This window comes from Osmerus eperlanus, chromosome 18 (genome assembly GCF_963692335.1).
Source record: "Osmerus eperlanus chromosome 18, fOsmEpe2.1, whole genome shotgun sequence".
NCBI classification, from domain to species: domain Eukaryota; kingdom Metazoa; phylum Chordata; class Actinopteri; order Osmeriformes; family Osmeridae; genus Osmerus; species Osmerus eperlanus.
In genome coordinates this window covers 241,056-377,548 of record NC_085035.1, presented here as the reverse complement: position 1 = coordinate 377,548, position 136,493 = coordinate 241,056, and the positions used below count along the sequence as shown (strand labels likewise).

Genomic DNA, 136,493 nt, shown 5'->3' with positions numbered 1-136,493 from the left:
AGAGATGGGCAGTGGAGGTTAAAAATAACAGATTATTTAACCAGTGGTACAACGAAGCTCTTAAATAGTGAACGGGTTAGACGTTCTTCGTCCGTATCTGTGTCAATTGAATTATTTATCTGCCGCTCTTGAAAGCCTGGCCTTGTGCCCGGCTAACCTTTCAAAAATAGACCGACCGTCCAATCTGAGCGGCGGGGTGTGTGTTGGAGCCTGGGGGACGGGCTCTGGGGCGTTTTCAGAGGCGGACTGTCATGGACCTTCCAAGCCAGGGGCTAGCCACCAAGGAGCACCACTTCCCAGACAACCTCTTTACAGCTAATCCGAGATCGGTGTTCTCCTCAGAAGTGGTACATGTAAGAGTGAAATCCCGACCCAAGACACTGACAGACAATTTGTATTCCCATCCTGAAGTCAGGGTTAGGGTTCTGGAACGGTCTTTTCCTGCCCTGCCGTCAGGTTGAACTAGTGGTCCTATGAAACAGGAGACACATCCACTGAATACGTGTTTGTACTGATTTTGGACACCCTCAGGAGAAGGAGCAGGGGAGCTGGGGGTAAGATCCTCATCTTATCAGCATGTGAACCCCCCCCCCCCCCACAACCCCCTCCCCTCTGACCCCCACAAGCAGCATCAACAGATGGTGTGAAGTCACCCCCCCCCCTTCCGGACAGCAAAATTGGCCATTTTGTCCCATGAGCCAGTAAAACGCTGGAAGGAGGCCTGATGGTCTGCTTCACAAGAAATGAATTATCTTTCCCCCCTCCAGACCCCCCCCCCCCCCTTCAGCCTCGATGCAACTTGTCTCATTGTTTGACGGCAACTGAGCAAGTTTGATCTGCGTGATGTGCATGTTTCATTGGCTTAATCCATTCTTATTCCCCACGCTCTGAATCATTCAGAGTGCTTTAATGCAAACAGGAGAAGTGCTTGCGTCCCCACAAGAAGAGCTCAGCTCTCTGACAAGGCTGGTCTGCTGCATAAGGAGACTTTGGCTTTGCTGTCCCCTCAGAGCAAAACTGCAGAGGCACATGCACATACGGTCAAACTTTCAATTACTTGATATTCGTCCATTAAAAGGCAGTTTCCCTTCCAGCCCCCGGCTGTAATCCCACAGCCGGCGTTAAGACGATCATCGAGGCTCGTGTGACAGAAGCACTAAAAGCTCCACCCCTGGAGGAGCAGGGGGAGGGAGGGTCTCACCAGCCTGGAACAGCCCTGCATCAAAGTCCCCCACACCCCACCCTCTCCACCCTCTCCACATCCCCTCTGTCCTCTCTCTCTTTCCCTGGCCCCACCCTCCACATCCCCTCCTTCTCTCCCTCTCTCTCTCCTCTCTACATGTCACTACGCTGTGTTCTGAAGTGATTCTGTGACATCACGGCCTACAGTATGGTGTACTGTGGTGTACTGGACTGTGGTGTACTGGACTGTGGTGTACTGGACTGTGGTGTACTGGACTGTGGTGTACTGTATATGGACACTGGACTGTGGTGTACTGGATATGGTGTATATGGTGTATATGGTGTATATGGTGTATATGGTGTATATGGACGCTGGAGGATTACCAGTGATTAACACTGTGGATGTGCTCGACTAGGTTTAATACACGAGACTTAACGGCCATTTCCTGTTCCTCTCCACTCTCTTCGCATCTCTCCGTTATGTGAGATGACAGATGACCAGAATTAAAGCCTTGGAGCAGAATTAACTTTTCATGCATTATGTTTTCCTCATCAACGCTCTTTTTTTTTTTACATTTCTCTTTTTTTGGGTCGATGCTGCCGGCCCCTCTTCTTCTTCTTCTTCTTCTTCTTCTTCTTCTTCTTCTTGTCCTTAATTGCAGTTTCATCAGAAAGTCTCCATGGCCGCGCTGCTCTTTCTCTCCTCTCTCTCTCTCTCTCTCTCTCTCTCTCTCTCTCTCTCTCTCTCTCTCTCTCTCTCTCTCTCTCTCTCTCTCTCCCTCCCTCCCTCCCTCCCTCCCTCCCTCCCTCCCTCTCTCTCTCTCTCTCTCTCTGTCTCTAGTAGCTCACCAGATACAGATTCACAAGGTGTGCAGAGGGCAGCGGTGTTCTCTGTTCTGTGTTCTCTGTTCTGTGTTGTGTGTTGTGTGTTGTGTGTTGTGTGTTGTGTGTTGTGTGTTCTCTGTTCTGTGTTGTGTGTTGTGTGTTGTGTGTTGTGTGTTCTGTGTTCTGTGTTCTGTGTTGTGTGTTCTGTGTTGTGTGTTGTGTGTTGTGTGATGTGTGTTGTGTGTTCTGTGTTCTGTGTTGTGTGTTGTGTGGAAATGAACACGCTGATCCACACCACTAGGACTGTGCTGACTCTGCACACTGGAGTGTTTTAGTGCCATGATCGTTCACATCCTTACTGGTTAAACTACTACACTTAGGGTTAGGGTTAGCCATCCTTACTGGGCTGTTCCTGGTTAACGGCAAACAGACAAGCCTCTGTGTCGGTGTACACACACACACACACACACACACACATGCACACAGACACACACACATGCACACAGACACACACACATGCACACAGACACACACACATGCACACAGACACACACACATGCACACAGACACACAAATACAGTACATAAACACACACACACGCACACACTCAGCACCAAAACTAACAGATCAATATACACACACACATCTGTCACACAGGAGAGATCTCTGGAAGCCCAGGTTTCATCTGATGGACTACACTCCCCTCACTAAAGTTATAACTTCCTTTTCCTGGGAGAATCTGTCGCCCACACTGTAGATTTGTGTCCTGTGAGGGACAGACATCCATCCAGCTGCACCATATGCTGCTCTGGGTGCAGGAGAGGCAGGCTAAGCCACAAAGCTGCCTCATCCCAAGGCATTAAAGCCTCTAAGAAAGGATTTCATCGTTAATTCTTGATTATAGAATTTCTCTCCAGAGCTAGCTGGGAAACACTGAACAGAGATAACCTGGATAAACACACACACCCACCCACACACACACACACACACACACCCACACCCACCCACACACACACCCACACACCCCCACCCACACACACACACACACACACACACCCACACCCACACACACACCCTGGTCACCTTCAGTGTGTTGGACTATTATTAGAAAACAGGGATTATCAATCAGGAATTAATTCAGATTATTGTGTCTGGGTTAGGGTTACTGGCCCACTGAAGAGCCACCAGCGCCTGTCCCCCCCCACCCCCCTGCTCCTCCCCCCTCCGCTCCCCTCCCTCCCACTCTCCCCCTATCCCCCTCTCCCCCCCCTCCCTCCACTCCTCCCCCCTCCGCTCCCCTCCCTCCCACTCTCCCCCTATCCCCCTCTCCCCCCCCTCCCTCCACTCCTCCCCCCTCCGCTCCCCCCTCCCCTCCCTCCCCTCCCTCCCCTCCCTCCCCCTCTCCCCCCCTTCAGTCCCTCCCCCCTCCTCCTTACCCCTACCCCTCCACTCCCTCCCCCTCTCTCCCTCCTCCTCCCCCCTACCCCTCCACTCCCTGCCACCCCTCTCTCCCTCCTCCTCCCCCCTACCCCTCCACTCCCTGCCACCCCTCTCTCCCTCCCCCCTCCCCCTCTCTCCCTCCGTTAGTGAAATTGCGGAGGAAGCTGTCGTCTCTTCTCTTCCCAGAGAGAAGAGGAAAGAGAGGAGGAGAAGGAGGAGTGTAGAGGATGGGAAGGAGCAACAAGCAGCTCACACAGTTATTGCCTGCCTGCCTGCCTGCCTGCCTGCCTGCCTGCCTGCCTGCCTGCCTGCCTGCCAGCCATCCAGCCAGCCAGCCATCCAGCCAGCCAGCCATCCAGCCTGCCTGCCTGCCTGCCTGCCAGCCATCCAGCCAGCCTGCCTGCCTGCCTGCCTGCCTGCCTGCCTTCCTGGCTGCCTGGGTAACTGGCTGACTTGCTGCCACTCCTCACAATAGACGCTTGCTCGTAGTGTGTGAGCGTGGCGTGTAAGTGTGGCGTGTGAGCGTGGTGTGTGTGTGTGTGCAGCTCAGAGGGGATCACAGTGCAGAGAAGAGAAGGCTGTGTCTGTGAGGACTTCTGGATGTTACCAGGGGTGTCCTGCCCTCTTCCCAGCCCCACCTGCGGACGTCTCACCTGGGGTGCACCTATGACTGGACATACCTGGCTGGCGCATGCGGTCGGATTTACCCTGCTGTCCACCCTCTGCCTCCCACAAGGTGAGTGTGTGTGAACACTGTTTGTGTGTGCATGCGGGTGCGTGCGGGTGGAGAGGGGGGGAGATGTGTGTTTGTGAGGATGGGTATGTGTGTACTTGTGTATATGTGTTTACTAGTACGTATACACCTGTGTATGTGAGGCAGAGGATGGGGGGATATGTGTGTTTGTGTAGACCAGTCTCGTGAAGTGTCAACAGACTTCAATAAACAAAAAAACACTTACAAATAATGAACAAGCATGATTATGATCTTCAGGTATCGATAATGCTTCCTTTGTTTGGTAAACTACCGCCCTGGGATTAATGACCCACATGGGTGTACACCAGACATCAACCAAATGTGAAAAACCTAATTTCCCTGAGGTACGATCTCAATTGATTCCTCTACAACCTCTAACCTCTTTATGCACAAAGCTAAAGATGAAAAAACAGGGTCACCACACAGTCTGTGCTTTTCTCTGTCTTATGAAATCTCACATTTCTACTGATGTTCGTCATCATTTGTGATCTCATTGAAGCTCATACAGAGTGTGCGATAATCTCAGATTATTCATCAATACACACATGTCATGTCAGATGCTTAGAGATGGGGTGAATATGCTGAGCATGAATTTAATCTCAAAACATGATACGTTTATTCACAAAGGTTTTATTCTCAGAATAATGTTCTAGCGTGTGGTGTAATGTAATATGTACCCAGATGTAATATAAAGGCATCCCTGACGCCTTTATATTACATCTGTCTGTTTAGACGCCTTTATATTACATCTGTCTGTTTAGACGCCTTTATATTACATCTGTCTGTTTAGACGCCTTTATATTACATCTGTGTGTTTAGACGCCTTTATATTACATCTGTCTGTTTAGACGCCTTTATATTACATCTGTCTGTTTAGACGCCTTTATATTACATCTGTCTGTTTAGACGCCTTTATAAAACATTTATATAACAATTGACATTTATTATTGTAATGTATCGTATTCATTTAGCAGACACCTTTATGTACAAGTATGTATGTATGCATGTGATGTACAAGTAGTGCCTATGTGAAGGACAGCAGATGTTCTAGGGTGAGAAGTGAATTTTTCTAACTGACTGTATTTTGGTGATCAGTCAAGGAACAGTCTGTATTTACCAGTACCCACATCTCAGGTATCATGCACAGAACAACATCTGAGGAACAGAGCAAAAATAACATCTCAAGTACAATATTACAAAGTAACATTGTTGATTGTCGGTTGGACCAGGAAGACATCAGTACACAGAAACCACCTTGTCAGAAATGATGCAAGTGAACGCTGCTCTTCCTGCGTCGAACATTAATGAGATCGGACAGAGGGGGGCGTGGTGGGTCCATGAATAAAAAACAACTCTGTATCTGCCTGTCTGTCAGCCTGTGTGCCTGTCTGTCTGCCTGTGTGCCTGTCTGTCTGCCTGCCTGTCTGCCTATCTGCCTGTCAGCCTGTGTGCTTGTCTGTCTGCCTGTGTGCCTGTCTGTCTGCCTGCCTGTCTGCCTATCTGCCTGTCAGCCTGTGTGCTTGTCTGTCTGCCTGTGTGCCTGTCAGCCTGTGTGCTTGTCTGTCTGCCTGTGTGCCTGTCTGTCTGCCTGTGTGCCTGTCTGTCTGCCTGTGTGCCTGTCTGTCTGCCTGTGTGCCTGTCTGTCTGCCTGTGTGCTTGTCTGTCTGCCTGTGTGCCTGTCTGTCTGCCTGTGTGCCTGTCTGTCTGCCTGTGTGCTTGTCTGTCTGCCTGTGTGCCTGTCTGTCTGCCTGTGTGCCTGTCTGTCTGCCTGCCTGTCTGCCTATCTGCCTGTCTGCCTGTGTGCCTGTCTGTCTGCCTGTGTGCCTGTCAGCCTGTGTGCCTGTCTGTCTGCCTGTGTGCCTGTCTGTCTGCCTGTGTGCCTGTCTGTCTGCCTGCCTGTCTGCCTATCTGCCTGTCTGTCTGCCTGTGTTCCTGTCTGTCTGCCTGTGTGCCTGTCTGTCTGCCTGTGTGCCTGTCTGTCTGCCTGCCTGTCTGCCTATCTGCCTGTCTGTCTGCCTATCTGCCTGTCTGTCTGCCTGTGTGCCTGTCTGTCTGCCTGTGTGCTTGTCTGTCTGCCTGTGTGCCTGTCTGTCTGCCTGTGTGCCTGTCTGTCTGCCTGTGTGCCTGTCTGTCAGCCTGTGTGCCTGTCTGTCAGCCTGTCTGTCTGTCTGCCTGTGTGCCTGTCTGTCTGCCTGTGTGCCTGCCTGTCTGCCTGTGTCTGATGCCCTCAGAGAGAAGGCTCCTTAATGTTTCATGAATCTGGTCAAAACAACAAAACCATCTCAGCTCTCGGCTGCACATCAAGTCAGCTGCACCTCAGAAGCAAACTGCATTCTTTATCTACCCCCTCTCTCTTCCCCTCTCTCTCCCTTTCTATCTGTATCTCTCTCTCTTCCCCTCTCTCTTCCTTTCTATCTGTATCTCTCTCTCTTCCCCTCTCTCTCCCTTTCTATCTGTATCTCTCTCTCTTCCCCTCTCTCTCTGTGGAGATGTGTAGACTATACTTAATGCCCCTCTGTGTGTTTGTCTGATATGACACCCTTCCTGTCATCATGCCGGCCATCCTGGTTCTACCAGACTTGATTCCAGCAGATTTTCGAAATTATTTTTGTAAGAGCATTTGGCAGGATTAGTTTGCCTACTGAAAGCTGCATGAGTGCTTGCGGTTGGATATTTAACAGACGTGCTAGCGGTCAGCTATTAGCACACAGCCAAGGCTTGGCTGCAGGCACGCAGCACCAGGATGAGAGCAGGAGAGGATTGCTGTCAGGCTGATCTCCTACCTAGCTGCACGGATTGTTGAGTTCAGCCACAGGTGTGTGTGAGGTCCAGTCTCATGAACCATCTGTTTAAACCCTAAGAGGTTTATGTTCTTTAATCTGCTCCAGACTGACAACTAGAAACACCTCGCTGGACTAAACACACCTTGCTGAACTAGATACACCTGTCTGGACTAGACATACCTGGCTGGACTAGATACACCTGGCTGGACTAGACATACCTGGCTGGACTAGACACACCTGGTTGGACTAGATACACCTGGCTGGACTAGATACACCTGGCTGGACTAGACATACCTGGCTGGACTAGACACACCTGGTTGGACTAGATACACCTGGCTGGACTAGATACACCTGGCTGGACTAGACACACCTGGCTGGACTAGACACACCTGGCTGGACTAGATACACCTGGCTGGACTAGATACACCTGGCTGGACTAGACACACCTGGCTGGGCTAGACACACCTGGCTGGGTTAGACACACCTGGCTGGACTAGATACACCTGGCTGGACTAGACACACCTGGCTGGACTAGATACACCTGGCTGGACTAGACATACCTGGTTGGACTAGAGACACCTCGCTGGACTAGAAAAACCTCGCTGGACTAGATACACCTGGCCTGTCTAGACACACCTTGCTGGACTAGAAACACCTCGCTGGACTAGATACACCTGTCTGGACTAGATACACCTGTCTGGACTAGATACACCTGTCTGGACTAGAGACACCTGTCTGGACTAGATACACCTGTCTGGACTAGATACACCTGGCTGGACTAGATACACCTGTCTGGACTAGATACACCTGTCTGGACTAGATACACCTGTCTGGACTAGATACACCTGTCTGGACTAGAGACACCTGTCTGGACTAGATACACCTGTCTGGACTACATACACGTCTGGCATTAACACTACATTCATCCACACTAAAATGCTCTGTGTGTGTGTGTCCTGCAGTGCGAGGCCTGCAGTGTTATGGCTGCAACATCATCCAGGGCCAGAGGTATGTGGACGTGGGATGTTCCAACCCAGAGGTGCTCACCTGCAGCCACTCACACAAGGGCTTCAAGCATCGTTTCTGCATCAGGACCGAGAGTAGTGAGTCCATGAGCACTGCTACACCTCTCCTGTTACACTGCTACACCTGTCCTGTCACACCTCTCCTGTTACACTGCTACACCTATCCTGCTACACTGCTACACCTCTCCTGTTACACTGCTACACCTGTCCTGTCACACCTCTCCTGTTACACTGCTACACCTCTCCTGTTACACTGCTACACCTCTCCTGTTACACTGCTACACCTCTCCTGTTACACTGCTACACCTCTCCTGTTACACCTCTCCTGTTAGACTGCTACACCTCTCCTGTTACACTGCTACACCTCTCCTGTTACACTGTTACACCTCTCCTGTTAAACTGCTACACCTCTCCTGTTACACTGCTACACCTATCCTGCTACACTGCTACACCTCTCCTGTTACACTGCTACACCTCTCCTGTTAGACCTCTCCTGTTATACTGCTACACCTCTCCTGTTACACTGCTACACCTCTCCTGTTACACTGTTACACCTCTCCTGTTAAACTGCTACACCTCTCCTGTTACACCTCTCCTGTTACACTGCTACACCTCTCCTGTTAGACCTCTCCTGTTATACTGCTACACCTCTCCTGTTACACTGTTACACCTATCCTGCTACACTGCTACACCTCTCCTGTTACACCTCTCCTGTTAAACTGCTACACCTCTCCTGTTACACTGTTACACCTCTCCTGTTAAACTGCTACACCTCTCCTGTTACACTGCTACACCTCTCCTGTTAGACCTCTCCTGTTATACTGCTACACCTCTCCTGTTACACTGCTACACCTCTCCTGTTACACTGCTACACCTCTCCTGTTACACCTCTCCTGTTATACTGCTACACCTCTCCTGTTACACTGTTACACCTCTCCTGTTAAACTGCTACACCTCTCCTGTTACACTGCTACACCTTTCCTGTTAAACTGCTACACCTCTCCTGTTACACTGCTACACCATCATCATGTTGTTCTAAGACTGCCCAACAAGTCCTCAACTCAACCTTAGCCACACCACCGTGTTCAGCCACACCACCATGTACAGCCACACCACCATGTTCAGCCACACCACCATGTTCAGCCACACCACCGTGTTCAGCCACACCACCGTGCCTTCAAGGGACAGCTGAAGTTGAATTACATAAATGCTAAATTACTACTGATATTAATTTATATTAAAATGTTATGCCCCCTTGGGATGAGCTGTCAGTTGGAAAAGCTTTTTTACAGCACACAGTACTATTCTAAATTCAGACCTGAAAGATCCAACTGACTTTATAAATGTGTTACATTTACATTTAGTCATTTTAGCAGACGCTCTTAATGCCTCAGTTTATAAAACAGCCTCTTAGACATGAAGATGAGGACCTGCTGATGTAAGATCCAGCTGCTGCTTCCTGGACAGCTGAGACAGCCAGTCACGTTAAAGAGCTGATGTGGCGCCCTGTTTCTATTGGCTCAGGGGAAAGAATGGGGTCAGGGCAGCCTGATGACAGGCTGTCGGGTGTGACGGGGCGTGTCTAGGATGAGGACAGTCTTGAAGGGGCAGCACACCTGGTTTTCTCACTAATCCGATCAGGAGGGAGTTGAAAGTAGGCCAGATGTTGTCTTCATAACAGAGTCTGTGTCCTACTCTCACTCCAGGAAAGTACTCACCCAGTCCAGATGGGACAATAGATGGGCCCATACTACTGTTCATAATGATAGGGGCCCTAGCCCCAGCCCTAACACCAGCCGTAGCCCTAGCCCCAGCCGTAGCCCTAGCCCCAGTCCCAGCCTTAACCTAACCCCAGCCCTAGTCCCAGCCCCAGCCCTAGCCCCAGCCCTAGCCCCAGCCCTAACCCCAGCCCTAGCCCTAGCCCCAGCCCCAGCCCTAGCCCCAGCCCTAACCCTAACCCCAGCCCTAGCCCCAGCCCCAGCCCTAACTCCAGCCCTAGCTCCAGCCCTAGCCCCAGTCCCAGCCCTAACCCCAGCCCTAGCCCCAGCCCTAACCAGTCCCAGCCCTAGCCCCAGCCCTAACCAGTCCCAGCCCTAACCCCAGCCCTAGCCCCAGCCCTAGCTCTAGCTACAGCCCTAGCCCTGCCCTAGCCCGTCCACTCTGGCACCTTCTGCCACAGTGTGAACATTGGACAATGCAGCATCTGGTTCGCAATTCTTGTTGACTTCCAAAACCCTCCTCAGCACAGTCAAACATTGTGATCTGATCCTGTCATCCACCTGCTGACAGAACTGTCACCATGTCCTGCTTCTGCTCTGACTGACAGAACTGTCACCATTACCTGCTTCTGCTCTGACTGACTGCTGTCTCTGTCTTCTTGTCTTCCAGCGGCTCTGGGCATTCTGCTGACGAGCGGGTGCGCCACCTCGAGACACTGCCAGCAGCAGGAGCTGCCAGGCGTGCGGATCCAGTGCTGCGACTCGGACCTGTGTAACAGCGCCACCTCCTGGCGGGTAGGAGCGCTGCACTACGTCTGCGCATTAGCGAGCCTACTTCTCCTACGGTTATGCCTGTGATGACCTGTCGCTCAGAGTAGGCCTACATGTCAAGGAACTCAACAAGGGTCCAATCCGCCGACCTGAATTTGGATTCACCCTTTATCAGTGACGTTCTGTGTCCGTGTCTTTCAGCTGTTTGTTAAGAGGCTAAAGGGAAGTTCAAGTAGAACGCTGTGCAAATAGCTTTGTCACTGTGGCTATCCGCTCAAGTCCATTTCCCAATGTCAAAAACAACAGCTGTTTCTGTTATACTTTAGCATTTATTATGCGTCTTTATGATCAGTTTTTTTAGAATATGTCAGATGCTCAGAAATAAATAATTCAATGATTCAATCTGTGCTTATCGCAAGCGTAGACGTTGTATAGCCTATGCTTCAAATGAAAACTCAAAAATGCGTATCAACGCTTAGCGGTTCTGTATTAACATGATCATGAACATTTACCAATGAAGTTTTCTGTATTTTATGATAAGAACTAGCTTACGTATGAGCTCGTGTTCTACAATCGGAGACGAGTTGGTTGTGAAGCTGATATCATCCTGTGTGGGTCGTTTCTTTGCACTTCTACTATGTATCCGTTCTCCAGAAGCCATATTGTCCATATTGTTTTTTTTTCTAATAGTTTCCTCAAGCTAAGCTTGGTTATGCACGTTGCATGAATTTATATTTGAGATTGGTCAAATGTACAATGAAAGCATGTACTGTTGTTAAATATTGTATTAAATAATTTAGTATATTTAAATATATTTTGTTTCAGATGATTTATGTGTCAAAATCCGAGGCAGAAACATCAGAAACGAATGTTCCTAGTTCCGCTGGAACTCTCCATAACCCCACTGAACTAGAACCCCGTAGTTTATTAGCACTGGCACAGTACCTCACAGTTTTAACCAACACAATGAGAACCACATTAGAAATTAGGATATACAACATCATAAAGCGGGGAAATCATACGTTTAAGAGAGAAATGTGCGTCTCAGTGAAATAAATACAAATCTGTAGCAAGAGTGCTGTACAATGCAAAATACTTCCGCTCAGAATATTTTGCCTGTTTTTGCTTATTTGGGCAACCGTAATGATCACTTGCCAGAATACATTTAAGCCTTCGAAACTGCCCCCCAAAAAAAGGTTAGTGTTTTGATTAACATTCAGTATTATCTATGCATCGCCTATCATTCAGGCACACCTGTTCAGGTAAGTTCCTTTGTGGTCACTTCATTGCTCATCGCCAATTAGCGCAAAATGCGCAAATCGCCGCATATGCATTGCCCTTTGTCCCAGAAGCCCATTGTATACAACGGAGGAAACCCTGTTCACCGCTAGCAGCCATCTTGGATAGAGATACTTCTGCCAGGATAACCTGCAGATCCCTTCTGAAGAGCTCAAGACGATATAACATTAAAAAAAAATACACATAACCCGGTAAGATGCGAAACATGATTAGATAAAGATGTACTCAAACCTGCCCGGTGTAGTTATTCAGAACAACATTGGCAATTGCATTATAATTGATAGAATGCTAAAGTTAGCTTTTTGCTAGCCTTCTTAGCTAGCTGTTATTTCTAGTGATTGCAGCCACAAGCTAACGTCGGCTAGCTGTTTATCTGACTATAAATAAAACATGCCTAACTTGTTCGCAGTAGACACCGTTTTCTACATATGGAGGAGGGATACTAGTAACGTAACAGTGGAATAATTGTCACCTGTCTCTTAGTCTGTTCTGTGTTATTTGTTAGCAGTTGCTCCTGCTATCTTGTTAGCTCGCTAATCAGTTAGCGTATCGCGTCTGGGATTAGGTGAGTAGCAAGCTAAGTCTAGCTATACATGCTAGCAAATGATACGTTAGCATACAGCATAACTAGGTTGCAATAGGTGTGTCGGGTTGTCGTCAAGACAGGCTGGGGTTTGTCATCTAGAACTAGGTGGATAACCATCATCAAAGTAGTCCGTATTTATTATCTAACAAAGTAGGAAGGAGTTTGAGATGTTTGAAGAACACATCTCAAGATGACTAACTTGCTAACCAGGTCCTGTCTTGTTATCTGTCAAAATGGATTGCTGCTGGCTAACGTCGTTAGCCCGCTAGCGCGTCGTTGGCAGGAACCTATTTGGGCCTGATCTTGGTCAATCAAATATCCTCTCGGCAGTTGCTATTTTACTAGCTTCAGATGCGGTTCACTGCCAGAAAATAGTTTATCTGTATTTGTGTTGTATTAGTTTGACATTTCCAAATCATCTTGCTTAAAGGCCAATAGCTGTCTAGCCAGGAAGCCAGCCTTTGCTATTTCGCTTTCCACATGCAATCGGATATTGCCAAGCAAGGTGTTGCCTTTATCACATCAGACAGGCAGGTACAGGCTGATGGACTGTATGGCGGCTTTGTTGTTCGTAGTCTGAAGCGCTTGGAACAAGCTTGCTAGTTAACGTGTTTGGTTTTCAGCCAAAACATACATTACTTCTCCCATGAATTGTCATTACTCAGTGTAAACACTTAATTCACACGATATTATAGTTCTGTTTCCTTCGGTAGAAATAAAAGAAGGCACTACGATGTTTGTTGGACGGTTTTGTTCACTAAACACACTGATTGAACAGGAATGTCGGTAGGCTACACGCCTTACCTGACTTTCATCACACAAATATTTATAACTTGATATTGCGCTTTGATAAGCCAATGCGATAATGCTTGCTGATATGGTCCTATACACTCCCAGTATGGGCTTCAGAATCACATTACTTTATCATAATGTAGCCATAAAAACATATATTATTTGCCAAGGCATTCTTCACAAATTCATCAGTTCACATAGTTTTCTGGTGGTTTCTGTACATCCTGGTAACATCAGCATCATGAGGAATGATGAAGATCCCAGGCTTGTGGTGACTCGTACGCCTGTAGCAGGGTTCTCATGAGTCAGAGACCTGGCCGTCCAGAATGACACGTGCCATCTCACTTCGACAACAGGAAGTCACTGTGGACGATGGCCTGAGCTCTGACACTGCTTTCTGTTTTATTCATTGTGTGTGTGTGTGTGTGTGTGTGTGTGTGTGTGTGTGTGTGTGTGTGTGTGTGTGTGTGTGTGTGTGTGTGTGTGTGTGTGTGTGTGTGTGTGTGTGTGTGTGTGTGTGTGTGTGTGTGTGTGTGTGTGAGAGAGAGAGAGACGGCAGGGAAGTGCTGAGGCTGCGATCTGGTCACATGCAGCCCGGACTCTCCTCAGCCCAAACCCCCAGAGCGACTCCAGACAGGAAATGCTCCTTCCTCTCTCCACCTCAGGAGAAGCGGCATGGCTGGCTGTAACTCAGCGTTGGGTGTTGAGCCCTAAAGCTTCAAGCTGCCCGGACACAGAAAACCCTCACATGTGACGTGTAGCAAGAGGCAGCACATGACCAGAGGGTCATGTGAGGGAAGTCAGCCAGGCCCTGTAGTTAAGAGGGGGAGGAGGGGGGCGGAGCGTTTAGGAGGAGTGAGAGGGTTGTAGAGAGGTTGCCAGCCAGCCAGACGTGGAAGGCTGGCTCCGTCATTATCATAGTTTGCATGTAAACACCACAGGCGTCAGCTTCCTGTACCCTGGGCGAGGCTGTGCCTGTTCATCTCTCCTCCACCCCCCAGCCCTCCTCTCCTGTTCATCAGGACTGTCTCCTCCACCCCCCAGCCGTCCTCTCCTGTTCATCAGGACTGTCTCCTCCACCCCCCAGCCGTCCTCTCCTGTTCATCAGGACTGTCTCCTCCACCCCCCAGCCGTCCTCTCCTGTTCATCAGGACTGTCTCCTCCACCCCCCAGCCGTCCTCTCCTGTTCATCAGGACTTTCTCCTCCACCCCCCAGCCCTCCTCTCCTTTTCATCCCAGGACAGGTCAGCCTCTCTTCCTGGGGTTGTGTTTCCACACACACTGGCTCTGTCTCCAGGGCTACGCTTGAAATATTACACATGGTTAATATCATTTATTAATATTGCATTGAGCCTTTCATCTTAAGGAAACAAATAATGGAGTCTTCAGCTGGGCTTTATGTTGCTCTGATAACTCTGTCATTTTCTCCATCAACCTGGGCTCCTGAACAGTCTGGGCTGTTTATAGCATTATGCTAAAGGTGTGTTTAAGTCTGTGTGTGTGTGTGCGTAGGATGGGGAAGTCTCTGTGTGCCTCAATCTTTTGACTAAATTACAATCCTCATGGATGTGTGTGTGTGTGTGTGTGTGGTGGCGCACCAGCAGAGCAGATGGTCCACGAGGAGAGAGGAACACACAGGGATGAGTCGTCTAGGGAACAGGAGGAGGAGTGAGAGGAGAGCAGGGAGGTCGTCTAGGGAACAGGAGGAGTGAGAGGAGAGCAGGGAGGTCGTCTAGGGAACAGGAGGAGTGAGAGGAGAGCAGGGAGGTCGTCTAGGGAGCAGGAGGAGAGGTGGTGTGCTTGTGTTGAGAAAAAGTGAGGCAAGTAAACAGGAACCAGAAAATGGTTTCAGCCTGAACATCAGGCCCCTGGCCGTGTCACCTGACACCATCAGCAGTTAAGCCATTCACTTCCTTGATATGATGTCAGAGTGTAATGTGATTGGTGCAGAGCTTAATGACCAGATGACTGTTGGAACAGTAATGTACATTAGAGACACAAAGGTGTGCTCCTTCATTTGAAAATGTTTTACTTTCGTTTTTTCCGTTTGCCAATTCACTCGACTGGTTTCCAGACCCAGCCTGTTTGTGGGGGTGGCAGGCCAGAGTGAAACAGAGTCAGGTGTCATGGCTGCCCTGGTGGTGTGATGTTTATCTGTTGCTCCTCCAAGCAGCCTGGTCCGGTTCCTCTAAGCCATTTTTATGACCATGACTGAGTTCATCCTCGCCTGGCTCCCCTGGGTTCAACACCCAGCTACACCCACCTGGGGGGTGTCTACAGCACAGGGAGGAAATGACGACAAATCATAAGGATGCAGGTTCCTGGTTGTCTGGTGTCTAGCTGGTAATGATGTGAGGGCTGTGGTAGAGGATGAACAGATGTTTGGTGGACAGGAAGTGATGTGAGGGCTGTGGTAGAGGATGAACAGATGTTTGGTGGACAGGAAGTGATGTGAGGGCTGTGGTAGAGGATGAACAGATGTTTGGTGGACAGGAAGTGATGTGAGGGCTGTGGTAGAGGATGAACAGATGTTTGGTGGACAGGAAGTGATGTGAGGGCTGTGGTAGAGGATGAACAGATGTTTGGTGGACAGGAAGTGATGTGAGGGCTGTGGTAGAGGATGAACAGATGTTTGGTGGACAGGAAGTGATGTGAGGGCTGTGGTAGAGGATGAACAGATGTTTGGTGGACAGGAAGTGATGTGAGGGCTGTGGTAGAGGATGAACAGATGTTTGGTGGACAGGAAGTTGTGAGTGTGGAGGTTTTCCCGTGGTGCATCGTGGGTAAATGTGTGTGTGTGTGTGCTGTACTGCCTCATCTGGTTACAGGGAGCCTGGTCTCCGGAATATGATTAAGGCTGCTTGGAAATACTCTGGCCCTGACAGGCCCTACATCTGTGTGTGTGTGTGTTCATTTTTTCTCTCATAAGAAGAGAAAAAATTCCCACTGCTGACCAAGTTTAGTTTCTCACAATCTATTCATCATCAGTCGGCTTCCTCATATACTGACCAGAGTGATGTGTAGCAGAGAGGCTAACCCCCCTACTGAGACTAGCTAGCCCCACTACTGAGACTAGCTAGCCCCACTACTGAGACTAGCTAGCCCCACTACTGAGACTAGCAGATTACAGGGGTTAGCTTGCTCGCAGCTGGTTGACTGGGGAGCAAATGGCACCACCCTTTTCACCCAGCCTGTAATGGCTACATTGTCTCCCTCTGACGGGTTAGTGTGTCCTGATTTGTAGTGTGTGTGTAGATAGGGCCTGCAGCACTGTGTGTTTCTGTGTCTAATATCTTTCTCTGTCTCTCACGCAGAGCCAAGATGGCGACCGCACCATACAACTACTCCTACATTTTTAAGTACATCATTATCGGTAAGTGAGCCGTGCAAAGTGACTGCCGTGCGGCTGTGGAAGCTTGAGATGGGACCAGCTAGCTAGCTGAGATGGGACCAGCTAGCTAGCTGAGATGGGGCTAGCTGAGATGGGACCAGCTAGCTAGCTGAGATGGGACCAGCTAGCTAGCTGAGATGGGACCAGCTAGCTAGCTGAGATGGGACCAGCTAGCTATCTGAGATGAGACCAGCTAGCTAGCTGAGATGGGACCAGCTAGCTAGCTGAGATGGGGCTAGCTGAGATGGGACCAGCTAGCTAGCTGAGATGAGACCAGCTAGCTAGCTGAGATGGGACCAGCTAGCTAGCTGAGATGGGACCAGCTAGCTAGCTGAGATGGGACCAGCTAGCTAGCTGAGATGGGACCAGCTAGCTAACTGAGATGGGACCAGCTAGCTAGCTGAGATGGGACCAGCTAGCTAACTCAGTCTGAGGGGACTGTGGCTCTGTCCTGAATGTGGGCTGCGCAGAGGCTGCTGATATAACAAACCTAATCTATCTAGACCTTGCTTCTGCCAACTCATAGCTACTGGTAACCTTCCACCCTAGTTAATAGGTCTTCATTCCCCCCCTCCTGTAGGAGACATGGGCATAGGGAAGTCATGTTTGCTGCTGTGTGGTGACTGTGCTGTGTGTTCTGTCCTGTAGGAGACATGGGCGTAGGGAAGTCATGTTTGCTGCTGTGTGGTGACTGTGCTGTGTGTTCTGTCCTGTAGGAGACATGGGCGTAGGGAAGTCATGTTTGCTGCTGTGTGGTGACTGTGCTGTGTGTTCTGTCCTGTAGGAGACATGGGCGTAGGGAAGTCATGTTTGCTTCACCAGTTCACAGAGAAGAAATGTAAGTACAGCCAGGTGGCGCCTCTATTCAGATGTGTGTGTGTGTATTCACGCTTCCCAGCTGCAGCTCCTGGTGTTGTGAATCTCGGGCTTGTAAAGCCAGTGTGATCAAACCAGATGCTCTGCCGTCATTCATCTAGCTTCCTGCACAACACAATCACACACAGAATGAGGCACTGTCACACACACACACACACAATCTCTCGAATGAACACTGCACTGCATGGAGGCAATTAAGAGACACACACAGCTGCTGCCTGCACAGACTGGATGTAGAGCTCTGGGTTTGTTCAAGTTGCAGATGAGGACTGAAGGATGTGTGTGTGTGTGGGGCTGTACCCCGCCTGCTCTCCCTGTGGAGCGTGTGTGTGTGTGGGGCTGTGTGTCTTAATTGCTTTTATGCAGAGCCGTAAAAGCCAAGTTTTAAACAAGTACATCAATATATGGCTGAGACACAAGCTTGTCTCGTTGGCATTTTGCTCAGAAATAATGTTGAGAGGGTGATGGAGGTGTATAACTGCCCCCTCTGCCCTACAGTCATGGCGGACTGCCCCCACACGATCGGGGTGGAGTTTGGGACGAGGATCATCGAGGTGAGCGGCCAGAAGATCAAGCTGCAGATCTGGGACACGGCCGGCCAGGAGCGCTTCAGAGCCGTCACGCGCAGCTACTACCGTGGTGCCGCGGGGGCGCTGATGGTGTATGACATCACCAGGTAACTCAGACACACACCTGCACACATGTTAGCATGGCCTGCTGTGGGGCTGTGGAGCGTGGCTCACATGTTAGCATGTGGCTCCTGGGCCCAACAGAGATCAGCCTCTCACAGCTGTCAGGCTGGAGCACTCGGACATGCAGCTGGCTGGTGTGTGTTTGGCCTTTTTTGATCCAACCTGTAGCCTGTAGTCATGGTAACATCTCCTGCTCTCGTGTGTGTGTGTCACAGGAGAAGCACATATAACCACCTCAGTAGCTGGTTGACCGACGCCAGGAACCTCACAAACCCCAACACCGTGAGTCCTCTTCTCTTCCTCTCTTCTGACTGCTGACTGTGGTGACTGCTGGTGACTGTGGTGACTGCTGGTGACTGCTGGTGACTGCTGGTGACCGCTGGTGACCGCTGGTGACTGCTCGTGACCGCTGGTGACTGCTGGTGACCGCTCGTGACCGCTGGTGACCGGTGGTGACCGGTGGTGACTGCTGGTGACCGGTGGTGACCGCTGGTGACCGGTGGTGACCGCTGGTGACCGCTGGTGACCGGTGGTGACTGGTGGTGACTGCTGGTGACTGCTGGTGACTGCTGGTGACTGCTGGTGACCGCTCGTGACTGCTGGTGACTGCTGGTGACCGCTCGTGACCGCTCGTGACCGCTCGTGACTGCTGGTGACTGGTGGTGACCGGTGGTGACCGGTGGTGACCGCTGGTGACTGGTGGTGACTGGTGGTGACTGGTGGTGACTGGTGGTGACTGGTGGTGACCGGTGGTGACCGGTGGTGACTGGTGGTGACTGGTGGTGACTGGTGGTGACTGGTGGTGACTGGTGGTGACCGCTGGTGACTGCTGGTGACTGCTGGTGACCGGTGGTGACTGGTGGTGAACAATGGTGACTGGTGGTGAACAGTGGTGACTGGTGGTGAACAGTGGTGTGTGTCTCCCAGGTGATCATCCTGATTGGGAACAAAGCTGACCTGGAGGCTCAGAGAGACGTGACGTACGAGGAGGCCAAGCAGTTTGCTGAGGAGAACGGTGAGAGGGGGAGGAGAACGGTGAGGAGGGGAGGAGAACGGTGAGGGGGGGAGGAGAACGGTGAGGGGGGGAGGAGAACGGTGAGGGGGGGAGGAGGGGAGGAGAACGGTGAGGAGGGGAGGAGAACGGTGAGGAGGGGAGGAGAACGGTGAGGGGGGGAGGAGAACGGTGAGGGGGGGAGGAGAACGGTGAGGGGGGGAGGAGGGGAGGAGAACGGTGAGGAGGGGAGGAGAACGGTGAGGAGGGGAGGAGAACGGTGAGGGGGGGAGGGAGGATGGGAGGATGGGGGGGGGGACAGGACAGAGAGCAGCAGTCTGATTCCATCTTGTATTTCTGTCCTGCAGGCCTGTTATTCCTGGAGGCCAGCGCTAAAACGTAAGTACACACACCCCTGCCCCCCCTCCTCCCCCAGGGTCCTCCCTCCATAACATGCCCCCTTCCTCCCCCCTCCTCCCCCAGGGTCCTTTCTCCATAACATGCCCCCTGCCTCCCCCTCCTCCCCCAGGGTCCTCCCTCCATAACATGCCCCCTTCCTCCCCCTCCTCCCCCAGGGTCCTCCCTCCATAACATGCCCCCTGCCTCCCCCTCCTCCCCCAGGGTCCTCCCTCCATAACATGCCCCCTGCCTCCCCCTCCTCCCCCAGGGTCCTCCCTCCATAACATGCCCCCTGCCTCCCCCTCCTCCCCCAGGGTCCTCCCTCCATAACATGCCCCCTCCTCCCCCAGGGTCCTCCCTCCATAACATGCCCCCTTCCTCCCCCTCCTCCCCCAGGGTCCTCCCTCCATAACATGCCCCCTGCCTCCCCCTCCTCCCCCAGGGTCCTCCCTCCATAACATGCCCCCTGCCTCCCCCTCCTCCCCCAGGGTCCTCCCTCCATAACATGCCCCCTTCCTCCCCCTCCTCCCCCAGGGTCCTCCCTCCATAACATGCCCCCTGCCTCCCCCTCCTCCCCCAGGGTCCTCCCTCCATAACATGCCCCCTTCCTCCTCCAGGGGGGAGAATGTGGAGGATGCCTTCCTGGAGGCAGCTAAGAAGATCTACCAGAACATCCAGGACGGCAGCCTGGACCTGAACGCTGCAGAGTCAGGAGTGCAGCACAAGCCCTCGGCCCCCCAGGGGGGGCGGCTCACCAGCGAGCCCCAGCCCCAGAGAGAGGGCTGCGGCTGCTAGTGGACCACACTCCTCTCCTCCTTCACTCTCCTCTCCTCCTTCACTCCATCATTCTCTCTCTGTTCATCTCTTCTCCATCACCTCCCTCCACCGCCCCTCCCTGCTCCACACCACAGACAGAGGGGATGGGGTGGATGTAGAAGGGTGGATGATGGAGGGAGGGAGAAATGTTTTTGACTTAGTGACTACATCCCTTTTCTGCTTCCTCTCTGTCTCCCCCCTCTCCCTCATTCTCTTCCTCCATTCACCAGTCAGCACAGGTTATCAGCTGTGAACCACACATACACAGCAGGTCATATTCATAACAAACTGAAACTACAAGCTTTTGTTTTTTAACGTTGCTTTTATAGCATATAACAGACCCCCTCGGTTCCCCCAGAGGACTAAACTCAGCCTGTATAAAGACCCCTGGTAGATGCCCATCCCCCTCCTCCCCAGCATCACAGCTGCAGGTAGATCCACCATTGTTAGTTTGGATCAAGTTTGGTTTTGCTGGCCTGTGATTGGCTAAATGTGTCCAGTCCAGGGATTGGGATTGGGATTGGACAGTAAAGGTGATGATGTAATTTATGACCCAGCAACACAGCTGGGATGTTGCTGGTTGTGTGCGAGAGACCTGTTGATGACATCAGATACAGGATTCCCCTCAAACTGCTTGTGCTCCAGCATCACAGGAGACCGTGTGTGTGTGTGCGTGCGTGTGTGTTTAGAGGGTCGGGGACCGTTTTGACTAAGTTAATGACACTTTACAGATTAGGCATTTTTTTCTTTAGATCATTAGTTTCACCTCCCGCCCTTTCTCCTCCTCTCACCTCCTCTCCCTCTCTCTCTCTCCTCCTCCTCCCAGCCCCAATCACATTAGTAGAATCTGGCTGTCCTCACCAGCATTTTCCTTGTTGTCGTATGTTGCCTTATTGTTACGATTTAATGTTAATATTATTACTGTTAAATCTTATTTTCGCTGCGCTTGCTCTATATACCGCTGTTTAGACTCCTGTCCAAAAAGAATAAAAAAAAACATTTTACAATATTGTGATATTTAGAGGAGACGGTATAAAGGGGTAAATCAAACGGGTTGGGGGAGAGGAGGAGCTAAGAGAGAGGAGGAGTTAAGAGCTAGGAGAGAGGAGGAGCTAGGAGAGAGGAAGAGAGATCAGAGAGGCAGATACTCCCGCACACCTGTGATGCCAACAGAGCTGTCACCCATCATGGCTGTTCCATCCTCACCCCCCCTCCTTCACCCTGTACAGTTACACCAACAGCATGCCCCCCCCCCCCCCTGACTGAGATGGGTTTGATAGAACACCAACTTCACGTGTTCTTAGTTCTGCTCCCCAGGCTAAATGTTCTGTACCATAAAGAGTGATTCCCAGAGGGGGCTGCTCTACATAGTGCTTCTCTAGCTGTGGCAGTGCTGAGGGGGGCTTGTGATGGGGAAGTCTGTAACATAGTTTATATTAATGTGTGTGTGTGTATAGACAGACCTTCCTCCTCCTCTGACCCCCTCACCTCCCTAGGGCTCTTCTGTTCTCCCTGTCTGGGGTTGGGGGCGGGGCTGTAGAGCTGGGGGGGCGGGGCTGTAGAGCTGGGGGGTGGGGCTGTAGAGGTGGGGGCGGGGCTGGGCTGTAGAGCTGGGGGGTGGGGCGGAGCTGTAGAGCTGGGGGGCGGGGCGGAGCTGGGGGGCGGGGCGGAGCTGTAGAGCTGGGGGGCGGGGCTTCACTCTACACTTCCTGTTTGTTTCAAGCTTTGTCAGTTGCTCTCTGATGAACTCTGGGAGGCAGAGTGTCACTTCTGTGTTTGAGTTGATATTTTTTATTCTCCATGTTGTATTTCTTATTCAACCATGTCATAGCCCTTCTGTAGTGGAGGGGCCTGTCTTAATTCCGGGGAGCAGGGATTGGTTGTTTGGTTGGTGGGAGGGGCTTAAGATGTGTGCCGCCTCGTTATGGGTCTTTTCCTGCTTGTCCATGAGTTGAAAAAAAAAAAAAAAACGTACATATGTATAAATTTTGAAGGAGCTGTGCTAACATTTAAATGCATTCTTGCGTGTATATGATTTTAAATTGTTGACATTTTGATTTTAATAATGATGACAATAAAATGCTCTAGACAGAAATCATTTGTTCCGTCTTGACGTCTGTTTACAGGCTCCCATAAAGGCTCTTATTTAAAGGACATTGCTACAGTTCTAATTCTTTGATCCTTTATTCTTTGGCAGCCTAACCTTTCACCTTTAACATGTTATAGATTAGGACCAGAGATGGGATTTAACAAAGTACAAATACTCCACGCTCCTGTTTCGCCCGCGAGACAAAAATGCTGCCTCCCCCTTCCTCAGTTACGACGCACTAAATTCTAAAAAATATATTTTTTAGACGCTACACATGTTATACATCGTTGGAAAGCTACGATTCTTGTGCTTCCATTGAAATAAACCAATTCAAGATCAAGTCGCAATAGCAAGCAAAGTCAACGTCTTTTTCCGGTGAACATTCCTGAAATTAGCTCGTTAGCCTTGTAGCTGACAGCTAGCTGAAAATGCCAATACCTCATTTGTATGCGTCTGTGGAGCCTTCAAAATAACAGTCGATTGCGCAATATGGTTGACAGAATCAGTGTTCTTTGTGCGCCAATCCTTGGAATCAGATAAAGCACTCCAATGTGTTCATGCTTCAGTTTTTGTGTTTCAGTATTACTAATTAGGGATTTAGCTATTATATATGATATTTCTAAGTACCAGAGATGGGCCAGAGATAACAATTATGAAAAATAATACCTTTTTATTTGACCTTGACCTTGGTTACAAAGGGTCATTTTGGAGTCTCCAAAAGACCCTTTTAGAAAATTCCTGGATGTACTCTTATAAAAACATGTGTCAAATATGAATATATTGTGGTATTATGTTTGACTTTTGATTTGAATTGGGTAAGGCTTCAACCTGTGGTCCAATTTAGTCTTCCAGATAATACCTACCACCTCTAGGCCTATTCAGGCCTCTGTTTTCAAAACAAAATCTAGGCGGAAATAGAAATTTTCACTTTCCTTGTGTTCAAGCTTCTATTACTCAACACTAGAAGGACTGACAGGGGTCCTGACAACAGGGGACATAACTTCAGAGTGTCAGCTTTCAAAAGAGATCATTTACATGCATGTACTCCAAATGGTTCTAGAACAGCTTCCAATTTACTTTGGGTATGCTGTTTAGGCGTTTTCAGGCAAATTTAACAGGAACATGAAAAGGTTAACTCACCTCTTATCAGGACCAGAGGTGGGTTGTAAAGAAAGTACAAATACATATAACCACTTAAGGTTAGAAATAAAAGGGTAGAAAGAAAAAAAAGGTTCCAGCAAAAAATGATTCTCACTGCACGTTGAGGGGACTAATGAGCAACCGGAGCAGGTTCATGCATGTGGCACCTTCCTAGTCAGTTAGGGGGTGAACAAAGGTAGGGAAAAATGTTACACAGTGCAAGATGTGATACATTGAGACACAGTATAAGGTGTGTGTGTACGATACAGTCAGTCAGACACCAGTCAACAATCCATTTCAAGTAGCAAAATCACTTTTTATTGCAACAATAAAATTGCACCAAGGTTACAATAAAGGAACAAAAAAAGAAAGTATGTATTTACAAAGGGGGCACTGAGGCGGCGGCTCTGACTGTCACCACGACGACGACAAATAAATTCACGTAGGAGACGTCGTCACGGAGACGTCGTCACGGAGATGTCGTCACGAAGATGTCGTCACGTACCGTGAAGGAAGGCAGCTGTGGTTCAGAACGCCCTCGCAGTCAGACAGGGCTAAGGTCAAGGATCAGAGTAATACTGAACACGTAGGTGAGGGGGGGGGGTCATTCTATGTGCCCTCTGATTGGCTGTGCCAGGGAATGGGTGGGTTCTGCAGTGTAGCGAAGGGAACCCTGGGACATGAGACGTTCCTGTACGTGCACAAGGTTCTCCAGAGCGGTTCTCCAGAGCGGTGCAGCTCTGGAGGCTGTAAGTGGTTTAGAGGACAACAACAAAATGTCAGTTAAAACAAATAAAAGATGACGAGCAACGAGGGTTCGCTCATCAAGACATAAAAACAACATTCACATCCTGTTCCTGGTTCCTCTCCGGGTTGCCGTGGAGACGGTGTGTAACCAGGAAGTGGTGGGTGTGTGAGTGCTCAGGTGAGTCCATCCTGGAGGACTGGGCTGCTGCTGCTAGTGTTGCTGGGGGGAGGGTCTTCCATACCTCCTTTACGGCACATGGGGAATACTGATACATGGATCCATCCACACAATACTGACGCAAGCACACACACTCCATACATACACACCAAGTCAACAGAAGGGATGATGGAGAGATCAGGTAGTAAGTGTTTGTGTGTGTGTGTGTGTGGTGTGTGTAAGCTTAATGTGTTCAGTCTCAGCAGAGCGGGCAGGAGTCCTCCAGGTGTTGCTGCACATCGTCAGCTGACAGGAAACAGAGAGACAGTTTTCCTGTCTGTAAAACTAACCAGACACGATCAAGTTGACGACTGAACAGGTAGTGTCAGGACTGGGCCCTGGCCACCGAGAAACTTGCATTCATAGGTTTAAGGCTCTCGGCAAAAAAAACAAAAAAACACTCAATATTCTGTGTTTGTTGTTTGAGTCTGTCCAGTTACCACAGTTACCACAGTTACCACAGTAACCACAGTAACCACAGTAACCACAGTAACCACAGTAACCACAGTAACCACAGTAACCACAGGCTGCAGGGTCCTGGGAAACAGCCAAGCCAGCTTCTCCAGAAGTGAGTTCTCCAGCTGTCCTGTAGCGTCCTGAACCCTCCGTCCTCCAAAACACGACCGGCAGGGCTCTGCTGACGCACTCGGGCGCAGAAGAAGAGGAGGAGGGGGGTCGAGAGGGGGGGGGGAGAGGAGGGGGAGTTGTGTTTTCAGATCAGGTTAGCCTCCTGGTCAGATGTGTGTCCCGCTACCTCTGGACGATGTCACTGATCTCTTTGAGGGAGGACAGCAGCTTCCTGAAGTCCTGCTGCGCGCTGGCGCCCCCGGTGGCAGCCGGGCAGATCTGCAGCTCCCTCAGGTTGCTCTCCAGCTTGTTGATGGCCTCGCGGAACGCAAACTTGTTCCTCATCTGCTGGATGGACTCCACGAAACTCACGCAGCAGCGGGACAGGTTCTTCCCGGCCTCCAGCACGGCACTGTGGCTGCCCATCTGCTCCGACACGCGGGCGATGGCGCTGCGCAGCTCCTCGCTGCCCTGCAGGACCATGTCGCGCGTCACGGCCGAGTGGGCTGTCCGCTCCGGGAGCTGCCGTGTCTTGCGCAGGGAGCGGCGGGTGTCCATGAGGGGGATGAAGGCCGGGGGAGAGGCGGGGTCCCCGGGGGAACCCAGCGGGGAGCCCAAGGGGGAGAAGGAGGTCTGGCCAGGGGAAGAGGAGACAGAGCTGGAGGAGGAGGAGGTCTTTAACGGTTTGGAGGAGGAGACCAGCTTCTTGGGGAGGTCAGAGAGGAGGGGGCGGGGCGGGTCGCTGGAGGCGTGGTGGGGCTCCGGGCCGTGGCTCAGAGAGGAGGGGCCTCGGGGCTTGGGGTCCGTGGGGGAGGGGAGGTCGAGGCCCCGGGAAGGCTTGCCTGACTTGCTGCCGGAGGGCGGCGGAGGTGGCGCCGGCTTGGACTTCTGGAACTTTCCCTGGGGCGTGGTCGTGGCCGGGGAGGAGGGGTCCAGGGCGGGCCTGTGGCGACGGGCCTTGCACTCAGTGGCGGCGGCCCCCAGCGTGGGGAACACGTTGGGCTTGAGGAGTTCGGCCTGCAGGGCGCTGCTCTCCAGCCTCCTGAGCCGAGCCGTGGGTGTCTCCACCTCCCCGAACACCTCGTCCGCCTCCTCCGTCCTCCTGGGGAGGCGAGGCGGGGGCGTGAGCGCGCCACGGCGAGGGCACGCCTCCCCCTTCTGCTCGCTGGCTTTCTTGCGCGGCAGCGCCGGCTTGCCCCCCAGGGTGCCCGAGTCAAAGTGCCGCTGGCCGAGCTCGCGGGGGAGCGTGACCGACCTCCACTCTGACCGGTCAGAGCCAGGCGGCGCGCTGGAGGCGGACGAGGAGCGCAGGAAGCGTTTGGAGTTGGACACCACGTCCTCCTCCCCAGGGGGGCCCATGCCCCCCCTGCCCCCCGCCACCGGCACGGCCGGGATGCCCTTCTTCTTGCCGTGGGGGGGGAACAGGGGGCTGGGGTACGGAGGCGCTCCGTTGGTGACCCCACCCACCCCGTTGTTGTTGGCGCCCGGGAACTTGGCGTGGTCGGGGGCGTCGTCGCGGGGCTCCGGCGCGTGGCGGTCCAGGTGAGCGTCCGTCTCCCTGAAGGAGCTGCTCCTCTTGGGCGGAGCCGGAGCCGTCTTCTTCTTCTTCTTGATGCGGCTCAGGAAGCTGCTGCGACTCTTGTCCCGGGGCAGCAGGCGCTCCTCCTCTGCCACGTCCAGCGGGAGGCGCTCCTTCCTGGGCAGTAGGGGAGACACAGCCACCTCCGGCTCTGCTGGGTCTGGAGGGCACAGGAGACAGGTCAACACACACACACACACACACACACAGGCTACATGGCATCCAGGAGGTCTCACCAGGGCTGTCAGGGTCGCGGGGGTCCTGGTTCCTGCGCAGGGTCCTGGTCTTGGTGGGCAGCTCTGGGGCCTTCTGACTGCAGCCCACACACTGCTGTTTCCCCAGCTCCATCTCCACCTCTGAACACACACATACACACACGCACAGTCAGCATCACCTGACCCCACATCAGATTCAGAATGAGCTAGCAGGGTGTGAGCTAGCAGGAGAACTAGCAGGTGAGCTAGCAGGGTATTAGCAGGTCAGCTAGCAGGAGAACTAGCAGGTGAGCTAGCAGGGTATTAGCAGGTAAGCTAGCAGGAGAACTAGCAGGTGAGCTAGCTTGGTATGAGCAGGTGAGCTAGCAGGAGAACTAGCAGGGTATTAGCAGGTGAGCTAGCAGGAGAAGTAGCAGGTAAGCTAGCAGGGTATTAGCAGGTGAGCTGACCGTCGGAGATGCTGGATTCCTGGAACATGTTCTCGAAGGCCTGGTGAGTTTCAGCGAAGGACGGGCGCTCGGCAGGGTTCCACTTCCAGCCTGGGGGGAGGGGAGGAGAGAGGACACTTAATACCTGTATATACCCACAGAAACCGGTCCCTAACTGAATACCTGTAAATACCTGTTCATACTTGTATGTACCTGTCCGTGTGTAGGTGTAGGGTCCATGTGTTTGTGAAGGATCCGTGTGTGTGTGTATGTGTATGTGTGTGTGTGTACGTACAGGCCCTCATCAGCTGGTACACTTTCTCCGGGCAGCCCTCAGGTCGATCCATGCGGTAGTCCTTCTCCAACAGCTCATACACCTGGGACAGGTCGATGCCCGGGTACGGAGACATCCCATAGGTGGCGATCTCCCATAGCAACACGCCGAACGCTGGAGCAGGGAGGGGGCGACATACCACATGACATCATGACACCCAGTCGTAGCTAGCTCAGCTTCTGACGTTTAGAAGGGTTTTCCTGATCTCCCATACACACTTACTGAACGTGTCACTTCCTGTCTCTCCTCCTCAAACAGCCTTGAGCCCCCCTGCCCCCATGACTCCACCCCCTGCCCCCATGACTCCACCCCCTGCCCCCATGACTCCACCCCCTGCCCCCATGACTCCACCCCCTGCCCCCATGACTCCACCCCCTGCCCCCATGACTCCACCCCCTGCCCCCATGACTCCACCCCCTGCCCCCATGACTCCACCCCCTGCCCCCATGACTCCACCCCCTGCCCCCATGACTCCACCCCCTGCCCCCATGACTCCACCCCCTGCCCCCATGACTCCACCCCCTGCCCCCATGACTCCACCCCCTGCCCCCATGACTCCACCCCCTGCCCCCATGACTCCACCCCCTGCCCCCATGACTCCACCTCCTCCCCCCATGACTCCACCTCCTCCCCCCATGACTCCACCCCCTCCCCCCATGACTCCACCTCCTCCGCCCCAGACTCACCCCAGACATCAGACTTGATGGAGAACTTGTTGTAGGCTAGGCTCTCGGGGGCGGTCCACTTGATGGGGAACTTGGCGCCGGCGTGGGCGGTGTAGGTGTCGCCCGTCATCAGCCGGCTCAGGCCGAAGTCTGCCACCTTCACCAGGTGGTTCTCCCCCACCAGGCAGTTCCTGGCAGCCAGGTCCCTGGAGGGGGGGGGGGGTTAGTCCTTAGATCAGAGGAGGAGACCAGAGAGGAGAGAGGAGGAGATGGGGGAGACCAGAGAGGAGAGAGGAGGAGATGGGGGAGATCAGAGAGGAGAGAGGAGGAGATGGGGGAGATCAGAGAGGAGAGAGGAGGAGATGGGGGAGATCAGAGAGGAGGAGATAGGGGAGACCAGAGAGGAGAGGAGGAGGAGATGGGGGAAAGGAGAGAGGAGGAGATGGGGGAGACCAGAGAGGAGGAGATCGGGGAGACCAGAGAGGAGAGAGGAGGAGATGGGGGAGACCAGAGAGGAGGAGATCAGACAGGAGAGGACGACCCTGACCTGTGGATGAAGTTCTTCCTCTCCAGGTACTCCATGGCGGAGGAGATCTGCGTGGCCATGTAGAGCAGCACGACGGCGTTCACCTCCTCCCGGAGACAGTCCCTCAGGTAGTCCAGCAGGTTGCCGTGGGTCATGAACTCTGTGATGATGTAGAAAGGAGGCTCGCGCGTGCACACACCTGCGGAGGGCGGAGTCTTACTCACCTGACTCAGGTGTTCATACATGTTCATATACACATATATATATACAGTCATTTAGCAGGTCAGATGTACGGTACAGGGGGCTTTGAGTGATTCATGTTCATGATGGTTCATGTGTTCATGATGATTCATATGTTCATGATGATTCATGTTCATGATGATTCATGTGCTCACCAAGCAGCTGCACCAGATTGGGGTGCTTGATCTCCTTCATGACGGCAGCTTCTTTCAGGAACTCCTCCACCTCCATCGTATCCTCCTGGGCACACACACACGCTCAGTATACACACGCATGCTCAGAACACACACGCATTCTCAATACACACACTACAGATACTACAGACACCGATTTAGCTTCAGAAGGAGGGTGCATGAGGTCTTAATGTCAGATGGCTGAGCGGTTAGGGAATCGGGCTATTAATTAGAAGATTGCCGGTTTGATTCCCGGCCGTGCAAAATGACGTTGTGTCCTTGGGCAAGGCACTTCAGCCTACTTGCCTCTGGGGGAAATGTCCCTGTACTTACTGTAAGTCGCTCTGGATAAGAGCGTCTGCTAAATGACAAAATGTAATCGTAATGTCTCCATTGGGGTACTAAATCACCTGCAGTTATACCTCTGTAGCACCAGGTGGAGCTATACTGGACAGAGCTCAGCACATATACTTGTCTTAGGAGTGGGACACACACACACCCACACACACCCTCTTAACCCCCCTAACACACCTTCAGAGTCTTGACGGCCACGGTGAGGCTGTACTTCTTCCACACGCCCTCGTACACCTCCCCGTACTGCCCGCCGCCCAGCTTGTGCTTCATGGTGATGTCGGTGCGCTCCATCTCCCACTTGTCGTAGTTGGGCGACACGCCGTACACCGTGGGCTTGGTGCGTTTGGGCGCCGGGTAGTGCAGCGTGGTGATCAGCCCATCGGCCACCGTGGAGTGGTGGTGCACCAGCTCGGCCAGCGTGGTGAAACGACTCTCTGATGAAACGTACAGCTGGAGGGAGGAGGGGGAGGTGTTAGACTGAAGGATCCTGGGATCTTCTCTACCTGAAGGAAATAACGATCCTTAAGCCAGGACCATCACTACAACTCATCATCCTCCTCATCACCACAGTCTCCTCCCAGCCCCCACCTTGCTGTCGGAGGCGGTGTTGATGCGGTAGTGATAGACCCGGCCCTCGTAGCGCAGAGAGATGGACCTCTGTCCTGGGCTGCTCTCGCTCTCCCGCACCAGGAAGCTGCCGTTGATCCCGGAGCTCAGCAGGTACTCGGCTGCGTTGCGCGACACCGGCCCGTGGTACCAGCTGTGCTTCTCCAGGCTGTTCACCGGCGTGATGTAGTTGCTAGGCACCCAGCCCTGGCCGTTCTTGGTCCGGGCCTCGCACCACTCGCCATTGTGGTTGTACCCCAGCACTCTGAGCTTCTCTCCTGCAAGGGGGGCAGGGAGGCACACACACACACAGAGAGAGAGGTCAAAGGTTAGAGAGAGGTTAGAGAGAGGTCATAGGTCAGTGGACATTGTTACTGGTGTTGTCTAGGTAACAGTTTCAGGGGACAGTAGTTATCTGTTGACCCCCCTCTCAGTGCGTCTTACCCTTGGTGATGCTGAGGGTGTTGTCCCCACTGGCCACAAAGTCGTAAAGCGCCACAAACAGGTTGGGGTCGTTCTCACTGGGCCCGGCCAGCAGGCTCTCCTTGGAGTTCCAGCGGCCCGCATCCGACAGACCTGGGGGGTCCAAGTCAGGCTTCTGCAGAGCTTCTGGAACACACACACACACACAGCTCAGACCAGGATGGAGGGGGTAAGGGTTTGAAGCTAAAGCGCTGGAGGGTTAGGTACGTTGTTGTCACACACTGTGTGTCAACATCTGACTGTTTCTATGTTCTCCTGCATCAGCAAAGCAAGCCTCCACCCAGCTACAGCCTCAGAGGTCTCCACCCAGCTACAGCCTCAGATATGCCTCCACCCAGCTACAGCCTCAGAGATGCCTCCACCCAGCTACAGCCTCAGAGAGGTCTCCACCCAGCTACAGCCTCAGAGAGGTCTCCACCCAGCTACAGCCTCAGAGATGCCTCCACCCAGCTACAGCCTCAGAGATGCCTCCACCCAGCTACAGCCTCAGAGGTCTCCACCCAGCTACAGCCTCAGAGATGCCTCCACCCAGCTACAGCCTCAGAGATGCCTCCACCCAGCTACAGCCTCAGAGAGGTCTCCACTCAGCTACAGCCTCAGAGAGGTCTCCACCCAGCTACAGCCTCAGATATGCCTCCACTCAGCTACAGCCTCAGAGAGGTCTCCACCCAGCTACAGCCTCAGAGATGCCTCCACCCAGCTACAGCCTCAGAGATGCCTCCACCCAGCTACAGCCTCAGAGAGGTCTCCACTCAGCTACAGCCTCAGAGAGGTCTCCACCCAGCTACAGCCTCAGATATGCCTCCACTCAGCTACAGCCTCAGAGAGGTCTCCACCCAGCTACAGCCTCAGAGATGCCTCCACCCAGCTACAGCCTCAGAGATGCCTCCACCCAGCTACAGCCTCAGAGGTCTCCACCCAGCTACAGCCTCAGAGATGCCTCCACCCAGCTACAGCCTCAGAGATGCCTCCACCCAGCTACAGCCTCAGAGATGCCTCCACCCAGCTACAGCCTCAGAGATGCCTCCACCCAGCTACAGCCTCAGAGGTCTCCACCCAGCTACAGCCTCAGAGATCTCCACCCAGCTACAGCCTCAGAGATGCCTCCACCCAGCTACAGCCTCAGAGAGGTCTCCACCCAGCTACAGCCTCAGAGATGCCTCCACCCAGCTACAGCCTCAGAGGTCTCCACCCAGCTACAGCCTCAGAGATGCCTCCACCCAGCTACAGACTTGTTCCACCCAGCCCAGGTGGAACAAGTCTCCCTCCAGCCAGCCGTTTCTCAGCCAAGGTGTAACAAGTCTCCCTGTTTTAATAAAGGACCCGCAGTGTCCGGGTGGCGCGGGTCATTTCCTGACCCTAAGCCTAACCCTAACCCATTTCCTGAGGCATCAACACGGTTGTTTTCATTTCCAGGCTGAGAGATGAAGGCTGGATGGGAGCCCTGCGGCCTGATGGGAGCCCTGCGGCCTGATGGGAGCCATGCGGCCTGATGGGAGCCATGCGGCCTGATGGGAGCCATGCGGCCTGATGGGAGCCATGCGGCCTGATGGGAGCCATGCGGCCTGATGGGAGCCATGCGGCCTGATGGGAGCCCTGCGGCCTGATGGGAGCCCTGCGGCCTGATGGGAGCCATGCGGCCTGATGGGAGCCATGCGGCCTGATGGGAGCCATGCGGCCTGATGGGAGCCCTGCGGCCTGATGGGAGCCCTGCGGCCTGATGGGAGCCCTGCGGCCTGATGGGAGCCATGCGGCCTGATGGGAGCCCTGCGGCCTGATGGGAGCCATGCGGCCTGATGGGAGCCCTGCGGCCTGATGGGAGCCCTGCGGCCTGATGGGAGCCCTGCGGCCTGATGGGAGCCATGCGGCCTGATGGGAGCCCTGCGGCCTGATGGGAGCCATGCGGCCTGATGGGAGCCCTGCGGCCTGATGGGAGCCATGCGGCCTGATGGGAGCCATGCGGCCTGATGGGAGCCATGCGGCCTGATGGGAGCCATGCGGCCTGATGGGAGCCATGCGGCCTGATGGGAGCCCTGCGGCCTGATGGGAGCCATGCGGCCTGATGGGAGCCCTGCGGCCTGATGGGAGCCCTGCGGCCTGATGGGAGCCCTGCGGCCTGATGGGAGCCATGCGGCCTGATGGGAGCCATGCGGCCTGATGGGAGCCCTGCGGCCTGATGGGAGCCATGCGGCCTGATGGGAGCCATGCGGCCTGATGGGAGCCCTGCGGCCTGATGGGAGCCCTGCGGCCTGATGGGAGCCATGCGGCCTGATGGGAGCCATGCGGCCTGATGGGAGCCATGCGGCCTGATGGAGCCCTGCGGCCTGATGGGAGCCATGCGGCCTGATGGGAGGGAGGGAGACCTGGCGGAGAAGCGGAAGTGTGTGGGGGGAGGACGATGGGGGGGAAGATGGGGGGGGAGAGGGTCCCCTGGGAGGAAGGATGGGGAATCCTGGAGATGGGAGCACTGCGGAGGCCTGATGGGAGCCATGCGGCCTGATGGGAGCCATGCGGCCTGATGGGAGCCATGCGGCCTGATGGGAGCCCTGCGGCCTGATGGGAGCCATGCGGCCTGATGGGAGCCATGCGGCCTGATGGGAGCCATGCGGCCTGATGGGAGCCATGCGGCCTGATGGGAGCCCTGCGGCCTGATGGGAGCCATGCGGCCTGATGGGAGCCATGCGGCCTGATGGGAGCCTTGCGGCCTGATGGGAGCCATGCGGCCTGATGGGAGCCATGCGGCCTGATGGGAGCCCTGCGGCCTGATGGGAGCCCTGCGGCCTGATGGGAGCCATGCGGCCTGATGGGAGCCATGCGGCCTGATGGGAGCCATGCGGCCTGATGGGAGCCATGCGGCCTGATGGGAGCCATGCGGCCTGATGGGAGCCATGCGGCCTGATGGGAGCCATGCGGCCTGATGGGAGCCATGCGGCCTGATGGGAGCCATGCGGCCTGATGGGAGCCCTGCGGCCTGATGGGAGCCCTGCGGCCTGATGGGAGCCCTGCGGCCTGATGGGAGCCATGCGGCCTGATGGGAGCCATGCGGCCTGATGGGAGCCATGCGGCCTGATGGGAGCCATGCGGCCTGATGGGAGCCCTGCGGCCTGATGGGAGCCATGCGGCCTGATGGGAGCCATGCGGCCTGATGGGAGCCCTGCGGCCTGATGGGAGCCATGCGGCCTGATGGGAGCCCTGCGGCCTGATGGGAGCCATGCGGCCTGATGGGAGCCATGCGGCCTGATGGGAGCCATGCGGCCTGATGGGAGCCATGCGGCCTGATGGGAGCCATGCGGCCTGATGGGAGCCCTGCGGCCTGATGGGAGCCATGCGGCCTGATGGGAGCCCTGCGGCCTGATGGGAGCCCTGCGGCCTGATGGGAGCCCTGCGGCCTGATGGGAGCCATGCGGCCTGATGGGAGCCATGCGGCCTGATGGGAGCCCTGCGGCCTGATGGGAGCCATGCGGCCTGATGGGAGCCATGCGGCCTGATGGGAGCCCTGCGGCCTGATGGGAGCCATGCGGCCTGATGGGAGCCCTGCGGCCTGATGGGAGCCATGCGGCCTGATGGGAGCCCTGCGGCCTGATGGGAGCCATGCGGCCTGATGGGAGCCATGCGGCCTGATGGGAGCCATGCGGCCTGATGGGAGCCATGCGGCCTGATGGGAGCCATGCGGCCTGATGGGAGCCCTGCGGCCTGATGGGAGCCATGCGGCCTGATGGGAGCCCTGCGGCCTGATGGGAGCCCTGCGGCCTGATGGGAGCCCTGCGGCCTGATGGGAGCCATGCGGCCTGATGGGAGCCATGCGGCCTGATGGGAGCCCTGCGGCCTGATGGGAGCCATGCGGCCTGATGGGAGCCATGCGGCCTGATGGGAGCCCTGCGGCCTGATGGGAGCCCTGCGGCCTGATGGGAGCCATGCGGCCTGATGGGAGCCATGCGGCCTGATGGGAGCCATGCGGCCTGATGGGAGCCATGCGGCCTGATGGGAGCCCTGCGGCCTGATGGGAGCCCTGCGGCCTGATGGGAGCCCTGCGGCCTGATGGGAGCCCTGCGGCCTGATGGGAGCCCTGCGGCCTGATGGGAGCCCTGCGGCCTGATGGGAGCCCTGCGGCCTGATGGGAGCCATGCGGCCTGATGGGAGCCATGCGGCCTGATGGGAGCCATGCGGCCTGATGGGAGCCATGCGGCCTGATGGGAGCCATGCGGCCTGATGGGAGCCATGCGGCCTGATGGGAGCCATGCGGCCTGATGGGAGCCCTGCGGCCTGATGGGAGCCATGCGGCCTGATGGGAGCCATGCGGCCTGATGGGAGCCATGCGGCCTGATGGGAGCCATGCGGCCTGATGGGAGCCCTGCGGCCTGATGGGAGCCATGCGGCCTGATGGGAGCCATGCGGCCTGATGGGAGCCTTGCGGCCTGATGGGAGCCATGCGGCCTGATGGGAGCCATGCGGCCTGATGGGAGCCCTGCGGCCTGATGGGAGCCCTGCGGCCTGATGGGAGCCATGCGGCCTGATGGGAGCCCTGCGGCCTGATGGGAGCCATGCGGCCTGATGGGAGCCATGCGGCCTGATGGGAAAGTGCAGCCTGGATACAGGGAGGCCAAGCAGGTCACCACGCTGCAGATCAGATCATTATTGTTCCACCAGAGAGAGGACACACCCAGCTGCATGTGCCTAAGCTGACCAGGGGAAGGCACACAGGAGCGCACAGACAGACAGGCAGACAGACAGTCAGACAGGTAGACAGACAGGCAGACAGACAGACAGTCACAGACAGACAGTCACAGACAGACAGGCAGGCAGGCAGGGAGACAGACAGGCAGGCAGGCAGGCAGGCAGGCAGGCAGGCAGGCAGGCAGACAGTCACATACAGGCAGACAGAAAGGTAGACAGACAGGTAGACAGACAGGTAGAAAGGTGGGCAGGTAGACAGACAGGTAGAAACGGGGGGGGTTAGGGCCAAACACTGACTACATTCCACAGCTGTCACACCCGTTTCAGCACCTTCAGCTTCTCACACACACACACACTCACTCACTGTCAGATGACAGGGCTGAGACAGTCTGCTGTTTAGAGCATCAGACAGCAGGACAGCAGCTTGTGATGTGGTAGTGGTTCAGGGGGGTTGGAGAGGCGGAGGTACAGATGGAGGCAGGGAGGCTGATCATGAGTGTACAAGCTGTAAAGAAGCCCTCTTAGGATGTGACTACAACCCTAACCTCATCCTGCCTCCTGACGGCTAAGACTCCCAAACAGATGACATGTGTGGAACTCATGAATCTCTGTTACGACAGAGTTATGAGCACCAGTATGAAACCACAGCCAGGCTAGCAGAGCCCAGAGAGGCTGCTGAATCAGACCACACTGCTTCTCAGACAAAAACACAGGAAGCTGCTCTATCAAACACACTCTACACCCCCCCCCCCTCCAGGACACAGGACCAGGACACAGGACCAGGACACAGGACCAGGACACGGGCCCAGGACACGGGCCCAGGACACAGGACCAGGACACAGGACCAGGACACAGGACCAGGACACGGGACCAGGACACGGGACCAGGACACGGGACCAGGACACAGGACCAGGACACAGGACCAGGACACAGGACCAGGACACAGGACACACCACATCCACAGGACACACCACATCCACACGCACACACACAGACTCAGGAACAGGTGTGAAAAGCTTAAATGTTTGAACACCATTCAGGACTGCTGTGGAGGAATTCCCCTTGCATCTGTTCCCTGAGAGGGATCTACCGAGAGGGATCTACCGAGAGGGATCTACCGAGAGGGATCTACAGAGAGGGATCTACAGAGAGGGATCTACCGAGAGGGATCTACCGAGAGGGATCTACCGAGAGGGATCTACCGAGAGGGATCTACCGAGAGGGATCTACAGAGAGGGATCTACAGAGAGGGATCTACTGAGAGTACTGAAGGCTGTGGAATCCTTGTTCCAATTTAACATAAGCTAAACAGACGAGCCAGGGGCAGCCAGAGGCCTCCTGACACAAACACCCTCAAACACACGCTGGTTACTAAGGAGCGCTGGTTACTAAGGAGCGCTGCACAGTTAATCCCTCAACATCGAAACACTGTCAGCCCCCCCCTCTGCTGCACGCTCTGCTCAGGTCCCTTTGAATGAACAACATGTTAAACTGTTACAGCGTGTGGGGGTGAGAGTGTGTGGGGGTGAGAGAGTGTGGGGGTGAGATTGTGGAGGTGAGAGGGTGTGGGGGTGAGAGTGTGGGGGTGAGAGAGTGTGGAGGTGAGAGGGTGTGGGGGTGAGAGTGTGGGGGTGAGAGAGTGTGGAGGTGAGAGGGTGTGTGGGTGAGAGTGTGGGGGTGAGAGTGTGGGGGTGAGAGGGTGTGTGGGTGAGGGAGTGGAGGTGAGAGAGTGGAGGTGAGTGTTTAGGTGAGAGGGTGTGGGGGTGAGAGTGTGGGGGTGAGAGTGTGGGGGTGAGAGTGTGTGGGGGTGAGAGGGTGTGGGGGTGAGAGGGTGTGGGAATGAGTGTGGAAGTGAGAGTGTGGGGTGAGAGGGTGTGGGGGTTTGGGGGTGAGAGGGTGTGGGGGTGAGAGGGTGTAGGGGTGAGAGTGTGGAGGTGAGAGGGTGTGGGGGTGAGAGGGTGTGGGAGTGAGAGTGTGTGGAGGTGAGATTGTGGAGGTGAGAGTGTGGAGGTGAGAGGGTGTGGGGGTGAGAGTGTGGAGGTGAGAGGGTGTGGGGGTGAGAGCTCGTCTGAGTTTCTGATCAACATTCTCTTATCAACAGCCCGCTGGTCAACAGGCCGCTGGTCAACAGCCCGCTGGTCAACAGCCCGCTGGTCAACAGGCCGCTGGTCAACAGCCCGCTGGTCAACAGCCCGCTGGTCAACAGCCCGCTGTCAACAGGCCGCTGGTCAACAGCCCGCTGGTCAACAGCCCGCTGGTCAACAGCCCGCTGTCAACAGGCCGCTGGTCAACAGCCCGCTGGTCAACAGCCCGCTGTCAACAGGCCGCTGGTCTATTCAATCACATGGTTGCACAATCCCTGGCACATGCTGAGTGTTCGGTTACAAATCAATGATCGTGTTGATGTTCAAACTCATGTACCCTCCCCTTCTCAGAACTGAATCAATCTTTCATTTGGGCTAACACAGTTAGCTTATCTTCATTTCAAGTAGAGGGAATAGGGAGTCATGGAAAATGAGTTAAGTGGGCTAATCTACAGAAAAGGCCTCTAACACCACTCTGTAACTCAGTGTACTTTCACCTAACTTCCTTACGTAGACAAGCTGGGAGAAAACAGAACTGGAACAGAGTAAAAGCTGAAAACGGAGAATGAATATTTGAGATTAGATACCCTCTCCTCAGAAACACAGGCCAGGAATCAGATTTCCTTCCATTCTCTCCTCCCTGCCTCTTCTCGCCTCCTGCCTGCAGTGAGCCTCCCTGCCTCTCCTCCCTGCCTCTTCTCCCCTCCTGTCTGCAGTGAGCCTCCCTGCCTCTTCTCCCCTCCTGTCTGCAGTGAGCCTCCCTGCCTCTCCTCCCTGCCTCTTCTCCCCTCCTGTCTGCAGTGAGCCTCTCTGCCTCTCCTCCCTGCCTCTTCTCGCCTCCTGTCTGCAGTGAGCCTCCCTGCCTCTCCTCCCTGCCTCTTCTCCCCTCCTGTCTGCAGTGAGCCTCTCTGCCTCTCCTCCCTGCCTCTTCTCGCCTCCTGTCTGCAGTGAGCCTCCCTGCCTCTCCTCCCTGCCTCTTCTCGCCTCCTGTCTGCAGTGAGCCTCCCTGCCTCTCCTCCCTGCCTCTTCTCCCCTCCTGTCTGCAGTGAGCCTCTCTGCCTCTCCTCCCTGCCTCTCCTCCCCTCCTGTCTGCAGTGAGCCTCTCTGCCTCTCCTCCCTGCCTCTTCTCCCCTCCTGTCTGCAGTGAGCCTCTCTGCCTCTCCTCCCTGCCTCTCCTCCCCTCCTGTCTGCAGTGAGCCTCCCTGCCTCTCCTCCCTGCCTCTTCTCCCCTCCTGTCTGCAGTGAGCCTCTCTGCCTCTCCTCCCTGCCTCTCCTCCCCTCCTGTCTGCAGTGAGCCTCTCTGCCTCTCCTCCCTGCCTCTCCTCCCCTCCTGTCTGCAGTGAGCCTCTCTGCCTCTCCTCCCTGCCTCTCCTCCCCTCCTGTCTGCAGTGAGCCTCTCTGCCTCTCCTCCCTGCCTCTCCTCCCCTCCTGTCTGCAGTGAGCCAGTGTGTCTGGCTGTCCTCCCTCCCCTTTCCACAGCGTAGGAAATAGGCCTCACAGAGATAGCTCGCCTCTCTCTACCCTCTCAAACCCACTATGCAGTAATATCCCTCCATCTTTCCCTTTCCCTGAGTAGCCCCCCCAGCCCCCCCCAGCCCCCCCCAGCCCCCTTCAGCCCCCCCCCCCCCCCAGTCTTACCTTCCAGGTAGCAGCTGGAGGAGGACGAGAGTCCCTTCTTAGATTTGCACCCCACCAATTTCAGACAAATCTCCAACATTTTCATTTGCTTTTCCCCCCCCCACTTCCCACTTGAAAAATCCAGATTCTTCTGTGTGTCTGGGTGTCTCTCTCCCTAACGTACTTTCCGCTCACGGAGGAAGAAAAAAGAGAAAGGGAAAAAAAAGGAAAAAAAAAAAGTTTGGAAAAAGTTCCTTCGACCGACGAGAAAAGGGGGCAGAAGATTGTTAAAAACAAAACTTTGAAGGTGAAAGAATCCGTTTTTTTTTCTCTCACTCTTCTCTCCCTCTTCTCTCCCTCTTCTCTCCCTCTTCTCTCCCTCTTCTCTCCCTCTTCTCTCCCTCTTCTCTCCAGCCCAGCTTGAACTCCTCCGGTCTGCCGACTGCTCTAGCGGTCTGCAGCCTCCATCTTGGTTTCCCCCTCTCCTCGACCCTCCTCTCCTCTCCTCGACCCTCCTCTCCTCTCCTCCTCAGGAGCGCCGGGCGGTTGAAGACAGCGGTCGAGGCCAAAGCAGGACGAGCGGGCGAGTCAGGCGAGGCAGCAGGGCAGAGAGGAAACGACCATTCTCCAGTCGCCCGTGAGTGTGTGAGAGAGAGGCGCTCGTGCTAAAGACTGCCAACAAAGGGTCTCTTTCAGCCTGCTGCCCTGAATGACATCAGCTGGTTAGTCCCTCCCACCTTCACAACACACACACACTCCAAAGGGAAAACCAACTCACACACACTTACAAACAGGAATACAAACAAAGTTGCGGCAGCGAACACTATGCCTAGCAAAGTGCAAAAAGCTCCAGCAACCAAACTTTGGAAGCGCTGTAGTCAGTGAAGCCTTTCCCTTTGTCTTTCTGTTAGTCACAAGACTGTTTGTGGGAAGCCCTTCCTCCACTACTTCCAACCCCCACCCCAGTCTCTCTCTCTCTCTCTCTCTCTCTCTCTCTCTCTCTCCACACAGCTCCCTCCCTCCTCACACACAGCTCCCCCTCCCTCCTCACACACAGCTCCCCCTCCCTCCTCACACACAGCTCCCCCCTCACACACAGCTCCCCCCTCCCTACTCACACACAGCTCCCCCCTCCCTCCTCACACACAGCTCCCCCTCCCTCCTCTCAGATCCTGGCTGTGAGTTAACAGTTCCTCCATCACCCACACACTCATGGCCACTGCCACACAACCTAGAGTCCAATCAAGGAAATCAGATACATTTTCTACTGAGGGGGTGTGGGGGCACGGTCCCGGGTGTGCGCGGGGGCACGGTCCGGGGTGTGCGCGGGGGCACGGTCCGGGGTGTGCGCGGGGGCACGGTCCGGGGTGTGTGCGGGTGGAGGGGGGGCAAAGCGGGGACGTTGTGACAGACTTGGGGGGTGTAGTAATGTCCACGTCCCCATCACACAGAGAGGGAGAGGGGAGAGGGGAGGGGAGAGAGGAGGGGAGAGAGGAGAGCGGAGAGGAGAGGGGAGAGAGGAGAGAGGAGAGGGGAGAGGGAAGAGAGGAGAGGGAAGAGAGGAGAGGGAAGAGGAGAGATGAGAGAGGAGAGCAGAGCAGAAGAAGGTACACATGGTTTGGTGATGAGCTCATTGGAGAACAGCTCACTAGCGTTTTATATAATCTTCTCTCAGTATGTTAACAGTTAGATGATGTACACACACTTCCACAAGTACACACATCCATACCAAGTACACACATCCATACCAAGTACACACATCCATACCAAGTACACACATCCATACCAAGTACACACATCCATACCAAGTACATGGGTGCGCACACACACACGTCCCACACAAACACAAACACAGGAACACAATGCACTTCTGGTCCTTGATTCCCTGCTGAAATTTTCCATCTGTTCTACACTATTTGTATGTCGCTTTGGATAAAAGCGTCTGCTAGATGAATCATATGTGTTCATGGAGATCAGAGTGAAATGGACCTGCTGGTGTTGCTCTGGGAAGGAGTGCTGCTGGTGTTGCTCTGGGAAGGAGAGCTGCTGGTGTTGCTCTGGGAAGGAGAGCTGCTGGTGTTGCTCTGGGAAGGAGAGCTGCTGGTGTTGCTCTGGGAAGGAGTGCTGCTGGTGTTGCTCTGGGAAGGAGAGCTGCTGGTGTTGCTCTGGGAAGGAGAGCTGCTGGTGTTGCTCTGGGAAGGAGAGCTGCTGGTGTTGCTCTGGGAAGGAGAGCTGCTGGTGTTGCTCTGGGAAGGAGAGCTGCTGGTGTTGCTCTGGGAAGGAGAGCTGCTGGTGTTGCTCTGGGAAGGAGAGCTGCTGGTGTTGCTCTGGGTAGGAGAGCTGCTGGTGTTGCTCTGGGAAGGAGTGCTGCTGGTGTTGCTCTGGGAAGGAGAGCTGCTGGTGTTGCTCTGGGAAGGAGAGCTGCTGGTGTTGCTCTGGGAAGGAGAGCTGCTGGTGTTGCTCTGGGAAGGAGTGCTGCTGGTGTTGCTCTGGGAAGGAGAGCTGCTGGTGTTGCTCTGGGAAGGAGAGCTGCTGGTGTTGCTCTGGGAAGGAGAGCTGCTGGTGTTGCTCTGGGAAGGAGAGCTGCTGGTGTTGCTCTGGGAAGGAGAGCTGCTGGTGTTGCTCTGGGAAGGAGAGCTGCTGGTGTTGCTCTGGGAAGGAGAGCTGCTGGTGTTGCTCTGGGTAGGAGAGCTGCTGGTGTTGCTCTGGGAAGGAGTGCTGCTGGTGTTGCTCTGGGAAGGAGAGCTGCTGGTGTTGCTCTGGGAAGGAGAGCTGCTGGTGTTGCTCTGGGAAGGAGTGCTGCTGGTGTTGCTCTGGGAAGGAGTGCTGCTGGTGTTGCTCTGGGAAGGAGTGCTGCTGGTGTTGCTCTGGGAAGGAGTGCTGCTGGTGTTGCTCTGGGAAGGAGAGCTGCTGGTGTTGCTCTGGGAAGGAGAGCTGCTGGTGTTGCTCTGAGAAGGAGTGCTGCTGGTGTTGCTCTGGGAAGGAGAGCTGCTGGTGTTGCTCTGGGAAGGAGAGCTGCTGGTGTTGCTCTGGGAAGGAGAGCTGCTGGTGTTGCTCTGGGAAGGAGAGCTGCTGGTGTTGCTCTGGGAAGGAGAGCTGCTGGTGTTGCTCTGGGAAGGAGAGCTGCTGGTGTTGCTCTGAGAAGGAGTGCTGCTGGTGTTGCTCTGGGAAGGAGAGCTGCTGGTGTTGCTCTGGGAAGGAGAGCTGCTGGTGTTGCTCTGGGAAGGAGAGTAGGGCAGCAGAGGAAGGTTTCGTCTCCTGATCCCAGGGGTGCCTCGCTCTCTCTCAAACACACCTGCTAGAACCCCATCTTTCATGTGTGAGTGTGTGTGGTGTGTTGTGTGTGTGTGTAGGGAGTGTGTGTGTGTAGTAAGTGTGTGTTGTGTGGGGTGTGTGTGTGTAGTAAGTGTGTGGGGTGTGTGTGTAGTAAGTGTATGTTGTGTGGGGTGTGTGTGTGTAGTAAGTGTGTGGGGTGTGTGTGTAGTAAGTGTGTGTTGTGTGGGGTGTGTGTGTGTGTGTAGTAAGAGTGTGTTGTGTGGGGTGTGTGTGTGTGTAGTAAGTGTGTGTTGTGTGGGGTGTGTGTGTGTAGTAAGTGTGTGTTGTGTGGGGTGTGTGTGTGTAGTAAGTGTGTGTTGTGTGTGCGCACTGGGAGATGTGAACCGACACCGTTGAAAAATGTCAGAAATGCCATCCAGCTTGGCACCCGTTCTGCACATCTAAGTTAAAGAACGTGAGGTATTGGACTGTATACCCTGAGCATTATGTTACAGAGAGAGAGGGAGGGAGGGAAACTGGCTGTAGTTGACACCATACTAGGTTCGCCATTCTGTCATGGAGGGACCGCAGTGTAGCAACCTAGATAGCTACCTGGGACTGGGAGCAGGGCTGGGTCTGCAAGAGGGGTAAGGTTCCCTACATCACCTCCACACAGCTGGGGGCCCTCAGGGTGGGGTGTCTGGAGGTGTGAGGTTCGGGGTTCTGTAGAGCTGGTCTTAAATCAACATCACTCTGTAGGACAGAAGACTGGAGGACAAGTCTTCAGGGGGAGGAGCCTAATGTAGACACTGTTACACACACACACACACACACACACACACACACACACACACACACACACACACACACACACACACACACACACACACACACACACACACACACACACACACACACACACTGTAGTGAGAGACCCCCCCTCGCTTGTTTTCATGTTGTGGGGTTTTGCGAGAGGCCCAGCTTACCTCCGCCAGCTTTCATATCTGCTTTAGTACATGAGGTCACAGGTTCAAATCCCCCTGGACACTGCTCTGGATGACAGAGTGAAACCAGACGTAGAGAAACACAGAGGAGGAGAACAGCCACTGAAATAACGTTTGATCTGTTTTTCAAACAGATCAAGTCTCCAGTTTGAGTCGGAGAGCTGAGTTTATACTCCGGCATTACTGAGGGTGCAGAACAGAGGAGCTAGGAGAGGGAACAACGAAAGACCAGTGTGTGTGTGCGTGTGTGTGTGTGTGTGTGTGTGTGTGGGAAGAGAGTGTATGAGAAAGAGAAATAAAGAGAGAGAGAGACTTGGCCACGAGGCTATATGAGCTGCAGTGGAGTGGTTCGCTAGTTTTCTTTGTGTTTAAGTGGAACCAGATGCAGGGAGTGTAGCTAGCTAGCTAGCTGCTCCCTCCTATAGCTGACAGGGAGTGTAGCTAGCTAGCTAGCTGACCCCTCCTATAGCTGACAGGGAGTGTAGCTAGCTTCCCCCTCCTATAGCTGACAGGGAGTGTAGCTGTGTTGTCACCCCTAACCCCATCCCTCGCGTCCATGCGACGACCTCTTTGGGATGCTGTGCTATGCAGTCAGGGAGAGAGGGGAGAGATGGGAGGAGAGAGGGAGGGACCGAGGGGAGGGAGGGGAGAGAGAGAGGGAGGGACCGAGGGGAGGGAGGGGAGAGAGAGAGGGAAGGGGAGAGAGAGAGGGAGGGAGGGCAGAGAGAGAGGGAAAAGAGAGAGAAGGGAGGGAAGGGAGAGAGGGAGTGTTGTGGTCACAGCCCTCCAGGACTAACAGGCTGTGACAAGACGGCATTTCTATCACAAGATGGAATTTGCAAGGTAGGTAATTAACCCTTAAACACACACGCACACAAACAGGTTCTCTGTCTGCCCAGAGAGAGAGCAGCAGCTGTGTGTGTTAGCAAGGGGACTCGCAACTCGTCTCTTTAAACTCCCCCTCCTTGTCCCGCTGGACACACAAGACAGAGGGGAACCTGTCTCCATGGTTACTGGCATTAGTGATCATGCGTGTGGACAGGAGACAAACAGGAAGTAGGAGGAACACAGAACGCAGAGAGACAGGGAGGGAGAGAGACAGGGAGGGAGAGAGACAGGGAGGGACAGACAGAGAGACAGAGAGACAGACAGAGACAGAGAGAGAGAGGATTGCACCAGTTATTTGTCAGGAATGCACAAGAGGTCACATTCCTGACTTCACTGCTATAGCTTGCCCTGTGTTCAACTCTCTCTCTGCAAAATAGGCAATATTACCCAACCCTGCCTGGGGAGACACACACACACACACACAGTGTTCCCTGCACACACAGACACACACACAGTGTTCCCTGCACACACAGACACACACACAGTGTTCCCTGCACACACAGACACACACACAGTGTTCCCTGCACACACACACACACACACAGTTCCCTGCACACACACACACACACACACACACACTGTTCCCTGCACACACACACACACACACTGTTCCCTGCGCACACACAGTGTTCCCTGCACACACACACACAGTTCCCTGCACACACACACACACAGTTCCCTGCACACACACACACACAGTTCCCTGCACACACACACACACACAGTTCCCTGCACACAAACACACAGTGTTCCCTGCACACACACAGGACCTGTAAGCAGTGACAAAGCCCAGCAAGCAGAAGGTCGTCAACTGAGATAAGACTGTTATTGAGGATGAGGACAGGAAGTTGGAAACACAACCCTGACTCACTTCCTGTATCTGGTCTCACTGTCCTGCTAACTAAACAGAAATTTCACACACACCTGCTTTAGCTAGTTATTATCTGCGGTACTGAATTGTCTTCACTGACAGCTCTTTTCCAGGTGGTCAAGTTTTCAAGAGAAGAGAGAGCCATACCACAGTCATCACAGGTCTTTCCACACACACAGCTAGGCTAACGCTACACTGTCCTGTATTGGATAGGCTAACGCTACACTGTCCTGTAATGGCTAAGCTAATGCTACACTGTCCTGTAATGGCAAGGCTAACGTTACACTGTCCTTTAATGGCTAGGCTAATGCTACACTGTCCGGTAATGGCAAAGGCTAACGCTACACTGTACTGTAATGGCTAGGCTAACGCTACACCCCAGAGAGAGAGAGGTCCTACCCCTCCAGCATCTTCAGGACCCACAGGGATCATAAGGGAGCTTTGGTGTCTAGACTGAAAAGATTCCACAAGTTCCAGCCATGGGTGGGAGAGAGAGAGAGAGAGAGAGAGAGAGAGAGAGAGAGAGAGAGAGAGAGAGAGAGAGAGAGAGAGAGAGAGAGAGAGAGAGAGAGAGAGAGAGAGAGAGAGAGAGAGAGAGAGAGAGAGAGAGAGAGAGAGAGAGAGAGAGAGAGAGAGAGAGAGAGAGAGAGAGAGAGAGAGAGAGAGAGAGAGAGAGAGAGAGAGAGAGAGAGAGAGAGAGAGAGAGAGAGAGAGAGAGAGAGGAGAAAGAGCAGCGCGGCCATGGAGACTTTCTGATGAAACTGCAATTAAGGACAAGAAGAAGAAGAAGAAGAAGAAGAAGAAGAGGGGCCGGCAGCATCGACCCAAAAAAAGACAAATGTAAAAAAATAAATTAAAAAAAAGAGCGTTGATGAGGAAAACATAATGCATGAAAAGTTAATTCTGCTCCAAGGCTCACTTCAGAACACAGCGTAGTGACATGTAGAGAGGAGAGAGAGAGGGAGAGAAGGAGGGGATGTGGAGGGTGGGGCCAGGGAAAGAGAGAGGACAGAGGGGATGTGGAGAGGGTGGAGAGGGTGGGGTGTGGGGGACTTTGATGCAGAGAGACTCTCAGAGAGAGAGAGAGTGAAAGAGGGGGGAGCGAGAGAGGGGGGAGAGAGGGAGCGAGAGGGGGGAGAGAGGGAGCGAGAGAGAGAGGGGGGAGAGAGGGGAGAGAGAGGGAGGGGGAAGAGAGGGGAGAGAGAGGGAGTGAGAGAGAGAGGGGGGAGAGAGGAAGAGAGAGAGGGGAGAGAGAGAGGGAGAGAGGGGGGGAGAGGGAGAGAGAGAGGGGGAAGAGAGGGGAGAGAGAGGGAGTGAGAGAGAGAGGGGGGAGAGGGGGGAGAGAGAGGGAGTGAGAGAGAGAGGGGGGAGAGAGGAAGAGAGAGAGGGGAGAGAGAGAGGGAGAGAGGGGGGGGGAGAGGGAGAGAGAGTAACAGTGAGAAAAAGTACAATGACAACTGGAGAGGGTCAGTCAGACAAACAGACAGACAGACAGGTATGTAGGCAGACAGGTGCAGTTCGGGCCACCAGGAAGAGGTGGTGAGGTCACATCCTGCCTAACATGGAGGGGTCAGGGGTCATATACAGTAGGATATTGGAGGGTGTAGCTAGCAGTGTGTGTGTCCAGGCTACACCTGTGAGGAAAGGCATCACCCTCAACAAAAATAAACATTCCGTTCAGCAGCTCCATCAGACACACAGGAACATGTCCCCTCAGCCCAGCCGCTGATGGGACATGTCCCCCTCAGCCCAGCCGCTGATGGGACATGTTCCCCTCAGCCCAGCCGCTGATGGGACATGTCCCCTCAGCCCAGCCGCTGATGGGACATGTCCCCTCAGCCCAGCCGCTGATGGGACATGTCCCCCTCAGCCCAGCCGCTGATGGGACATGTCCCCCTCAGCCCAGCCGCTGATGGGACATGTCCCCTCAGCCCAGCCGCTGATGGGACATGTCCCCCTCAGCCCAGCCGCTGAGGGGACATGGAATGCACCAGTCCCCCAGAATGCATCAGCAGGGGGCAAAAACAGGAAACTCCTCACAAAAGGATCCTGCAGGACCCAGAGCTGCTGTAGGGGTTGTGTGGGTCTGGACCCTGCAGGAGTCCGCCTGGTCCTGGGTGGGCGAGCGGGTACAGAGCCATGTGGAAGCATGTCCTCTCTACAGTGCAGATACACTGGAGGGATGAACACGTCTCTGCTTGCCCTCCAACTTCCTTCTCCTCATTCTCCTGCTCTCTCTCTCACTCACTACCTACCTGCCTCTCTCAGCCTCCCCCCCTCCCTATCTCCCTGCCCGGTGAACGCAGGGTCTGAACCTGCCTGGAGGGGAGATTGGTGTGGGCTAGCATGAGAGCTAAACTACCTCACCACAGCCTCACTGGGCTAGCATGAGAGCTAAACTACCTCACCACAGCCTCACTGGGCTAGCATGAGAGCTAAACTACCTCACCACAGCCTCACTGGGCTAGCATGAGAGCTAAACTACCTCACCACAGCCTCACTGGGCTAGCATGAGAGCTAAACTACCTCACCACAGCCTCACTGGGCTAGCATGAGAGCTAAACTACCTCACCACAGCCTCACTGGGCTAGCATGAGAGCTAAACTACCTCACCACAGCCTCACTGGGCTAGCATGAGAGCTAAACTACCTCACCACAGCCTCACTGGGCTAGCATGAGAGCTAAACTACCTCACCACAGCCTCACTGGGCTAGCATGAGAGCTAAACTACCTCACCACAGCCTCACTGGGATAGCATGAGAGCTAAACTACCTCACCACAGCCTCACTGGGCTAGCATGAGAGCTAAACTACCTCACCACAGCCTCACCGGGCTAGCATGAGAGCTAAACTATCTCACCACAGCCTCACTGGGCTAGCATGAGAGCTAAACTATCTCACCACAGCCTCACTGAGCTAGCATGAGAGCTAAACTATCTCACCACAGCCTCACTGGGCTAGCATGAGAGCTAAACTACCTCACCACAGCCTCACTGGGCACAACATGGAAGTGCGTGAACTGTAAGATTTCCCTTCAGGCCCTACATGAGTCACACACCCCACGCTCCTAACCTGTCCACCTCACAACCCAGCGGGGGAGGAGCGGGGGAGCCGTGCCCAGATCGTCTCAGCGCTTGTGTTTCCCTTCCTGTCTGACTGCAGTCCACCTTCCTGTCTGACTGCAGTCCACCTTCCTGTCTGACTGCAGTCCACCTTCCTGTCTGACTGCAGTCCACCTTCCTGTCTGACTGCAGTCCACCTTCCTGTCTGACTGCAGTCCACCTTCCTGTCTGACTGCAGTCCAGCTTCCTGTCTGACTGCAGTCCACCTTCCTGTCTGAGGAACATCTGAGGTTTTAGACTTTCACACACACGTCACCCAGAATCCCCAACGCCATCCTAAACTGACTGTTTATCCTTGGGGATACGGTTTGGGTCCAGGCGTGTCCCACTAGGTGTGGGCATCAGGTATTTTATAGCATCTGAACATCTTAAGCATTTCATCATCCAGATGACGCTGTCACTCTGATCAACAAAAACACTGATATGTTTGTTGCTGTGGATAAAAGGGGTCTTTTCAGCAGTGTGAGTATGGAGGCCAGGGGCTCTTACCGTGCACAGCGAAGACGTTGCAGTGGAGGGGGCCATGCCGCGAGGCGTCCCTCCTGCCGGCCTTGATGAAGGGCAGTGCCGGAAGGCTGGGCCTCCTCTGGTCTCCAGACACCTTCCCTGGCTGCTGCCCCATAGGAGCAGGGGGCCAGGGCAGCAGGGGCACTGGGCTGGGTCACCCAGGGGCAGGAGGGTGTCCAAGAGTGAGGTGTGGAGGTGCGGTATTGGGGTGGGTAGAAATGTGGGCCAGACAGAGGGTGAGTTAGTGGGGAGAGGGCTGGGGTGAGGTGAGGGGGAGAGGGCTCGGGTGAGGTGAGGTGAGGGGGAGAGGGCTGGGGTGAGGGGGAGAGGGCTGGGGTGAGGTGAGGGGGAGGGCTGGGGTGAGGTGAGAGTCTGTCAGTCCCGCTGGAGTCTCCCTGGCTGGGCTGGAGAGAAGTGAGGAACCCTGCAGATCCTTCTGTCGCTGGTAAGCCTCTCGTGACCGTGCATCAAAGGCATGTGTGCATGTCCAGAATTAGAAGAGACCAGTAAGAGAGCAGTCACATTAGACAGGAAGTTCTTCTGTAACTCAGACCTGGACACCTGGCTGTGTCCAGGCTGCTCTGGGGAGAGTTACCAGCCAGCGCTGCACCGCTCGGACATGTTCAAGTCTTTAAACGTTGAGGTTCCACGATGGACACTTCCACAACAACAACACCGGCCAGCTCAAACATACACGACACCAAGTCTGACTAGTAAAATGTTGCTTTCATGACATGCCTTTCACTGAACTGGGTGCACTAGCCTGTAAGCTCAGTTTGTGACAGACCAGTGTTTCTGACATACTGACATCTAGAAGCAGGTAACTACTTCCTGAGATCTATACGTGCCCCATTTTACATAGGTTCACAGTTTCGGTTAAATTATAATAGAACCCCACATGGGCATAGCTGTGGAATGAGGCACACAGGGTCTGAATGAACAAAGATTCTCAACCATGGTTTCTGGACGATAAATTTTAAAAAAATATCCTGAGTTCGTAAAGCTTACATTCAAGATTATATAGAAAGGTAGTTAGTATTCACAAGTGGACATCGGGCTCACCTCTCAACACACCCAGAAACCCACTCACACTTTCGTGCATAAACCTTTCTCGGACTCTAGCATTTAACTGGTACGCAAAATATGTGATGAAAACTTTGCCGGAATGCTAACGATGGAGCTAACTTCGCTAGCTTGAGCTTGCTAGTAGTTAAATCTTGAAATCTGGTGATATGCAGCGTTAGAGACCCTTAAAATCCACATCGGTACAGTCAACAGTTGTCTCCCGCTAGTTTGCTTACAACAAAGTCTGCAATAGTCTCACCCCGGGTGCATGTTAACCATAACCAAGTCCATTTAATACACATAAAACGCTTTGGAACAATGTCCACCCAACTAAATATTTGGTCCTCTTTCAAACTTCCGTGTCCACTCTTCCAGTCTTGCCGATTCTCTCTACCGTTCACCCGGACCCAGGCACTTGAGACACGGCGTAGACTCCTGCTTCCTCGGGACACCCAGGAGCTGTCAAGCAGTTAACTCACAAATCCTTCAACGCACTTACAGTTTCCCTCCGTTACCGTCCGCTCAGGCCGCGTACTTATTTAAAACTCTCTCGTGAAAGTATGAGAAACAAACTTCGGTCGGATAGCCGTCGCCGAGGCCGCCATATTTCCGTACGCAAGGTGGGTTACTAAAATCTGGGGGTGGGGATACGTTTAACGTCAGAGCGTGCGTGCGTGGGCTAGTGCCTACACGGGACTCATGAGCGTTTGGCTTGAGGGCCCCGGTTGTTCAGGTCCCTCCGTTAAGTGAAGAGACATGGCATACCAGCATGCAGATTCATATTCCAGGCAGCAACCATGTTGTCAAATACACAACCATGACATCAACATATACTTAACAAGGTTTTACACAAGAGAAGAGCATAATGTGAATAGTAATTTTTATTACTCCAATGCAGTTAATGACTTGCAAGTATTTACCCCCCCCCCCCCCCAAAAGGGAGTTTTCAACCATTATCACCTCTAGTTCTTTATAAAACATGTACAAAAAAGGTACACCTGCTTAAACAGAATAACAAAGGCCACTCCATCCTGAAACAGTCATTACATTTCCATACAAGTATAAGGGAAAGGTTTCCAGGTGTGTTGGAAACATGTTCTGGTCAGTCATCAGACAAGTGCATCAACAGGTTACATGCAAGTTTCACAAAATGTCCTGTATAAAAAGTCCTCGAAGCTCCTGGCCTCCTCAAGACAAGTTTTCGGTGCTCGAGTTTGGAATTTGGGATCCAGACAAGACTAGACTTCTGTGGTGTCCGGTCCAGTTGTGTTCCCTCCCTCCTGTTCCCTCTCTCCTTCCTTCTCTCCTTCCTCCCCTCTATCCTCCTGTTCTCTCTCCACCTGTTCCCTCTCTCCTTCCTGTCTCCTCCTGTTCCTTCTCTCCTTCCTCTCCACCTGTTCCCTCCTTCCTCCTGTCTCCTCTATCCTTCCTGTTCCACCAGTTTCTGACGCGTCACCATCACAATCTCCTCCATAACCTCCGGTTTCAAGATGTCCTTGATCTAGAGACAGGAAACCACATCTCACATTAAGAAGACTAGCTCTGATGTTGGGTTGTAGACATCCTGAAAGAGCACCTTCGGATGCATATTTGGGGTCATTGGAGCATTTGAGTGCAGATCTAGAGCTAAATGAACATGATAGCTGTTACCTGATGAGGCAGCGAGGACTCGTAGCAGTACAGCACACTGGTGTCATACAGGAGCACCATGTGAGCGCCCAGAGCCAGCAGGCAGTTCCTCAGCCTGGAGATGACCTCCCGGTCTGACAGAGACACAGGCTGAGGAGGACGAGGAGGAGGAGAGATGAATGATGTTTAAAACGTACACAAGACATAATACAAAAGCAGTTAAGACCTCTCAACAATCAAACCTTTTGGAATCAGACCACCACCACCTCCTCCTCCTCCTCCTCCTCCTCACCTCCAGGCTGGTGTGGTACCCCCCGGCCTCCTCCGCCTGCTGTCCTGGGGTGGGGTACAGCCACACAAAGCCGTTGTTCCCCAGGATGAGCGATGCTCCGCAGGGGAGGTTGTGGAAGTGAGTCTTCTGCCTCTTAATCAGGGAGGGCGACAGCTGCACTAGAACCCCTTGGCCCAGCTGCACAGCACAAGGGAAACGTCAGTCTGACTACCAGCTAGGTTTAGTGCACAGCACAAGGGAAACGTCAGTCTGACTACCAGCTAGGTTTAGTGCACAGCACAAGGGAAACGTCAGTCTGACTACCAGCTAGGTTTAGTGCACAGCACAAGGGAAACGTCAGTCTGACTACCAGCTAGGTTTAGTGCACAGCACAAGGGAAACGTCAGTCTGACTACCAGCTAGGTTTAGATCAAGAGCTAGCAGGTTCAAATCCCCTGTGATATACAGTACGTCTATGTTACACCACATACAGGAAGTGTACACACTCCGTTACCTTTCCGTATTTCAGACTGCGTGTGTGGAGAGACAGCGCTCCATCTGAGAACACAGACTGCACTTCAGCCTGACACACAGTCAAGGATGACAAGAATTTCTTGAACGATGGTTGAACTGACAGCTGAAAACTGTGTGGGCCTCACTGATACTTTCAGCCACAGCAATAATGTAGACAGACTAAGAAAGTACAGCAGATCATGGATCAGAAGTGCAGAGTTCTAACACGATTTCGGTGGTTGGTGCCAAAGAATAATGGAGAGTGGGTTTGTCATTTGTACTACGCTTATACAGACAGTTCCTTGACTTTTAAAACGATGCACTTCTGATACTTGATCTTCTGTTGTACTTCCTATATACTCGATCTGCAGGATTAGTCACTACATTAATAACAGGGCTATTGTGTAGCTACAGGGATAACAGGGCTATGGTTTTGCTAGGATACACTGATGAGGTCTCCCTCCTGCAGATAGTCCCGCATGGTCAGTTCGTCCTCAGCCGACCTCCTCCTCTGAACACACAGGAAGGAAAACATCACACACACTCTGAACACACAGCCGACCTCCTCCTCTGAACACACAGGAAGGAAAACATCACACACACTCTGAACACACAGCCGACCTCCTCCTCTGAACACACAGGAAGGAAAACATCACACACACTCTGAACACACAGCCGACCTCCTCCTCTGAACACACAGGAAGGAAAACATCAACAACAATATCAACATCTTCTAGAAGTTAGCTAACTGTTACACTAGTTAATCTGAATATAAGAGAAAGGAACTTAGTCCATCCAGGGTGGCATACATTCTACATTCACTACAACCTTAACTGGACCAGTAGTCCAACAGCACAGACTAGAATAGACTGAAGACATGACAGAGGGTTGCACTGACCAGCTCTCCTCCAGGCAGGTTGACAGAAGATAGGAGCAGAACAGAGTCTAGCCTAGAGTTGGTCTCCACCTTCCATCTCTTTTGCTGCACCTGCACAAGACACACATGCTCTCAGAAGTCATGTACTTTCCTTTTAATAATGCATTAATTTAGCTTTTAATAATGCATTCATTCATTTAGCTTTCATTCAAAGCAATCCACAAGGGGGGATTTGAATGCGTGAAATCTGGATCAGCAGTCTGGCTTTACAACTGAGCTAGAGGTCCCCATCGCACTCATAAGGCGTTCCCCTACTAGTAAGGGTGTGAGCCGTTCCCCTACTAGTGACGGTGTGAGCCGTTCCCCTACTAGTAAGGGTGTGAGCCGTTCCCCTACTAGTGACGGTGTGAGCCGTTCCCCTACTAGTAAGGGTGTGAGCCGTTCCCCTACTAGTGACGGTGTGAGCCGTTCCCCTACTAGTAAGGGTGTGAGCCGTTCCCCTACTAGTGACGGTGTGAGCCGTTCCCCTACTAGTGACTGTGTGAGCCGTTCCCCTACTAGTGACGGTGTGAAAGCTCAAGCCATACCTCTGTGATTCTGCCCACCACTACGTCTCCGACCTCTCCATTGAACCTGGAACCAAAGCAGACCGTGAGAGGGACATTTGATGCCTTATCTATTAGCATCACGTTTCCAAGAGCTCTCTGCTTCAGCCCTCTCTGATAACTCACCTTGTCTTAAGAGGACGCACACAGATCAGTTTGTTGACCCTCTCCACCTCTCCTGCTACAGAGGCTGTTAATTTTTCATCATCCATGTACGTGCCATGGCCCCTACGGAGGAAAATAAATCGCTGTTAAAAAGTATCCGTTCAAACAATACTACGAGTAAGGTCTAGACGTGAAAGCTATGCTGGCGAGTACCCCTTAATACTTAAGTTAATGGGATGCTACCAGATCCAACTGTTTGCAATACTGTACTAGCTAGCTAACTACCTACGACACTTCCAGTCCTCGTGTCCACTGCTTGAAGCACATAATTACCTCATAAATCCGGAATCTGAAGTAAGCACATCACCGGGAACTACAAGGTCTTTTCCATCCAAAACAGACGAAGAGATTGATAACGACACTTGTTTACGAATAGTTGGTAATCTCATGTCAACAGCCATGCTTTCTGATTATTCCGCACTCCGTCGGCGCTTATAAATGACGTCATGAAGTCATTTAAAATCATTGTTCTACATAAACATTTCATTTATATTACACAATTGTAATAGCTTACTTCCCATTCAACTAATACGTATACATGGCTACACACTTTGATACTGATTAAAAGTGAACACTGCCAGTCTACAAATTCGTTAACGGCGTTTGGTACTGGTTGCTACTATAGTTGCCTGGTAACTAACGCCATCCTGTGGAATTTAAGATGAACTCGTCACCACCCGATATGCCACACTTTTTCAATTTGCCTGATGGGAGTTGTAGTTCAACAAGACTGAGGGAGCAGAGAGGATGATGGGAGTGTTAGTTCAGCCATGCCAGTTTGGACTTATGTAGAACTTCATGGCCTACTGCAGTCTGACAGAGTTATGATGTCAATGTGACAGGTGCTATATTTAGGTAGTGTGATAAGGTGGTAATTTATTTGATCATGATTGGACATATTTGAGTATTGTCATTTATTTAGAATATAAAGAAAGGACATTTATTTACATTCACATTTATATACAGTTTACAAATTACACAAAGTTTTACAGGAATGTACAGAGATAAAGTGACAATTTAGTTTTGTGGACTTCAGACACAGCAGATTGAAGCCTGCTCGGCTTCTTCATCTGGTACTTCAGATTTCTCTTTTTACTGTTGGCTTCTTGGTAGAGCTACAGGTGAACAACACCTGGAATGGTGTTGGTTGACATGTTTTAATGGAGTGAACAAGTACAATAACAGGACTAGACTCAATGTAATCCCCATGTCCTCCCACAATGCTGTGTGGTATAAATGGGATAGGAATCCCATTAGAAATTCTGAAAAAAAATAGGAATAAGCAAGTATAGACATTGGTCCTACAAACTGTAATTTTCGGGTAATTTATTCACACTCAGGCTCTATAAACAAGAGTAGATCTTCCTTTGGAACAAGGTGGTGACAATCACATACGACCATCATAAACATGATGCCACAGCTGGAAATAAGGCCACATCTAAAACGTATTGGAGAACAAAGTGTTCAGGCCATTTATACACACAGGCTCATTTAACAGTCTATAATATATCAGTCTAAACTTCCCTTTGTCATGAACCTGCTTGCCAGTGAAGACCATCTCACAAGTGTGGTCAGGAGTTTATCCTGAGCGAACCAAAACAAGCTCTGGTCTCCTGTTCCAGGCTGAACCAAAGCAAACTAGCGCCCTCCAGAGCATGTCAAGCTAAAGTGCAACATTGTTCAAGTCTCTCCCTCCCTCTTCCTCCTCCCCTACCCCCTCCCCCCTCAGAGCACCATGGTGGGGATGTGGTGCACCATCTGATGCTGAGACAGACTGGGTATCTGCGTGGGCGCAGGAGGAGGAGGGGCTGGGGGCTGGGAGGGGGTGTCCGAGCCGGCCGCGCCAGGACGATGCCGGGCGCTCTTCTGGTGCGCCCTCAGCCCCGCCAGCTGGGAGTAGGCACTCTGGCAGACGTGACACTTGTACGGGCGCTCCCCGGTGTGCAGCCGCACGTGGTTACGCAGCGTGGACGACTGGCTGAAGCGGCGGTTGCAGAAGCGGCAGACAAAGGGCTTGTCCAGCGTGTGGATGCGCATGTGCGAGCGCAGGTTGCTGCGGGAGTTGAAGCCGCGGTGGCAGATCACACAGCGCATGCGGCTGGCGGAGGAAGAGGAGGAGGAAGAAGAAGCGGAGGAGGGGGAGCAGGAGGAAGAGCCATCGCAGGAGTGGGAATCTTCTGTGAGGAGAAAGAGAAGGGTGTGAGTTAAGGAGATCAGGAACTTTGAAGCGGAGTGAACTTTCTGGTGGAATGCAACAGTCAGTGAGAAAACAATGTTTCACCACATTCAGGTAATTTCACAGATGTGAGACACTGAAAGCTCCTTGAGTAACGTAACACCCTCTCAGACTGAGGGAGTCATGCGAGATGAGGGGAGGGTGCTGCAGCTTAGTCAGATAGCGATCTGGGCTGAGGTTTAGCCACAATGGCCACAGACACATTAAACAGGCCTGAGGAGGTAATGGCTGGCCTACTGACCTCATTGTCTGTTTAATGGCTCTGATAGTGATCAGCTAAAGACGCTCTTCCCCCCTCTCTTAACCTCTGCCCTCTCCTCTACCCCTCCCCTCTCCCTCCCTCCTGCACCCTCTGGCCCCCTCCCTCCTGCACCCCCTGGCCCCCTCCCTCCCTCCTGCACCCTCTGGCCCCCTCCCTCCCTCCTCCAGTCTCCGGCCATCTCACCATTCCTGTTCTTCTTCTGCTGTTCCTCTTCCAGCCCGGGGACTCCTGGAATCCCCAGAAAGGTGTTCTGGGAGTTTCCGTACCACACCAGCAGCTCCTGGTCCGGGGGGATGGTCTGGAAGGGGGTGAAAGGTCAAGTAAGGAAGAGGACTAGTAGGTCCAGTGTTTGAGCGCTTCAGCTGTTCCGTCTGTGAACATCTTTCTAGCCAGCAGGTGGTGCTGTAGAGGAGCACTTTATTGGTTTGCTTCAATATTCTGCTGTCCTAACCTGAGAAATATCGGCAGGTTTTGGAGCAGATTGTGTCTTTATATGATCTGCTAAGCAATAGGCTACCCTCTTCCCATCTCAGTTGCTCTACACCTGAGATCATCTCCCTATCTCAGTGCTAGACCCGAAGGCCCAGAGTGAGTGGTGGTGGACGTGGTCCTCACCTCCACAGCCTTGTAGAAGATGCTGCCTCCCAGCTGCATCACCTCCAGGTTCTGCTCCTGCTCGTTGCGAGCGCACTTGATGTACGTCATCCAGCTGCGCTGGTCCTCCTGGCTGGCGTCGATGAAGTAGCGCACCGAGCCATCCTCGTTGAACACCTGCAGGACACCAGGGGTCAGGGGTATAGCACAGTTTAGGGTGGAAGTATATCATAGCGGTAGTGTGTTTGCATGCAAATTAAGGTCACAGGTTCAAATTCCCCTCTGTCCATGGTTTAGGATGAAACAATCTGCTTAATTAGCATGTTATTGTTAGCACATTATGAATAATATAACTTTATGAATGTAGGATGAAACAATCTGCTTAATTAGCATGTTATTGTTAGCACATTATGAATAATATAACTTTATGAATGTTTAGTGCAACAACATACTCCCTCCTTGTAAAAGTTTGAAGTTCAGACACTTTATTAACTAATATCTAGCAACTAGATAATGAGTGGGTCTAACTGCGCATTTTACAAAGTCTCCGGCCCAAATTCCCCCTGGATGAAACCGTCTGCTGAACAAGCAGGTACAGGCCGTCTAAGAGGGTGTGTTTACCTCCCACATCAGGTTGTTGTTTCTCAGCTGGTCCACGGTGTCCGGGGGCACCACACGCCCGCTGAACGGGCCCATCTCAGTCCCCGCCTTGATCCACGTCTTGGAGAAGATGCCCAGGCCCTCACCGGGGACGGAGCTCTGGGCGATGATCACCTCGCTGGGGAGAACGAGGCTGGACAGCTTCTGCACCTCTGCAGACAGACGGGAGGAATGAGGGTCAGTCTGACGGAGGACTCCAGAAATACGCAATGAATACTGCGTTTCAAAGCCACATCTTTTTTAAACTTTAAATAGTAAGACAATGTTTTTTAAATCTGACATAGCCTATTAAACAATTATAAAGGATACATATTAGTCTATACGTATTTTGATTTATTTTAAATTCAGTAACATTGTCATGTTGCTCGCGGGGAGAGTTGGAACGTTTTGGAATTTCCCGGGAATTAGTCTGCATTTTGGTCACGAAATATTAAGCCAGATCTTATCCACCGTTTAATTCGATTAAATGAATGAATTGAAAGTTATTGTTGTAAGGAAAGCTCCTCGGAAAGCATTTTCATCCTCATTCAATTTATAAAAAAGAAAACTCTTGCGTTCCTTTAATGTCAGAATCAAAGAAAATGGTATTTGAGGCAGCGAAAAGACGTCCCGAATAATGGTCTTCTACTGCACAGGGTCCAGCAATCTGTCATGCTTCAGATGTGATATTCATTAAACCTTACTGGAAAGAAACGGCTAATTCCAAATTCATTATCCTTTTAAGAACTTTGTAGCAATAAATTTTCGCTGAAAGAAACGAAGACTTGTTTAAAAGACCCAGGAATTTCTCAAACAAAAAAATGGAAAGGCGATTAGATGGTTGACATGCAATGAATGGCAATAGAATTAGCCTTCACGGCGCATTATCTGAGGAACAGCAATCTTTTAAGGCGAGAGAATAAGAGGGTCTCGGAGCCCATAGCTGCCAGGGGAGGGGGGGAGGGCTGTCCGGAGATTGATGAATGCGGGATAAACCCTCAAAGAAAGGGAACCTTTCTCTCCTCTCGGTTTAAGTGGAAACTTTCTCAGGTCAAGCACAAAGTTAACCAAATGAATTTAATACCGTACGTCTTTCAGTCAGCAGCGGTTACACGCCTAACAAGCTTCTAAATGCGAGGTCTCAAAGCACCAAACGGGTTAATGCGTTAAATGGGTGAAAATAAAAGGGGTAAAGAGGGAAAATATAGAGAACAGTAATGAGAAAGTCACAGAAACCTTGGGAAGAAATCTAGAACAGAGGAGGGAAAGTTTCTTGGTTCATTCTGAACGGCAGCGTGTCGCTCTCGCAGACCTCACCGAGGTTTTCAATGTTGAATGCGTTTGGACTAAAGGCCCATTTCACGGTTTTATGTCAATTATTGTCAACATAGCAAGTGGGAAATTGTCATGCTTAGAAGGGCTGGATAGAGTTAATGAAATATAAAAATATATTTAAGGCTACGTATTAGTAATAGGCTATAATATATAGAACACACTTGACCCCAATATTTCATAAGACAGCTGTCATCTGAAATAAAATCATCTCAAAATAACCTATATTAAAATACAAATTACATCAAATAAAAACTATCAAGCCAATTTATATTTTTGGCCTACAACCACATTGCTTCATCATGAGCACATACACAGCAAACACAGACTCGGTTTAATGGTTGAGGTAAGTATCTGAATCCACAGGTAAATAAATGTGGCCTTCCAAACTCACCACCGGCGAAGGACTGCGCGAGGACCTCGGCGGTGAAGGCTGTCCGGGGGCTCGCGGCGCTCTGCCTCTCCTCCATCAGGTGGTCTCCCAGCACGTTCCTCCAGCGGCCGTACAGGAAGCTGTGTAGGATGTCTGAGGTGATGATATCTGACAAGGAGCGACTCTGACATTTAAATCCAGACTTCAGCACCACAGCGTCTGAAGGTAAGACCGAGCCCATGTTGGTGATGTGGCAGAGTGCTGATGTTTTTAGTCTGGTGAAGCGCTCAGGATGCAGAGAGGGTGTGTAAGCTAGTCCTGCTCCCCAGACGGTTGGTGGAAAGTGTTCCACTGTCTCTGCGCGCGGCTGCTCTTTATAACAGTCTGGGCTGACCCCTGTCTAATTAGTTATTAATGACACTCCCCTTCTGGTGCGGACCTGTTTCTCGACAAGAAAAGAATCATCTATTAGCAGGTCCTGCCCCTTTCATAAAGAGAAAGCGAGTGTGCGTGTGTGATAGAGTAAGAAGATGGAAAGAATCAGCAAGTGAGACAATTTGAAAGCAATTATTTAATGGTAGGCCGAGTAGCCAACTTTTAAAGAAAATATTATTAAATGAGAACTACTGTTATATCAAAAACTAAATAAGCTATTTAGAATAAACACTAACTGGTTTAGAGATAGAGTGAAATTGATCAAAATAAAAGCTTTCCAAACGAGAAAATTCTATTGATTTTCTTTAAATCGAAATCATTATCCAAACCACTATCTTTAGAAGGCTATAAGAAAAATCAGATTTCACAATTCAGAAATCCAAACCGATGTAACATTTGGAAATATGAAATAGCCAAGCTAAATAACGTCTAATTTTGAGACAAATATTTGAACAAAGTAGGCTAGGCTAGGTGTCTATGTAACCAATAAAAAATAAAAATCCCTTTAAGATGAAGTATTAACCTGTTCGTTTAGGGCCTTCGATAATATTTTTAATGTATATTATCAGAATGAGGTCATTGGGTCTGGGAGTTGCTTGAACATTTTTTTCTCAGACATTTCCTATTCATGCGGATGGAAATATTAATTTTTTGTGTGAAGTTAGCGCGCGAATAGTAAGAATAGGAACAAGCTCACCGTCCTGCACATTGTTCCCGTGCGAAACATGCAAAACATGCAAAGCTGCTTTGACGTGGTTCACTTCTCTAGCTCTTGAAGAAAGCGGTTTAATATTCATGGCAGCTCATAGCACCCCAGTATATTGTGACAGCGTTTAGATGAGTATATACACCCCTTTCTTCTCTCTCGCCACAGTTCTCCGTTTCCTTCTCTTCTTCGGGTTTGATGGACTGGGGTAAATGTTCAGTCCTCCTCTCCAGCGGATAGGACATCTTTATTCCACCCGGGCTAGCGGGGCCTCTATTCAGTTGCTCTTTAAGTAATGTCAAGGGTCTGAAAAGTGCTGCAAATCAATCTTTCATGGTGTTTTGAGGACAATTTGACATCCATGCACTCCCTATTCTCTCCCACAACTACAAGGGGATGGTCAGAAAATGCGGGCAAGTTGTGTTCTCTGCCGAATGCGGACTGTGTGGCAGTCTGCTGGGAAAACGAGTAGGCCTGTATGGATCCCAAAAAGACGGTAGAGCGAGTCTGGCTTTGAACGCAGAGATAGTGAAAAGGAAAAGGTGAGTGACAGGGCACGAAAAAAGATTACCGGGAAACAGCTGCTTTTTATGAACGCGCAGCCCCTCCTACATGTGGTCCCATTCCCAGATGATTCCTCCGCGCGCTGAATAGGATCCGTTCTCAAAGATTGATTTACATTTATTGCATTTCAGCATTCATTGGTCTTAAGAGGCTTCAAATCCGAACTAAAAGGCGAGGCCAGTGGGGTGGGACTGCTCCTAATAAAGAGGACTTAAATGAATTGAAATGGGGTAACGCATGAATTTGATTTGCTTATTTATGCATTAACCTGCATTATTAGAGGCTGCTAAAGACATGGCATGTCAGGATCTGTTCAACTGTTCTATTGAAAACTATTTAGACCATTATTTTCGCAATTTAAAGCTTATGAGTTACAATGGTGTGATTGACAGTCATTAAACACAATCAAGTTTTAAAAACGTCAATGTGAAAAAGAGTTTGAAAAAGGTTATTACATTTTTTTTTCTAGCAGTTGTTAACATGTAAATGTCTGCCTTTGGCTCATGTTTCATAAAAACGAAATATTATTTTTTAGGGGGATTAGGGTTCAATAAAACAGTTTCACGCTTTTCTAGGAAAATAACACAAAAAGTATCATGAATATACTAGAGATACATTTCCTATAATGTTTCAATTTTTATTACTATTATATTTTATAAAAATATTTAAAAATAACATTATGAAGACCACTTATATTTTCAGAACATTAATTGGTATGTCATAAGATATTTAGTTAAAAATAGTTTTGATAATAAAACATACATTTTACATTTTGAGATTATAATTTACTGCAATTATATAAATAAAATAATCTTCTAATCCCCAGCACCTTGTAAAGGAGGCAGCCGTCAGACTGGGAGACGACCAGAGAGACATTTTCCTGCAGCTCATATCCCCAGAGCTGCCCGGCCGGCTGATGTCTGAAGAGCATACCTGAGCGCAGCGACAGACTGGAGAGCGGCACCCTGGGGTCCTCCTGCGGGCGATTATAAAGAGATTAAGGTGTGGGCCCCCCGTGGAGGGGCCGGCCAGGGCTTATCTCCAGGAGGGGAGAGAGGTGCACCGGGGGTGGGAAGGGGGGGAGAACACCTGCTTACAGAAACTGGAGCTCTTGTGAAGGGGAGGGGTCAAGGAACAAAAATGTGTGTGTGACGGTGTGTATCTACATTTCCCATCAGCAGCAAAGTGCTGAGATTTACTCTCAAATTTCAAAGCAAGTTCCACTGTTTAAAATGTAACACTGAAAGAGACGATACACACACACACAGACAATCTGTCAAGGCCACTTGACACTCACAAAGACGCGTATGAAACTAAAAATAAAGTTCAGCTACTTAGATCTGATTTTCTGACTCATTACTTTAGTTACCCGTTGTCATGGCAGCAGTGAAACTAGCAGTGTCAGCTTCCTGCTGTAGAGAGGTCTGCGCGTGTTGCATGCTGGGAGATCAGGGCTCAACATGCTAGTAAACCCATCACACTGACAACCACCTTAAACTTAATGAAATCATTTCGCTGACGTATTTTTTTATCCCAAACTCCCAGTGAGCTATGCCCTTTCCTGGTCTTCCAGGCCTGTTCAGCATGCTGTCAGTTACAAGCCATGCTGTCCCATCATCCCTCAGGAACATGCGTGGCGGTCCAGAAGCACGAAAGCTGAGAGAATCTTACTGAATGAGCACCGCCAAGGCTAGGTTCACCTGGGAAGAAGGTCATATTGTGACATCAGCATCCGTCCACATAGCTCCTTAGGCTTGGGCGATCTGCCCACCAGGCCTGGACCCCCCAGAGCAGCCCGTTACAGAAGCAGCTGGGGTACAGGACAGGACAGCAGGCTGGGGTACAGGACAGGACAGCAGGCTGGGGTACAGGACAGGACAGCAGGCTGGGGTACAGGACAGGGCAGCAGGCTGGGGTACAGGACAGGGCAGCAGGCTGGGGTACAGGACAGGACAGCAAGCCCCAGGCTGGGGTACAGGGCAGGGCAGCGGGCTGGGGTACAGGACAGGGCAGCGGGCTGGGGTACAGGACAGGGCAGCGGGCTGGGGGGTTCAGGATTTGAAAACAGCTGCACAGAATCTATGAGCTGGCCGGTAGGGTCCTCTATGGGGCTGGACCCCCACAGAGAGTAGTGAGGACAAAGAGGACAAGGAGAGTAGTGAGGACAGCCCAGCCTGTAGCGGCCAACAGGCTGGGCTGGACCAGGGATGGGTCTGGGCTGGACCAGGGATGGGTCTGGGCTGGACCAGGGATGGGTCTGGGCTAGGGACAATTAGAGCCAGAGACAAAATAACAATGATCCTGAAGACGGTGTGAGGGGAGAGTGTGTCTGATAAATAACAATGATCCTGACTACCTTTCAGTAGTTTCTGTTAAACGACAAATCTGGCAACATGAGCCCTTGTCAAGAGGATCCATGTTCTCAACTAGCGAATACAGCTGCCAAAACACTCATTCCCCCCCCTCCCACACACCAGCAGCAGGACAAGAATATCAGTTCAGATGCTCTAAATCACCTCCTGTACCTCCTCCCTCATCAGCAACAAGCCTGGACACCTGATGAAGACCAATGAATGTGTTTTAATGCAGTATTTATGATCTAAATAGTTACCATGTCACCAGCAGCATGTCACCTACAGTGCTCGTGTGTGTGTGTGCGTGCGTGTGTGTGCGTGTGGGGGCTGAGATGAGCTGGAGGAAGGATGCCATCATGTGTTCTCACCACATGACTAACCCAACCACAAGAGGGGCTTGTGGATCGTTTATTAGAGTTTGGGAACTGGCAAAGTAATGTGCTGTAGAAAATATAGATTTTCAGTTTATAAGACATACGTAACGTACAGTTTACTTCTATACATTTATATAATAGACTGTTAGGCTTGCAACCTCAGCAAACGTTTCAGATGTGAAACCGAATAATCATAATGCCGCACTAACGGAATTGTGACAAGAAAATCTAAATTCATAAATGGCAAAAAAATATTATTTTAACAGAACACAATAAAGGTAGTCTTTTGACGTTTTTAATACACGGTTACCTGTACACGAGGAAAAAAACACTAAAATTAAACATTTCAAAATTATAATATCCCTTTTCATTAAGCAATGAAGTTAATACTAGATTCATTTAACTAATCAATCATACATATATTAGATCACACAAAGTAGAAAGAAAAATAATGAATTAAAAAGTTAGCTGGACTGTACACGTCGCCCCAGTGTGTACGGGTGGGGCGGTGGGGTGGTACCAAATAAGACAGTTTTGATCGTAATACTTAGAATATAAAAAACTACAATTAATTATTACACAGGTAGAATCCCGAGGCTTAGCAGTCTTGAATGATTCAGTTACAGAACATACATAAAACACATCTCATCGTTGTCCATAGCAAGATGCAACATCAAATTTCAAATGACACATTCACGATCTTTGAATATTTTCATTATGAAAACAGAACAAAAAACATGGGACAGTATTCCTGCAATAATGACTCAATGGAAGAAAAAAAAGTCTTTGATTTAATTATATATATATATTTTTAAATAAAGTATTTAGTCAAGTATCTGAGCATACATACATAGTTTTACAAGATAGCAAAGGCAAATAACTCACAATATGCAACATCCCTAACCCCATCAGATCATTGTAATAAAAAAATTATCCATTACATTTTCAAATGCCTAAAAAAAAAATTTATCTAAGAACTACAAGTTGTCAAAATATTACAGAATCCATCTTTGTTTCAAAAATGAAATAAGATATTGCACCTTTTTTTAAACCAGAGTACAATAACATGACAATGGAAAACAAAATACAAACACAACAGGAATTAAATTAGGAATTAACTGCCATTTGCCAACACACCTTGTATTTTGTAACAAAATAATATTTTTTTCTGTAACAAAACATCACAGTTTCATCTCACTGAATTAAAATGCTTTATGTAAAAGTAAAGAAAGACATTTTTTACACATTCTTAAAACATCATGACATAACATAACAGTATTCAAGACTGCTAAGCCCATAGTTACGATTTTATTGCAACAGAACTAGAAAAAATAGATTATATTGCGTTTGCTGAAATGTTACAACTCCGGGGTTCGTTTTGGCGGTTTAATTTGAATCAAAAAGTAAAATATAGAAAACAAAACGGCTCTCATATGTCCAAAAGGGATCCCGGAAATTGTCCATTCAAAATAATGGTGTACACAAGTATTTAGTAACAATTAAATGTTCCTGATTTAGAAATATTCTTTTTTTTTTTATTGTATAAGTCATTCTACAGCTAGTGTTTCTCACTAAGAAAAAAGTAAAAGTCTTCAAGGCGTTGCAAATCTAGAAACCTCTGTTACAAAAGGTTCGTTTTCCTCCCCAGTGATTCAAAACTCTTCAACTAAAGTTCCTCTCTAATTATCCTGCAAAACACAGAGCTCACGTCAGGAGACAGCACAGTCACATACGCATGCAGCTCAAAGCAGGCAGTCATGACAGTTTAGTTCAAAATCTGGAGTGTGTGCGTGTGAGCACGATGCAGGAGAGGGCGTGTGTGTGTTTGTGTGAGCGCGAGGCAGGAGAGGGCGTGTGTGTGTTTGTGTGAGCGCGAGGCAGGAGAGCGTGCGTGTGAGCGTGAGGCAGGAGAGGGCGTATGTGTGTGTGTATGAGCGCGAGGCAGGAGAGCGTGCGTGTGAGCGTGAGGCAGGAGAGGGCGTATGTGTGTTAGTGAGCGTGAGGCAGGAGAGGGCGTGCGTGTGTTTGTGTGAGCGCGAGGCAGGAGAGCGTGCGTGTGTTTGTGTGAGCGCGAGGCAGGAGAGGGCGTGTGAGCGCGAGGCAGGAGTGTGTCACCTGTAGTCCGGGGGCCTGTGTCTGCTGGGCTCCCTGGCCGTAGTACGCCCCCTGCTGCCGGTAGTACTCCACCCAGGCAGCGCTGTAGTCCGGGGGGGAGCTCTGCTGGGAGCCCGGCCCTGCTGCCTGGTCTGGGAACAGAGGAGACGTGGAGGGGATGAGAGGTGGTGGTGGAGGTGATGGTGCAGGTGCTAGTGATAGTGGAGGGGATGAGAGGTGATGGTGCAGGTGCTAGTGATAGTGGAGGGGATGAGAGGTGATGGTGCAGGGTTAGTGATAGTGGAGGGGATGAGAGGTGGTGGTGGAGGTGATGGTGCAGGTGCTAGTGATAGTGGAGGGGATGAGAGGTGGTGGTGGAGGTGATGGTGCAGGTGCTAGTGATAGTGGAGGGGATGAGAGGTGGTGGTGGAGGTGATGGTGCAGGTGCTAGTGATAGTGGAGGGGATGAGAGGTGGTGGTGGAGGTGATGGTGCAGGTGCTAGTGATAGTGGAGGGGATGAGAGGTGGTGGTGGAGGTGATGGTGCAGGTGCTAGTGATAGTGGAGGGGATGAGAGGTGATGGTGCAGGGTTAGTGATAGTGGAGGGGATAGTGGAGAGTCTTACTCTGTTTCTTGTAGTACTCCTCCCATGCCTTGCTGTAGTCTGGCCCACTGCTCTGGGTTTGGCTCTGCTGACCTGCACACACACACACACACACACACACACGGTCAAAAATGCTTCCATGCCCCCACCCTGAGGGGGTATACCTCTCCCCAGACTACCCCCCCACCTGCCCCCAGTAGGGTTACCTGGGTCCTGCTGGGCCTGGGGTTGCCAGGTCTGATATGTGGTTCCCCATCCTCCAGTCATGAAGGTCTGGGGTCCGCTGCAGCCAGACAGAGGGTTAGTGTTCAATTCTGTCCTCATACTTTAGTATTTATATAGTTTATTAAAAAGGCTTAAAAGATAGCAGACAGCTTCCAGCATGTTACTCGTGTTTCCCAGAGCAGGTCTCAGATAGACGGTCAGTAGATGTGTGTGTGTGCTAGACAGGGTCAGTAGATGTGTGTGTGTGCTAGACAGGGTCAGTAGATGTGTGTGTGTGCTAGACAGGGTCAGTAGATGTGTGTGTGTGTGCTAGACAGGGTCAGTAGATGTGTGTGTGTGCTAGACAGGGTCAGTAGATGTGTGTGTGTGCTAGACAGGGTCAGTAGATGTGTGTGTGTGCTAGACAGGGTCAGTAGATGTGTGTGTGTGCTAGACAGGGTCAGTAGATGTGTGTGTGTGCTAGACAGGGTCAGTAGATGTGTGTGTGTGCTAGACAGGGTCAGTAGATGTGTGTGTGTGCTAGACAGGGTCAGTAGATGTGTGTGTGCTAGACAGGGTCAGTAGATGTGTGTGTGCTAGACAGGGTCAGTAGATGTGTGTGTGCTAGACAGGGTCAGTAGATGTGTGTGTGTGCTAGACAGGGTCAGTAGATGTGTGTGTGTGCTAGACAGGGTCAGTAGATGTGTGTGTGTGCTAGACAGGGTCAGTAGATGTGTGTGTGTGCTAGACAGGGTCAGTAGATGTGTGTGTGCTAGACAGGGTCAGTAGATGTGTGTGCTAGACAGGGTCAGTAGATGTGTGTGCTAGACAGGGTCAGTAGATGTGTGTGTGTGCTAGACAGGGTCAGTAGATGTGTGTGTGTGCTAGACAGGGTCAGTAGATGTGTGTGTGTGCTAGACAGGGTCAGTAGATGTGTGTGTGCTAGACAGGGTCAGTAGATGTGTGTGTGCTAGACAGGGTCAGTAGATGTGTGTGTGCTTGGTTGTGGTTTCTACTCACTTCTGATGAGGAGTAGCTGCCGCCTGGGAGAAGGGGTTCAGACCAAAACTACTGTTACCTCCCATTCCTGACGCCTGGAGAGAAGAGGAGAGACAGGGAGGGGAGAGGAGAGGTGGGGAGGGAGAGAGAGGGAGGGGAGAGGGGGGGAGGGAGAGAGAGGGAGGGGAGAGGGGGGGAGGGAGAGAGAGGATGGGGGAGAGAAAGGAGAGGGAGAGAGAGGAGAGGGAGAGGATGGGGGAGAGAGAGGAGAGGGGAGAGAGAGGAGAGGGAGAGAGAGGATGGGGGAGAGAGAGGAGAGGGAGAGAGAGGATGGGGGAGAGAGAGGAGAGGGAGAGAGAGGATGGGGGAGAGAGAGGAGAGGGAGAGAGAGGATGGGGGAGAGAGAGGAGAGGGAGACCACACTTGTAGTTAAACGACCCAACAGGCCAGGTCAGGGAGCAGAGCCTCTGTTCACACCATGCTGGATCCTTCATGTTTAACCCTAACCATCCTGCTGGATTGGGTCAGCCTCAGTAGCCCTCCCCCACCAGCACATTGACATGTGCCCTCATGAATGTGTGTCCTGACAATAGAGGGCGGCTGGTGGAGGGACCACCTACCCCAATCTTCTCATCGATCAGCTGGCGAGCCAGCTCCATCTGCTGCGGGGTTCCCCGGACAGAGAACACCCTGACGCTGGGGTCTGTGCTGGGCGGGGGGTTCCTCTGCAGCTCCACGTGGGCCCCGGACTGCTGGTTTATGTTCTTGATGGTCTCTCCACCTGGGTGTCAGGGAGAGAGAGTGATTTGTGGTGATGTGTGACATTACAATGTGCTGTGATGTCACATCCTGTCAGTTTTAGCGTAGTGCCATATCCTCCCCTGCCCCACTAACACCAGCGCTACGCAGAGCCAGAACCCCTGCTCCCTCTGCTCCCCTCCAAGACTCCTGCTGCTGAGGTCAGGGGGAAGGAGGGGGCGATTATACCAGCAGGATGAAATAAAACATTTCTGGAGAAAAAGACTAAATTAAAGCGTATCCTCTTTCTGGGATATCGTTAGTCTCCCTCTTTAGCCTCTCACTCCAGGCTGCATGTTGTGCTCTGTGGAGAACGCAGGGAGTGAGGGGGAGACACCACCCGGCCCCCCTCACTCCTCCTCCTCTGGATCACAGCCTGGGGCTCTTCCCAACATCAATTACACGTCTGTCCGCTGGTGGCTAACACCACGGCGACCCAGGATGACCCCAGGATGACAACGCTCTCCCCCCTGTCACCAGACCTCACACGGGCCGGTGAGCTTTGTCAGGCAAATGAACCTTCTGCTTAATGAAGCCATTATGAGGTGCTCTGGTCGAACAGCACAGAGAATTGAAGACCTGACTATTCACTTCATGGACTGAGGCCTTGGAGCAGTCACATAATATAGGCCCATTAATGAGCCTGGTTTAGTGAGGGGGGGCAGAGTGAGGGACTGATGTGGGTTAGGCCCAGCAGCAGAACAGAAGACCTCCACGATGCTCTCAGTGTTTTATCTCCAGAGCAGGTTGCCTGCTAGCTAAGACGTTCTTCCCCACGTTGTATACTACACTACACTATACACTACGCTATACACTACACTACGCTATACACCACACTACGCTATACGCTATACACTACGCTATACACTACGCTATACACTACGCTATACACTACGCTATACACTACACTATACACTACACTATACACTACGCTACGCTATACACTACGCTACGCTATACACTACGCTACGCTATACACTACGCTACGCTATACACTACGCTACACTATACACTACGCTACACACTACGCTATACACTACGCTACACACTACACTATACACCACACTACGCTATACGCTACACACTACGCTACACACTACACTACGCTATACACTACGCTATACACTACGCTATACACTACGCTATACACTACGCTATACACTACGCTATACACTACGCTATACACTACGCTATACACTACGCTACACACTACGCTACACACTACGCTACACACTACGCTACACACTACGCTACACACTACGCTACACACTACGCTACACACTACGCTACACACTACGCTACACTACGCTATACACTACGCTACGCTACACACTACGCTATACGCTACACACTACGCTATACGCTACACACTACGCTATACGCTACACACTACGCTATACACTACACACTACGCTATACACTACGCTATACACTACGCTATACACTACGCTATACACTACGCTATACACTACACTACGCTATACACTACGCTACACACTACACTACGCTACACACTACACTACGCTATACACTACACTACGCTATACACTACGCTATACACTACGCTATACACTACGCTATACACTACACTACGTTATACACTACACTACGTTACACACTACACACTACACTACGCTACACACTACACTACGTTATATACTACGCTACGCTATACGCTACGCTATACGCTACGCTATACGCTACGCTATACGCTACGCTATACGCTACGCTATACGCTACGCTATACGCTACGCTATACGCTACGCTATACGCTACGCTATACGCTACGCTATACGCTACGCTATACGCTACGCTATACACTACGCTATACACTACGCTATACACTACACTACGCTATACACTACGCTATACACTACACTACGTTATACACTACGCTATACGCTACACACTACGCTATACACTACACTACGTTATACGCTACGCTACGCTATACGCTACGCTATACACTACGCTATACACTACGCTATACACTACGCTATACACTACACTACGCTATACACTACACTACGCTATACACTACACTACGCTATACACTACACTATGCTATACACTACACTATGCTATACACTACACTACGCTATACACTACGCTATACACTACACTATGCTATACACTACACTATGCTATACACTACACTATGCTATACACTACACTACGCTATACACTACACTACATGAAGACTTGTGACATGGATCAGTTCTGGAGAATCGACATGGTGGGTGAGAGCCTCAACACACCAGGGGACCGCATGGGTGCGTGTGTGAGGGTAAGAGCGTGCGTGTGTGAGAGCGTGCGTGTGTGAGGGTGAGAGCGTGCGTGTGTGAGGGTGAGAGCGTGCGTGTGTGAGGGTGAGAGCGTGCGTGTGTGATGGTGAGTGTGTGTGTGATGGTGAGAGAGTGTGTGTGATGGTGAGAGTGCGTGTGTGATGGTGAGAGTGTGTGTGTGATGGTGAGAGTGCGTGTGTGATGGTGAGAGTGCGTGTGTGATGGTGAGAGTGCGTGTGTGATGGTGAGAGTGCGTGTGTGATGGTGAGAGTGTGTGTGTGATGGTGAGAGTGCGTGTGTGAGGGTGAGTGTGTGTGTGATGGTGAGAGTGCGTGTGTGAGGGTGAGAGTGTGATGGTGAGAGTGTGATGGTGAGAGTGTGATGGTGAGAGTGTGTGTGTGAGGGTGAGAGTGTGTGTGTGATGGTGAGAGTGTGTGAGGGTGAGAGTGCGTGTGTGTGTGAGGGTGAGTGTGTCCTCAGTGCTGGGGCAGCAGGCTGGTCCTGGCATGGTAAAGATATTAATCACCGTCCTGTAAGACAGGCTGACACCCAGCCCAGCACCGCCCCACCCAGGACACTTCATATGCTAATGCTGGGGGGGCGGGGCCGGGATATTAGTTTCCCCGCGCCCCACATGCACAAAAGGCACTTGACATTTCTATTGCTGTGTTTTCACCATAGGTAGAGGGGCCCTATCTGATCACGCCCCACCACACACACACACACACACACACACAGGACGGCCCACACAGACACACACAGGACGGCCCACCACACAGACACACACACACAGGACGGCCCACACAGACACACACACACACACACACACACACACACACACACAGGACACACACACTGGCCTTCCAATGCAGTGGTCAATGACTTTTAAATAGCTGGCAATAGAGTGGGTATGAATAGCCAATAAGCTAATTCCTTTCATTCAACCAGCGTCTGCACTCTATCTATGTGAATGCTGCCCATTAGCTGCAGCCTGCCTTCTCATGATGGAGGGCCTCTATTATGCTGCCGCAACAATTAATGTCACATTACACACATTATCCCCGTCATTAAGCCTTTAAGAGGAGCCTGAATGCTGCTGGTGCTGTATGCATGAGGCTAGGGGGGCGGGGGGGCAGGGGGGAGGGGGGGCAGGGGCCACCTTGTGCTTCCCTCATCACTTTCTCCCCCCCCCCCCTCTCTCTGGGACAACCATGAGAAACAGCCCTGATGAAGAGGGCAGTAGAGCTGACCACCACCAGAACTAAATAAACATCTCGTTAGTAACTCGGGCTAGACTGAACAGTAGTACATGCTGGCTGTGTCCTGCCCTCAAGCCACTCAGGGCCCAACAGCTAGAATATTCTCTTGGGGAAAATAGGTAACTTGGCTAAAGACAAATCAGAAGTATGTGTGTCTGTTTGAGGCAGTCTGGGGGTCTGAGAGCTGCAGTCTGGGGGTCTGAGAGCTGCAGTCTGGGGGTCTGAGAGCTGCAGTCTGGGGGTCTGAGAGCTGCAGTCTGGGGGTCTGAGAGCTGCAGTCTGGGGGTCTGAGAGCTGCAGTCTGGGGGTCTGAGAGCTGCAGGCTGGACACAGAATACTGCATATATTAGAGGAGGACCAACTTCAAAACTACCCTACAGATGTGTGTGTGTGGTGGGGTGTCTACTATATGAGCTGAAGTGCCAGAGGGCTTTGCTATCAGTTACCATGCAGAGGAAATATTAGCAGTCGTTTTTGTGGGATTTAGAATGAAAGTGCTGACAAAACCATACCCAGCGCCCCCAGATCCAGCCCCCCAGACCCAGCCCCCCAGACCCAGCCCCCCAGACCCAGCCCCCCCTGCTGAAGACCGGGCCCCCCCAGACCAAGCCCCCCCTCACCTTTTCCGATCACCAGGCCACACTTGTCGGCAGGTATCGTGTAGGTGCCCTCCTGCAGGCCTCCGGGTGCAGCCATGCTCCAGTCGCCCCGGCCTCTCCCCCGGCCCCGTGGCCCCATGGGGCCTCCGAACCCATCCCGCTCCTGGGGGGAGAGAGGGGAGACACACCAGAGGCTCAGACAGCAGAACATGTCATCCTCCGGAGGCACAGCCAGCATCATCACGTGTTTATTCATTTAGCTTTAATCCAGACTGACATTCAGAACCCGTAACACCCGCTGTGTCTACTGAACATGGTCTACAGGACGTCTGGGCTCACCACCCTGTTCCTCCTGTGAGCCCAGTGGACCCCCAGCCCAGTGGACCCCCAGCCCTGTGGACCACCAGCCCTGTGGACCACCAGCCCTGTGGGACCCCCAGCCCTGTGGGACCCCCAGCCCTGTGGGACCCCCAGCCCTGTGGGACCCCCAGCCCTGTGGGACCCCCAGCCCTGTGGGACCCCCAGCCCTGTGGACCCCCAGCCCTGTGGACCACCAGCCCTGTGGGACCCCCAGCCCTGTGGGACCCCCAGCCCTGTGGGACCCCCAACATCTATAGGTGTGGGGTGAGGGGGGCCCAGGGGGTTGTGTGGGTGAGGGGGCCCCAGGGGGTTGTGTGGGTGAGGGGGCCCCAGGGGGTTGTGTGGGTGAGGGGGCCCCAGGGGGTTGTGTGGGTGAGGGGGGCCCAGGGGGTTGTGTGGGTGAGGGGGCCCCAGGGGGTTGTGTGGGTGAGGGGGGCCCAGGGGGTTGTGTGGGTGAGGGGGCCCCAGGGGGTTGTGTGGGTGAGGGGGCCCCAGGGGGTTGTGTGGGTGAGGGGGGCCCAGGGGGTTGTGTGGGTGAGGGGGGCCCAGGGGGTTGTGTGGGTGAGGGGGGCCCAGGGGGTTGTGTGGGTGAGGGGGGCCCAGGGGGTTGTGTGGGTGAGGGGGGCCCAGGGGGTTGTGTGGGTGAGGGGGGCCCAGGGGGTTGTGTGGGTGAGGGGGGCCCAGGGGGTTGTGTGGGTGAGGGGGGCCCAGGGGGTTGTGTGGGTGAGGGGGGCCCAGGGGGTTGTGTGGGTGAGGGGGGCCCAGGAGGGCCCAGCAGCCAGTGGTCTGAGGTGAGACCTGGTTACCTGAGAGAGAAGCCCCCCCCCAGCCAGGCCCAGCCAGAGGGAAAGGGGGTCCTGGGGGGGCAGAGGGGGCCCCAGACTGGCCCTGTCTGGAAGCCATGCAGAGAGAGACTGGGCAGGGGAGGGCTGGGGGAGGAGGGGGGTTAGGCGGGTCATGGCTCATTAAAGTGAAGGATCAAAGCAGTTTAACTATTGGCTCAACATTCATAACTGACTAAATATGCATTACCAACCAGAACAGGCATGATTAACAATAACAAACTTGGGTGTCTGGGGTTACCTGGTCAGGTAGGGGTCAGAGAGGGTTACCTGGGCTGTGTGTCGGGTCAGAGAGGGTTACCTGGGCTGTGTGTTGGGTCAGAGAGGGTTACCTGGGCTGTGTGTTGGGTCAGAGAGGGTTACCTGGGCTGTGTGTCGGGTCAGAGGGTTACCTGGGCTGTGTGTCGGGTCAGAGGGTTACCTGGGCTGTGTGTTGGGTCAGAGGGTTACCTGGGCTGTGTGTGGGGTCAGAGAGGGTTACCTGGGCTGTGTGTCGGGTCAGAGGGTTACCTGGGCTGTGTGTTGTCAGGTAGGGGTCAGAGAGGGTTACCTGGGCTGTGTGTGGGGTCAGAGAGGGTTACCTGGGCTGTGTGTGGGGTCAGAGGGTTACCTGGGCTGTGTGTTGTCAGGTAGGGGTCAGAGAGGGTTACCTGGGCTGTGTGTGGGGTCAGAGAGGGTTACCTGGGCTGTGTGTGGGGTCAGAGGGTTACCTGGGCTGTGTGTTGTCAGGTAGGGGTCAGAGAGGGTTACCTGGGCTGTGTGTCGGGTCAGAGAGGGTTACCTGGGCTGTGTGTGGGGTCAGAGAGGGTTACCTGGGCTGTGTGTGGGGTCAGAGAGGGTTACCTGGGCTGTGTGTTGGGTCAGAGGGTTACCTGGGCTGTGTGTGGGGTCAGAGAGGGTTACCTGGGCTGTGTGTCGGGTCAGAGGGTTACCTGGGCTGTGTGTTGTCAGGTAGGGGTCAGAGAGGGTTACCTGGGCTGTGTGTTGGGTCAGAGGGTTACCTGGGCTGTGTGTGGGGTCAGAGAGGGTTACCTGGGCTGTGTGTCGGGTCAGAGGGTTACCTGGGCTGTGTGTTGTCAGGTAGGGGTCAGAGAGGGTTACCTGGGCTGTGTGTGGGGTCAGAGAGGGTTACCTGGGCTGTGTGTCGGGTCAGAGGGTTACCTGGGCTGTGTGTTGTCAGGTAGGGGTCAGAGAGGGTTACCTGGGCTGTGTGTCGGGTCAGAGGGTTACCTGGGCTGTGTGTTGGGTCAGAGGGTTACCTGGGCTGTGTGTCGGGTCAGAGGGTTACCTGGGCTGTGTGTGGGGTCAGACAGGGTTACCTGGGCTGTGTGGACCAGCTCGTTGATGAGGTGGACTGCGTGCTGGCAGCGGTCTGGCTGACCCATCACCTGGGCGACCCTGTCTGGACTGATCCCATCATCTGGAGGGAGAAACATGTCACTAGTGGCACACACACCTCTCACTACCAGTACCACAGATACCCCCCCAGCCCAGCCAGGTGAGAGGGGGGATAGAGGAGAAGTGTCCCAGCCGGGGGGGGGGGGGGGGGGGGCAGGGGTCGCTGTAGCAGAGCTCAAATGGCACCAGATCATGGTCCTCTCAGACTACTGGCACAGAGTGTAGCCTGCACACACACACACACACAGTGTAGGACACACACACACACACACACAGTGTAGCCTGCGTACACACACACACACACACAGTATTATCCTCACCTGGTTTGAACTGGATCCGGACCCCAGCATCGTTCTGGATCTTCTTGATCATCTCTCCGTTCCTGCCGATGACGATGCCCACTGCAAACCTGGGCACGGCCACCTGGGGGGGGAGGAGGAACTGAGCACACTGCAGCGTCCTGATCTCTGAGAGACGACTGATGCAGGTGTGTTACAGGTGATGAGTGATCCAGGTCTTACATCCAGACTGCTGCCTCCCAGCCTGGCTCCAAAGTCCCCCCTGCCCGCCCTGAAGTCTCCCTGGTCCTTGTCTCTGATGATCTCCACCACCAGCTCCCGGGCTTGCTGCACGCGCACACACACACAGAAGTGAGTGTCCAGGTTGTGTGTGTTTGTGTATTCAAGGACTATGTGTGTGTGTGTGTGTGTGTGGTGACCTACCTGAACCTTGTAGGGGTCACCAGTGATTCTCAGAGGCTTGTCAGCTCCGGTGGGCATGGGACCATCCTGGATCATGATCATCTTCACCCCTGTTCTCTCCTGCAGGACACACACACACACACATTTCTATATGACTAAATGTAAATGTATATGACTGAAGAACACCATCTATTCCAGCTGATTTAAAGCGTTTGGTCCCGTGGCTCCACACCTGCAGCTGCTTGATGGTGTCTCCTCCCTTGCCGATCACCAGCCCCACCTTGCTGGCCGGGATGAGGAGCTCCTGAATGGCGCTGTTGCCGTCCATGTCGCTATGGAAACCCGGACCGTTCCGACACCGGTCCACAATCTGGCTGAGGAGACGCTTGGCCTGCCTGTTCACACACACACACAGTTACACACACACACAGTTACACACACAGTTACACACACAGTTACACACACACCCTCTCCTAGTGTCAACAAGTGGAACTATTGCCTGGTAGCTGATATGGATACTTACTCAATGCTCTCTGGGCTCCCTGTCAAGGTGCAGGGCCGGTCCATCATGCCTCCACTGTCTGTTGACACACACACAAACACACACGGTCAGAACTCCCTGACAGTATCTGGACCGGAGCCTGCTGGTCTGGCCTCAGATTCAGAGATGACTAGGAATCTACTGTGGTCTGCTGGTATCTACACAGATGACTAGGAATCTACTGTGGTCTGCTGGTATCTACACTTGAACACTAGCTGTGGATAATGGGCCTCTGCTCTCAGTCAGAACGTACCGGCAGCAATCTGGATCTTACAGCCGGACTCCAGCTGGATTCTCGTTATCTGTTCTCCTCCTCGTCCAATGACTGACCAGCGGAGGGAGGGGAGAGGAGAAGAGGGGAGATTGGAAAAGGTCAAGCTTGTGGCAGTTTGAAACGAGCTCAGGTCAACAGCTGTAGGTAGGGTGAGATTGAGTCAATCGTTCAAATTGAGTTGACAGAACTAAAGGTGGACTTACTGAATCCAACCATCTTATCAGGCACTTTGAAGTCTTCTGTCATAATAGCCCTGAGCAGAAGGAGAGAAGGAGAAGAGGAGGGATAGAGGGGGAGAGGGAGGGAGAAAAAAAATCAATGTGGTGACCCTGACATTCAGAAAGACCGCTCTGATGGTTGTGCAGGTGATGAGAACATGCTACTTGACTGAGACAGACATGTCGACACGCAGCCAGACTCATAATCCCACAGATCATCGCTGGCAGAAGGCATGCAAGGCTCACCTTTGATGTACCATTCCACCAAGCTGGTTACCTACTGGAAAACAGAGAGATCAGAATGTGGTCAATCAAGCTGAAACAGAGCGAGGTAGGCCTGGCTACACCAGGCTGGGGGGGGTGGAAGGAGTCAGGCTGAGAGGAGAGGGAGGGAGGAGGGGAGGGAGGTAGGGGGGAGAGGGGAGCAGATGGAGATGACTGACTGCACTGTGTCAGTGTCTGACCCACAGCGGGGTGCCACACTGCTATGGAAATTAGACGCGTGTGTGTGTGTGTGTGAGAGAGAGAGAGAGTCATTCTGAGAGGTGCTCGTCGGGTCACTGGTTTCTGGTAGTGACTTGACTGCTGCCAGACGTCCAGGGGGTCTGCTGGGTCAGTGGGGATGCTCACACCAGACCTGATGTCTACAGACGCCTCACGCAATTTTATGGTCGTTTGCACTTATTTTCACTGCTAGAAATGAATTGAGGTAAAGACCTGGAATGGGATTGCTGTTGCTATGAATATAAAGGGCTATAGGGTACCCAATGTGACTCCAGTTGCAGGCCAAGCACTGAGGTGGAATAAATCCCGGAGGAAAACAAAACGAAAAACCTCTCAAATCTGCAGAACGGAAGATAGGGTTGATACAGGGCCCTGCCCCTCACCCTCCTGACAGCACAACAGTGAAAACAGCAAAGCACATTTAAATGTGTCACATGTTACAAAGAGTTACATCATAAAGAACATGCAGACAGAGAAGAATCTTGTGGGTGTGAACATTTTGCACGTATCTGTGAGAATGTCTCAGATTGAATCTCTGGCAGATATGGTGGTATGATTAAACAACCTGTCCAGGAATTTCCAACATTCTATAATCTGCTGATTATGTCAGACAACGCCAGCACACACACCTATGAGAGCAGCTCAGCATCTAGCAGGCAGGGGTAGAGCATTTGACTGCAGATTGGGAGGTTGCAGGTTCAAATCCCCCTGTACATCTTTTGCAGATTCCATCATTGTTCCTACTATACACCTCTGAACGGACAGCTGGCTCATGCCGGACAAGGTCGTAAATGAGCGCGCCCGCTAACGCTCTCCTGACCTCGATGCAGGCCCAGGTCACCTGACCACAGTATGCTGCCACATGGAACCAAGGTCACCTGACCACAGTATGCTGCCACATGGAGGGGGCTAATTGGCTGAAGGAGGCCATCCAGTTATGTAATTAGGTTAGCTGCAGCTCTCCTGACACAAGGTCTCTGTTAACCTAGCCTGCTAGCTATCTGATAATCTGCTAGCTAGCTGTAAACCTTGCCAGCCTAATAACATGCTAGCCAGCCTGTTAGCCCGTTAGCCAGTTAGCCCGTCAGCCCGTCAGCCAGCATGTTGGCCCTCCAGCAGCAGCTCGAGGTGGGCAGCAGGAGGAGGATGGCGCAGGTAGGGTGGTTTCCTCACCAGCAGGCCTACCCCCAGCAGGCCTACCCCCAGCAGGCCTACCCCCAGCAGGCCTACCCCCAGCAGGCCTACCCCCAGCAGGCCTACCCCCAGCAGGCCTACCCCCAGCAGGCCTACCCCCAGCAGGCCTACCCCCAGCAGGCCTACCCCCAGCAGGCCTACCCCCAGCAGGCCTACCCCCAGCAGGCCTACCCCCAGCAGGCCTACCCCCAGCAGGCCTACCCCCAGCAGGCCTACCCCCAGCAGGCCTACCCCCAGCAGGCCTACCCCCAGCAGGCCTACCCCCAGCAGGCCTACCCCCAGCAGGCCTACCCCCAGCAGGCCTACCCCCAGCAGGCCTACCCCCAGCAGGACAGGTCTGTTCTTCAGTTAGTGTGTGAAGTTGAAAGTGTCAGTGCACTTGACAAAGTGTGCAAACTGCAAACTTTCATGGCGAATAAAACCCATTCTGATTCTGATTTGTGCGTGTGTGTGTGTGTGTGCATGCGTGTGCAGCACCTTGCGGGGCAGCTTACCTCCGTCGTCCATGGAGCGTTTCTGTGCTGCGTAACCATAGAGACTGGGATCAACTACTGAGTTGTTGTTCATGTGGGGCATCTGCTCTCCTCCCATTTTAGCTGCAATCTGGGGGAGAGAGAGAACATCATGACATGACAACATCAAACTAGTTACAAACAACATGACTATGGAACCATTTTACCTGGGCGGAGCCAAGACACACCAGGCAGTCTGAGTACTCAACTCTAAATTAGCCACCTGTCCATTCTAATTATCTCCGTGTTCTCCAGAGACGAACACTGAAACCTGGACACACAAAGCACCAAGCTCCCCTAATCTCCCTCGTCCCTTTGAGAAGTGTACAGTTTCACTCAAATTACACTCAATTGAGATCTCAGTCTGGCAAGAAATTGATGTAATTTTGTTGTAAAGATACAGTAACGCCAATTACAGGCAGCCAATTAGAGACATCAGTCACCTGCAGCACCATCATCCTCCACTCTCAGGAGTGGCGGGTTACCCTAACCCTTCAAGATACGCTGGGGGGGGGGGGGGGGGGGGCTGGACACACACACCCACAGACTGTTCGTGCAACATAACCATCTTTCCTGGTAATGTTGAGGGGCCTAACCCTGTAAAGCCTGGCCTAACCCTGTAAAGCCAGGCCTAACCCTGTAAAGCCAGGGCTAACCCTGTAAAGCCAGGCCTAACCCTGTAAAGCCAGGCCTAACCCTGTAAAGCCAGGGCTAACCCTGTAAAGCCAGGGGAGGGCCTAACCCTGTAAAGCCAGGGGAGGGCCTAACCCTGTAAAGGCAGGCCTAACCCTGTAAAGCCAGGCCTAACCCTGTAAAGCCAGGCCTAACCCTGTAAAGCCAGGCCTAACCCTGTAAAGCCAGGCCTAACCCTGTAAAGCCAGGGGAGGGCCTAACCCTGTAAAGGCAGGCCTAACCCTATGCCAGCTATGCACGCTGCACATCACCACCCAGAGGCTGTAAAGTACAACAAGGTTAACACACACATGGGAGTCAGACCAGACAACCAGCCACTTGTTAGAGCTGGTCTGGGAGGAGAGGAGGAGCTGGTCTGGGAGGAGCTGGGGGTGAGGGGGGTTACTCTGCGGGAGTCTAGAAGCTGGAGCCCTAACCAGGGGAGGGGCTGAGGGAGAAACTGAGTCTGACTAAGACCTTGGAATCCACATTCCACATCTTAAATAACCAGAAAAAAACATACAGAATTTCACCCTTCAAAATAGGTGGGTGTTTTTAATTGTATCCTTAATTTGTAATATATCACAACCATAGTAGTTTTGTTAAAGTACATTAGTCACAGAGAAGCTGTAGGCTTGCAGGAAGGACTTGCTAGGAGCTCATAAAAAAGGAGCTGATAAATGTCTGGAGTACTTGGTGTACTACAACCAGATAGAAGAATCTCCAGAGAGATTATGCAACATACAGGCTGTGTTCTAGCACACAGTGACCCAAGTTCTAGCACAGACCAGTACTACTACATCAGATGAAATTAGAATCAATAAACATTGTGCTGCCTTCGGATCATTGTGACACCGTCGTGGCAGCACAAGGGTTAAAGACAATTTCTAGAATCCATAACTGGGAGGGGGGGGTCTATTTTAAGGTCAAAGCCCCCCCTTTAATAATGCAGCTGCACATGCAGCCTGGAGCTGCCCCTGCAGCCAGGGGTTAGGTGGGGGTCTTTACCACCAGGACACACATGCTGCCCTTCTCAGGCCCTGGTCACACTGGTCTGGAAGCAACATCTACTACTAGCTACCAGACAGTGTAAAGTACCATCTCAGCTACCAGACACAGTGTAAAGTACCATCTCAGGTACCAGGCACAGTGTAAAGTACCATCAGGTACCAGACACAGTGTAAAGTACCATCTCAGCTACCAGGCACAGTGTAAAGTACCATCTCAGCTACCAGACACAGTGTAAAGTACCATCTCAGCTACCAGGCACAGTGTAAAGTACCATCTCAGGTACCAGACACAGTGTTAAGTACCATCTCAGGTACCAGACACAGTGTAAAGTAACATCTCAGCTACCAGACACAGTGTAAAGTAACATCTCAGCTACCAGACACAGTGTAAAGTACCATCTCAGCTACCAGACACAGTGTAAAGTACCATCTCAGGTACCAGGCACAGTGTAAAGTACCATCTCAGCTACCAGGCACAGTGTAAAGTACCATCTCAGCTACCAGGCACAGTGTAAAGTACCATCTCAGGTACCAGACACAGTGTTAAGTAACATCTCAGCTACCAGGCACAGTGTAAAGTACCATCTCAGGTACCAGGCACAGTGTAAAGTACCATCTCAGGTACCAGGCACAGTGTAAAGTACCATCTCAGGTACCAGACACAGTGTTAAGTACCATCTCAGCTACCAGGCACAGTGTAAAGTACCATCTCAGGTACCAGACACAGTGTTAAGTAACATCTCAGCTACCAGGCACAGTGTAAAGTACCATCTCAGGTACCAGGCACAGTGTAAAGTACCATCTCAGCTACCAGGCACAGTGTAAAGTACCATCTCAGCTACCAGGCACAGTGTAAAGTACCATCTCAGGTACCAGACACAGTGTTAAGTAACATCTCAGCTACCAGGCACAGTGTAAAGTACCATCTCAGGTACCAGGCACAGTGTAAAGTACCATCTCAGGTACCAGGCACAGTGTAAAGTACCATCTCAGGTACCAGACACAGTGTTAAGTACCATCTCAGCTACCAGGCACAGTGTAAAGTACCATCTCAGGTACCAGACACAGTGTTAAGTAACATCTCAGCTACCAGGCACAGTGTAAAGTACCATCTCAGGTACCAGGCACAGTGTAAAGTACCATCTCAGGTACCAGGCACAGTGTAAAGTACCATCTCAGGTACCAGACACAGTGTTAAGTAACATCTCAGGTACCAGACAGTGTAAAAGGGCAACCAGGAGGGACAGCTGAACATGCTGTATTGGGGTGGGAAACTGAACCCCTCTGGTCAGCTGCAGCCTGGGTGCCAGTCAGCTGCAGCCTGGGTGCCAGTCAGCTGCAGCCTGGGTGCCAGTCAGCTGCAGCCTGGGTGCCAGTCAGCTGCAGCCTGGGTGCCAGTCCAGAGGTTAGCTCAGCTGAGGACAAGGCTGGTGGGCACCCCGGGAGGAGGGGGGGGTCGAATCCCATGTGCCATATGCTCATCCTGTTCAGAAGAATGTGTTTTAGTGGGGCCTGCAGCTTGTCTAGGGAGACACGAGAGACAAGGCTTTACAGACGGCCTCAGGGTTGTATTAGTGTCCTGTTGCAAGTCTGGTTTGTCGTTTCCATGATGTGCAACTCAGGAGTACAGGACAAGGCGGGGGACGTGTGTGAGACATGACTCGGCAAACAGGTGTGTTTAAGCACTGTGAAAAACACACCTGCATCACAGACACGTACATTGTTAGGCACTGACAAGTGTGAGAGGCTGTGCTGTGTAATGTACAATTCTCTGCATTCAAAACCTGCTACAATGTTCATAAACAGGGCTCTGGGGCCACCTGAGCCTGTGTTTCAGTCCACTGGTCATGTCACTGAAAGCTCCTGAGACAGGAAGCTGAGAGCTACACTTGCTGCGAGGGCACATGGTCTTAAAACCACACATTATGGAGAGGTGAAAATAGTGCAAGAACTGAAAGATATGATTGGGTATAGGGCATAGACACAGGATATTGTGACAAATGTCCGTGGTTTAGAAATGGCTCCATTTTACACTGCGCACACTAGTTGCTTCGTGCTCACTGCCTGCCTTAAATCCATATGGACATTTTACGTCGACTTTAAAAAGTTGAGCTCGTTATCCAGCTAAATGCATAACTGGCTAACGTTTTAGGACAGCGAGTAAGACTGACCAGCTGTCAATGAACCCGTTATTTTGGTACAAGGAATTTGTTGTAACAACGCGGGTATACTAGAGTTGCATAAAAATATTGCCATCTTTGCTCTGACTATGTTCCACTCAAGTCCTTCCGCAAAACGAAGAATTAGCTAGCTACAAAAGCTAACGTCTGTCTACTGTAAGCAAGACTTGTTGCTAATGTAAACGAAATGTAAAGTTGAATTTGAATACGTAACAAATCAAGCTAGCTATCTTAGTAAACAATGTTATAAATTGCTAATACGACCTACTATTATAATAAACTAATTTAAAACGCCAGCAACGTTCGACAGCTTGCTAAAAGTCAAAGATGCCAACCCACACTAGCTCTGGTAGCTAGCTAGCTTGCAGCACGATTCGTGGGATTAGCACAGTAGCTATGCTACCTAGCGCTACCTAGCAGCCAAGTGAGTAGGCAGTAACACTTATCCTGGGTGACCGACATTACTTTACTCAGAATGTTCTTTTTTCCCTGGCAAACAAAATAACAGATACAAGTTAAATAGCCGGATTTGGTTGACAGCTAACTAACTTTTGACAGCGTGGTTGAAATCAGCTGATAGACTGGCTTCGCCACGAACTAGGCCACAACCACAACTGGTCATCCTAGCTGGATGCATCAGCTCGTGCTGGCTAGCGAGCTACAGCTAACTAGCTAGCTTTAACTTCTGAGGCTTTACAACAGGTTGCAGTTTGTTGCTGTGCCTAGTTTTTTAAAAGTTTCCTTCACTTCTATATCACGCAAGTTACGCTTCAGTTACGTCAGTATTGTTTTGCCTAATTGTTGACTTGTTCTTGGGACTGTTTATGAAGTGTTATTGGCCCGCATTCTCTAATCTGCTCGCACAGCAATGCTGGGAGTCTTAGCACTGGGACCGTATGGCTTGTTCGCTAGCCTGCTAGCTGTGCTTACAGGAGGACTGTTTTTTTCGAGTGAAGGGGGGGGGGGGGGTATGGGTGTAAGCTGGTTAAAAAGTGCACTCCGCCACCACGCCGAAATGTCTTGCTCGTTTGTCGTCTGAAATATATCAGTGACTCATCGGTGAAATGTATTACCTGTCGAGCCCGGTGTAAAGCGTCAGCGAAGCCATCCGCTTTCGTTCCAGGCTGAGCCACCGCGGCCTGTCCCTGCACCAGCTCCGCCATCATCATCATCCCTACTACGGCAGCTCTCAGAAACACCGAAAAAAGCACTGGCGAGCAGACAGAGCGACACACGCGCCGACCCCAGGAAGAGGAAGCTGTTTGTGCAGAAGTTAAATCTCGCGAGTGCCGCGTCAAGCATCCGTTGACAGAGAGCGCTCTCTTCTGAAGACACGCGTTACTTGGCGTAGAAGATTAGCGTTTCACCGGAAGAAGATTCCAGTTTGTGATTGTGCTCAAGTAAATCCTAGCTATATGATAATGATAATTTTCAGACTTGTTGAAATAATACATTACGTGAAGCATTTTTATGAACATTTCTATGTGAAGTGTCTGGCAATGCGCTGGGATGCTGTTTGTTATAATTTGAGCCTCCATGCATGATTAAACCAGACTATCTTTGAGCACAACCTTATTAGGTTACATACAAGAAAGAGTCAACAACGTAAACGATCAACTAATCTTTCGTTTTGTTACAATGAAACTATTTTAAATCCACACAATAAAATCACACATTCAAAACATTCGTGACCACTTTATTATCACCTGTGCGTTTCTCTTTGCTCAATATATAATTCATGTCCCATCCTGAAAAGTTTCGTTCTATCCTATTGACCTGACTCTAATGGGGATACAATAGGGGAACCAACGTGGTCAGACTAAAACAGTTGCAGATTGGAAAGACAAAAATATTGAAATATTGAATTTCATCCTCAGCACATGTGGAAGCATCTATTGTTACACATCTGGCAAACGTTCTGGACAGAGGAGAGTAAAATTGCTGCAAATTTCTAGACTATTTATGCAAAACAGTTTCCTTCCTCTAAAATTGCACCCAAGCCATGAGAAAATGACAAACCACGATTTAAACAAAATAGGGTTAATAAAAAAAAACACATGAAAAAAGAAACATTCAATTTGAAATATATAAATATTCAGGACCTGGCTTCACACCGTGCAATTCAAACAAAGTGTCTGTTTCTTTCAAATGTGAACAGTGTGTTGTGTTCTCTACAGGCCTGTGTGTTTAACCTCCTGGAGGCACAGGCATGAACACACACACATTCTCACTCACACTCTCTCACACTCTCACTCACTCTCTCACACACTCTCACACACACTCTCACACACTCTCACACACAAGGTCTGGTGGACAGACAGACTGCGGCTCACATATCTATTTTCCTGCCCGTCAGCCAGTCAGCCCGAGAGCGTTTTATCACCTTCAAAAAAGAAAAGAGAGAAATTAAGTACGGGTGAAGAAGAGGAGGTCTTCATTACCATATCCTCAGACTGAATGACACTTCTAAATGAAAATCTCCAACGTAGCATGAGTGAAGTTTGATCCCTCTGTGCTATTGCTACCATGTGCTGCCAAAGCACACTCAGAGGGCGGGAGACCCAGGTTAAATTCTGGCATCAAAGAGTCAGTCAGGCATTCACACTGTCATTAAAGTAGTTTCCCTTTCCCCCTCTCTATACCCTGCAGCACCGCGGCATGGCCCAGCCAGACCAGGAGGAGCACAGACAGCCACACAGCAGGATGAGAGAGGGATGAGTGTGAAGGGATGAGAGAGAGGGGATGAGAGTGGGGGAATGAGAGAGAGGGGCGAGTGAGAGGGGATGATAGAGGGGTGATAGAGGGGTGAGTGAGAGGGGATGATAGAGGGGTGAGTGAGAGGGGGTGATAGAGGGGTGAGTGAGAGGGGATGATAGAGGGGTGAGTGAGAGGGGATGATAGAGAGATGATAGAGGGGTGAGTGAGAGGGGATGATAGAGGGGCGAGTGAGAGGGGATGATAGAGGGGCGAGTGAGAGGGGATGATAGAGGGGCGAGTGAGAGGGGATGATAGAGGGGCGAGTGAGACGGGATGATAGAGGGGTGAGTGAGATGGGATGATAGAGGGGTGAGTGAGAGGGGGTGATAGAGGGGTGAGTGAGAGGGGATGATAGAGGGGTGAGTGAGAGGGGATGATAGAGAGATGATAGAGGGGTGAGTGAGAGGGGATGATAGAGGGGCGAGTGAGAGGGGATGATAGAGGGGCGAGTGAGAGGGGATGATAGAGGGGCGAGTGAGAGGGGATGATAGAGGGGCGAGTGAGACGGGATGATAGAGGGGTGAGTGAGATGGGATGATAGAGGGGTGAGTGAGAGGGGGTGATAGAGGGGTGAGTAAGAGGGGATGATAGAGGGGTGATAGAAGGGTGAGTGAGAGCGGTGATAGAGGGGTGATAGAAGGGTGAGTGAGAGGGGATGAGAGAAGGGTGAATGAGAGGGGACCTGTGTTTGTCTGAAACTGTTCAACTACACTGTACTGTGTGTGTGAGTAAGGGGGGGTTAACGAAGAGGTTTAACAAGTATATGAAGTCTTGTCCATTTTTAGGATATTGTTTATGTCAGATTTGTAAAAAAAATTATGAACATTTTATTTTGTCAATTTCCAGTGAGGGTGCGTGTGTGTGTGTGTGTGGTGTGTGTGTGGTGTGTGTGTGTTATGTGTACAGAAGTGCGCAGCTTCATCATCCTGGGAGGTGTGTAAACCAGACCTGAGCAGATGGTGGAGAGGACAACAGATGGGCAGGACTCAAGCACCTCTCCTTTAGAGAACATACATGTCACCATGAACCATACGTATTCTAGAACACATACATGTGACCATGAACCATATGTGTTCTAGAACACATACATGTGACCATGAACCATATGTGTTCTAGAACACATACATGTGACCATGAACCATATGTGTTCTAGAACACATACATGTGACCATGAAACATATGTGTTACATTAAAATTTTTACATTTAGTCAGTGTTCTAGTTACTGTGCAGGAGACATCCCAGATGTCAGACTGGTCCAGTAGACACCTGTAAAGACACACACACACTTGAGAGTTAGTGTATTTCACAATATCTCACAAAATCTCTTTTATAGGAAACGTGGCATTCATACAGATTGAATTGTGTGTAATTAAATGCCAAAGTTAAACACAATCATGAGAAAGAATATTCATCCATTTAACCACTCCTCCCGCAGAGTGGGCTGTATGAAACTGTAATTGCTTTATAACTGCAGCAGCTCCTGCAGGTATCGATGTGACATTCTCATAGCAGGATTCATACGAGGGTATGGTTTCATTCAGGGCCCTCTCAAGGGCCCTATCTCACTACAGCTTTCATTCAAACAGAAACAATTGTCAATGGAGAGAGCCAGTGACTCAAGGAGTCTATGTCATAGAACCTCAAAGCCAGATGAAAATACCTTTCCCCGTGTTTGTAGAGCAACCATCAGAGATCTCCAGACAATGGCAAACACAAGAGAAACGAGGAGAGGAGGAAGAAAGCGTCTGCAAAGAGTAGCGCTTTGATGGAAGACAGAAACAGACTTGCTGCCGTATCATGTCTGAGGAAACACCACGAGGAGAGACAAAGAGCCCTGGCAGGCCACTTCCTGTCGCGGGACAAGAGATTGACAGATGAAAAGAAAATGACAGACGGTCTTTCTCCAGTAGCAGGAGACCCACACTCTTACCTCCAGCTTTTATTCCATGCTTTTTTCTTTTCAGCCACCTCTGCCCCCCCCTCTTCTCCCGGCTCTTTTGCTTTGATTCAGCTCTGTATCTGTATTTTAAATGACTCAATTACACGGAGTCCTGCGGTGAAAATTACGGATGTTTTCCACTATTTTTCTCTATCCGCTGGGACCAGTGTGACCCTTCCCTGCTTCCAATCACCCCCCACCAACCCACTCCATCCCTGTCTCCCCACCTGTCCCTCCCTCCTCCTCTCTCTCTCTGAGACCCTTTTTTCTTGAGAAATGCTCACTTTTATTGTGTGTGTCTATTTGCGACTGAGAGGACATAATCGCTAAATGGGCTGTTTGTGAGCTCTTTGCGCCATGAGCTGACAAAGAGAGTGTTTTCCATGTCTGAAATCTTCTGCTGTCACCATTTGAGCTCTTCCAGTGTATACTTTCAGTTGAACGGAGTATGCGACGCTTAAAGCAATTCAGATCCCAACAGATATAACAGCACATCAGCAGGAAGAGACTGACAGAGAGTTTTAATCTTTCAAACGCCACACATACTTTAAGAATGCCATGTTTGCTTCATTTGAACGTTTCAGGATTGCTTCGACTAACCTCTGTTAATGTTTAGAGTCTGTTAGATATAAAACTCACTCTCTTGTATTATTTCAGTCTGCCCTTAAAATGCAAAAATAGATAAAACAACTTCAAAAGGTGCAGGAGCCAACCTCGACCTCCACCAGGCGAGGGTGGATGAACAGCGTCACACGGATGTGAACACATATTGTACTTAGTTCTCCCAGAGCTGGGACATCACTAAAACAAGCACACACACACACAGGGCCTCTTCTTGCCCTCTAGTGGTGAGCTAACCCTATCAACCACACGATCATCTAACCTGGAGTACTCACACTACTGGAGCAGTAGTCAGGAGTGGCCCAAACACCCTTCTCTAGTACAGACACAGATCGAAGGACATAATGAGTGCTGCTTGCAAACACCCCCGGCCCAGAGGGAGGAGGGCCTGCCAGGGATGTGAACCTATTGATCTGAGATAAGCACACTACATTACTGGGAGCCCTGGGGGAGCCTGGGGGGCGGAGGGGGGGGGGGCAGGGGGGCTGGTTGGGAGACACAGGACAGCTAGTTATAGAAGGGTAGCTAGTTATAGAAGGGTAGCTAGTTATAGAAGGGCAGCTAGTTACAGAATGGTAGCTAGTTATAGAAGGGCAGCTAGTTTAGCAGGGCAGCTAGTTTAGCAGGGCAGCTGGTATGGCAGGGCAGCTAGTTACAGACTCTGGAGGAGACTAGGAGAGGAGAGCACCCCTGTCAGACACTCCCTGCTTGGGGCCTTCAGGCAGGGAGGTTGTTCTGTGTTGACGTCTGAATGGGACCCACATGGTGAGTGGGAAGACAAACGATGACCAGGCTTCAGACACATTAGAAACCCAGACAGAGGCAAGGCTGGCAGCCCAGACAGAGGCAAGGCTGGCAGCCCAGACAGAGGCAAGGCTGGCAGCCCAGACAGAGGCAAGGCTGGCAGCCCAGACAGAGGCAAGGCTGGCAGCCCAGACAGAGGCAAGGCAGGAAGCCCAGACAGAGGCAAGGCTGGCAGCCCAGACAGAGGCAAGGCTGGCAGGAAACCTGGAGAGGAACCTAATCATGAATGATATAAATACAAGGAGGCATAAGAGGAACGTGGATACAACACCAGGAGAAGCAAACCCATGGTTGCACTACTTTAAAAACAGGAGCACCTCTGAAAACGTAAATCTTCAACTTGACTCAACCTCGCCATAAAGTACTCCTGTATTGACAGTTGGCGTAACTCAATCCAGCGTTGTAAATGGCTATTGATCTGCTTCAGCCTGCAGGGTTGAGACGAGTCTGTCTGTGGGGGTCAGGACAGCTCCAGGACACGGCCACCCCAGACTGCTGAAACTGGAGATGGGGAAGTAGCAACACTCATTAAACCTTTTAGATGGCCAACATTCAGCAGGAGGCTAAATATTTCTATTTCTCCATCAATATTTGAACACTCTCTCAGCCCAAACAAAGACAGGCTCCGTCTGCCCCCGGATCCAGTGCCCCCCTGTCGGGGGTCAGACCAGGGCCCCCCTGTCGGGGGTCAGACCAGGGCCCCCCTGTCGGGGGTCAGACCAGGGCCCCCCTGTCGGGGGTCAGACCAGGGCCGGGGTCAGACCAGTGCCCCCCTGTCGGGGGTCAGACCAGGGCCCCCCTGTCGGGGGTCAGACCAGTGCCCCCCTGTCGGGGGTCAGACCAGGGCCCCCCTGTCGGGGGTCAGACCAGGGCCCCCCTGTCGGGGGTCAGACCAGGGCCGGGGTCAGACCAGGCTAGGAGATCACAGAGGGTCCTGAACAGCCAGGATCAAAGACCACAGCAGATCAATCTGTCCCTTATAATGCCTCTTTAGTGGTTCAGGACACGAAAGGACTGTCAGGGTTATTTGATATCATTAAATGTCAGCAATGCAGACGTCAAATAAGAAAAACTGCCCTTCCTACTGGTGTAGAAAACCTGCCCTTCCTACTGGTGTAGAAAACCTGCCCTTCCTACTGGTGTAGAAAACCTGCCCTTCCTACTGGGGTAGACATTAGGACATACTTCCATGTAGCACGATGGACCAAATAATGGGGAAAGATGTATCTAATTTATGTTTGACATGCTATATACCATGGTCTGCTATATATAAATCCTGCTGTGGCCCAGGCTGATACGAACCTGTCTGCTCTCTGATTGGGGAGTGACAGAGTTTAGTACACGTGGTGAGTGTCACGTCCCTGCCATGCCCTCATATCTGTTTCCAGATAGTCCCCTACACCAGACCTGTAGGACCAGACCTGTATGACCAGATAGTCCCCTACACCAGACCTGTAGGACCAGATAGTCCCCTACACCAAACCTGTAGGACCAGACCTGTAGGACCAGACCAGACCTGTAGGACCAGACCTGTAAGACCAGACCTGTAGGACCAGACCTGTAGGATCAGACCTGTAGGACCAGACCTGTAGGATCAGAATTGTAGGATCAGACCTGTAGGACCAGACCTGTAGGACCAGACCTGTAGGACCAGACCTGTAGGACCAGAACTGTTAGATCAGACCCGTAGGACCAGACCTTTAAGAACAGACCTGTAGGACCAGACCTGTAGGACCAGACCTGTAGGAACAGACCAGACCTGTAGGACCAGACCTGTAGGACCAGACCTGTAGGATCAGACCAGACCTGTAGGACCAGACCATACCTGTAGGACCAGACCTGTAGGACCAGACCTGTAGGATCAGACCAGACCTGTAGGACCAGACCAGACCTGTAGGACCAGACCTGTAGGACCAGACCTGTAGGACCAGACCTGTAGGATCAGACCTGTAGGACCAGACCTGTAGGATCAGACTTGTAGATGTGTCAGAGTCTGCCGTGTCTGGGCCCTCCTGCTCTCCCAGGATGACCTCACCGTGTTTCAGACCCATTAGCTGCTCCATCCCCGGGGGACGGGCAACTCTCTACTGCCGGGAGACGGGAGCATTAGATGAAATCCCAACCAGGTGGAACTAACTGGAGTATTGCAGAATATCGACAGCATATTGAAATATTGACATGGCCTCAGGATGGTCTTTGGCAAGGCAGGCTGTCATGGATTAAAGTAAAACATCTAATCTTGGATGGATTTGAGTTGTTTAGTCAAGCCATTGTTTAATAAATCAAAGCAACGAACAGAGGAGGATTTGAACCTGGGACCTCCTTGCAGTCTAACCCTCTTCAACTGAACTGTACGCACTCGCAGTGTCCTGTATCACACTCCACAGAAGAAACAGGAACTGAAGGATACCAAATCAAATCATATTTATAGAGCCCTTTGTAACAGCTGTCACAGAGGGATTCACAGATCAGCATTTATAACCAGTCTTAACTCTGAGAGGAGAGGTCCAGGAGACAGAGTGCCTGGAGGGAGAGGCTGGAGGGTCCAGTCCCAGGGTAGAGGGAGGAGGGTCCAGTCCCAGGGTGGAGGGAGGAGGGAGAGGGTCCAGTCCCAGGGTGCAGGGACAGGGTGGAGGGTCCAGTCCCAGGGTGGAGGGACAGGGTGGAGGGTCCAGTCCCAGGGTGGAGGGAGAGGGTGGAGGGTCCAGTCCCAGGGTGGAGGGACAGGGTGGAGGGTCCAGTCCCAGGGTGGAGGGAGGAGTGAGAGGGTGGAGGGACAGGGTGGAGGGTCCAGTCCCAGGGTGGAGGGAGAGGGTGGAGGGTCCAGTCCCAGGGTGGAGGGAGAGGGTGGAGGGTCCAGTCCCAGGGTGGAGGGAGAGGGTGGAGGGTCCAGTCCCAGGGTGGAAGGACAGGGTGGAGGGTCCAGTCCCAGGGTGGAGGGAGGAGGGACAGGGTGGAGGGTCCAGTCCCAGGGTGGAAGGAGGAGGGACAGGGTGGAGGGTCCAGTCCCAGGGTGCAGGGAGAGGGTGGAGGGAGAGGGTCCAGTCCCAGGGTGGAGGGAGAAGGTCCAGTCCCAGGGTGCAGGGACAGGGTGGAGGGAGAGGGTGGAGGGTCCAGTCCCAGGGTGGAGGGACAGGGTGGAGGGTCCAGTCCCAGGGTGCAGGGAGAGGGTGGAGGGAGAGGGTCCAGTCCCAGGGTGGAGGGAGGAGTGAGAGGGTGGAGGGACAGGGTGGAGGGTCCAGTCCCAGGGTGGAGGGAGAAGGTCCAGTCCCAGGGTGCAGGGACAGGGTGGAGGGAGAGGGTGGAGGGTCCAGTCCCAGGGTGGAGGGACAGGGTGGAGGGTCCAGTCCCAGGGTGGAGGGAGGAGTGAGAGGGTGGAGGGACAGGATGGAGGGTCCAGTCCCAGGGTGGAGGGAGAGGGTGGAGGGTCCAGTCCCAGGGTGGAGGGAGAGGGTGGAGGGTCCAGTCCCAGGGTGGAGGGACAGGGTGGAGGGTCCAGTCCCAGGGTGGAGGGAGGAGTGAGAGGGTGGAGGGACAGGGTGGAGGGTCCAGTCCCAGGGTGGAGGGAGGAGTGAGAGGGTGGAGGGACAGGGTGGAGGGTCCAGTCCCAGGGTGGAGGGAGGAGTGAGAGGGTGGAGGGACAGGGTGGAGGGTCCAGTCCCAGGGTGGAGGGAGAGGGTGGAGGGTCCAGTCCCAGGGTGGAGGGAGAGGGTGGAGGGTCCAGTCCCAGGGTGGAGGGAGAGGGTCCAGTCCCAGGGTGGAGGGAGGAGTGAGAGGGTGGAGGGACAGGGTGGAGGGTCCAGTCCCAGGGTGGAGGGAGAGGGTGGAGGGTCCAGTCCCAGGGTGGAGGGAGAGGGTGGAGGGTCCAGTCCCAGGGTGGAGGGAGAGGGTCCAGTCCCAGGGTGGAGGGAGAGGGTGGAGGGTCCAGTCCCAGGGTGGAGGGAGAGGGTGGAGGGTCCAGTCCCAGGGTGGAGGGTGGAGGGTCCAGTCCCAGGGTGGAGGGAGAGGGTCCAGTCCCAGGGTGCAGGGACAGGATGGAGGGAAAAAAGCAGATAATAGAGGAACCGTATGGTTCTGCGGTTTTGAGTTACAGGCTGGCTATAATGGGGGTACCTGCCTCCTAATTGCTAGTAATTGACCCCCCTGCCGTCATTGTTGCTGGTGTATTGTGCTGCTTGAGGGTTTAGGAGTGGAGGTCAGTGAACCATGGTCCCCAGCCTCTCGACAGGTGGACAAAGACTGAAAGACTCACAGGAAACTGATGAAACTAACCCTAACCCTAAACTGATGTTTGAGAATAAGGGACGGACTCGCCCTCAAGTTATTTGTTGTTGTTTGGGAGAAGACTCTGAAGTGTTTCCCTTCCAGTGGTTTTATATTTCATGACTTCATGACTGTTCTATTTGTAAGCTCGATTTGTATGCCGTTTAGGATCAAAAGTGTTTGCTAAATGAAAACAATTTAAACGTATGTTATCACTGCTAGCACAGAACATACGATTACTGTGTAGAAGCCTCGGTTCCAGAATGTAACTGTTGACAATATCACACAGTGGAGTGTCCTGAAGACAGCTAGCGATCGAATCATTCAAGCGAGAGGAAAAGAGAAGAACGCAGGGAAAAACATCAACAAGTTTCTCCACACCTAACCCTAACCACCTATCCTTCAGCCTCTCTCCACACACCAGTCACCAATCAGCTGCTCCGGCGCTCCTCTCTTCCACCACCTTGAGAGGCCAGAGCGACTCCAGACAACGGCAGCCATTGTGTGTCCGAGTGACGGGAGGCAGGCTGGCTCCAGAGACAGGAGCGGCCATTAGAGACTCAGACATGGTGGTGGATCGTGTGGTGCCATCGTGCCGCAGCCCCCTGGGGAGGTAATGAGGGGTAAGAGGTGCAGGGTCAAGGATGATTAATTCCCTTGTTCAGGTGTCTCCGTCACACAGCTTCGTACCTGGGAGAAACCACAGGTACCTCAGGGGAGGAGGAGGAAGAGGAGCAGGAGGAAGAGGAGGAAACAGCAGGTACCTCAGGGGAGGAGGAGGAAGAGGAGCAGGAGGAAGAGGAGGAAACAGCAGGTACCTCAGGGGAGGAGGAGGAAGAGGAGCAGGAGGAAGAGGAGGAAACAGCAGGTACCTCAGGGGAGGAGGAAGAGGAGCAGGAGGAAACAGCAGGTACCTCAGGGGAGGAGGAGCAGGAGGAAGAGGAGGAAACAGCAGGTACCTCAGGGGAGGAGGAAGAGGAGCAGGAGGAAGAGGAGGAAACAGCAGGTACCTCAGGGGAGGAGGAGGAAGAGGAGCAGGAGGAAGAGGAGGAAACAGCAGGTACCTCAGGGGAGGAGGAAGAGGAGCAGGAGGAAGAGGAGGAAACAGCAGGTACCTCAGGGGAGGAGGAAGAGGAGCAGGAGGAAGAGGAGGAAACAGCAGGTACCTCAGGGGAGGAGGAGCAGGAGGAAGAGGAGGAAACAGCAGGTACCTCAGGGGAGGAGGAAGAGGAGCAGGAGGAAGAGGAGGAAACAGCAGGTACCTCAGGGGAGGAGGAGCAGGAGGAAGAGGAGGAAACAGCAGGTACCTCAGGGGAGGAGGAAGAGGAGCAGGAGGAAGAGGAGGAAACAGCAGGTACCTCAGGGGAGGAGGAAGAGGAGCAGGAGGAAGAGGAGGAAACAGCAGGTACCTCAGGGGAGGAGGAAGAGAAGCAGGAGGAAGAGGAGGAAACAGCAGGTACCTCAGGGGAGGAGGAGCAGGAGGAAGAAGATGAGGGGTGTTGGAGGTGGAATGATTGACTGGGCGGATGAGACTAGGCAGGCTGGGATTCTTTGACGCATGCACGCACGCACACACACACACAGGTAAAAACATTCACTTGCCTGTCCTCATGATGTCATCCTTTAGTGTTCTTTTCAGCCGACACACACGTTACTCAACTTCTTCCCAGGCACATCCACAAGGTCAAAGGTCATCTCATCTTCTCCATCCAACCCTAGATGAAAAGTGATAGTCGTGCCCCCCTCCTCCCTCCCCCTCATCTCCTTCAGCCTGGCTGGCTGATCTGAATCCATCATTCAGGGTAATTTCTGTGCGATCATTACGGGCCGCTCCATGCACAGTGTCTAAATGCAGGGCTGGCTGTTAATTGGCTGAATGGGCAGACACTCCTGTGGTGTAATTGGTGGAGAGGGAGAGGACTGAAAGGGTCCGGCGTCCGCACAACCATTAGACCCAGCGGGGTGCTCCTGCTGGGGCCACAGGCCCATCCCTCATCCCCTAACCATCTCCCCATCCACTAACCCTAACCATCTCCCCAGCCCCTAACCATCTCCCCATCCCCTAACCATCTCCCCAGCCCCTAACCATCTCCCCAGCCCCTAACCATCTCCCCAGCCCAGGTAAAGCACTTGACTGCAGCTCAAAAGGTCTTAAGTTTCAATCCCCCCAGTTAAACACAGGTTGGCTGTGTAGACAACAGTTAAACACAGGTTGGCACTGTAACTGTAGACACAATAAGGACAGTGAAGACATGATTCCAACACCTTTTATTTATTGTAACAAACATCTCTTTTTGATCTTCTGACGTAAAACACATCCTACTTAGAGTATTGACCTAGTTCCTTTTAAGGCAAGAGTTACACAGAGACCAGTAGGCACTAACTCCAGCTGGACACACGGACAGAGAGAGGGAAGAATAGAGAGGTGAGAAAGATGGACAGGTAGAAAGGAAAATGTAGAGGGATAGAAAGAAAGAGAGGGGAGGAGGGTAGAGAGAGAGAGGGGAGGAGGGTAGAGAGAGGAGGGTAGAGAGAGAGAGAGGGGAGGAGGGTAGAGAGAGAGAGAGGAGGAGGGTAGATAGAGGAGGAGGGTAGAGAGAGAGAGAGAGAGAGAGAGAGAGAGAGAGAGAGAGAGAGAGAGAGAGAGAGAGAGAGAGAGAGAGAGAGAGAGAGAGAGAAAGGAGTGTCCAGGACTGGTGATCAGTCTTGGGGTTTGGAGTCTGCAGCACCCTGCAGACGATGGTGCTCCCTCAGCCTGGTGGAGAGAAGAGGAGAGGGGTTAGAGGAGGAGAGGGGTTAGAGGAGGAGAGGAGAGGGGTTAGAGGAGGAGAGGGGTTAGAGGAGGAGAGGAGAGGGGTTAGAGGAGGAGAGGGGAGGGGTTAGAGGAGGAGAGGAGAGGGGTTAGAGGAGGAGAGGGGTTAGAGGAGGAGAGGAGAGGGGTTAGAGGAGGAGAGGGGAGGGGTTAGAGGAGGAGAGGAGAGGGGTTAGAGGAGGAGAGGGGAGGGGTTAGAGGAGGAGAGGAGAGGGGTTAGAGGAGAGGGGAGGGGTTAGAGGAGGAGAGGAGAGGGGTTAGAGGAGGAGAGGGGAGGGGTTAGAGGAGGAGAGGGGAGGGGTTAGAGGAGGAGAGGAGAGGGGTTAGAGGAGGAGAGGGGTTAGAGGAGAGGGGTTAGAGGAGGAGAGGAGAGGGGTTAGAGGAGGAGAGGGGAGGGGTTAGAGGAGAGGGGTTAGAGGAGGAGAGGAGAGGGGTTAGAGGAGGAGAGGGGAGGGGTTAGAGGAGGAGAGGGGAGGGGTTAGAGGAGAGGGGTTAGAGGAGGAGAGGGGAGAGGTTAGAGGAAAAGAGGAGAGAGGTTATAGGAGACAGGTTAGAGGAGGAGAGGTACAGGGTAGCTCTCAATACTGATGCTCTTTCATAATCCCTGGTAAAGGTGAAAGGGTGATGTGGGTGGACAGACCTGACTGCGTTGATCTTGATGAAGCCAGAAGCGTCACACGGGTCGTAGTCCCCCTGAACATCCATGCTGGAGGCAGAGGATGTTACATGGAGTTCATAGACAGGTTGAGATCTTATAGTGGAGTTCACTTTAATAGTATTGTTTTACAGATTTGAACCTCGCTAAAAAAGACAATTATTTATTCTAATATTGACCGACTCCAAGTATTAAAATGTCCCAGATCAGATTCAAGTGTGTGGCTGGACCTGACTGAACCTGCTTCCAGACCTGGTGTTCGAGCTAGCTACACAGCTGCTACAGCAGTGAGACCAGCCACAGGCCTTTTAACCACTGAGATAATTGAGTCACAAAAATAATGCGGTCGTCTTTGGATGATGTTGTTGATGTTTGTTCTCCAATAAAACACGTTTACACATTAAAACACACACACTTCACTAACACACACACACTTGTGTGTTGTTGTACACAACTGTAGGGACAAAAGACAGTCAAACACAGCTTGCTTGTAGAGCGAGTGTTCAGCTGACAGGAAACTGATGTCTGTCTCACTGTGTGGGTGTGTTCCAGCGTGTGTGTGAGTGTGTGTGTTCCAGCGTGTGTGTGAGTGTGTGTGTTCCAGCGTGTGTGTGAGTGTGTTCCAGAGTGTGTGTGAGTGTGTTCCAGAGTGTGTGTGTGTGTGTTCCAGTGTGTGTGTGTGTGTGTGTTCCAGCGTGTGTGTGAGTGTGTTCCAGCGTGTGTGTGTGTGTGTTCCAGAGTGTGTGTGAGTGTGTTCCAGAGTGTGTGTGAGTGTGTTCCAGTGTGTGTGTGTGTGTGTGTGTGTGTGTTCCAGTGTGTGTGTGTGAGTGTGTTCCAGTGTGTGTGTGTGAGTGTGTTCCAGTGTGTGTGTGTGAGTGTGAGTGTGTTCCAGTGTGTGTGTGTGTGTGTTCCAGTGTGTGTGTGTGAGTGTGTTCCAGTGTGTGTGTGTGTGAGTGTGTTCCAGTGTGTGCGTGTGAGTGTGTTCCAGCGTGTGTGTGAGTGTGTTCCAGAGTGTGTGTGTGTGTTCCAGTGTGTGAGTGTGTTCCAGTGTGTGAGTGTGTTCCAGTGTGTGTGTGTGAGTGTGTTCCAGTGTGTGTGTGTGTTCCAGTGTGTGTGTGTGAGTGTGTTCCAGTGTGTGTGTGTGAGTGTGTTCCAGTGTGTGTGTGTGAGTGTGTTCCAGTGTGTGTGTGTGTGTGTGTAAGAGTGTGTTGGCTCTGCTGGGGTCTATGTGGCATTTCTCCAGATCAATGCTCAGTGCTGCTTCACCACTGTGCTGCTTCACCACTGTGCTGCTTCACCACTGTGCTGATCACACTGTTTACTGGACCTGCTGGGAGACATTGGTGGTGTGTGTGTGTGTGTGTATGTTGCTGACTGATAAATGCGTATAAACTCCAGAACACAGACTGAAGTCACACCATTGATAAAAACTAATGTGTGTGTGTTTGGAAGACTGATCAACAGAGTTAGTGTGTGATTACAGAAAGTGTGTGTGGCTTTTTGTTAGTGTGTGTGTGTGGTTAAGTGACTGTAAGAGCGATTGTGTGTGTGAGTTCTTATTTCATCTGCCCTCTGAACTCTGCTTAACATGCATGAAACTCTGAGCTGTCTGCCAAAGAGCAGAGCTCTCTGATCTGGCTGTGAAGACAGAGAAAGGAAGACAGGAGAGAGAGAGAGAGAGAAGGAGAGATAGAGGGGCAGATGGAGGACTCATGGTCATCTCTAGCTGGCCTGGAGGGCAGGGGTCAGGATCCTGAATGGACTCGCTGTTCCACAGCTAACAGCCCTGGGGCAGCAGGGGAGAGAGGGGGGGGGCAGCAGGGGAGAGAGGGGGGGGGCAACAGGGGAGAGAGGGGGGGGGGGGGGGGGGGTAGCAGGCCCTGAGCTACCGAGCTACACCCCTAAAAACACTAGAACATACACACACAGACACTCACCTGACCAGCTCCTCATTGTACAGGGACTTGGGAGACTCGCGTCCTAGGATGTAGACCTGGCCCTTGAACACAGACAGCTGCACCCTGCCCTCCACACTCTCCTGGGACTTCGCTATGCAGTAGCGCACAAACTCACACTCCGGACTGAACCAGAACCCTGAGAGAAAAGACAGGTGGAGAGAGCAGAGAGACAGGTGGAGAGAGCAGAGAGACAGGTGGAGAGAGAGGAGACAAGGTGGAGAGAGCAGAGAGACAGGTGGAGAGAGAGGAGACAAGGTGGAGAGAGAGGAGAAAGGTGGAGAGAGAGGAGAAAGGTGGAGAGAGAGGAGAAAGGTGGAGAGAGGAGACAAGGTGGAGAGAGCAGAGAGACAGGTGGAGAAAGCAGAGAGACAGGTGGAAAGAGAGGAGACAAGGTGGAGAGAGCAGAGACAGGTGGAGAGAGAGGAGACAAGGTGGAGAGAGAGGAGACAAGGTGGAGAGAGCAGAGAGACAGGTGGAGAGAGAGGAGACAAGGTGGAGAGAGAGGAGACAAGGTGGAGAGAGCAGAGAGACAGGTGGAGAGAGGAGACAGGTGGAGAGAGCAGAGACAGGTGGAGAGAGCAGAGACAGGTGGAGAGAGCAGAGACAGGTGGAGAGAGAGGAGACAAGGTGGAGAGAGCAGAGAGACAGGTGGAGAGAGCAGAGAGACAGGTGGAGAGAGAGGAGACAGGTGGAGAGAGGAGACAGGTGGAGAGAGCAGAGAGACAGGTGGAGAGAGAGGAGACAGGTGGAGAGAGGAGACAGGTGGAGAGAGCAGAGAGACAGGTGGAGAGAGGAGACAGGTGGAGAGAGCAGAGAGACAGGTGGAGAGAGCAGAGAGACAGGTGGAGAGAGGAGAGTAAGAGGAGGAGAGGTACAAGGCAACATTCCCTGGTAAAGGTGGGGGTACTACCTAGTCCAGACTAACCCTAACTATTCTGTAAATTGCTTTAGAAAAAATTGTCTTCTAAACTTTATTATGATGATTGTTATTTGCAGATGGTAGCCCAGCAGGGGAGGAGAGGAATGGTACCGTTGTAGAGCATCTCTGAGAACTTGATGCCCAGGCTCTGCTTGATCCTCCGCACCTCACGGTCCATGGTGAAGGCCTCCACATCCAGGTGAGCCTGGTACAGGATGGTGCCCCCGGGTGTCTCATAGATACCTGGGAAGGAGAGGGAGGAGGAGAGGGAGGAGGAGAGGGAGAATGACTCACTGAGTTAGAGTCAGATTGGAGTCAGAGCAACCTCAGATCAAATCGTCTGTCATTGTGCTCGGCAACGTCAAAGGAAAACAGATGATATGTCCACAGCCATTCCATGCCTATTACCTCTGCATCTCCACCCAGGGATGGAAGAGAACGGAGAACAACATCCCCCTGACAGCCTAAGACAGACAGCTCTATTAGTGGTCAGGCTCCATCCTCAACCACCTCCAGAGTGACAGCTAGGTCAGCCCGCTCCAGCCCCTCCCAGCCAGGATGAGCCTGTCGTGGGCAAATGACAGGGTAGAGGGCCCTGGCAGCCTACTGCTGGACCAGGACTCCCACTACCCTGCAATTACCCTTCCTCAACTGCAGGGTGGGAGGGAGGGAGGGGGGGTGAAATGAAGGTGTCACTCAGTTGTCGGATTCAGAAGAGGAGGAGAAAGGAGGGGGGGCGACAGGACAGTCTTCTATCAGTATTTCTCAGTTTTATTAATAAGAATGTTGAGTAATTGTTTCTTGTAAAGTAATTTCTCTTGAACAAAAACACAACATCTTCCTACCAATGAAACAAAACCTCTCAAGTCAGCCACAAACGTAGATAAGGCCTCAACTATTCCAGAGTCATGTGATGAGGAGCCGGCTGGCCAGAACAGGGCTTAGCGAGCCCATCTGAACCCTGAGGTGACAACAGGAGTCTAAGACCACCAGCTTCACGGCACAGCAGGACTACAAGGACATTTCCAGACCTACAGGAGCCAGAGAGGGACATTTACAGAACCACAGGAGCCATAGAGGGACATTTACAGAACTACAGGAGCCATAGAGGGACATTTCCAGAACTACAGGACCCAGAGAGGGACATTTACAGAACTACAGGACCCAGAGAGGGACCTTTCCTGTTGCTGTCACCCGTAACCCCAGGTGAGCAGTGAGGCCGGCATGCTGGAACGATGCAGGGCTCATCTTGCTCTGAATGAGACTTAGTGGAGCTTCACCCCCCTGGGGATCCACAGGTATTCACCTGGAAACTGCATTTCTGCATTTGAATGCCAGTTCTACCAGAGGGTGTATTAATCTTAGCTAGAATGAGGTACACACACACGGTATTAACCCAAGACAGGCTTCACCCTGGGCCTCTGGGCGGCCTCCACACTACTTCAACATACATCTTTGGTTAAGATACCAATCAAGTGGAAAATAGATTTCTCTCAGAATAAGATCACTAAGCTGCTGTCAACAGTTTAATTACATTTAATCACCTTCAGTCAAAACATCTGAGCTCAACTCTTCCTCCCCCACTGGCTAAAACTGGAACTACACAGAAGGAAGCATCTCAGGCTGCATGTTGCCACATGCTTCCTTCTACACACACACACACTTTCTCTCACACAACCACCCCGACGCACACACACACCCAGACAAGTCCTTTATCAGCCCTTCCTGTTGTGGACAGGAGGGCAGCCCAGCCACACAACACACGCAAACATGACTCACTCTATTCAATCGTTCCTGGTCTCTTTTGTGAAAATACACTCGCATGTCACTTATGTGACATGCTAAGACAAACAGGGAGGAACACACACACACCTATTCTATAGACAGGAGAAGCTTTGGTCTTTTGTGCAGCCGAGAGGAGAGAAGAGTGGGCCCATTTTCCAATTTCTACCTGCCACTCTCACTACAGCCATCGACAGTCAATTTGCCACTCAGACCATTGTGTGGAGACAAGAGGGTTAGGGTAGGAAAGAGAGAGGTTGTGAGAGAGAAACTGTGTGTGTGTGTGTGTGCGTGAGACAGAAAGAGAGAATGTGAGTGTGTGAGAGAAAGTGAGTGTGTGTAATTGTGTGTGTGCAAAAGTGTCTGTGTAACAGTAAATAAGAGTGACACAAACAGCAGGAGAGGAAGGGGAACCCTGGAGCCTAACCCTGACCCCTGACCGAGGAGGTAGTAGAATACAGCACGTACACACAGTATCAAATGTTTATTCTCAGACGTGTGTGTCTTGATATAAAGGAGTAGATTTGTGTGTAAGTGAATTGGGGTTACATCCAAGCCTGGGCTGGCAAGTGAACCATAGAAAGGCATTTTGTGTCTGAAGAGAGAGAGTAGAGGTAATATTGTGTTGGCGCTCGCCTCCCTCTCATCTCCCCTCTCATCAGACAGTAATGCTGCAGGATGGCAGGCCTGCTCACTCTCTCACAGCAAATTACTGCAATCGCACCAAAGTGCGTTGGAAGTGAAAGGAGTCTTCAAAATGGCGGGATATGAAAGCAGTGGTTTTTAGTGCTTTAGGAGTGGGTAGGTGTGTATGCAAGGCCCTAATGCGTGTGTGAGCTGTGTTTATTTCCCTAGGAATACTGAGTGGCCAGGAACTCTCAGGTAGTTTGATCTAGTGTTCTCTGAGGGTAAGGCTGGACCTGCGTTCTCTAGAGCAGGTCTGTGATTTAGAGTGTCCTGTCTCAGTGTTCTAGAGCATCCTGTCTCAGTGTTCTAGAACGCCCTGTCTCAGTGTTCTAAAACGCCCTGTCTCAGTGTTCTAAAACGTCCTGTCTCAGTGTTTTGGAACGCCGTCTCAGTGTTTTAGAGCGCCCTGTCATAGTCTCACCTCTGGACTTCATGCCTATGAAGCGGTTCTCAACGATGTCGATCCTCCCCACGCCATGCTTCCCTCTGAGGGACAACACACCAGTTATACAGAAGTCAATACCATCACAGATAAATACATCAACTCATTCTGACCAACTTTTACAACATTTCAGACTCACATGTGCCTGTGAGGATTAGTGCACCACAAACTGTCCCCTAACAGCACCATACATAAACACAGTCTACTCCTACAGGACTGACCCGATCTGGTTGAGGTAGGAGAAGATCTCCAGCGGAGTGCTCTTGGAAGTGCCATCCTTCAGGTGCGTCACCTGGGTGGGCACTCCTGGGGACAGCAGGGTAATGCTTGTTAACATGTAGCATTAGCACTCACTCCCTCAGAACAGCAGCATGTTAGCATGTAGCATTAGCACTCCCTCCCTCAGAGCAGCAGCATGTTAGCATGTAGCATTAGCACTCCCTCCCTCAGAGCAGCAGCATGTTAGCATGTAGCATTAGCACTCCCTCCCTCAGAGCAGCAGCATGTTAGCATGTAGCATTAGCACTCACTCCCTCAGAACAGCAGCATGTTAGCATGTAGCACTCACTCCCTCAGAACAGCAGCATGTTAACATGTAGCATTAGCACTCACTCCCTCAGAACAGCAGCATGTTAGCATGTAGCATTAGCACTCACTCCCTCAGAACAGCAGCATGTTAGCATGTAGCATTAGCACTCACTCCCTCAGAACAGCAGCATGTTAGCATGTAGCATTAGCACTCACTCCCTCAGAACAGCAGCATGTTAGCATGTAGCATTAGCACTCACTCCCTCAGAACAGCAGCATGTTAGCATGTAGCATTAGCACTCACTCCCTCAGAACAGCAGCTCTCCTCCCCCCAAGGGAAGGTCTTCCCTGCTTGAACGACACGTGAAGCACTTGACTAATATTTTTAGACAAGGCCTTTGTCTCCTCGTTCCCATGTCCCAGTCTCCCTCGCCTCAGAGGACCAGCGCCCCCCAAAGAGTTCATAAAGAAGGTTTGGCCTCATCATCCCTTCTCTCTCCTTCCTTCTCTCTCCTTCCTTCTCTCTCCTTCCTTCTCTCTCCTTCCTTCTCTCTCCTTCCTTCTCTCTCCTTCCTTCTCTCTCCTTCCTTCTCTCTCCTTCCTTCTCTCTCCTTCCTTCTCTCTCTTCCTTCCTTCTCTCTCTTCCTTCCTTCTCTCTCCTTCCTTCCTTCTCTCTCCTTCCTTCCTTCTCTCTCCTTCCTTCCTTCTCTCTCCTTCCTTCCTTCTCTCTCCTTCCTTCCTTCTCTCTCCTTCCTTCCTTCTCTCTCCCCTTCCTTCCTTCCTTCCTTCCTTCCTTCCTTCTCTCTCCTTCCTTCCTTCCTTCCTTCCTTCCTTCCTTCCTTCCTTCCTTCCTTCCTTCCTTCCTTCCTTCCTTCCTTCCTCCCTCCCTCCCTCCCTCCCTCCCTCCCTCCCTCCCTCCCTCCCTCCCTCCCTCCCTCCCTCCCTCCCTCCCTCCCTCCCTCCCTCCCTCCCTCCCTCCCTCCCTCCCTCCCTCCCTCCCTCCCTCCCTCCCTCTCTCTCTCTCTCTCTCTCTCTCTCTCTCTCTCTCTCTCTCTCTCTCTCTCTCTCTCTCTCTCTCTCTCTCTCTCTCTCTCTCTCTCTCTCTCTCTCTCTCTCTCTCTCTCTCTCTCTCTCTCTCTCTCCCTCTCTCCCTCTCTCCCTCTCTCCCTCTCTCCCTCTCTCCCTCCCTCCCTCCCTCCCTCCCTCCCTCCCTCCCTCCCTCTCTCTCTCTCTCTCTCTCCAGCAGATCCGACCATTCACCGCTTTCTTCTCCCTCCAGGAGCTCTTTCATGGCTCCCAGACAATAGGGGCCGCAGACACAGTTGTAGGAAAAATTACTGCTTTACATGTTTCCTCTGTCTCTTTTTCCTCTCCTATTCTTTGGAATGAAAGGAGGGAGAAATAAAGAGCGAAAGAGAGAAGGGGGTAAAAACTGCTGGAGGAGGACAAAAAAAAAGTTCTGTAGTAAAAAATTAATCTTTTGGAATCAGTGAGAACCTTGTGTGTGAGACGGGATGAAGAGATGGAGGAGGAGGAAACATTCCTGAGGAAGAGGAGGAGGGTCTTTGTCTGGGCGACTAAACCAGCTTTTGTTATCCAAACTCAATAAAAGAAGAAAGAATATCTGAAAATGGAGAACAAGAGCAATGATAACCCTGAGAAACCAGCCGGGCGTACGTTCATACATGACACTGTCCCTTACTGGGAGACTGTTACCCTTCTATACCGTTCTCATTCCTCATCTTACCATCCTACATCTTTGGAAGTCTTCAAAGCAAGCACATTATCAAGATCTAAGCTGATATAAATCACTGCCACAAACCCGTAATGAATTTAGGGTGACTGCTGGGGCACATTAAGCTGTCATCACAGAAACCATTTAAGTCAGGGCTAACCTTGATCCCTCCTGCCTCTCTCCCTCCTGCCTCTCTCCCTCCTGCCTCTCTCCCTCCTGCCTCTCTCCCTCCTGCCTCTCTCCCTCCTGCCTCCCTGCAGCCTCTCCTGTGAACAGCCTGTCCAGAGCAGCATCATGTGTTCCTACACCAGGCTGGGAAGTCTCTTAGTGCAAACGTGACCCTTCCCTCTGTTCCAGAGCTACCCTCATCATACACACACACCTCTTCTGAAGTGTATCTCCAGCATGTCGGGGCTGTTGGGAGCGTCCTCAGGGTTCTTGGTCATCAGGTACAGGTCAGACGGGGCGTGGCTCTGAAACAGGAAGTACATGTCTGAAACAGGAAGTACATGTCTGAAACCGTCTCATTCTGCCCTACTATATAAAATGACCAGGAGAGAGAGATGGACACACTTAGAAAGTGTTTGAGTAGAGATGGAGAGACAGAAAGAAAGAGAGAAGCAGACTTAACAGAAGAGTGGGAGGAAAAGAAAGACAAAGTCAGAGAGAGAGAGAGAGAGAGAGAGAGAGAGAGAGAGAGAGAGAGTGTGTGAGAGTGTGTGAGAGAGAGCGAGAGTTGTCCTCCCAGATGACACCCTGACAGGGTGATCTCAGACAGAGTACCGTCCCCCCCAGCGCTGCCTCGGCTCAGCAGTACTGTCAGGCTCCTGCACTCTCTCCCTCCTGACTGACACTTTCTATTCATTTCCTTTTCAGATGAAGAACTTCAGTTTAATGACAACCGCAATCGTACCTCCCCCACCCAGTAACTGCTCCATCATCCCGTGTGATGATGGACGTTTGTCGCTTCCAGTTGGTGAGCTGCTGCAGTGTGTGCCGGGGGACTGAGGCGCATCTGTCCGGCAGAGCGCACAGCGCTCCTGCCAATCACACGGCATTAAGCCCCAGACAAAGGCCCATGTCTCCTCAGCTGAGCTCAATTGCAGGGGAACTATGCAAAATAACAACCGGGTGCATTTAAATGGAAACCTTTACCAGACAGAGACATCATCATGCAATAACTAACCTCCCTTTGGCTCTGTCCTCCCAGGCTGCTTTCAAATCACTTTCCTTCCTTTTAACTAAACACACAAATTGACTTGGCGGACGCAGTCTCTATCTTATTTTCTGCTTCAGCGCCTTGAAAGATGCCGTTCAGAAGGAGCAGTGCTCACTGTGAGCGGGCTGAGACGCTGCGTGGAGAGACGACCGTTAAAAGGCAGCTCTGGTCGACACAATGAGGGACATACTCCACAACACACTAACCCTGGAATGAGACATACTCCACTACACACTAACCCTGGAATGAGACATACTCCACTACACACTAACCCTGGAATGAGACATACTCCACTACACACTAACCCTGGAATGAGACATACTCCACTACACACTAACCCTGGAATGAGACATACTCCACTACACACTAACCCTGGAATGTGCTTGAATATGTCAACTACACAACCAGCAACTCTACCACAACTTCTCGAACAGAATAAACAAAATCCCTCCGACCCACAATGTCCTCCAGCCATGTATGACATAAATATGAACAACATTTTTTTTGCAGCATTGACAACCCCCCCCCAATATACATACGGAAGACAAATGCACCTGGTTAGGGTTAACCCTGTACCTGTAAAGGGTTAGGGTTAACCCTGTACCTGTAAAGGTCAACGAGTGAATGTGACACAAACACAAAGACAGGGAGCGGAAAAATAAAGAGAGAGAGCAGGGTGTCCAGAGACCAACGCAGCCCCCCAGGAGGGGCCTGTCCCAAGGCTGGAAGGAAGGGGGGAGAGAACGGAGAGACCGAGAGAGAAAGAGGGCGTTGGTGTCAAATGGTGCGTGAAGCGGCCATCATGTTGTGGTGCACCTCTCTCCCCAATCTTCCTCATTGTTGTGGCTGTGAGCAGCTGAATGAAGACAGGGACACAGCCAAGGCTGCAACTTAAACTGAGTACATTTCTATCTTCCGCACGTTAGCTGCCTCATTGCCTTTCAATCCCCACGAAGCTCGGAGAGAGAGGGAGAGAGAGAGTAGGAGGGGGAGAGAGAGGAGGGGAAAGAGGAGGGGGGGTGAACCCCCTCTGGCCTACTGGGTTGGAAATGACACTAAAATCATGACGACTGAAGTTGAGCATTTAAAATGACGTCTGTGTAAACATGGTAAGAAGAAAAAATAGAATATGCTGCATGCGAGGTGCAGCGGGAGTCCTGGGAGTTTAAAAGCCGGATGCAGCAAGAGGAGAACCGGCTGATTGGCCACAGGAAGAAACTACAAACAACTAGTGTTCAGGATATCCCCAGACAAGAGGACAAGAAGTACAACTGAGTACACACCAGATGCTTTTCTCTCGCTTTCTCTCTCCTTGTCACACCCACCCACACACACACAACCCCTGCAGGCACTCCCCTTCCGCCATGCGTCCATCCACACCAACCAGCAGAGAACAACTCTGAACAAGGTTTCATCTCCTGAGCGTGACGAGGAGGATGGTCACACTCCTTCATTCTAGCACGCTAGCGGGTTGCCAGGTTTGTGATCAAAGGCTCCTGGTGTTTACCTCACATCAACGCCCCCCTCATGCCAACCCGTCCCTGGGCAGCAGCCTGACAGGTCATTAAGTCAGAGGATGTCCTAATGAGGGACGAGCGTCACACTGCCTCCGGACGCTGGAACCTCAGGAGAGACCAGGGTGGAGATGGGGGGTGGAGATGGGGGGTGGAGATGGGGGATGTTGGAAGGGAGGCAGTATGAATGGTTGGTCTCTTCTCTGCTCAGCCTGCAGGCAGTAACCAGACTCCCAGAGGAGCAGAACTGTGCTACAAACTGTTGACCCCTGTGAGACCCTGCTGGACACGCTGGTGCTGCCCTGCTGGACATGCTGGTGTTGCTCTGTGAGGCCCTGCTGGACGCTGGTGTTGCTCTGTGAGGTCCTGCTGGACATGCTGGTGTTGCTCTGTGAGGCCCTGCTGGACATGCTGGTGTTGCTCTGTGAGGCCCTGCTGGACATGCTGGTGTTGCTCTGTGAGGTCCTGCTGGACATGCTGGTGTTGCTCTGTGAGGTCCTGCTGGACATGCTGGTGTTGCTCTGTGAGGCCCTGCTGGACACGCTGGTGTTGCTCTGTGAGGTCCTGCTGGACATGCTGGTGTTGCTCTGTGAGGCCCTGCTGGACACGCTGGTGTTGCTCTGTGAGGTCCTGCTGGACACGCTGGTGTTGCTCTGTGAGGCCCTGCTGGACATGCTGGTGTTGCTCTGTGAGGTCCTGCTGGACACGCTGGTGTTGCTCTGTGAGGTCCTGCTGGACATGCTGGTGTTGCTCTGTGAGGTCCTGCTGGACATGCTGGTGTTGCTCTGTGAGGCCCTGCTGGACACGCTGGTGTTGCTCTGTGAGGTCCTGCTGGACACGCTGGTATTTGCTCCAGTGTCGGATAAGAGGCTTAGTGATGCATGCGCTAGCTAAGGCATACTATTTATTTATTTATTAAAATAACACACAATATCCCGGATTATCACTAGATGGAAATGGCTTTAAAAGAATCCTTGGCTGAGATGTTTACAACGACCCCTGATATAACCTTTAATCATGTTTCTGTCAACTTCTAAAAGACTTGATATTGATGTATGGAGGAATGCTTGTATGCTGATTAATACATGCAAATTACTGAATAATTACAGTCTGTTCAAGCTTACAAATATCATATCACACTGGCTAATGTATTCAAATCCCTTTAGAACTTTTATATTCCCCCCCCACCACCACCATAAATATTTCATCGCTTTTACACCCATTGATAAATTCATTGTGTGCTTAGAAACAAACTGAACAAACCCAATGAATGAACCCAATTACTACAGCACTGTCATCGGTCCACACCGGTTGGCTATTGAGTTGTTCCTTTTCAGGGTACATTCCTTCGGGGCTGGGGGCGGGGGGCGAGGGTTACAGTGGGGCCGGAATGGGGCTCCCTGCCCCCCGTGCCCCCCTGCCCCCGTGCTCTGCGACGCTCCTCTATCTGCCCGCCACCTTTGTACTTTACTGTTACTGGTGACACGCTGGCGTCACGGTGTCACGCTGAAATGGGTCCCCTCCCACGTTGCAGCCCGCGGCAGCGCAACCTCGGAGACAATGAACGGCCGGGGAGGGGAGTCTATGGAGGGGGATGGGGGTGCGACGCCCTAACCATTCCCCCCCGCTCCCATGAAATCAGGAATTACGCGAGGCGTTTCTGACGACAAGTCAGAGTCTGTGTGTCCCTGCTTCTTCCCAGGACCAGTGGATGCAGGGGAGAGAGATGAGGGAGGGAGGAGGGAGAGAGAGAGGGAGGAGGGAGAGATGATGGAGGGAGGAGGGAGAGATGAGGGAGGAGAGATGAGGGACAGATGAGGGAGGGAGGAGGGATGAGGGAGAGATGAGGGAGAGATGAGGGAGGAGAGATTAGGGAGGAGGGACAGATGAGGGAGGGAGGAGGGAGAGATGAGGGAGGGAGACGGATGGTGGGAATGTGAGGGTGTCTGGGAGATCTTTATGTATTTGCCTTGATCCCTGACCCCTACGCAAGATCAAACTCTCTCTGTCCCGTGCAGTGTGGGGGTAAGACTGGTCTTGTGTGTGTTAGGTTAGACTGGTGTGATTCTGCTTTGTTGACTCCTCTGATTGGCCAATCACTGCCATCCTCCCTGATTTACAACCTGTTCAACACAAACAGACCAGCACCGGACCAGTCCTAGAAGGTTTACCCCAACCCTGATCAGCCAGCCAGCATCAACCCAGACCAGCCAGCCAGCATCAACCCTGACCAGCCAGCATCAACCCTGACCAGCCAGCCAGCATCAACCCTGACCAGCCAGCCAGCATCAACCCAGACCAGCCAGCCAGCATCAAACCAGACCAGCCAGCCAGCATCAACCCTGACCAGCCAGCATCAAGCCTGACCAGCCAGCCAGCCAGCATCAACCCTGACCAGCCAGCCAGCCAGCATCAACCCTGACCAGCCAGCCAGCCAGCCAGCATCAACCATGACCAGCCAGCCAGCCAGCATCAACCCTGAACAGCCAGCCAGCCAGCATCAACCCTGACCAGCCAGCCAGCCAGCATCAACCCTGACCAGCCAGCCAGCCAGCATCAACCCTGAACAGCCAGCCAGCCAGCATCAACCCTGAACAGCCAGCCAGCATCAACCCTGAACAGCCAGCCAGCCAGCATCAACCCTGAACAGCCAGCCAGCATCATCAACCCTGACCAGCCAGCCAGCATCAACCCTGAACAGCCAGCCAGCATCAACCCAGACCAGCCAGCCAGCATCAACCCTGAACAGCCAGCCAGCATCAACACTGAACAGCCAGCCAGCATCAACCCTGGAGAGCAGTGGGAGAGGAAGCTGCCTTACCTTGGGATTTTCTAGTATTCCAGACTCGTAGCTGTTGAAGACAAAAGGGTAGATCATTACATGGTAACCACAATCCTTGCTACTCATAGATATGAGAAACTGTAGCAATTACAGCGTGTGGGGTGAGGGTGTGGGGTGAGGGTGTGAGGTGAGCGTGTGGGGTGAGCGTGTGGGGTGAGCGTGTGAGGTGAGCGTGTGGGGTGAGCGTGTGAGGTGAGGGTGTGGGGTGAGGGGTGAGCGTGTGGGGTGAGCGTGTGAGGTGAGGGTGTGGGGTGAGCGTGTGAGGCGAGCGTGTGGGGTGAGCGTGTGAGGTGAGGGTGTGGGGTGAGAGTGTGGGGTGAGCGTGTGAGGTGAGCGTGTGGGGTGAGGGTGTGAGGTGAGGGTGTGGGGTGAGGGTGTGGGGTGAGCGTGTGAGGCGAGCGTGTGGGGTGAGCGTGTGAGGTGAGGGTGTGGGGTGAGAGTGTGGGGTGAGCGTGTGAGGTGAGCGTGTGAGGTGAGCGTGTGGGGTGAGCGTGTGTGGTGAGCGTGTGGGGTGAGCGTGTGAGGTGAGCGTGTGGGGTGAGGGTGTGAGGTGAGGGTGTGGGGTGAGCGTGTGAGGTGAGCGTGTGGGGTGAGGGTGTGGGGTGAGGGTGTGAGGTGAGGGTGTGAGGTCAGCGTGAGGGGTGAGGGTGTGAGGTGAGGGTGTGAGGTGAGGGTGTGGGGTGAGCGTGTGGGGTGAGCGTGTGAGGTGAGCGTGTGGGGTGAGCGTGAAGGGTGAGCGTGTGGGGTGAGCGTGTGGGGTGAGGGTGTGGGGTGAGCGTGTGGGGTGAGCGTGTGGGGTGAGGGTGTGAGGTGAGCGTGTGGGATGAGCGTGTGGGGTGAGGGTGTGGGGTGAGGGTGTGGGGTGAGCGTGTGGGGTGAGCGTGTGGGGTGAGGGTGTGGGGTGAGCGTGTGGGGTGAGCGTGTGGGGTGAGCGTGTGGGGTGAGCGTGTGGGGTGAGGGTGTGGGGTGAGGGTGTGGGGTGAGCGTGTGGGGTGAGCGTGTGGGGTGAGCGTGTGGGGTTAGGGTGTGGGGTGAGCGTGTGGGGTGAGCGTGTGGGGTGAGCGTGTGGGGTGAGCGTGTGAGGGTGTGGGGTGAGCGTGTGGGGTGAGGGTGTGGGGTGAGGGTGTGGGGTGAGCGTGTGGGGTGAGCGTGTGGGGTGAGCGTGTGAGGGTGTGGGGTGAGGGTGTGGGGTGAGGGTGTGGGGTGAGCGTGTGGGGTGAGCGTGTGGGGTGAGGGTGTGGGGTGAGCGTGTGAGGTGTGGGGTGAGGGTGTGGGGTGAGGTGAGGGTGTGGGGTGAGCGTGTGGGGTGAGCGTGTGGGGTGAGGGTGTGGGGTGAGCGTGTGAGGTGTGGGGTGAGCGTGTGGGGTGAGCGTGTGAGGGTGTGGGTGTGGGGTGAGGGTGTGGGGTGAGCGTGTGGGGTGAGCGTGTGGGGTGAGGGTGTGGGGTGAGCGTGTGAGGTGTGGGGTGAGGGTGTGGGGTGAGGTGAGGGTGTGGGGTGAGCGTGTGAGGTCCCACCTGATGTGCATGAGGTTGGCGTCCATGCTCCAGGGTGCCTTGGGAGTGACGGCCACCGGGATGCCATGTTTCTGAGCAGGAGACACATTTACTGAAGACCACAAGTTTCACTAGAGTTTAGGAGACGTCTGTCTGCTACGCTCAGAACATTCTAAACATTCACCTCCTGCTGATTGTGCTGCACTTCTAGTAAAATGTTAAGATCTCACTCGAAACTGCTCTTCTACAGGCAAACATTTTACACCATAAGCACCATTCCTTCCAACCTGTTTACTGACTGAGGAAGGAGGCAGCACACTGACACAGCAGCAGCGCCCTCTAGAGGGCAGGCTGGGGACTGACAGACACAACCGGTGTGCAGGTGTGTGTGAGTGTGAGGGCATGAGCATGTGTTTGTGTGCAGGTGTGTGTGAATGTGTGTATGTGGGTGTATGAGTGTGTGTGTGTGGGTGAGATCATAAAGTTTTACCTCAGCGTACTCCATCAAATCCTTTCTCCCACGGAAACGATTATAGAACTCAGGAATCCTCCAAGGAGCAATGATCTGAAGAGAGGGAGGGATAGAGAAAGGGAGGGAGACAGACAAACAGAGAATGATGAACCGTTATCAGTCTGTTATCAGTCTGTTAACAGTCCATCTCGGCACATTCTAACCCCTCACCTTGACCTCGGGGTACAGGGCATAGCAGGTGAGTTCAAACCGGATCTGGTCGTTACCCTGGAAAACAAGAACGTTTACACTTAAACAATACAAGACCACAAAATCAATCCTGTTTGACAGGATCATCAAACCAAACTTTCCTGACCCATCAGAACCACATTCAGTAAGAGCAGAAATCCCAACTTGGTGGTGACTGTCTCCATCTAGTGGTCTAACAGCAGCACTGCACTTCCACAGCATGGAACTGCAGCTGCTGCAGTCCTCCCCATCCCCATCCTGACCCCTGGGTGACCTCTCACCTTTCCCGTGGCCCCATGGGAGACGTACTGGGCCCCCTCGCGGCGGGCAATCTGCACCTGGCGGCGGGCAATGCAGGGCCGTGCTACGGAGGTGCCCAGCAGGTAGCGGTCCTCGTAGATGGCGCTTGCCTGGACTGACGGCCAGATGAACTCCTCCACAAACTCTGCCCGCAGGTCCTCTATGAACACCTGCAGGGCCGTGCACACACCTGGTCACACCTGGTCTACACATGGTCACACCTGGTCTACACATGGTCACACCTGGTCTACACATGGTCACACCTGGTCTACACATGGTCACACCTGGTCTACACATGGTCACACCTGGTCTACACATGGTCACACCTGGTCTACACATGGTCACACCTGGTCTACACATGGTCACACCTGGTCTACACATGGTCACACCTGGTCTACACATGGTCACACCTGGTCTACACATGGTCACACCTGGTCTACACATGGTCACACCTGGTCTACGCTCGCTTACCTTCGTGGCTCCCAGGGACTCAGCCTTCTTGCGCGCAGCCACAAAGTCCTCCTCCTGTCCGATATCAGCCTGCAGAGCAGGACGCACAGATGGATTTAGTTCCTCCTGTACTTCCGACATCCACTATTTATCCTGTCCTTATATGCACTATTTGTGTGTCGCTTTGGCAAAAAGGGTCGGCCAACTGAATAAAATTGAAATTGGATTGATTTGAAGTGCTGTTAACACCACCACACACACGGATCTTACATGCATGCATGAACCACTACAGGACCGACTTGACTCCATATTTAATTTGCGTTCACTGAGAGATCCCTTACATTCCTCTTTGAGCCTGTTGCTATGACACCAGACCACACCAGCACCTTAATATGAGATCTGTAAACAGCTCTCAAGTACCAACACAGAGACAACAGGAGATATGTGACTCTGTGACCATAATGAAGTGAAGGGCAGGACACTACAATGAGGCTGGAGTGGTGAGGGCAGGTGAAGTGGTGAAGGGCAGGACACTACAATGAGGCTGGAGTGGTGAGGGCAGGTGAAGTGGTGAAGGGCAGGACACTAAAATGAGGCTGGAGTGGTGAGGGCAGGTGCAGTGGTGAAGGGCAGGACACTACAATGAGGCTGGAGTGGTGAGGGCAGGTGAAGTGGTGAAGGGCAGGACACTACAATGAGGCTGGAGTGGTGAGGGCAGGTGAAGTGGTGAAGGGCAGGACACTACAATGAGGCTGGAGTGGTGAGGGCAGGTGAAGTGGTGAAGGGCAGGACACTACAATGAGGCTGGAGTGGTGAGGGCAGGTGAAGTGGTGAAGGGCAGGACACTACAATGAGGCTGGAGTGGTGAGGGCAGGTGAAGTGGTGAAGGGCAGGACACTACAATGAGGCTGGAGTGGTGAGGGCAGGTGAAGTGGTGAAGGGCAGGACACTACAATGAGGCTGGAGTGGTGAGGGCAGGTGAAGTGGTGAAGGGCAGGACACTACAATAAGAATCCATCCTGGTTCAGCAGCTATCCTTGAAGGTTCTCAGAAGCTAAAATATTTAATGAATCTGCATGTTCAGGTCTCCACCTTCCCTTGTTTCTGCTGCACTTCACAAGGCACACAAGCTCTCCGATAACACTTTCATTTTCATCATGTATTCATTTGTCGATGCACTGAAGACAAGTATTCCGCCAGTTTAATATTCAGGTCACGTCTGGTGACTCATGAACTCAGTCTGGAATGTTAGAACCAGTTTTAGATAGCAGGATGCAGAAGGGTAAGATCAGTTTTCCTGGGTTAGTCCTCCCCAGAGAACATGTTTGGGCCAGACATGGAAACAACAGTCTACACATAAAAACAAGTTAATCTGTTTTTTTCTTCTTCTTGGAACTCTAGGAAGCCGCCCACATAACATAGCAGAGCTGGGTGTTAGCATGGGTGTTAGCTGGGTGTTAGCATGGGTGTTAGCTGGGTGTTAGCATGCTTCAGAGGGACTTCCAGGTCTTCCACTTGTTAGGGTTAGGGTTTCCATGTGTGGCTGCCTGGTTTGAGGTGTTTCTCTGCCACAACAAAAGAGAACATTTATGCAGGAGCGACAGGAGAGCAGGACAACCACCGGATCAGCTCAAACCCAACCAGGCTTCAAGGGAGGCCTGTCTGTCTCTGCCCTGCTATGAATGACGAGTTAGTATCTGCATGCATTGCAGTTCTGAACTGGACAGTGGGGCTAAAAGTTAATCCAGAGAGCTTTGCTGGTATTATGCAGTCAGTAGGGTTAGGGTCAGTAGGGTGGGCTTGAGACTTGTAACTGCAATAACAGCATCACTGACTGCTGATGTGGAGGTTAATAAATACACGTTTTCTGGGTTAATAAATACACGTTTTCGATACCAACACTAGTTACTCGTGGATGTAAAATGAGTAACTATTTAAACACTAACAACAAGGCTTGTGAACCCCAACTGGCACACACACACACACTCTCTCACACACACACACACATCTGTTGCAGACACACCTGTTGCACACACACCTGTCCTCTTACCAAGTATGTGATGACGTCGTATCCTTCCTCCTTGAGCCAGACGAGGATGCAGGAAGTGTCCAGTCCACCGCTGTACGCCAGAACCACCGTGCCTTTGGACATGCTGCCGGCTGCACAACACGAGCCACTCATCAGATGACCTCAGCAAACCCGTTAACACACCCAGAACGCAAACACACCCAGCACGCGAACCAACACGCAACTTTGTGTTAAAAATCAGGGAATGACAGTGTCAACTCCAGACAATCCGTTAAAAGGGAGAAGTTTACTATGTAAAACCCCTAGCTAAATGGATAGATAGTTTTGAAAGATTACTTTTGTATTAGCCTGTAGGCGTCAGCAAACGAATTTGGTTTTCTGAGTGTGCAGACACTGGAAACATGGATGTGTGTAGACATAGGCGCCGGCAGGAATTTTGGGCCCCAATGGAAAATAAATTAAGTCGATTATTTCTATTAGTTTTTCTATTTTTTGGGGGGCCCCTGACCCTTGGAATTGTCCCTACTTTTCCCCCCAATACGGCGCCCGTGTTTAGAAGCAGTTTCGTGGCACACTAAATGCACATGCTACAATAACCAAAGGCTGGCTGTAGATGAAAATCATTGGCACCATCTAAGATCATAGTTCGTGCAGAAAACGTTATCGTTCGACCGTGGATGTCATAAATATACTGAGAAAGACATCACTAGGCTAATTATTTTTTTGCTAGCTAGTAGCTGACTTGTAGCTGCCACTAACTATTCATTAATATCTCTTGAGTTATTCGGTCAGTTAAATGTTTATGATTTGTTCGAGCGAACAGTAAAATGAACTAAAAAGAATGCCGTCAATTCAACTAAAGAATTCAATAAAGGTAAGTTACTTACATTATTGCGCAATATCAATGCTGTGACTGACTGCTGTACGGAGACGAAGCTCGAGCTTGTGTAGCGAGGAGAGCTGGAGCGTGTGTTAGTTAGTTTAGAACACCCAATCAAAGCCGGCGTCTTCCTAGGGGTGTGGTCGACGTTAATGCGTCTGCAAATCATATCGTACATTATCATCATAAATGTGTCCTAAAATCAGGTTGTCAACCGATTTCTTTAGAATCAACACAATTTGATTGTCCATGTAACACAAAGTAAGCTCTTACAAGTTTATCAACAGAGCCGCCAATTCGTTCTCTGTTCGCTGCCTTCACACTAGAACCAATTTCCCGTCTGGACAGACTCAACACTCTCCTGCTCAAAGTATAACAGAGAGAGAAAACGTTTTTTTTGCATCTTTATTCCACCGCCATGATCTCCAAAAAAACTAAACAAAACAGCCAAAAAAAGGATCCAAAATACATCATAAACGTCTGAAAAAATTATTACACAGATCATTTTTTTCTTATACAGAGCAAAAACAAAGTCTAGGTGACCGCTGCTTGTGTTCAGTTCAGTGTGTCTCTCTAGATGTAATAATATGGCGTTTCACAAACGTGTATCTCCCCCCTATTGCCCAGATCAAACACAGTCCACTATTCAGGCGTACAGCAGAGACGTCCAGTACAAATGGCCCGAGCTAACAATTGGATTTTCAATCAAGCGCAACTTCAATCCACCAATTAGTGTGCGACGTAAACCCCCCCCCCCCTCACTGTTCAGAGAGGGGGAACCGGTTTTGTTTTTCAGTGCCTGAGGTCTCGAGATCAGTACGATGAGTCACAGACCGTCTTCCCCACAGAGCGGGTAAGAATGACATCTTCCCCACAGAGCGGGTAAGAATGACATCTTCCCCACAGAGCGGGTAAGAATGATATCTTCCCCACAGAGCGGGTAAGAATGATATATTCACAGGTACCTCTGATACATACTCTCCACTTTGCCACTTTTGCATGTATTCACAAATGTTTGTTAAAGTTATGGTATAACATCTGTTAATACAAGGTCATAGACATACCTTCCATAGACAGAACAGACTCTTTTCTAAAACTCCACCATGTCACAAATTAGCTACCTTGCTCTTGTGACATAGATTATTGTGCCGTTTATTTTTCTTGCCACCTGGACAAACTGCCATAAATAGCTGTATAAAAAATCCAGTATCAACCGAAAAGAAAAAAACTGAAAACTAAAGACAATGGGAGAAGAAATGAGGCATGTCAGAGGGGGCTCATGTGACTGTGTTTGTGATTGGCCAGAAGACTGTCCCTGGGGGGCTGTGATTGGCCAGAGGACTGTCCCTCAAGGGGCAGTGGTGTCCTGGGGTTAGTGGTGGTGCTAGGGTTTCTCCTCCCCCCCACTGCCCCTCTCCACCCCCCCACTGCCCCTTTCCTCCCCACTCTCCCATCCATCTCTCTCCCCATCCATCTCTCTCCCCCTCCACTACTATCATCACTCTCTCCTCCACTCCTCCCTTAACCCCCCCCCCCCCTCTACCATTCCTTCTTCTTCTCGTCCATGGACACGCCCCCGGGCCCCAGCGCCACCACCAGCAGCAGGCCTCCGATCACTGAGGTGGTCTGGAAAAAGTCGTACTTCAGGAAGTCGTGCATGGGCTTGTAGGCTGGAACGCTCCAGAAGGCGTTGAAGTAGATGTTGATGGCCAGGAGCCAGAGGACCAGGGTGAGGGCGGCCAGCTTGGTCTTGAAGCCCACAGCCACCAGCACGATGAGGGCCGTGCCCACCAGGTTCTGGAGGATCTGGGGGGAGGAATCTAGCATGAGAGCACTGATAGCACACTGACAATGTGTTTGTGTGTGTGTATTGTGTGTGTATATTGTATCTATATAATGTTTGTGTTTATAGTGCAGAAAGTACAGCAGATCAGATGGGACCTCCTCTGAAGGTGCACTGAGCCCTGACCCCCCCGCCCCTCCTAACCCTGATGCCCCCCCCCTCCTCTCCTTCTAACCCTGACCCCCCCCTCCCCACTCACAGAGAAGAAGCTGGGGTCAAAGTGCAGCAGGGTCATGAACATGAGCACCAGCAGTACACGGCCGCCCAGCTGCATGTACTGCTTAGGGGAGCTCTCCCCCATGGAGGGGACGCCCGCGAACATGCTCTTCCCCTCAGACCGAGACTCAGCCAGCAGCAGCAGCAAACCTCCACCCAGGGCCAAGTTCCTGGGGAGGAGAGGGGGGAGGAGAGGGAAGAGAGGAGAGGAGAAAGAGGAGAGGAGAAGGAGGAGAGGGAAGAGTGGAGAGGGAAGAGAGGAGAGGAGAAGGAGGAGAGGGAAGAGTGGAGAGGAGAAGGAGGAGAGGAGAAGGAGGAGAGGGAAGAGTGGAGAGGAGAGAGAGGGAAGAGTGGAGAGGAGAAGGAGGAGAGGAGAAGGAGGAGAGGGAAGAGTGGAGAGGAGAGAGAGGGAAGAGTGGAGAGGAGAAGGAGGAGAGGAGAAGGAGGAGAGGGAAGAGTGGAGAGGAGAGAGAGGGAAGAGTGGAGAGGAGAAGGAGGAGAGGAGAAGGAGGAGAGGGAAGAGTGGAGAGGAGAGAGAGGGAAGAGAGGAGAAGAGAGGAGAGAAGAGGGAAGAGTGGAGAGGAGAAGGAGGAGAGGGAAGAGAGGAGAAGAGAAGAGGGAAGAGTGGAGAGGAGAGAAGAGGGAAGAGTCGAGAGGAGAAGGAGGAGAGGGAAGAGAGGAGAGAGAGGGACCGAGGGAAGAGTGGAGAGGAGAGAGAGAGGGACCGAGGGAGGTTCAAACAAAGTTAGTCAGACAGCAGATCATACAAGTAGCCTCACACGTTTAGCAACACAGCAGTCAGACCTGATGAAGACAAAGATACATACCTCATCAAAAATTTAAGATCCCATAAAATGCTGTATGCAACAGTCTGGTGGAAAAAATAAGATATTTAGATGTAGAAATGAAGAAAGATGAACGTGCCTGATGAATATAGAGATAAGAGAGCCAGATAAGCAGACTGACCTGTAGAGCTATGATTCCGAACAGTCCAAAGCAGGCGTACTGTACAAAGTTTCTACTGAGGATGAGAACACAGCCTCCTGCAGGAGGAGATGAGATATTATTGGACTCATTCATAATGACCTGCCTCTGCCATCTCCAGCCATACTACCCAGACCCCCATTTCTCCTGCTCCCAGTCCAGCCCCCCCTTACCCAGCTGTCCAACGAGGTTGAGCAGCACAAAGGAGGTTGCCAGGAAGTAACCGCAGCCCCAGGTGGCCTCGATGTAGTCTCTCTGCTCGCTCCACTGGAACCACATCCTGATGCCGTCCTCCAGGAAGGTGCTGATGAGACACAGGCGCGCCAGGTGAGGCAGGTACTGCTTGGTCACGCGTAGGAACTAGGGAGAGGAGAGGGGAAGAGTTAGGGCTGCAACACCAGGAACTAGGGAGAGGAATGGAGAGGAGATGAGTGAGAGTGGGTTAAACAGGCCTGTCCGATTGTCCGGGACTAGTGATTTTTTTATTTATTGTAAATGTATTGTAATGTAATAAGTATTAAGACTGAACTTGTCCGATATTTCTATTTTAAATATTTTTAAAACCTTTCGAAACTATTTGCTAAACAGAATAAAGAAGAGCACAGTAGAGTATAGTAAAGTCCTCATTAAGTACTCATCAATGATGCAAACCAATTTTTTAAAATAAAAACGCAAATATTTTTTCAGCCTTTCAAAACGTTTTGTTGAAACAATTTTTCTAACCTTTAGACTCTTATTTCAAAACTTCTTTCAAACCTTTAGAAACTTAGAATCAGTCTCACTTGCCCAAAGGACAAGTGGCCAGAAACATTTAAGTCAACCTCTGACTGTAGGGTACCATCCTCTCCTCTCCTGCAGGAAACACAGACACTGTCTATAGGTCAGTAGTACAATCATATCATCCATATCTTACAGGGGAGAGGGTAAGGATCAATGGTAGAACATTTGCTTACACATCAGGACGTCCCAGGTTCAAATCCCCTAAGTGAATATATTACATGACATTATTGTTACAATATGTTCAAAATGTTACAACTCCTGACCTATGTTCCCTACAGTCTCCCACAGAACTTCCTGAAGGATCTTTTATCCAGCCCTGGCCCCTCCCACCTTCCTGTCCACATCAGCACTGGCTGGGCCAGATAGCCATTCACATCAGCACTGTCAGGAAGACAGCAAATCACATCAGTTCTGCCCGGGCCAGCCAGCCAATCACATCCCCAACAACTCCCACGAGAGATCCGTATGAATGGAAGGGCTAGGCAGCCAATCAGGATTAGCCTGAGGTTGTTGTGACAGAATGGCTCCAGGCCATACTAGAATTATTTGCACAGAAATGTCAGCTGGAATGTTTGGTGTCCCCTTGTTTGACAAAGCTGATAACGGGAAAGCTTAAACTGCTATTGTAGGTTTCCAACCCCACGTCAACACAACAGCCTGCAGGCAGCGTTAGAGAGGGCTACTGTTCGGTGACTGTGCGTTGTTACCTACAAGCAGACACCTCTCTCACCTGTCAGAGGAGGGGTGGAGGCAATTCAACGTCACCTTACCTACTTTAGAAGAGGAGAAGGGGGAGCTGTGCTACCCCAGCCCAGATGCGCGAGCTGTTCTCCCCAGAGAGCCGTCATCTAGTGGAGTGAAACTCTGCACCGCTACCGGGAATAATGACGCTTCCTGTCCACTCCTCAAACTAGTACCAGTCCTGTAACCTGAACTATGCCAGCCTCACAACCCCCTATATAGGCCAGGACATTCCGAGGGGATTGCAACTTCATCCACAGAGCCCGGTATTTCTTACAAGCAGGCCACGAAGTTATGGAACATCAGGCCAACATTACAGGCACAAACATGCGGTTATACCCGTACAACCATCGGTTACTTGAGGGTACAAGCAGTCTGGCTGCTTGCGACTACCAGAGCTGTGTCCCAATAAGCACCTCTTACAGAGAAACACTTCAAACTAGAACACGACATTATAAGGCCTCCGTGTACCGACATGGGATCAACCCCACACTGGCAAAGCTGATCTGAAAGTTGAAAGTACTAGTAACTATTGAGTTGCTATTGCGCAATCTACGTGCTTTTTCAAAATGTGATTATCACCACACAGGAATGTCCCAAAGGTAAATGTAGCCATTTAGCTGGATAATTAAACCACGTACTGCAACGTATATTATCAGAGGCAAAATTAACATTTCTCGTGTATCGAGCAAGCCAAAGGCACGTTAGCTGGCTTAGTCTAGCTCTGCAGGAGAAAAAATCATTGATTGAAAAATTACATTAGCTTTTAGTTACGCACCAAAATAACTACGGAATGAATTCAAAAGTCACATATAGACAGACTAGATGCACAGCCTACATGCTATTTAATTCGCTAGAAAAACTTGTGTAAACTAATTAATTAGCTAGCAGCTGGCTGGCTGGCCAGAATCTAACGTTAGCTAGCTCCACTTCTGTTTGGTGGATGAACAAGCTAGCTAACGGGCTCACAAATGCATTCCGTAAACCCCGTTACCTGGTCCGCGACGTCTTCCGCCGTGTTCATGAGATCCTCCTGACCCATGTCTTACTATATCGAGGTTAATAACAAATCTATATTGATGTCGAGCAGATTATTCGCTATTGTGAAAGTTCCTTTCTCTTGTTATTTACTGCTACAAATCTCGCCTGTCTCAACAGAGAAGGCCGCCTCCGCCCCACAATGCCTCGCGTGCCTACGGTAGCCCCCTACGGTTCTGCAACCGCTGCCTGCCACGTATACTCAAGATACTCACTAACGGGCACACCGTCTGCCCAATTCTCTAGGTACACACGTAAATACAATAGTCAACAATTGTTCATATTCTTCTGTTGAGGTTAATGTCAGACTGTGACCAACATAGCAAACAATTATAGAGCATTCTCTCATGTAGTGAGACGAGGAGACTGCAAGTAGAGCAGCATAGGAGGTTATAGGGTTTAACATTTTAGACAGGTATCAATCTCAAGCTTTAGTGTGAACCCCAAGAAGGTAGATTCAATGACCAGAGTAAAGTAGTCAGGGCACTTTTATTGTTGGCTACTTTAAAAATAAATCTCTGCAGAACAGTGGGAGTGAGGTAGAGGGCAGAGACGTGAACGTTTGACTGTGTTTATAAAGACTACCTATAGTCATGTGAAAAACAACTTATTGTAAAGAAAAACAAACACAACATGAAATAATTGATAAACTGCAGAATACTATATAGTTGATGTCTAACACACAAGTCAGACCTTGATTCTGTAGCTGTAACCTAGCTTAACACAATGTTACAGGAAACGCATTAGGAACAGCTAGCTCCTCAGGCTAGCCCTCGGCCACCTCCTGCTTGGTCCCAGAGGAGCTGGGGCCAGATCCCACCCCAAAGGCGTGGCTGACCACGAAGGGAAGGTCAGCCACTGTGGCCTTTAGAGAGTCGGTGTAGCTGGTCTTGGCCATCCAGATCTGCCTGCGGACGGCCACTGAAGCGGACATGACCCTCCCTGAGAGCTCCGCCTGGTGGGACGACATGAGGAGGGTGAACTGTCCGATGAGCTTCAGCTCGTCCAGAACGGTCCCGAAGCGCTGGGCGTGCTGGTCCTTGGCCACCTCCTCCAGCAGCCGTCTCTGGTAGTCCGACAGGTAGCGCAGGTAGTTGGCCGTCTTGGCCAGCATGCCGCCCGTCTCGTACATCTTCTCCACCAGCATCTCCGTCACACGCAGCTGCTCCGCTGGCAGCGGGGAGTCCTTCTTCTCCGAGGGTGTCACCGCCTGGAAGATGGCCGACATGAAGCAGCTGACCTGCGGCATCTGCTGGTAGGCAGGGGACTGCCAGTCGTGGAGGCGGTACAGCCGGGACAGGTGTTCCCGGTGGGGCAGCGAGCTGGCCGGGTTCTGCCAGCTGCTCTGGACTAGCTCCTCAAACTCCGGCACCATGGTGGGGTCTGGAGGGCCAGAGGCTGAGCTGGGGAAGTCTACACCCAGGTAGCTGGCTGCTCGCGCCACCAGACTCTGCAGCTCCTTGGCCTCTAACAGGTCCTGCTGGGAGAGGGCGTCTGCAGACTGGGAGGCCTCCTCCCGCTCTGCGTCGCTCAAAGGCCTGGAGACGGATGAGATGGACGAAGGCTCCTCTTCCTGTTTCACCACGGTGATGGAAGCCGTGACCAGCTGCTCACTGGACGAGCCCAACTGTTCCCTCTGCTGCTGCACGTCCCGTGACGTCTTCTGAGGAGCGCAAGAGGTCTGGGAGGACACAGAGAGCAGCGTAGCGGCTTCCGCGGGTCTCCTCTCCAGAGCCTCAATGCGTTTATCCAGGAGGCTCCACTGCATGTGCACGGCCTGTTGCTGGGCAACCAGCCTCTGCTGCAGCACCTCCAGCAGCTCACAGTGCCTCCGCCTGCCCCGCCCCGTCCCCCGCCCGGACCTCCGTCCCGTTCCCGATGCACAAGAGTCCTCCCCGGAGCTCCAGCAGGGGGAAGAGGAGGAGGAGGAGGGGGAGTGCCTCCGCCTGTGACCCACCCGGCTCCTCTTGGCCCTCTGGGAGCAGCGGGATCGACATGAGGAGAAGTGGCGGCGTTTGCGTGAGATGGCGGTGAGGCCGTGAGGGCCCAGGTGGCTGATGGAGGGGGTGGAGTCTGCGGACTGCTGCACGGCCAGCTGGGACAGGTAAGCAGCTCTGGATCCCCCGGGGCCGAGGGCCATCTGGGGCGGGGGAGGCGGGAGGAGGGTGAATACGACTGGAATGCTGGAGGGGTGGGTGGAGGCAGCGGGGGAGAGGTGGGCAGGTGGCAAGGTGGGGCCTGGGTCCGGCTCAGCTTTGGGCTGGCTGATGGGGGCTGCGGACGCCTCAGGCTTGGGCTGGACCTCGGAGCGTGCCGCCTCATGTTTCCGCTGCTGGCTCTCCCGGTGCATCACCTCCTGCACCTTGGTCAGACGGTTGATGCAGGTGCTCCAGTCCATGCTGGCACAGTGGGGACACTTGCCATACTCCAGCACAGCCTCCTTAGCATGCTGGAGGCCCAAGCAGTGCAGACACAGTTCGTGGGTGTCCTTCACGGGGATCTTGTGCTTCCGACAGTCACACCATGTGAAGCGTGGAGATGATGTGGCCATGTTCTCCAGCTGCACCGGCTAGACTCCAGATTATTTGCGTTCCTGTAACAAGTGAATAAAGTCAAATGTCAGAAAAACACTCAATTCTTATCCCCGCTAAATCATGGCACAAACAGCTAACAGCTTCAGCACTAAACGATAGGAAGGTTTATTTGTGTGCATAACTCGCATCAACTATTTAGCTAATTAATCACAGCGAAGATTGTTCACACAAGCACGCCAACTGCCGCGTTTCTATTTGTTTTAATAATCTTAACAAAAGGTGTGTAAACAGGGAATAAGTACATACATATAATGCATTTCCTTTTCAAACAAGGTTTGATTTAACATGACGATGGCAGCATTTCGGATTGGGAGACTCCCCGAGGAGTCATGGAAGGGACTGCCCGTCTTTGTGCGGTTCCCTCCCCCACTTGTGTTGATGTTGCGATGATAAGTGCAACACGAGAATGACAGAACATGCAATCTGACAATCCCACTCAAGACATTTTAATGCATACTCACAAACGCGTTTTCTGATAATGTTAGGTATGATCCAAAATGAAACACGATCTGCAAAAACACTGCTCTGCATGTGGTGAGATCTGTCTCCGCCTCCTTCTGCCTACGTCATTCCCTGTGCGACAGAGGCTCTCAGCAAGATGGTAAACAATATGCAACCGCTCTCCTTTATGGGAAAATAGCTTTGACGATAACGCAAAAAAATACATTATAAGTGAAACGCCAATTTATATATTTAAGTGGCAACATTATAAACTATATATGCATGTTACATCTTACATGTTTGTTTTCCATGTGACTCTAAAAGCTTAACAAGAACAGTCTGGAATGACAGTCAAGAAAGTTTTTTATTTTCCATTTGTAATCTTTGCGCCGTTATTTGAGCCTTTTCTTTCCTTGTGGTTCTTGAACTTTTTCTGGAAACGACAACCTTGAACCTGTAGAGGCCAAAATGAGAACAATGTCACCAATACAATGAGACACCAGCCTCGATTATAAATTGTTGTGGAAGATAAAAGACGCTGACCTTTCTGCGTTTCTGTGGAGCCTGTTTATCTACTTCCATTTCCTCCTCTTCCTCGTCTGTTTGAAAGTCATCCTCCTTTGTCTGTTCTTCCGCATCCTTTGTTGTCTCTTCTGCAGGAAACATGGACGCTACAAGAACAGAGGTGTCAGTCTCCACCAGCCCTCACCCGTCAGCCTCACCAGTACACACATGGTACTGACCAAGTATTCAGCTGTCCCCTCACAGCATCCAACAGCCAATCAGAATCCATAAACACTCAGCAAACTGTACAGCAGTACTAGCTAGGTTACAGTCCTGCAGGGGTGCAGCAGTACTAACAGGGGTACAGGTCACTCATGCTGTCCTCAGAGTCACTCCCGCCATCGTCGCTGGTGCTTGGTTCCCAAGAGGCGCTCCCCCGCTGGCCATGGCGCCCCCGGTCCCTCTCCCCCCCACTGTCTCTGGGTCTCTTCTTCTGCAAGCACACCGGGACGAACTCCACGCCCTGCTGCACACACTCCTCATCTGGGGAGGGCAGGGTACAGAGAAACATCCGTCTCAGGAGATGTTGCATGTACACATCTGCTAAATGAATCACATGTAACGTAATGGATGGCATCATCATGTCAAGATGTGACATGTATAACTGATATGAAATCCATGCTTCAGGACATTAGTGGAAGGACCATATCAAAATGGTTGAGACCAAGAGTTTATTTATGTTATCATGTCCAATACCATAACATAATGAAACGTGTGCATGTGTACTAACATTTTTCTAGTGACCGCTTGAAGCGTTTCCCGTTGACGTGCCGCAGGACATGGTGAGGCAGGCGGTTGATGTGTCGGAGCGTCAGTTTACAGAACAGCTGATTCCTGAGGTACACAGGCATGTGGTACTTGTTGAGCAGGGACAAAATAATGTAATTTATTAAGCATATTGAGCCTTCTCCGAAAAAGTCAACGGAATGGTTAATTACACATTACGAAGATAAGAGAAACAACGGCTAGAATAAACGTAATGACAATGAATGACTTAGGTTCTAATGTTCTTTAATTAACAAGTGGTCAGATAAATTGAAATTAGTATATACCTAACTATGAACGTTAGTGCCTATCCGCAAGCTCCTTAAAGATAATCTAACTACAACGAAACCGAGCCCAGTACTCACGCTTGTTTCGTGCTTGGTACCACATGCGGTTCATACTGGCTGTAGTTGAACTCTGCTGTGGCGCTTAGTTTCTCATACTTCTTTCCCTTGGTGAAGTTCTGTAGCTCTGTAAGACTGCAAGGGAACTCGTGTCCGTTGAGAGAGCATTTTATCTAATAATAAACAGAGGAGAGGAGTCAGAAAAAATTGTCGTTGGCGAGCTTGTTCCATAGCAACACAGGTGTGCAGCGAATGGTAGCAGAGACCTGGCAAACGGTAGCTAGCAAGTTAGCAGTTAGTTTATCATTAAGCAACCACATAATTCCAGTTAATAGCCAGCACACCTTTTTGGAATCCGTCAGTTGAAGAAACGGGTGATTTAGAAGGAAGGCTTTAAGGTCTGCTGGTAGCTCGTCCATATTCAAAAGAAAGTAAAAAAAAAACACCCCTGACAATTTGCACACACGTGGGTTCTCTTCTCCTGGAACGTTTTCGACCGCAGCAGATGCAAGTCGCACTCTGGCGCCATCTACTGACGGTTCATCGTAACGTAAACACAGCCAAGGAGACCACGAAATAGCCCGTCGTGTAAAATCTCTTACCATCTACAATAGTTGTATCTTCTTGTCGAAACATCTATATAAATTCACAAAGACACAAATCGTAGCTGTTAATGCAAATGTGCGTTTGTCCTGTCAGTTTTGCGTTATTGATTTGACAATTACTTGTAGGCATCACAGTAGGTAACCTCGAGACTAGTCGGACCCCAGTCAGCTGACAGTAGAATCAAGCTAGGAGCACAGTCCATTTCATCTGTCACAAATCAATGATCTGTCTCTCTTCTTTATTTGATCCCTTGACGCTCGATAGATACATATACTCAGGATACACATCAATATTGGTGTAGGCCTACTTGCATCTGTAACATCTCGTATTGTGAGTGGCTGGCCGACCTGGGCTAGACAGTTAGCACAGTAGCTTGACCATTTCAATAACATTCACAAACAATGTCGGGACCAAATGGAGATCCCGACCTCTCTATTGAAGACGGCATTATCGACGACGAGGACGAGTTCAGCGTAGAAGGTATATTTCTAGCTTGTGTTTCTGGTTTCTGTACGATCACTTTTGACTCCATTATCTGCCTCAACGTTGTCGATTCATTGACATGACGGAATACCCACAGTAGCTAGATTACATGTGTAATCCGTTATTTTTGCCATAAAGTGCTGTCATGTTAATAAACAGTGAGAAATTGTGCCTCACCTAATTATTTTTTGTGTGTGTCAGACATCACGAGGTGTGTTAGCATGACTGTGCAAGAGATCCAGTGCCCCATTACACAACTAGTGTTATTCTAAGACAGATGTATCTCCTACCTAAAGGTTAATTAGGCTACTAAAGCTAGGGTCCTGTTTGGCAACTTGTAAACTAATTAATTCCCATACTCTCCACTCTCTTGGAAGAGTACGCAGCCATCAACTCAATGCTGGATCAGATCAACTCGTGTCTGGATGACTTGGAGGAGCGCAACGACTCTTTGAACGGCAAACTGCAGGAGTTACTCGCGGCTAACCGGCAGGTGAGACATGAGATGCGAGCCCAGCAGAGCGCTCCCACGGCCTCCGCGGAGGATAAACCGCTGCAGGACGAGTCCTCACCTGCCGAAGCGGAAAAGGACGGAGAGTCAAGTGAAGGACGTTAACACAGCAACATTGTTCAGCTGTAACGGACTATAACGTAAAGCGAGGCTAGAGCTCTTCCCATAACAGTCCTCAGCAACACTCCACCCACCCGTGTGAACGTTTCCTGAAGTGTGCTGTAGTGCAGACGCATTGTGTAGAGGATGGAAAGGGGCTTTATGTTCGTTGTCCAAATTATGTAGCACTTCCGGATTTTTCTCTGGTACTAGTCAGCACCCTCAGTACGGTTCCTGCTATTAACTACACAATGAGCCAAATGCTGACTGCTTTCATCGTTCCTCCGAGTTTTTCCATTGATTTGCTAATCAATATATAGCCTCTTCATAATCATTTACCTATGCATTAAATATGGTTGTGTTGTTCGCTGTCTTGACTCATCGTAGGCCTATAGGGAACTGTAATACACTGGAGATGTATCAAAGAGGTCATGTGTGCCGTCTGGTCTCGTGCAATAAGAAACAGGGAAGGTTTTTGTTTCTCCAGTATATCTATTTAAGTCGTTTTATTGTATAACTGTTCAAGGTGAATAGTGAGCAGATATGAATCAACGTGGCAAGCAATTGTCAAATTTTATTATAAATTAAAATGACCCCAATACAGAAAACAAACATCCAAAAATACATTAAACTTGCAGCTTCTAGAAAACATCACTTGTTCATCTGTCATTTGCAGAATAAAAATACATTTGGAAACATACAGCTTTTGTTTGAAGTTTCTTTCTGATTTAGTTGAGCTGGATCTAAAAAGGACCAGCATTGTATCCTCACATGCCCAGACCTCTCTCCCCTCTGTTCCTCAAACTGGCCATGTACTGCTGCAGCGCATCAGTGTTACACTACTTTACTGTCCCACATCCCAAGATGTAATCCCCTCATTTCAAAAAGGGGAACACATTTGTGAATGAAACAGAGAGCTACACAATTTAGTGAAATCAAATACAGAATCCACAACTCCACTGTTGGAGTTAGACATGTATTTGCTATGAAGAAGGAAGCTGCCAGCGGATGGTTCTAGCGCTGGTGCTCTTACGGTGGTTGAGCTGCTGGTTATTCAACTTGTAGCTGCAAGTCTGCTTCACACACACACACAACATCTGGCCACGAGAGGCATGTCCTCTGGACAGTTCTAGAACTGATACCAGTGGAACGATGAAGCCAAACGAGAGATGCTCCTACACAGTATTACATGGGTTCCTTGTAGTCCATAGCGTTGGAGCAGATTACGTTTGAGGGTATTGTGAGGGGTGGGTGCAAAACAAATGACAAAAGCAACAAAGTTAAGGTAGAGTGATTCATCACTAAACTATCCACACCTCATATACAGTACAAAGCACATTTGTCAGTTGGCTGGTGTGAGCATCATTAAGCCTTCTGTCCAGAAGGGTTAGCTGATGGGTCTAGCCACACTGACCACACTGACGTGGTCCACTTAGAACTGGTGACTGTTCCCATCAGGGAGGGCTGGTGACTGTTCCCATCAGCGAGGGAAATGAGAATGAAAGCTGAACCTTGCATAAAAATATTTTGCAGCTGTTTAATCAAAACAAGAGTAAAACCTGCTCTACTCTAGGCCAAAGTTAAAATTGTATCTAAAAAGGACAGTTTTCTGGTCTTGTGGAACTTTGAAGGTTTAGTCTGTGATGTCACAGACACCTGGCATTGGTAGTAACCAGAGGGGTGGCTGTTGTGTAGGCGAGGGGAAACGCCCCTCTCCTGGACAAATGCATTTGAGGTAGCCTACCTGTAAGATCACTACTGTATTAAGGAATTTTATTTAGGAAATAAAAGCAAAAAGACTCCACTTCCAAGATCCGGCACAATCTGAATATCCGACAAAAGGACAATGAGTTTCAGTAACCGCGACAGGCGATACATTCCAGCACTTGCAACAGGAAATAGCTGATTGGATACTTGGATCCCAGCTGTCTGATACTGCTTCCTGGTAGGACTGAGATGGCCTATCAGTGCCCTGGCCTGCTGTTACCATAACACCCACAGCCGGCAGCACCAGCACCATGGGGTTCTGAGACTGGCTCAGTTAAAACCCCCCCCATCTAGAACGGTCTCAATCAGAGCCTGAGAAGTCTCCAGTTAGGGACTTCCTCGTTAGGGTTACAATGTCGATGACAAAAAGCACTTCAACAAAACTAGGATCAGATCAAGCAAAAGTACCGTTCAAACCTTGTTTTGTATTATTTTTTAAATTTCTTTATTTTTTTTAAATATTTTTAATATTTATTTTTTTTGTACCCCACACAATAGTTTCAGATCAGGTCACCTGCTAAAAATGCTGAACTCAGATCAGCAGAGCTGCTACATTCTAGAACCTCACTAGAAGACGGTACTTCTCTAGAGCCACAATGTGAAAATAAAGACCTTGTTCAACAGCACCAGCTTTGTCAGCTGTTTGGATGTTTCTACCTACAACACCACGTGTTAATCGAGCTGAAATCGACCCCACATTTTTTCCCGCATGATTCATTTAACACTTTAAGAAGTAACATAATTTGTTTTCTGATTCCACTACTGCAAACATGTTTCTGTTAAATGCTCCCACAGGTGCTCAGTGGGATGTTATAAGAAATCCCAACAGTTTAGAGGAGCCAGGAATCTTTATGAATGAGGGGAGTGTGTCTTTGTAACGCACCTTCACAGCTGAGATCTACCAAGCAACTCTCTCTCCCGCATCTCCCTCCACCTCTCACCGCCTCCTTGTTGCCCTGCCAGACCTGCGCTTGGGAGCAGCTTTAGCCTTCCCCACGCTGGGCTTCTCTTCTGGGACAGGGGCAGCCTCTTTCACCTCCTCCTCCACCTCTTCTGCCTCTCCTGGAACCAAGGCAGGGTTAGAGGCAGCCTCCTCTCCGGTCACCTCCAGCCCCAGGGGGCAGAGCTGCTCTGGGCTGTCCTGGAACAGGAGCCCCTCCTCTGGGTCTGCAGGGGGGCTGGGAGAGGGGAGGTCCTCTTGTACTGGTATGAACAAGGCCTGGGGGGGCTGGTTGTCTTGGGGCTGGGGGTCTTGGTGGTCCTGGGAGGGCTGGTGGTCTTGGTGGTCCTGAGGCTGGGGGTCCTGGGGGTCTTGGGGCTGGGGGTCCTGGGGGTCTTGGGGCTGGGGGTCTTGGGGCTGGGGGTCTTGGGGCTGGGGGTCTTGGGGCTGGGGGTCTTGGGGCGAGTGGGGGTCTTGGTGGTCCTGAGGCTGGAGCAGGAGGCTGGAGGCCAGCCTGGTGATGCTGACGGTGGGCTGCAGCAGGGCAGAGTGGCTGAGGCCTGGCTCCTCCACGTCTGACTCCAGAAGCTCATCCCCAGAGAGGCACTCGGACCCGGAGCTCAGGTGGCCGCCACTCTCCTCCAGACCGTCCAGGCTGGCCTCTGCCAGCGGATCCAGGGGGGGCGCTGCGGCCTTCTGGCTCTGCAGGCTTCTGAACTTCTGTTTTAGACAGAGGGAGGGAGGGAGAAAGGGAGACAGAGGGACATGAAGATTTATCTTCTGCTTAGAATATTTATCTTCTGCTTAGCTTTGAGTAACTGGGCGTTTTCTGTTGCTACTTGCAGACAACCAACCTTGAGGTTGTTGAAGTGCTCGAGGGACGTGCAGTGTGTGTGCCGGGCGGATGACTCGAAGTGGTAGAACTGGTGACAGAGGCGGCAAAGGAAGCCAGCCACAGGAACCAGGAAGCTGGAGCCTGCGACAGGAAGCAACACAGGATGTGACAATGCTTCAAGACACAAGGGGGAACGGGAGTCGAGGAGAAGGAGACAGCGAGGAGGAGGAGGAGACAGCGAGGAGGAGGTTCCTTACCGTACACCGTGTCTGGCTGGTGCTCCTCATCATCTGCCATGTCCTCCAGGGCCACCTCCCGCCGGCTGCCCTCCTGTAGGACGGTAGCATCACATCACCTCAGGACCTTATATCATCTCACCTACTGTACTGTAGTTATATCATCTCACCTCCTGTACTCGGTTTACATCTGACTTCGTCTATCACTCAGGGTTAGGTAAAAGGTAAAGGGGTGCACACAGACTTACCTGTCTGTCAGAGCTGTCCTGCTCCCCCTCCCCCTCCTCCTCCCCATCGTCAACATAGCAGCCGTCTGCATCCATGGCAACCATCTCAGCCAGGGCCTCCGGTCCGCTCTCTTCTCGAAGCTGCAATAAGAAGAGGAGGAAAGAGAGATGAGAGAAGACAGTTAATCCAGGACAAACTGTATTTCTAACTATTGTGGTAGAGTAACATTTAACAGCATAGTCAACATAGAGAAAGCAGAATGTGTCTCCTTAGTGACTGAGGGTTAGGGTTACACACACCTCCTGCACCCTGTGCCCGTGCTCGTCAGACTGCATGTGCTGCACAAACAGACGAGGAGTCCTGAAGAGCCTCTTGCACACCGTGCAGGAGGGGCTGGCCATGCAGCTGGACCGCTGCGGACAAGCACAGAGCGAGGATTACATCCTAGTCAGCTACCAGGGCACAGTGTACAGTATGCTCTGCTGGAGTGAGGGCAGTGTACAGTATGCTCTGCTGGAGTGAGGGCAGTGTACAGTATGCTCTGCTGGAGTGAGGGCAGTGTACAGTATGCTCTGCTGGAGTGAGGGCAGTGTACAGTATGCTCTGCTGGAGTGAGGGCAGTGTACAGTATGCTCTGCTGGAGTGAGGGCAGTGTACAGTATGCTCTGCTGGAGTGAGGGCAGTGTACAGTATGCTCTGCTGGAGTGAGGGCAGTGTACAGTATGCTCTGCTGGAGTGAGGGCAGTGTACAGTATGCTCTGCTGGAGTGAGGGCAGTGTACAGTATGCTCTGCTGGAGTGAGGGCAGTGTACAGTATGCTCTGCTGGAGTGAGGGCAGTGTACAGTATGCTCTGCTGGAGTGAGGGCAGTGTACAGTATGCTCTGCTGGAGTGAGGGCAGTGTACAGTATGCTCTGCTGGAGTGAGGGCAGTGTGACAGAGTGAGGGCAGTGTACAGTATGCTCTGCTGGAGTGAGGGCAGTGTGACAGAGTGAGGGCAGTGTACAGTATGCTCTGCTGGAGTGAGGGCAGTGTGACAGAGTGAGGGCAGTGTACAGTATGCTCTGCTGGAGTGAGGGCAGTGTGACAGAGTGAGGGCAGTGTACAGTATGCTCTGCTGGAGTGAGGGCAGTGTGACAGAGTGAGGGCAGTGTACAGTATGCTCTGCTGGAGTGAGGGCAGTGTACAGTATGCTCTGCTGGAGTGAGGGCAGTGTGACAGGAAGTGAGGGCAGTGTACAGTATGCTCTGCTGGAGTGAGGGCAGTGTACAGTATGCTCTGCTGGAGTGAGGGCAGTGTACAGTATGCTCTGCTGGAGTGAGGGCAGTGTACAGTATGCTCTGCTGGAATGAGGGCAGTGTACAGTATGCTCTGCTGGAGTGAGGGCAGTGTGACAGTATGCTCTGCTGGAGTGAGGGCAGTGTACAGTATGCTCTGCTGGAGTGAGGGCAGTGTACAGTATGCTCTGCTGGAGTGAGGGCAGTGTACAGTATGCTCTGCTGGAGTGAGGGCAGTGTGACAGAGTGAGGGCAGTGTACAGTATGCTCTGCTGGAGTGAGGGCAGTGTGACAGAGTGAGGGCAGTGTACAGTATGCTCTGCTGGAGTGAGGGCAGTGTGACAGAGTGAGGGCAGTGTACAGTATGCTCTGCTGGAGTGAGGGCAGTGTGACAGAGTGAGGGCAGTGTACAGTATGCTCTGCTGGAGTGAGGGCAGTGTGACAGAGTGAGGGCAGTGTACAGTATGCTCTGCTGGAGTGAGGGCAGTGTGACAGAGTGAGGGCAGTGTACAGTATGCTCTGCTGGAGTGAGGGCAGTGTACAGTATGCTCTGCTGGAGTGAGGGCAGTGTGACAGGAAGTGAGGGCAGTGTACAGTATGCTCTGCTGGAGTGAGGGCAGTGTACAGTATGCTCTGCTGGAGTGAGGGCAGTGTACAGTATGCTCTGCTGGAGTGAGGGCAGTGTACAGTATGCTCTGCTGGAGTGAGGGCAGTGTACAGTATGCTCTGCTGGAGTGAGGGCAGTGTGACAGAGTGAGGGCAGTGTACAGTATGCTCTGCTGGAGTGAGGGCAGTGTACAGTATGCTCTGCTGGAGTGAGGGCAGTGTACAGTATGCTCTGCTGGAGTGAGGGCAGTGTGACAGAGTGAGGGCAGTGTACAGTATGCTCTGCTGGAGTGAGGGCAGTGTACAGTATGCTCTGCTGGAGTGAGGGCAGTGTACAGTATGCTCTGCTGGAGTGAGGGCAGTGTGACAGAGTGAGGGCAGTGTACAGTATGCTCTGCTGGAGTGAGGGCAGTGTACAGTATGCTCTGCTGGAGTGAGGGCAGTGTACAGTATGCTCTGCTGGAGTGAGGGCAGTGTGACAGAGTGAGGGCAGTGTACAGTATGCTCTGCTGGAGTGAGGGCAGTGTGACAGAGTGAGGGCAGTGTACAGTATGCTCTGCTGGAGTGAGGGCAGTGTACAGTATGCTCTGCTGGAGTGAGGGCAGTGTGACAGAGTGAGGGCAGTGTACAGTATGCTCTGCTGGAGTGAGGGCAGTGTGACAGAGTGAGGGCAGTGTACAGTATGCTCTGCTGGAGTGAGGGCAGTGTGACAGAGTGAGGGCAGTGTACAGTATGCTCTGCTGGAGTGAGGGCAGTGTGACAGAGTGAGGGCAGTGTACAGTATGCTCTGCTGGAGTGAGGGCAGTGTGACAGAGTGAGGGCAGTGTGACAGAGTGAGGGCAGTGTGACTGGAAGTGAGGGCAGTGTAACAGAGTGAGGGCAGTGTGACTGGAAGTGAGGGCAGTGTAACAGGAAGTGAGGGCAGTGTAACAGGAAGTGAGGGCAGTGTAACAGGAAGGGAGGGCAGTGTAATCAGACCTTGTGCTCCTTTGTCCGGCGGTGCTCCAGGACATTGCTGGTGAAATGTGTCTGACAAGAGGCACACCATCGCTGCAGACCTGGCCTCTTCTCCCTGAGACACACACACTAGTGTGAAGCATGTATAGTGTGTGTAGATGTGTGCATACGCGCGTGTGTGTGTAGACGTCTGTGTGTTTGGTCTCTTCTCCCTGAGACACTAACACACACACACACACTAGTGTGAATCATGTATTGTGTGTAGATGTGTGTGTGTGTGTACCCGTCCCGGCGTGCGCCCTGCAGTGTCTCCTGTACGCGGGGCAGCAGTGTGACCAAGCAGGCGTTGCTCATGTGCTGGATCTCCATCATCTTCTGCTGGTGGGACAGGCCGTTCATGTGGCCCTGGAAGTTCTACACACACACGCACGCGCACACACACACACACGCACACACACGCAAGCTGTTACACAGCTCACTCAGTCCATCACACTGATGTTAAAGCTGTTCGGCTTTAACAACATCAGCAAGGTCCCATACATTTATTCATTTAGCAGACGCTTTTATCCAAAGTGACTGACAAGAAGCTTCCACAGCCTTGCTCTCCTCCACAGCCCTCCTCACCTCCACAGCCCTCCTCACCCATCCTCTCCTCCACAGCCCTCCTCACCTCCACAGCCCTCCTCACCCATCCTCACCTCCGCAGCCCTCCTCTGACTCCATAGCCCTCCTCACCTCCGTAGCCCTCCTCACCCATCCTCTCCCTCCACAGCCCTCCTCACCCATCCTCTCCCTCCATAGCCCTCCTCACCTCCGCAGCCCTCCTCACCCATCCTCTCCCTCCACAGCCCTCCTCACCCATCCTCACCTCCACAGCCCTCCTCACCTCCGCAGCCCTCCTCACCCATCCTCTCCCTCCACAGCCCTCCTCACCCATCCTCACCTCCACAGCCCTCCTCACCTCCGCAGCCCTCCTCAATAACACAGTAAGGTCCCCTATATTTACCAAAAGTACCGTTGTGTGTGAGAGAGAGTGCAGGGTGTCCTTAGTACCTGCTGGTTGTGGCAGGTTATGTTGCAGATGTAGCAGTAGAACCTGTTAGCTGCCTCGCCGCTCCCCTCCTCTTGGGGGCCTGGCAGGGGGCCGGCCTCCCCTCTGGCCTCCGCGCCAGCCTCCTCAGAGTCCTGCAGGTTCAGCTCTCCTCTCTCGACCTGCTTTTTCCAAACACACACACACAGAGAGAGCGTATACAGATATTTACAATTTTCCCTCCTCACCTCCACGGCCCTGCTCACCTCCACGGCCCTGCTCACCTCCACGGCCCTGCTCTACTCCACGGCC

At 51.9% G+C, this 136,493-nt stretch overlaps 11 protein-coding genes across 18 annotated transcripts in view; 2 read left to right on the top strand and 9 right to left on the bottom strand.

The window, feature by feature from the left end:
• Positions 1 to 11,835: 11,835 nt before the first annotated feature.
• On the top strand, positions 11,836 to 21,347 carry rab14l (RAB14, member RAS oncogene family, like). Its single transcript, XM_062484222.1, has 8 exons — positions 11,836 to 11,988; positions 16,490 to 16,548; positions 17,351 to 17,404; positions 17,941 to 18,118; positions 18,350 to 18,416; positions 19,062 to 19,149; positions 19,494 to 19,524; positions 20,142 to 21,347. The coding sequence occupies exons 2-8, from the start codon at positions 16,497 to 16,499 to the stop codon at positions 20,317 to 20,319; spliced, it is 648 nt and encodes a 215-aa protein (XP_062340206.1). The 5' UTR covers positions 11,836 to 11,988; positions 16,490 to 16,496; the 3' UTR covers positions 20,320 to 21,347.
• A 2,513-nt stretch (positions 21,348 to 23,860) lies between these two features.
• abl1 (c-abl oncogene 1, non-receptor tyrosine kinase) lies at positions 23,861 to 49,011 on the bottom strand. Of its 2 annotated transcripts, none has more exons than XM_062483838.1 (11): positions 48,707 to 49,011; positions 30,665 to 30,829; positions 30,203 to 30,498; positions 29,792 to 30,064; positions 29,243 to 29,327; positions 28,869 to 29,046; positions 28,343 to 28,527; positions 27,618 to 27,770; positions 27,344 to 27,433; positions 26,916 to 27,035; positions 23,861 to 26,839 (listed from the first exon to the last, which is right to left on the bottom strand). In XM_062483838.1, exons 1-11 carry the CDS (start codon positions 48,837 to 48,839, stop codon positions 25,284 to 25,286), a joined length of 3,234 nt encoding a protein of 1,077 aa, XP_062339822.1. In that variant the 5' UTR covers positions 48,840 to 49,011; the 3' UTR covers positions 23,861 to 25,283. The 2 variants fall into 2 exon arrangements, with proteins under 2 accessions (XP_062339822.1, XP_062339823.1); XM_062483839.1 differs by lacking the exon at positions 48,707 to 49,011 and adding an exon at positions 39,100 to 39,421.
• A 1,641-nt stretch (positions 49,012 to 50,652) lies between these two features.
• exosc2 (exosome component 2) lies at positions 50,653 to 54,376 on the bottom strand. Its single transcript, XM_062483840.1, has 9 exons — positions 54,123 to 54,376; positions 53,811 to 53,912; positions 53,667 to 53,712; positions 53,101 to 53,190; positions 52,648 to 52,713; positions 52,204 to 52,272; positions 51,711 to 51,887; positions 51,440 to 51,568; positions 50,653 to 51,290 (listed from the first exon to the last, which is right to left on the bottom strand). Exons 1-9 carry the CDS (start codon positions 54,248 to 54,250, stop codon positions 51,210 to 51,212), a joined length of 888 nt encoding a protein of 295 aa, XP_062339824.1. The 5' UTR covers positions 54,251 to 54,376; the 3' UTR covers positions 50,653 to 51,209.
• Positions 54,377 to 54,750: 374 nt separating this feature from the next.
• LOC134038548 (PR domain zinc finger protein 12-like) lies at positions 54,751 to 59,644 on the bottom strand. Its single transcript, XM_062483987.1, has 5 exons — positions 59,307 to 59,644; positions 57,563 to 57,753; positions 56,963 to 57,118; positions 56,531 to 56,645; positions 54,751 to 56,026 (listed from the first exon to the last, which is right to left on the bottom strand). The coding sequence occupies exons 1-5, from the start codon at positions 59,524 to 59,526 to the stop codon at positions 55,575 to 55,577; spliced, it is 1,134 nt and encodes a 377-aa protein (XP_062339971.1). The 5' UTR covers positions 59,527 to 59,644; the 3' UTR covers positions 54,751 to 55,574.
• Positions 59,645 to 63,999: 4,355 nt separating this feature from the next.
• Positions 64,000 to 84,253, bottom strand: fubp3 (far upstream element (FUSE) binding protein 3). Of its 3 annotated transcripts, none has more exons than XM_062483985.1 (19): positions 84,040 to 84,253; positions 79,087 to 79,195; positions 77,141 to 77,171; positions 76,880 to 76,929; positions 76,656 to 76,727; positions 76,385 to 76,442; positions 76,094 to 76,256; positions 75,883 to 75,981; positions 75,682 to 75,786; positions 75,481 to 75,583; positions 75,082 to 75,182; positions 73,727 to 73,849; positions 72,582 to 72,723; positions 68,240 to 68,400; positions 67,641 to 67,714; positions 66,623 to 66,699; positions 66,438 to 66,509; positions 65,834 to 65,964; positions 64,000 to 65,406 (listed from the first exon to the last, which is right to left on the bottom strand). In XM_062483985.1, the coding sequence occupies exons 1-19, from the start codon at positions 84,136 to 84,138 to the stop codon at positions 65,398 to 65,400; spliced, it is 1,779 nt and encodes a 592-aa protein (XP_062339969.1). In that variant the 5' UTR covers positions 84,139 to 84,253; the 3' UTR covers positions 64,000 to 65,397. The 3 variants fall into 3 exon arrangements, with proteins under 3 accessions (XP_062339969.1, XP_062339968.1, XP_062339970.1); XM_062483984.1 differs by having other exon boundaries at positions 77,141 to 77,174; positions 84,040 to 84,251; XM_062483986.1 differs by lacking the exon at positions 73,727 to 73,849 and having other exon boundaries at positions 77,141 to 77,174; positions 84,040 to 84,248.
• An 11,349-nt stretch (positions 84,254 to 95,602) lies between these two features.
• On the bottom strand, positions 95,603 to 116,449 carry ass1 (argininosuccinate synthase 1). Of its 4 annotated transcripts, XR_009932675.1 has the most exons (17): positions 116,305 to 116,449; positions 115,439 to 115,548; positions 113,410 to 113,478; positions 112,920 to 113,108; positions 112,621 to 112,677; positions 112,429 to 112,503; positions 111,960 to 112,030; positions 110,424 to 110,454; positions 105,252 to 105,342; positions 102,828 to 102,912; positions 102,586 to 102,650; positions 99,807 to 99,938; positions 98,756 to 98,912; positions 96,804 to 96,869; positions 95,995 to 96,106; positions 95,917 to 95,942; positions 95,603 to 95,854 (listed from the first exon to the last, which is right to left on the bottom strand). XR_009932675.1 is itself a non-coding variant. In XM_062484240.1 (16 exons), exons 2-15 carry the CDS (start codon positions 115,538 to 115,540, stop codon positions 96,052 to 96,054), a joined length of 1,245 nt encoding a protein of 414 aa, XP_062340224.1. In that variant the 5' UTR covers positions 115,541 to 115,548; positions 116,305 to 116,449; the 3' UTR covers positions 95,603 to 95,925; positions 96,005 to 96,051. The 4 variants fall into 4 exon arrangements, 2 of the variants coding, with proteins under 2 accessions (XP_062340224.1, XP_062340223.1); XR_009932674.1 differs by having other exon boundaries at positions 95,603 to 95,942; XM_062484240.1 differs by having other exon boundaries at positions 95,603 to 95,925; positions 96,005 to 96,106.
• A 545-nt stretch (positions 116,450 to 116,994) lies between these two features.
• surf4 (surfeit 4) lies at positions 116,995 to 122,077 on the bottom strand. Its single transcript, XM_062484242.1, has 6 exons — positions 121,856 to 122,077; positions 119,514 to 119,700; positions 119,323 to 119,399; positions 119,184 to 119,227; positions 118,340 to 118,526; positions 116,995 to 118,103 (listed from the first exon to the last, which is right to left on the bottom strand). Exons 1-6 carry the CDS (start codon positions 121,901 to 121,903, stop codon positions 117,837 to 117,839), a joined length of 810 nt encoding a protein of 269 aa, XP_062340226.1. The 5' UTR covers positions 121,904 to 122,077; the 3' UTR covers positions 116,995 to 117,836.
• A 292-nt stretch (positions 122,078 to 122,369) lies between these two features.
• Positions 122,370 to 125,282, bottom strand: LOC134038705 (uncharacterized). Of its 2 annotated transcripts, XM_062484238.1 has the most exons (3): positions 125,231 to 125,282; positions 124,955 to 125,133; positions 122,370 to 124,492 (listed from the first exon to the last, which is right to left on the bottom strand). In XM_062484238.1, the coding sequence occupies exon 3, from the start codon at positions 124,448 to 124,450 to the stop codon at positions 122,666 to 122,668; it is 1,785 nt and encodes a 594-aa protein (XP_062340222.1). In that variant the 5' UTR covers positions 124,451 to 124,492; positions 124,955 to 125,133; positions 125,231 to 125,282; the 3' UTR covers positions 122,370 to 122,665. The 2 variants fall into 2 exon arrangements, with proteins under 2 accessions (XP_062340222.1, XP_062340221.1); XM_062484237.1 differs by lacking the exon at positions 125,231 to 125,282 and having other exon boundaries at positions 124,955 to 125,155.
• surf2 (surfeit 2) lies at positions 125,280 to 127,137 on the bottom strand. The gene is made up of 6 exons (XM_062484241.1): positions 126,952 to 127,137; positions 126,629 to 126,780; positions 126,229 to 126,332; positions 125,796 to 125,981; positions 125,478 to 125,605; positions 125,280 to 125,388 (listed from the first exon to the last, which is right to left on the bottom strand). The coding sequence occupies exons 1-6, from the start codon at positions 127,024 to 127,026 to the stop codon at positions 125,299 to 125,301; spliced, it is 735 nt and encodes a 244-aa protein (XP_062340225.1). The 5' UTR covers positions 127,027 to 127,137; the 3' UTR covers positions 125,280 to 125,298.
• A 121-nt stretch (positions 127,138 to 127,258) lies between these two features.
• On the top strand, positions 127,259 to 128,705 carry bbln (bublin coiled coil protein). The gene is made up of 2 exons (XM_062484243.1): positions 127,259 to 127,693; positions 128,074 to 128,705. Exons 1-2 carry the CDS (start codon positions 127,615 to 127,617, stop codon positions 128,310 to 128,312), a joined length of 318 nt encoding a protein of 105 aa, XP_062340227.1. The 5' UTR covers positions 127,259 to 127,614; the 3' UTR covers positions 128,313 to 128,705.
• Positions 128,706 to 130,534: 1,829 nt separating this feature from the next.
• ciz1a (cdkn1a interacting zinc finger protein 1a) overlaps positions 130,535 to 136,493 on the bottom strand; it is a 9,808-nt gene continuing 3,849 nt past the window's right edge. Inside the window, exons 9-16 of the mRNA XM_062484791.1 lie at positions 136,205 to 136,475; positions 135,435 to 135,565; positions 135,173 to 135,266; positions 132,612 to 132,725; positions 132,333 to 132,452; positions 132,106 to 132,178; positions 131,868 to 131,989; positions 130,535 to 131,733 (exon numbers count right to left, since the gene is read on the bottom strand). Of these exons, the coding sequence (XP_062340775.1) occupies positions 131,011 to 131,733; positions 131,868 to 131,989; positions 132,106 to 132,178; positions 132,333 to 132,452; positions 132,612 to 132,725; positions 135,173 to 135,266; positions 135,435 to 135,565; positions 136,205 to 136,475 (1,648 nt within the window). The 3' untranslated portion in view covers positions 130,535 to 131,010. The remainder of the gene's footprint in view (positions 131,734 to 131,867; positions 131,990 to 132,105; positions 132,179 to 132,332; positions 132,453 to 132,611; positions 132,726 to 135,172; positions 135,267 to 135,434; positions 135,566 to 136,204; positions 136,476 to 136,493) is intronic.

Bases quoted from the DNA above. Each gene is read 5' to 3' on its own strand.
- rab14l (XM_062484222.1), top strand. From the start codon at position 16,497: ATGGCGACCGCACCATACAACTACTCCTACATTTTTAAGTACATCATT. The intron at 16,549-17,350 runs GTAAGTGAGCCG...TCTGTCCTGTAG, and splicing joins TTTTAAGTACATCATTATCG to GAGACATGGGCGTAGGGAAG. The intron at 17,405-17,940 runs GTAAGTACAGCC...TCTGCCCTACAG, and splicing joins CCAGTTCACAGAGAAGAAAT to TCATGGCGGACTGCCCCCAC.
- abl1 (XM_062483838.1), bottom strand. From the start codon at position 48,839: ATGGGGCAGCAGCCAGGGAAGGTGTCTGGAGACCAGAGGAGGCCCAGC. The intron at 30,065-30,202 runs GTGGGGGCTGGG...TCCTCCCTCCAG, and splicing joins ACACCGCCTCCGACAGCAAG to CTGTACGTTTCATCAGAGAG. The intron at 29,328-29,791 runs GTGTGTTAGGGG...GTGTGTGCCCAG, and splicing joins TGGCCGTCAAGACTCTGAAG to GAGGATACGATGGAGGTGGA.
- exosc2 (XM_062483840.1), bottom strand. From the start codon at position 54,250: ATGGCTGTTGACATGAGATTACCAACTATTCGTAAACAAGTGTCGTTA. The intron at 52,714-53,100 runs GTCAGTGCAACC...CTGTGTGTTCAG, and splicing joins ACCTGCCTGGAGGAGAGCTG to AGGAGGAGGTCGGCTGAGGA. The intron at 51,888-52,203 runs GTAACGGAGTGT...TGTGCTGTGCAG, and splicing joins GCAGTCTGAAATACGGAAAG to CTGGGCCAAGGGGTTCTAGT.
- LOC134038548 (XM_062483987.1), bottom strand. From the start codon at position 59,526: ATGGGCTCGGTCTTACCTTCAGACGCTGTGGTGCTGAAGTCTGGATTT. The intron at 57,754-59,306 runs GTGAGTTTGGAA...GTCTGTCTGCAG, and splicing joins CGCGCAGTCCTTCGCCGGTG to AGGTGCAGAAGCTGTCCAGC. The intron at 56,027-56,530 runs GTGAGATGGCCG...TTCTCCTCACAG, and splicing joins GCAGAAGAAGAACAGGAATG to AAGATTCCCACTCCTGCGAT.
- fubp3 (XM_062483984.1), bottom strand. From the start codon at position 84,138: ATGATGATGATGGCGGAGCTGGTGCAGGGACAGGCCGCGGTGGCTCAG. The intron at 77,175-79,086 runs GTAAGCTGCCCC...TCTGTTTTCCAG, and splicing joins ACGCTCCATGGACGACGGAG to TAGGTAACCAGCTTGGTGGA. The intron at 65,965-66,437 runs GTAAGACTCTCC...CTCTGTTCCCAG, and splicing joins GGAGTACTACAAGAAACAGA to ACCAGGCAGCAGGGCCGGGC.
- ass1 (XM_062484239.1), bottom strand. From the start codon at position 115,540: ATGTCCAAAGGCACGGTGGTTCTGGCGTACAGCGGTGGACTGGACACT. The intron at 102,913-105,251 runs GTGTGTGTGTAT...TGCTGTCCCCAG, and splicing joins GGAGATACACTTCAGAAGAG to GAGTGCCCACCCAGGTGACG. The intron at 99,939-102,585 runs GTGAGACTATGA...TCTCCTTCCCAG, and splicing joins CATAGGCATGAAGTCCAGAG to GTATCTATGAGACACCCGGG.
- surf4 (XM_062484242.1), bottom strand. From the start codon at position 121,903: ATGGGTCAGGAGGATCTCATGAACACGGCGGAAGACGTCGCGGACCAG. The intron at 119,701-121,855 runs GTAACGGGGTTT...TCCTCTCCCTAG, and splicing joins CGGAAGACGTCGCGGACCAG to TTCCTACGCGTGACCAAGCA. The intron at 118,104-118,339 runs GTGAGTGGGGAG...TCCTCCCCCCAG, and splicing joins TTGACCCCAGCTTCTTCTCT to ATCCTCCAGAACCTGGTGGG.
- LOC134038705 (XM_062484238.1), bottom strand. From the start codon at position 124,450: ATGGCCACATCATCTCCACGCTTCACATGGTGTGACTGTCGGAAGCAC.
- surf2 (XM_062484241.1), bottom strand. From the start codon at position 127,026: ATGGACGAGCTACCAGCAGACCTTAAAGCCTTCCTTCTAAATCACCCG. The intron at 126,333-126,628 runs GTGAGTACTGGG...TGTGTACCTCAG, and splicing joins GTACCAAGCACGAAACAAGC to GAATCAGCTGTTCTGTAAAC. The intron at 125,389-125,477 runs GTCAGCGTCTTT...TGGCCTCTACAG, and splicing joins CTCCACAGAAACGCAGAAAG to GTTCAAGGTTGTCGTTTCCA.
- bbln (XM_062484243.1), top strand. From the start codon at position 127,615: ATGTCGGGACCAAATGGAGATCCCGACCTCTCTATTGAAGACGGCATT. The intron at 127,694-128,073 runs GTATATTTCTAG...CTCTCTTGGAAG, and splicing joins GGACGAGTTCAGCGTAGAAG to AGTACGCAGCCATCAACTCA.